Source organism: Nerophis ophidion, linkage group LG01 (assembly GCF_033978795.1).
Source record: "Nerophis ophidion isolate RoL-2023_Sa linkage group LG01, RoL_Noph_v1.0, whole genome shotgun sequence".
Lineage (NCBI taxonomy): Eukaryota > Metazoa > Chordata > Actinopteri > Syngnathiformes > Syngnathidae > Nerophis > Nerophis ophidion.
In genome coordinates this window covers 14257306-14365056 of record NC_084611.1, presented here as the reverse complement: position 1 = coordinate 14365056, position 107751 = coordinate 14257306, and the positions used below count along the sequence as shown (strand labels likewise).

General features: G+C 39.1%; 2 protein-coding genes across 5 annotated transcripts; both read right to left on the bottom strand.

The window, feature by feature from the left end:
• Positions 1-6293: 6293 nt before the first annotated feature.
• On the bottom strand, positions 6294-55990 carry mamdc2a (MAM domain containing 2a). The gene is made up of 15 exons (XM_061896674.1): positions 55756-55990; positions 55550-55675; positions 42708-42824; positions 40428-40555; positions 39766-39850; positions 38428-38565; positions 34617-34873; positions 30623-30716; positions 27537-27683; positions 25122-25387; positions 20650-20746; positions 18173-18319; positions 11980-12239; positions 9626-9710; positions 6294-6832 (listed from the first exon to the last, which is right to left on the bottom strand). Exons 1-15 carry the CDS (start codon positions 55781-55783, stop codon positions 6777-6779), a joined length of 2031 nt encoding a protein of 676 aa, XP_061752658.1. The 5' UTR covers positions 55784-55990; the 3' UTR covers positions 6294-6776.
• A 6607-nt stretch (positions 55991-62597) lies between these two features.
• Positions 62598-94985, bottom strand: pias2 (protein inhibitor of activated STAT, 2). Of its 4 annotated transcripts, none has more exons than XM_061896636.1 (15): positions 94911-94985; positions 94712-94786; positions 89910-90073; positions 87176-87263; positions 85996-86046; positions 83704-83794; positions 80153-80287; positions 79976-80081; positions 76960-77033; positions 76676-76836; positions 72580-72713; positions 66922-67138; positions 66734-66864; positions 66590-66660; positions 62598-63992 (listed from the first exon to the last, which is right to left on the bottom strand). In XM_061896636.1, the coding sequence occupies exons 3-15, from the start codon at positions 90019-90021 to the stop codon at positions 63777-63779; spliced, it is 1587 nt and encodes a 528-aa protein (XP_061752620.1). In that variant the 5' UTR covers positions 90022-90073; positions 94712-94786; positions 94911-94985; the 3' UTR covers positions 62598-63776. The 4 variants fall into 4 exon arrangements, with proteins under 4 accessions (XP_061752620.1, XP_061752644.1, XP_061752638.1 ...); XM_061896660.1 differs by having other exon boundaries at positions 66623-66660; XM_061896654.1 differs by lacking the exon at positions 94712-94786 and having other exon boundaries at positions 94911-94983.
• Between the last annotated feature and the right edge of the window lie 12766 nt (positions 94986-107751).

Here is a 107751-nt window from a genome sequence, read left to right as displayed (position 1 = left end):
ACACACCTGCGCTAAGTACACAAATACCACACAAATACTACACAAATACCACAGAAATACCACACAAATACTACAAAAATACCACACAAATACTACACAAATACCACACAAATACTACACAGATAATACACAAATACCACACAAATACTACACAAATACCACACAAATACTACACAAATACCACACAAATACCACACAAATTTGAAGTCACCTGCAGGGATGATCTTCTTGTCAAAGTGTTGTCAAACATTCTTTCCATCTCAACAACTGGTGGAAGAAAAGTTTTCCCCACAGAAGAATATCTATGGAAACATCGAGAGCACCGTCACTGTCTCCCGGAACCTTCTCCTGAACTCTTCCTTCAACGTCTGCTCCCGCCTTGCCGGGTCACGGTGACGTCATCGCATCCACGCTAACTTCTCCATCGCGTCCACGCTCACGCACTGACGGCTGTGGAACTTGAAACATTATGAGTGTGGTTATGATTATGGTTATGATTATATTTACGATTGTGGTTATGATTATGGTTATGATTGTGGTTATGATTATATTTACGATTGTGGTTATGATTATGTTTATGATTATGGTTATGATTATATTTACAATTGTGGTTATGATTATGGTTATGAGTGTGGTTATGATTGTGGTTAGAATTAGGGTTATGATTATATTCACGATTGTGGTTATGATTATGATTATGCTTATGATTATATTTACAATTGTGGTTATGATTATGGTTATGGTTATGATTATATTTCCAGTTGGGGTTATGATTATGGTTGGTTGTGATTATGATTATGGTTGTGATTATATTTACAATTGTGGTTATGATTATAGTTATGAGTGTGGTTATGTTTATGATTATGATTATATTTACAATTGTGGTTATGATTATGGTTATGAGTGTGGTTACGATTATGGTTATGATTATGGTTGATTGTGGTTATGATTATGGTTATGAGTGTGGTTAAGATTATGGTTGATTGTGGTTATGATTATGGTTGGTTGTGGTTATGATTATGGTTATGATTATATTTACAATTGTGGTTATGATTATGAGTGTGGTTATGGTTATGATTATGCTCATGATTATATTTACAATTGTGGTTAATATTATGGTTATGAGTGTGGTTATGTTTATAATTATGGTTATGATTATATTTACAATTGTGGTTATGATTATGGTTGATTGTGGTTATGATTTTAGTTAGGAGTGTGGTTAAGATTATGGTTGATTGTGGTTATGATTATGGTTGGTTGTGGTTAGTATTATGGTTATGATTATATTTACAATTGTGGTTATGATTATGGTTATGAGTGTGGTTATGTTTATGATTATGGTTATGATTATATTTACAATTGTGGTTATGATTATGGTTATGATTATATTTACGATTGTGGTTATGATTATGGTTGATTGTGGTTATGATTATGGTTGGTTGTGGTTATGATTATGGTTATGAGTGTGGTTATGGTTATGATTATATTTACAATTGTGGTTATAATTATGGTTATGAGTGTGGTTATGTTTATGATTATGGTTATGATGGTTATGATTATATTTACGATTTTGGTTATGATTATGGTTGATTGTGGTTATGATTATGGTTATGAGTGTGGTTAAGATTGTGGTTGATTGCGGCTATGATTATGGTTGGTTGTGCTTATGATTATGGTTATGAGTGTGGTTATGATTATGCTTATGATTATATTTACAATTGTGGTTATGATTATGGTTATGAGTGTGGTTAAGATTATGGTTATGATTATGGTTGATTGAGGTTATGATTATGGTTATGATTGTGGTTAAGATTATGGTTGATTGTGATTATGATTTGGGTAACGATTATGGTTATGATTGTGGTTGATTATGGTTATGATCGTAATCAAGAAAAATCTGCTGTAATGAAAGGTTATTATTAGCTCAGGGTATTATGAAAAGAGACATTGATGTTTTATTTAAATATAAAATCATAACTCTGAATTTATTTTATGTCTGTAGGACTCTTATTTTGTTAAAAATATTTGAAACTTGCAACTATTATGGAAGTACAATTGTCTCATCTCAGCCAATATACATAAACGTGCATTTGTAAATATATTTTTGAGATTTGAATATAAATATGCTTGATTTTGTATTTGTATTGTATTGAATTTGCATAAGTGGATCTCATTTTTTGCTTTTGTGTCGATGAGACATTCCTCCCACAAACCAGATGCACAAATAAATGTGACCTACACACTCCCCTGAACAACCAGCAGAGGGCACTGCAGCCTGAGCGGTCTGGGTCACAGAGCATTATTTGCACAAAAACAATCCACGTCTTTACAGCGAGAACGCACAACAGGCCCGAGATTGCTAATGTTAGCGTTGTATTAGCAAATGCTAATTTATCCAGTTAATCTGAAAGACCGTGCTAGCTGCTTAATTTATTGTATCAATGCCGTTTAATGACCTTGTCCCGATGTAGATACTGATCTGTTATCAGTGCAATGTGTGTCAAATCATCGTCATATATCAATCATCATATGACCCTCCCTAGAGTGCCTCTGATTGGCTCGCCAGTGTCTGACCATGTCTATGACCCAGACCGCTCTGGCTGCAGTGCCCTCTGCTGGTTGTTCAGGGGAGTGTGTAGGTCACATTTATTTGTGCGTCTGGTTTGTGGGAGGAATGTCTCATCGGCACAAAAGCAAAAAAAGCGATGCGCATATGCAAATACAAATCAAGTATATTTATATTGAAATCTCAAGAATATATTTACAAATACACGTTTATTTATATAAGTTCTTGATTCATTTCTATGTCACATCTTTGTATTTATAAATTGTATTTGTATATATTTTTTTTAAATCTCAAAAATATTTTTACAAATACACAGTAATTTATAAAAATGTATTTATTTGTATATCACATTAGAATGTGTATATTTATTCATACATGCATATGTATTAATATCTTGTTGATGTGAGACATTTCTACTTCCATAAACTCTGAATCACACAACCAATGGAATGAAATGATTATTAAATTGACTATTATTAAAGTGAGGACGTTAATGCGGAGAAGCGATCGCAACACACTCTCTGATGTGTCTTTATCATGAAGAACGCTTTATTGTTGCAACCTTCATTGTTTCGAGAAGACGAATATGTTGTTGGTGCAAATAACCACCAGGGGGCGCGCCAGTAACATGGCAGTTTTGTACGAGTCTTGTTCTCTACAATCATGGCGAACTATGACTCTTTGAAGGTAAATATATCTTAAACATACCTCTGGGTGCACGATTCAAACATATATATATATAAACATACATGTGTGTGTGTGTGTGTGTGTGTGTGTGTGTGTGTGTGTGTGTGTGTGTGTGTGTGTGCGTGTGTGTGTGTGTGTACAATAGTTGACGGAATTTTTATATATTATACAAATGTTTATATATATATATATATATATATATATAAGATGAATACATATGTGAATATTTATATATTTACATTTGTATGTAAATATATACACATGTACATTTATATGAATATATACAAATGTATTTGTTTATATAAGTATACATATATATAAATATAGATGTATAATATATATGTATATATATGCACATGTGTGTGTGTGTGTGTGTGTGTGTGTATGAGGTGGCGACTTGTCCAGGGTGTACCCCGCCTTCCGCCCGATTGTAGCTGAGATAGGCGCCAGCGCCCCCCGCGACCTCAAAAGGGAATAAGCGGTAGAAAATGGATGGATATATATATATATATATATATATATATATATATATATATATATATATATACATACATATATATATACAGATGTGTATATTAAAACATTTGCTCACATGGAGCTTTTAATAAATCAACATCATTGATGGATGCATAGGTATATATTATAAAATAAACAATATTAATAAAGGACATCAATATATGTATAATAAAATGGACAATATTAATATAGAATATATATATATATATATAATAAAAAAGTAATAACGTAATATGAGAGGACACGAATACATGTGTTATGAAATAAACAATATTAATAAATGTCGTGAATATCCATCCATTTTTTACCGATTATATGTATAGTAAAATAAACAATAATAATAAAAGAATAAATATATTGGAACATAGACAATATTAATAAAGGACCTGAATATACGTATAATCAAATAAACAATGATAATAAAAGACTAAATATATTGATTGTAAAAAAACCAATAATAATAAAATAAGTGAATATATGTACAATCAAATAAACAATAACAATAAAAGACTAAACATATTGATTGTAAAATTACAAATAGGAATAAGTGAATATATGTATGATAAAATAAACAATAATAAAAAAAAAACAACAACTCAGTGGCCGAGTGGTTAGAGTGTTCGCCCTGAGATTGGTAGGTTGTGAGTTCAAATCCCGGCTAAGTCGTACCAAAGACTATAAAAATGGGACCCATTACCTTCCTGCTTGGCACTCAGCATTAAGGGTTGGATTGGGGGTTAAATCACCATAAATGATTTCCGGGCGCGGCACCGCTGATGCTCACTGCTCCCCTCACCTCCCAGGGGGTGATCAAGGGTGATGGGTCAAATGCAAAAAGTAATTTTGCCACACCTTGTGTGTGTGGGACAATTATTGGTATTTCAACTTTAATACAAACCCCGTTTTCATATGAGTTGGGAAATTGTTAGATGTAAATAAAAACGGAATACAGTGATTTGCAAATCATTTTCAACCCATATTCAGTTGAATATGCTACAAAAACAACATATTTGATGTTCAAACTCATTATTTTTGCAAATAATCATTAACTTAGAATTTCATGGCTGCAACACATGCCAAAGTAGTTGGGAAAGGGCATGTTCACCACTGTGTTACATCACCTTTTCTTTTAACAACACTCAATAAACGTTTGGGAACTGAGGAAACTAATTGTTGAAGCTTTGAAAGTGGAATTTTTCCCATTCTTGTTTTATGTAGAGCTTCAGTCGTTCAACAGTCCGGGGTCTCCGCTGTCATATTTTACGCTTCATAATGTGCCACACATTTTCGATGGGAGACATGTCTGGACTGCAGGCGGGCCAGGAAAGTACCGCACTCTTTTTTTAACTAAGAAGCCACGCTGTTGTAACACTTGTTTTGCTGAAATAAGCAGGGGCGTCCATGATAATGTTGCTTGGATGACAACATATGTTGCTCCAAAACCTGTATGTACCTTTCAGCATTAATGGTGCCTTCACAGATGTGTAAGTTAGCCATGCCTTGGGCACTAATACACCCCCATACCATCACAGATGCTGGCTTTTCAACTTTGCGTCTATAACAATCCAAATGGTTATTTTCCTCTTTGTTCTGGAGGACACCACGTCCTCTGCTTCCAAATAAAATTTGAAATGTGGGGTCGTCAGACCACAGAACACTTTTCCACTTTGCATCAGTCCATCTTAGATGAGCTCGGGCCCAGCCAAGCCGGCAGCATTTCAGGGTATTGTTGATAAATGGGTTTTGCTTTGCATAGTAGAGTTTTAACTTGCACTTACAGATGTAGCGACCAACTGTAGTTACTGACAGTGGTTTTATGAAGTGTTCCTGATCCCATGTGGTGATATCCTTTACACACTGATGTCGGTTTTTGATGCAGTACCGCCTGAGGGATCAAAAGTCCGTATTATCATCGCTTACGTGCAGTGATTTCTCCAGATTATCTGAACTTTTTGATGATTTTACGGACCGTAGATGGGAAAATGCCCAAATTCCTTGCAATAGCTCGTTGAGAAATGTTGTTCTAAAACTGTTCGACAATTTGCTTACAAAGTGGTGACCCTCGCCCCATCCTTGTTTGTGAATTACTTAGCATTTCATGGAAGCTGCTTTTATACCCAATCATGGCACCCACCTGTTCCCAATTAGCCTGCACACCTGTGGGATGTTCCAAATAAGTGTTTGATGAGCATTCCTCAACTTTTTCAGCATTTATTGCCACCTTTCCCAACTTCTTTGTCACGTGTTGCTGGCATCAAAAATCTAAAGTTAATGATTATTTGCAAAGTAAAAACATTTATCAGTTTGAACATCAAATATGTTGTCTTTGTAGCATATTCAACTGAATATGGGTTGAAAATGATTTGCAAATCATTGTATTCCGTTTATATTTACATCTAACAGAATGTCCCAACTCATATGGAAACGGGTTTTATAATAAAAGACTAAATATATTGATTGTAAAATAAACAATATTAATGAAAGATGTAAATATATGTATGGTAAAATAAACAACGAGACTAAATAAAAGACTAAATATATTTATTGTAAAATAACATTATAAGATGTGAATATATGTATAGTAAAACAAACAACAATAATAAAAGACTAAATATATTTGTTGTAAAATAAACAATATTCATAAAAGGCGTGAATATATGTATAGTAAAATAAACAATAATAATAAAAGACTAAATAAATGATTGTAAAATAACAATATTAATAAAGGAGTGTGCGCGGTGGGTCAGTGGCTAGCATATTGGCCTCAGTCAGGAGGTTGATGGTTCAAATCTGTGTTGGAGTTAGATCTCCCTGTCACGTTTTAAAACATGCAGGTTATGTCAGTTATATTTCTGTGTCCTGTGATTGGCTGCTGAACAGCCCCCCCCCACCCCCTTCACCTACAGGCAGCTGGGATAGACTCCAGCTGACCTTTGACCCAGAAGGAAATGAGTGCATACAAGAACGAGGTGAAGCCACTATATAGTAAACAGGAAGATGTCTTCTTCTACACTTCATTGAAGTCCTCTGAGGATCCTGAGGAGGAAGTGATGTCATCAGAGTCTGACGAGGACAAGCACACAGGAAATGGTTATGTAACAAACATGTCAATCAACAACTTATGTCACCATGTTCATGAATATTCAACAACTTATGTCATCATCATCATGTTGATGAATATTCAACAACTTATGTCATCATGTTCATGAATATTCAACAACTTATGGCATCATCATGTTTATGAATATTCAACAACTTATGTCATCATCATGTTGATGAATATTCAACAACCTAGGTCATCATGTTCATGAATACTCCACAACTTATGTCATCACAGTCATGAATATTCAACCACTTATGACATCATGTCCATGAATATTTAACAACTTATGTCGTCATGTTAATAAATATTCAACAACTTATGTCATCATCATCATGTTCATGAATATTCAACAACTTATGTCATCGTGTTTATAAATATTCCACAACTTATGTCATCATCATCATCATGTTGATGAATATTCAACAACTTAGGCCATAATGTTCATGAATATTCAACAACTTATGTCATCATGTTCATGAATATTCAACAACTTATGCCATCGTGTTCATGAATATTCCACAACTTGTGTCATCATCATCATGTTGATGAATATTCAACAACTTAGGTCATCGTGTTTATGAATATCCCACAACTTATGTCATCATGTTCATGAATATTCAACAACCTATGTCATCATCATGTTCATGAATATTTAACAACTTATGGCATCATCATGTTCATGAATATTCCACAACTTATGTCATCATGTTCATGAATATTCCACAGCTTATGTCATCATGTTCATGAATATTCAACAACGTATGCTGCCATGTTAGTAAATATTCAACTTATGTCATCATCATGTTCATGAATATTCAACAACTTATGTCATCATGTTCATTAATATTCAACAACTTATGCCATCATGTTCATGAATATTCCACAACTTGTGTCATCATCATCATGTTGATGAATATTCAACAACTTAGGTCGTCGTGTTTATGAATATCCCACAACTTATGTCATCATGTTCATGAATATTCAACAACCTATGTCATCATCATGTTCATGAATATTTAACAACTTATGTCATCATCATGTTCATGAATATTCCACAGCTTATGTCATCATGTTCATGAATATTCAACAACTTATGCTGTCATGTTAGTAAATATTCAACTTATGTCATCATCATGTTCATGAATATTCAACAACTTATGTCATCATGTTCATTAATATTCAACAACTTATGCCATCATGTTCATGAATATTCCACAACTTGTGTCATCATCATCATGTTGATGAATATTCAACAACTTAGGTCATCGTGTTTATGAATATCCCACAACTTATGTCATCATGTTCATGAATATTCAACACACTATGTCATCATCATGTTCATGAATATTCCACAGCTTATGTCATCATGTTCATGAATATTCAACAACTTATGCTGTCATGTTAGTAAATATTCAACTTATGTCATCATGTTCATGAATATTCAACAACTTATGCTGTCATGTTAGTAAATATTCAACTTATGTCATCATCATGTTCATGAATATTCAACAACTTATGTCATCATCATGTTTATTATTAGTCAACAACTTATGGCATCAAGTTAATTAATATTCAACAACTTAAGGCATCAGCATAATCATGTTTATGAATATTCAACAACCTATGTCATCATCATGTTTATTAATAGCCAACAACTAATGTAACCAAGCCCATGAATATTCAACAACTTATGTGATCAAGTTCATGAATATTCAACAACTTGTGTCATCATGTTCATTAATATTCAACTATTTATGTTGTTATGTTCATGAATATTCAACAACATGTTATCATTGTGTTCATGAATATTCAGTAGCTTATGTCATCATCATGTTTATTAACAGTCAACAACTGATGTAATCAAGTTCATGAATATTCAACAACGTATGTCATCAAGTTCATTAATATTCAACAACTTATTTTGTCATGTTCATGAATATTCAACAACTTATGGCGTCATCATGAATATTCAACAACCAATGTCATCATCATGTTTATTAATAGCCAACAACTAATGTAATCAAGTTCGTGAATATTCAACAACTTATGTCATGTTAATTTATATTCAACTACTTATGACGTTATGTTCATTAATATTCAACAACATATGTTATCATTGTGTTCATGAATATGCAGTAGCTTATGTCATCATCATGTTTATTAATAGTCAACAGCCTATGTAATCAAGTTTATGAATATTCAACAATTTATGTAATCAGGTTGATTAATATTCAACAACTTATGTCATCACGTTCATGAACATTCAACAACTTATGCCGTTATGTTCATGAATATTCAACAACATATGTTATCATTGTGTTCATGAATATTCAGTAGCTTATGTCATCATCATGTTTATTAATGGTCAACAACTTATGTAAGCAAGTTCATGAATATTCAACAACTTATGTCATCATCATGTCCATGAATAACTTATGTCACCCAGTTCATGAATATTCAACAACATATGTTATCATTGTGTTCATGAATATTCAGTAACTTATGTCATCATCATGTTTATTAATAGTCAACAACTTATGTAATCAAGTTCATGAATATTCAACAACTTATGTCAGCATCATGTTCATGAATAACTTATGTCACCCAGTTCATGAATATTCAACAATGTATGTCATAATGTTCATAAAAAAGTCAACAACATATTCCATTGTGTTCATGAATATTCAACAACTTATGTCATCATCATCATCATGTTCATGAATATTCATTAGCACTGTAGTTGAGGTGCTGACCTTCACAAGGACCACTTTGGAAGCGCACGTCGTCGATGGCGATATCACTCCGCAGGGATGGACCTCGAATGGCTTCAAAGACAATCTGCAAAATCAATAAAGTGAGGATCACGCTTGAAGAAGAAACAACTTTGACATTAATTGTGTCAAAGCAGACAAATTATCTGCTATTTTATTTTCTCTCTACATTAATATTTGTAGTAATGTCTTTCATAATTTTTTAATCAATAGTTGTAATTATTATTTGTAATTATTTTTAAATCAAGATTTTACCAATTTTTTCAAATATTTTTAATTAATAATTAGTATCTGTATCTACAGTTGCATTAAACACTTTGATTTTTTTATATTAGTATTAGTTGTTAAGATACTAATTCTAATTAACGTTTGTAATCAATATTTAATTAACTTTTACTTCATTTAATATTGATTTATTATTCTGATCTAATCTAATTTATAATTCTAATCTATTATTCAGTTTTACAATCCTTCAGAAATTCTGAAGGGGTTTTTTCGGTTTAAAGACAATTTGTGTCTCTGTTATTACAATTTGAGTTGTAATAACAGAGGTTTAATAACACGGGTGTAATAACAGAAGCGTAACAACACGGAGGCGTGATAATAACAGAGGTGCAATAACACAAAGGTGTGATAACAGAGGTGTAATACCACAGATGTGTAATAACAGGTGTAATAACAGGTGTAATAACAGCGATGTAATAACAGAAATGTAATCACACAGAGGTGTAATAGCACATAGGTGTAACAACACAGAGGTGTAACAACAAAGAGGTGTAACAACACGGAGGTGTAATAACAAGGAGGTGTAACAACACAGAAGTGTAGTAACAGAGGTGTAACAAAAAAGAGGTGTAATAACACAGAGGTGTAATAACACGGAGGTGTAACAACACGGAGATGTAATAACACGCAGGTGCAACAACACAGAGGTGTAATAACACAGAGGTGTAACAACACAGAGGTGTAATAACATGGAGGTGTAATAACAGAGATGTAATAACACGGATGTGTAACAATACGGAGGTGTAATAATACTGAGGTGTAACAACACAGGTGTACCAGCAGGGAGGTGTCATAACATGGAGGTCTAATAACAGAGGTGTAATAAAACGGAGGTGTAACAACACAGAGGTGTAATAACACAGATGTGTAATAACACGGAGGTGCAACAACACAGAGGTGTAAAAACAGGACAGGTGTAACAAAAAAGAGGTGTAATAACACAGAGGTGTAATAACACGGAGGTGTAACAACACGGAGGTGTAATAACACGGAGGTGTAATAACAGAGATGTAATAACACGGAGGTGTAACAATACAGAGGTGTAATAATACGGAGGTGTAACACCACAGGTGCAACAACACGGAGGTGTAATAACACGGAGGTGTAATAACACAGAGGTGTAATAAAACGGAGGTGTAACAACACAGAGGTGTAATAACACAGATGTGTAATAACACGGAGGTGCAACAACACAGAGGTGTAATAACAGGACAGGTGTAACAAAAAAGAGGTGTAATAACACAGAGGTGTAATAACACGGAGGTGTAACAACACGGAGGTGTAATAACACGGAGGTGTAATAACAGACATGTAATAACACGGAGGTGTAACAATACAGAGGTGTAACAACACGGAGGTGTAACAACACAGGTGTAACAACACGGAGCTGTAATAACATGGAGGTGTAATAACAGAGGTGTAATAACACGGAGGTGTAATAACACGGAGGTGTAACAACACAGAGGTGTAATAACACGGAGGTGTAACAACACAGAGGTGTAATAACACGGAGGTGTAACAACACAGAGGTGCAACAAAAAAGAGGTGTAATAACAGAGGTGTAATAACACGAAGGTGTAACAACCCGGAGGTGCAACAAAAAAGAGGTGTAATAACAGAGGTGTAATAACATGGAGGTGTAACAACACAGAAGTGTAATAACAGAGGTGTAATAAAAAAGAGGTGTAATAACACAGAGGTGTAACAACACAGAGGTGTAATAATACGGAGGTGTAACAAAAATAGATGTAATAACACAGAGGTGTAACAACACAGAGGTGTAATAATACGGAGGTGTAACAAAAATAGATGTAATAACACAGAGGTGTAATAACACGGAGGTGTAACAACACAAAGGTGTAACAACACAGAGGTGTAATAACACAGAGGTGTAACAACAGAGGTGTAACAACAGAGGTGTAACAACACGGAGTTGTGATAACACAGAGGTGTAATAACAGAGGTGCAACAACACAGAAGTGTAATATCAGAGGTGTAACAACACAGAGGTGTAACAACATGGCGATGTAACAACACGGAGGTGTATTTACCTGGTGACGCAGGTGACAGGTGTAGTCGACCATGGCCTTCATCCAAGACACGCTCTGCTCGCCGTGTCGCCTCCACAGCGGTGTGTCGCGTTCAGTGTCTTCCTGACGCAACAGAACTCGCAAGGTACCAGTTCCAGAGCCGAACATGTGGTAGTAAAAGACCAAGCAGTGCGGCGCTGAGGAGCCTCTCAGGTCAGAGGTCAGCAGGCGGGCCTTGTTGCCATGACGCATGTGTGAGGCCTCGATGTACATGAAGTAACCTGCACCAAACAAAATGTCACAAGTATTCATCAAGTGGGACCGTAGTACTACAGTACTTCATTCCTGCTTCAACCATAAACAGTACTACCCAGGGTAGTCAATCTAGTTGGTAGCTAGTAGTACGAGTAGTAATGGTATTTGTCGCAGTAGTAGTAGTAGCAGAGCAGCTGAAGGTTCTTGAACCCAGTGTGGACCGGCGGGCTGAGGGTCTGCTCCGGTTGATGCAGGACGAAGACCTGAGGGATCGGGTAGGAACACGGATGTGTCGTGGGTCAGACCAGTATGGCGGGGGCGAGGTTATGGATAGCTTTGGATGTATGGAGGAGGACACTGTAGTTGATGCGGAAGCCAGTGAAGTTGGCGAAAAACGCGGTTGATGTGACTGATGACAGGAGTTCTGGTGATTACACGGGCAGCAGTGTTCTGGACTAGGTGGACTTGATGGTGGAGTTTGTGGGGGAGACCAAAGAGTAGGGAGTTGCAACAATCCAGACGGAAATTGACAAAAGAGTGGAGCAGGATTGCAGGACTATCGGGACGGAGTGAAGCACGGAGACGGTTGATGTTATGGAGGTGGAAATAGGCGGATCGGATGGTGTTATGGTGGTGGAAATGGACGGAGACAGTGGATGTTATGGAGGTGGAAATACATGGAGGCGGTTGATGTTACGGAGGTGGAAATAGGCGAACAAGGTTGATGTTACGGAGGTGGAAATAGGCGGTTGATGTTACGGAGGTGGAAATAGGAGGATCGGATGGTGTTGTGGTGGTGGAAATGGACAGAGACGGTGGATGTTATGGAGGTGGAAATACATGGAGGAGGTTGATGTTACAAAGGTGGAAATAGGCGAACAAGGTTGATGTTACGGAGGTGGAAATAGGCGGATGGGATGGTGTTATGGTGGTGGAAATGGACGGAGACAGTGGATGTTATGGAGGTGGAAATACATGGAGGCGGTTGATGTTACGGAGGTGGAAATAGGCGGTTGATGTTACGGAGGTGGAAATAGGCGAACAAGGTTGATGTTACGGAGGTGGAAATAGGCGGATGGGATGGTGTTATGGTGGTGGAAATGGACGGAGACAGTGGATGTTATGGAGGTGGAAATACATGGAGGCGGTTGATGTTACGGAGGTGGAAATAGGCGGTTGATGTTACGGAGGTGGAAATGGACAGGCGGTTGATGTTACGGAGGTGGAAATAGGAGGACCGGATGGTGTTGTGGTGGTGGAAATGGACAGAGACGGTGGATGTTATGGAGGTGGAAATACATGGAGGCGATTGAAGTTACGGAGGTGGAAATAGGCGAACAAGGTTGATGTTACGGAGGTGGAAATAGGAGGACCGGATGGTGTTGTGGTGGTGGAAATGGACGGAGACAGTGGATGTTATGGAGGTGGAAATACATGTAGGTGGTTGATGTTACGGAGGTGGAAATAGGCGAACAAGGTTGATGTTACGGAGGTGGAAATAGGCGGATGGGATGGTGTTATGGTGGTGGAAATGGACGGAGACAGTGGATGTTATGGAGGTGGAAATACATGGAGGCGGTTGATGTTACGGAGGTGGAAATAGGCGGTTGATGTTACGGAGGTGGAAATGGACAGGCGGTTGATGTTACGGAGGTGGAAATAGGAGGACCGGATGGTGTTGTGGTGGTGGAAATGGACAGAGACGGTGGATGTTATGGAGGTGGAAATACATGGAGGCGATTGATGTTACGGAGGTGGAAATAGGCGAACAAGGTTGATGTTACGGAGGTGGAAATAGGCGGTTGATGTTACGGAGGTGGAAATGGACAGGCGGTTGATGTTACGGAGGTGGAAATAGGCGAATCAGATGGTGTTATGGCGGTGGAAATGGACGGAGACGGTTGATGTTACAGAGTTGGAAATGGACGGAGACGGTTGATGGTACGGAGGTGGAAACGGACGGAGACTGATGATGTTACAGAAATGGATATAGGCGAACAAGGTTGATGTTACGGAGGTGGTTATAGGCAGAGGCAGTTGATGTTACGGAGGTGGAAATAGGCGGAGACGGTTGATGTTACAGAGGTGGAAATGGACGGAGACGGTTGATGGTACGGAGGTGGAAACGGACGGAGACTGATGATGTTACAGAGATGGATATAGGCGAACAAGGTTGATGTTACGGAGGTGGTTATACACAGAGGCAGTTGATGTTACGGAGGTGGAAATAGGCAGAGGCGGTTGATGTTATGGAGTTGGAAATAGGCGGAGACGGTTGATGTTAAGGAGGTGGAAATGGGTGGAGGCAGTTGATGTTACGGAGGTAGAAATAGGCTGAGTTGGTTGATGTTACGGAGGTGGAAATAGGCGGAGATGGTTGATGTTACGGAGGTGGAAATAGGCGGTTGATGTTACGGAGGTGGAAATGGACAGAGGCGGTTGATGTTGCGGAGGTGGAAATAGACGAATCAAATGGTGTTATGGCGGTGGAAATGGACGGAGACGGTGGATGTTACGGAGGTGGAAATAGGCGGAGGCGGTTTATGTTATGGGTGGAAATAGGCGAACAAGGTTGATGTTACGGAGGTGGAGATAGGCGGAGATGGTTCATGTTACAGAGGTGGAAATAGGCGGTTGATTTTACGGAGGTGGAAATGGACAGAGGCGGTTGATGTTACGGAGGTGGAAATAGACTAATCAGATTGTGTTATGGCGGTGGAAATGGACAGAGACAGTTTATGTTACAGAGGTGGAAATGGACGGAGACGGTTGATGTTACGGAGGTGGAAACCGACGGAGACTGATGATGTTACGGAGATGGATATAGGCGAACAAGGTTGATGTTACGGAGGTGGTTATAGGCAGAGGCGGTTGATGATATGGAGGTGGAAATAGGTGGAGGCAGTTGATGTTACGGAGTTGGAAATACACGGAAATGGTTAATGTTACGGAGGGGTAAATGGACGGAGGCGGTTTATGTTACGGAGGTGGAAATAGCCGGACAAGGTTGATGTTAAGGAGGTGGAAATAGGAGGAGGCGGTTGATGTTACGGAGGTGGAAACGGACGGAGACTGATGATGTTACAGAGATGGATATAGGCGAACAAGGTTGATGTTACGGATGTGGTTATAGGCAGAGGCAGTTGATGTTATGGAGTTGGAAATAGCTGGAGGCAGTTGATGTTACGGAGGTGGAAATAGGCGGAGGCAGTTGATGTTACGGAGTTGGAAATACACGGAAATGGTTAATGTTACGGAGGGGTAAATGGACGGAGGCGGTTGATGTTACGGAGGTGGAAATAGCCGGACAAGGTTGATGTTAAGGAGGTGGAAATAGGAGGAGGCGGTTGATGTTACGGAGGTGGAAACGGACGGAGACTGATGATGTTACAGAGATGGATATAGGCGAACAAGGTTGATGTTACGGATGTGGTTATAAGCAGAGGCAGTTGATGTTACGGAGGTGGAAATAGGTGGAGACGGTTGATGTTACAGAGGTGGAAATAGGCAGAGGCGGTTGATGTTATGGAGTTGGAAATTGGCGGAGACGGTTGATGTTACGGAGGTGGAAATAGCTGGAGGCAGTTGATGTTACGGAGGTGGAAATAGGCGGAGGTGGTTGATGTTACGGAGGTGGAAATAGGCGGAGGTGGTTGATGTTACGGAGGTGGAAATAGGCGGATCGGATGGTGTTGTGGCGGTGAAAATAAACGGAGACTGTTGATGTTACAGATGTGGAAATGGACGGAGACGGTGGATGTTACGGAGGTGGAAATAGGCAGAGGCAGTTTATGTTATGGGTGGAAATAGGCGAACAAGGTTGATGTTACGGAGGTGGAAATAGGCGGAGACGGTTCATGTTACGGAGGTGGAAATAGGCGGTTGATGTTACGGAGGTGGAAATGGACAGAGGCGGTTGATGTTACGGAGGTGGAAATAGACGAATCAGATGGTGTTATGGCGGTGGAAATGGACGGAGACGGTTGATGTTACAGAGGTGGAAATGGACGGAGACGGTTGATGTTACGGAGGTGGAAACTGACGGAGACTGATGATGTTACAAAGATGGATATAGGCGAACAAGGTTTATGTTACGGAGGTGGAAATAGACGAATCAGATGGTGTTATGGCGGTGGAAACGGACGGAGACGGTTGATGTTACAGAGGTGGAAATGGACGGAGACGGTTGATGTTACGGAGGTGGAAACTGACGGAGACTGATGATGTTACAGAGATGGATATAGGCGAACAAGGTTTATGTTACAGAGGCGGTTATAGGCAGAGGCGGTTGATGATATGGAGGTGGAAATAGGTGGAGGCAGTTGATGTTACGGAGTTGGAAATACACGGAAATGATTAATGTTACAGAGGGGTAAATGGACGGAGGCGGTTGATGTTACGGAGGTGGAAATAGCCGGACAAGGTTAATGTTAAGGAGGTGGAAATAGGAGGAGGCGGTTGATGTTATGGAGGTGGAAATGGGCAGACAAGTTTGATGTTACAGAGGTGGAAATAGGCAGAGACGGCTGATGTTTCGGTGGTGGAAATGGACGGAGGCAGTTGATGTTACGGAATTGGAACTAGGTGGACACGGCTGATGTTACGGAGGTACAAATAGGCAGAGACGGCTGATGTTTCAGTGGTGGAAATGGACGGAGGCAGTTGATGTTACGGAATTGGAACTAGGCGGACACGGCTGATGTTATGGAGGTAGAAATATGCAGAGGTGGTTGATGTTACAGGGGTGGAAATAGGCGGACAAGGTTGATGTTACGGAAGTGGAAATAGGTGGAGGCGGTTGATGTTACAGATGTGGGTATGAATTGACAGCGTGAACCCAGACTCTGAATATTGGAGGAGGGTTGAGATCAAGGAGGACGGTGAAACTTGGGTGCTTGGAGAGTGTGGACTTAGAACCACTGAAGACCCCCTCTGTTTTATCGCTGTTCATTTGAAGAAAATGACTTGTGATCCAGGATTTTATTTCCTGTAAGCAGGCACAATGAAAGGAGGGAGGAAAAGTGGAAGAGGGTTGGGAGGAAACGTAGAGCTGGGTGTCATCTGCGATGAAATGGTATAGGAAGGTATAGGGCTGAGGACAGAGTCCTGGGGTACACCAGAAGATAGCAGGGATGAAAATGAACTTGAAGAACTGAATACGGTCACAATTTAGGAGTGAAACCAGGGTAAGTGTGTGTCGAATAAACCAATGGAGGTTCGTCGGTGAAGGAGGGTGGAATGACATTTGGTGTCGGAGTGTGGAATGACATGTGGTGCCGGAGGGCGGAATGACATGTGGTGTCAGAGGGTGGAATGAGGTGATGTCGGAGGGTGGAATGATGTGGTGTCAGAGGGTGGAATGACATGTGGTGTCGGAGGGTGGAATGACATGTGGTGCCGGAGGGCGGAATGACATGTGGTGCCGGAGGGCGGAATGACATGTGGTGTCAGAGGGTGGAATGAGGTGATGTCGGAGGGTGGAATGATGTGGTGTCAGAGGGTGGAATGACATGTGGTGTCGGAGGGTGGAATGAGGTGATGTCGGAGGGTGGAATGGTGTAGTGTCAGAGGGTGGAATGACATGTGGTGTCAAATGCAGGGCTCAGATCAAGGAGGGTGAGGATGGCTAAGAGTCCTGAGTCAGCTGCCAACAGAAGGCCAATTGGGATTTAGAGAAGAGCAGTTTCTGTAGGGTCAAAACTGGACTGGAACTGTTCATAAAGGTTGTTGCTGGACAGGTGGCCATGGATCTGGAAAACTACCGTTTGTTCCAGGTTTCTTGAGCGAAATCGCAGGTTGGAGATAGGACAAAGATATTGGGCTCCGAACCAGGTTTCTTCAGGGGCGGTACCACAGTCGCGGTTTTGACAGTAGTAGTAATAGTAGTAAGAGTAGTAGTAGCACCAGAAGTACTTGCAGTGGTAGTAGTACTAATACAACTAGTAGTTGTAGTACTCACCTACCCCAGTAGTGTGGTCTCCTCTGGGGCCTGTGTAAGATGTGGGGGTGTGGCCCCGAAGCCGCAGCCAATCAGCTTGATCGTGTGTGGTGTCCTGAATGAAACCACAAAGTCCACTTTCAAAAGTACACTGACCTGGCAAGGAACCTGAGGACCAAACATAGAAAAATCCTTCTTATTTATATTTCATATACTTTATACACAGTATATACTTCATATACACTTGGCTGTTAGTACAAATACTTTATATATACTTCATTTACACTTTCTTAGTGCATATACTTTATATATACTTCATATACACGTTATTGTTAGTACACACACAGACACACATATATATATATATATATATATATATATATATATATATATATATATATATACACTTTATACATCATATACTATATATATATTTCATATACACTTGATTGTTAGTACATACACTTTATACATACTTCAGTAATATTATTAGTGTATATGATATTGTATACTGAATGCATCATTATTAATGTATAAGATATTGTATATTGAAATTATTGTTTATGTATATGATATTTTATATAAAAATTATTATTAGTGTAGATGATATTGTATATTGAAGTTATTATTATTAGTGTATACGATATTGTATATCAAAGTTATTATTCTTAGTGTATATGATATTGTATATCAAAGTTATTATAATCGCTGTATATTATGTTGTATGTTGAAATTGTTATTTTTAGTGTATATGATATTTTGTATTGAAGTTATTATTATTAGTGTATATGATATTGTATATCAAAGTTAGTATTAGTGTACATTGTATTGTATATTGAAGTTATTATTATTAGTGTATATGATTTTGTATATCCAAGTTCTTATTATTATCCATCCATTTTCTACCGCTTGTCCCGTTCGGGGTCCCGGGGGGTCGCTGGAGCCTATCTCAGCTGCATTCGGGCGGAAGACGGAGTGTATATGATATTGTATATTGAAGTTATTATTATTGATGTATTTCATATTGAAATTATTATTGTTCATTTATATGATATTGTATGTTGAAATGATCATTTATGTATATGATGTTGTATATGGAAGTTATTATTATTAGTGTATATGATATTGTATGTTGAAGATATTGTTATTCATGTACGTATATGATATTGTATATTGAAGTTATTATTAGTGTATATGATATTGATCATTGAAGTTATTATTATTAGTGTAGCTTATATTGTATATTGAAGTTATTATTATTTATGTATTCTATATTGAAATTATTATTGTTCATTTATATGATATTGTACGTTGAAATTATTATTTATGTATATGATATTGTATATGGAAGTTATTATTATTATTAGTGTATATGATATTGTATGTTGACGATATTGTTATTCATGTACGTATATGATATTGTATATTGAAGTTATTATTAGTGTATATGATATTGTATGTTGAAGATATTATTAGTGTATATGATATTGTAAATTTAAGTTATTATTATTAGTGTATATGATATTGTATTTTGAAGTTATTATTAGTGTATATGATATTGTAAATTTAAGTTATTATTATTAGTGTATATGATATTGTATTTTGAAGTTATTATTCGTGTATATGATATTGTATAAAGAAGTTATTATTATTAGTGTATATGATATTGTATATTGAAGTTTTTATTAGTGAATATGATATTGTAAATGGAAGTTATTATTATTAGTGTATATGATATTGTATATTGAAGTTACTATTATTAGTGTATATGATATTGTATATCAAAGTTATTATTATTAGTGTATATGATATTGTATATCAAAGTTATTATTATTAGTGTATATGATATTGTATATCAAAGTTATTATTAGTGAATATGATATTGTAAATGGAAGTTATTATTATTAGTGTATATGATATTGTATATTGAAGTTACTATTATTAGTGTATATGATATTGTATATCGAAGTTATTATTATTAGTCTTTATGATATTGTATTTTTTAAGTTATTATTATTAGTGTATTGATATTGTATATCAAACGTATTATTATTTGTGTATATGATATGGTATATCAAAGGTATTTATATTAGTGTATATGATATTGTATATCAGTTATTATTATGTGTATATGATATTGTATATCAGTTATTATTATTGTGCATATGATACTGTATACAGAAGTTATTATTATTAGTGTATATGATATTGTATATCGAAGTTATTATTAGTCATGTATATGATAGTATGTGTTCAAGTTATTATTATTAGTATATATGGTATTGTAAATCGAAGTTATTATTATTAGTCTTTATGATATTGTATATGTAAGTTATTATTATTTGTGCATATAATATTGTATATCAAATGTATTATTAGTGTATATGATATTGTATATCGAAGTTATTATTATTAGTGTACATGATACTGTGTGTTCAAGTTATTATTATCAGTGTATATGATATTATATGTTGCCTGACATGAAATGAAAAGAAAACCTTTTGCTATGCGGCAGTCTCCCAGGCGGACAGTGATGTCATCGATGGCCAGCAGACCACATTCCCAGAAGTTGCTACAAATGCTGACAAACACCATCTAGGAAACACACAACTTGTGTCATTTTTATGACAAATGAGTTAGTATTGTAGTTGAATGCGGTCTCACGATTAATAACCCTGTCAGAACTCTATGATATGTCTGCACAGGAAGTATTTTATACTGACAATGTCTGCACAGGAAGTCACTGTTCATGTATGTGAGAGTGTCATGACGCGGAGTCGAACCCGCATTTCCTCGGCGCTGGAGCTGCGTGCACCTCTGCTGACAGCGCACTTAGACACGCCCTCACTCGTGCTGAGTGCAGCACGCCCACGCAGCAACGAGCCTGCAGCCTATCAAGAATCAACACACCTGGATTTGATGAGAGGGAGCTGCATAAAGACCAGCAGACCCGGGGGACCTTTGCCAGAACGTAGCCAATCTTCCACAGTAAGCACCGCGTCTGGCACCCCTCCCTCGTTCCTTGCTCGCCTTCTTTGTGCCCTTCCTGGTTCCCGTGTTTTGATGTCTCTTGTGTCTTCCGCAGTGTCTTCCCTGTTGCCTGTGATCGTGCCTTGCCTCTCCACCTCCACCCGGATCATTGCTTGCCTCCCTCGACCCTCGACCCCAGCTTGGACTGGGACATTGTTGCCTCTCTCCAGCCCCCGACTGCTTGCTTCCCTGCTGATTACCTCTTCGTCTTGCCCCTTGGATTTGACGAAAGATTCACACAACACGCACCGACAACAACCCCTGGTAAGACTTACAGTGTTAATTCTACACATCGTCCGCACTCGTTCACTTGTGGTAGCATACACACCCCACACACTCATCAAGGTTTTCAATAAACCTGGTAAACCGCAGTTCTGCCTTGGTGTCGCCGCCTTCCCTCTGCCCGGTACACAACAGAGAGTGTACAAATATTACTATTAACTATCTGTCATTTAGCTGGGGACACCCTACAACTATCTCTAGGGGTCCCCACACCCTACTCTAGGTATTGATCTAGTTTGCCTTTTCTTTGGCCCACCCCTATTATGTTATTCATGTTCTCTACCTACAGTAAAAAGCAGCATCCGTCTATATCTTGGCAACAAAAACAATGACTTGTGTGATAAAACAATGACCTATATGCCCACTCATAGGAGGGGGCATAGACGTCGGGTGCAGTGTCAGCTGGGCGGAAGTCGAAGGCAGGGCACTTGGCGGTCCACAATAGGCTAGAGAGACCGTCACCTCGCTGGGGGGAAAGGAGCCTGAGCTGGTTTGTGAGGTGGAGAAGTTCTGGCTAGGTATAGTCGCACTTATCTCGAAGCACAGCGAGGGCTCTGGAACCAGTCGTCTCCAGAGGGGCTGGACTCTTTTCTAGTCTGCCGTTGTCAGCAGTGAGAGGCAAAGGGCGGAGGTGGCAATACTTGTTGCCCCGCAGCTCAGAGCCTGTATGTTGGAGTTTAACCCGGTGGACGAGAGGGTAGCTTGTCACCGCCTCCGGGTGGGGAACGGGTCCTGAGTGTTGTTTGTGCTTACGCATCAAACAGCAGCTCAGAGTACCCACCCATTTTGGAGTCCTTAGAGGCAGTACTGGAAAAACCTCCTCAGGTGATTCCCTTATTCAACTGAGGGACTTCAACACTCACGTTGGTAACAGTAGTGAGACTTGGAGAGGGGTGGTTGGGAGGAACGGCCACCCTGATCTGAACCCGATTGGTATTTCGTTATTGGACTTTTGTGCTCCTTACTGATTGTCTATAAAAAACACCATGTTCACACAAACGGGGGTCAATATGTGCTCTTGGCACCTGGACACCCTAGGCAGCTGTTCCATGATTGACTTTGTGCTTTCGTCATTGGATTTGCGGTCTCATGTTTTCGACACTCTGGGAAAGAGAGGGTCGGAGCTTTCAACAGATCACCACCTGGCGGTGAGTTGGCTCCAATGGTGGGGAAGAATGCCGGCCAGACCTGGCGGGCTCAAACACATAGTGAGGGTCTTCTGGGAATATCTGGCAGAGTCTCCCGTCAGGGAGAGTTTCAATTCCCACCTCGGGAAGAACTTTGAACATGTTACGATGGAGGAACTGGATGTTGAGTCCATGTAGACCATGTTCGGTGCCTCTTTTGTTGAGGCGGCCGATCGGAGCTGTGCCCGCAAGGTGGTCAGTGATATCGTCTAGCTGAAGAAGGAGTCCTATCAGGTCCTTTTGGCTCATTGGACTCCCAAGGCAGACAGGTACCGACAGGCCAAGCGTTGTGTGGCTTCAGCGGTCGCAGAGGCAAAAACTCGGGACATCGGTGGAGTTCGGAGAAGCCATGGAGAACGACTACCGGAGGGCTTTGAAGCGATTCTGAAACACCAATCACCGCCTCAGGAGGAGGAAACAGCACACTGTGAACACCGTGTATGGTTGGGATGGTGAGTTGCTGACCTGGACTCAAGGTGTTGTGGATCTTTGGAAGGAATACTTCGAAGACCTCCTGAATCCCAGCTATATGTCTTCCAATGAGGAAACAGTGCCTGGGGACTCTGTGGTGGGCTTTCCTATTTCTGGGGTTTAAGTTGCCGAGGTAGTTAAGAAGCTCCTTGGTGGCAGGGCCAAGGGGGGTAGATTAGATCTCCTGGAGTTCCTTAAGGCTCTGGATTCTGGGAGGCTGCTGTGGTTGACAAGACTCTGTGTGGACATTCGGAAGCGGTGCCTATGGATTGGCAGACCAGAGTGGTGGTTACTCTCTTCACGAATGGGGAACATGAGGATGTGTTGCAGCTATCGCGGAATCACACTCCTCAGACTTCCCGGGAAAGGAGGCTTTGCCGGAGAGTCAAATCTCCGTGAGAAGCTTTGTCAATCAGGGGAAGCTCAGAGTAAAGCTGCTTCTCCACATCGAGAGGAGACAGATGAGATGGTTCAGACATCTGGTCAGGATAGCACCCGAACGCTTCCCTAAGGAAAGACCCAGGACACGTTGGGAAGAATATGTCTCCCAGCTGGGCTAGGAACGCCTCGGGATCTCCCAGGTGGAGCTGGACGAAGTGCCTGGGGAGAGGGAAGTCCGGGCTTCTCTGCCAAAACTGCCAAAAATACTTCTTTACATGTCATGACCTGGTTATTAACCATTATTAGCAATATTGTTATTATAAGCGCTAACGCAGAGGAACTACTTTTAGTGGTGCTGTGATCACAGAGAGCTAACTAGTTTATGCTGCCATATTTGTCACTGCCAGGGCGCATTGCCCTCATCTTTGCCTCCTGACGAGCGCACCGGCGCCCACAGGCGCTCTCCCTCCGATGCACACAATCTGCAACCACCGCACCTTCCCTTGATGAGTAAGTTGCCTTCATAAGCCGGCACAACCTGCCATCCCGGGCTGGAATATAACCTTCTGTTCACGTACAGTAAGCCACGTCCTGTTTAATGCAATCCTCCTCTCTCTGTGTTTGCCCCTTCGTGTTTTCAATTTGTGTTTTCTTGTGTCGTCCCCGAGGTACCCTCCGTCGCCTGGAAAGTGAGCTGTGCGTCTCACTTTCCCCTGGATCTCCCTCTGGACTTTGACTGCCTCCCTCGATCCTTGACTTCCCCTGCTTCGGACTCGGACCTGTAGACTTCTCTCTCCCCTGGACTTCCTCATCTCTCGTTCAACAATTACAGTAAAACTTAACAGCTAATCTACACACATAGTCTTACACCATACACACTCCTGGATTTTGTCACACTCCATTTCCTTAGTTAGTATATTTAGTATTGTTTGAGTATTATATATATATATATTATTGAATATATAATAAAATACTTAGAGCTATAGTATCCTCTGGTGTCTGTGTCGTCATCTCCCCTCTGTTAAATCATAACAATATTGACATATTGTGCTGCTGCATCACCTCTGAGTTGGTGGAAGTTAATTCTAAATGATAAATCATGTCTCTCACCTGGATAGTAGAAGGTTGTAGACATAATCTGGCAAGTTGGTCAACTTTGACATTCAATTTAGAGCCGGAGATGGCCAGAAAGACATAAAAAAAACTTAAAACGTATGTTTTTTTAACCCTTTGTGAGGATGACGAATTGTTGATATAAAAGAGAAGATAAAAACATCCCGGCAGGCTTTATCCAGGTGAGAGCAGACATTGTACAGTGAGTGATTGTTTTATTACGTCTGTTGTCTCTCATCAAGTCTGCTATGATTAGAAGTCTTGTTGTTGAAGGAAAGGTGATTGTTGTAATGCGTCTGTGAAATTAATATGTTTAAAATGATCTAAATATGTTAGTATTACATGTTATTATGAATGATACTACATTACATAAACTGTACTTACAGTTTGTATATAAAACTTTAATTGGGGTTTTAGAGCGCTTTATAGACTGAACAGAGCGACTCATATTAGCTCCATTGTTACTGACACACGCTTCCTGTCCAGTTCTAGGTGTTCACCCTCACCTTGGTCACCATGGGCTTCATGTAGGTGATCTCCACCTGCATCCACACGTCCTTGGAGGTCTCGGCCAGGCTCCAGACCTTGTCTTGGGCCACGTTGTCCTCGTCGTAAATGTAAAGAGCCAGAGCGTTGTCGGCCTTCCTGAAGCCGTGGAGCAGGTAGTAGAAGCTCAGGCAGTACTTGTGCCTGCCGGGCAGGAACGGACCGTGAAGCCGACCCACGTAACCCGGCATGGAGGAGAAGCGCGTGTTTGCCAGCAACATGCCGCCTGGAAAGATGGCCGAGAAGAACAATCATCACAACTCGCTGTCTGGAATATCACAACCAATCAATCAATGATTATTTATAAAGCCCTAAATCACTAGTGTCTCAAAGGGCTGCACAAACCACAACGACATCCTTGGTGGAGCCCACATAAGGGCAAGGAAAACTCACACCCAGTGGGACGTCGGTGACAATGATAACTATGAGAAACCTTGGAGAGGACCGCATATGTGGGCAAACCGTACAAAATACTACACGGTCTAGCTCCAGGCTTCACGGTGGCAGAGGGGTTAGTGCGTCTGCCTCACAATACGAAGGTCCTGCAGTCCTGGGTTCAAATCCAGGCTCGGGATCTTTCTGTGTGGAGTTTGCATGTTCTCCCCGTGAATGCGTGGGTTCCCTCCGGGTACTCCGGCTTCCTCCCACTTCCAAAGACATGCACCTGGGGATAGGTTGATTGGCAACACTAAATTGGCCCTAGTGTGTGAATGTTGTCTGTCTATCTGTGTTGGCCCTGCGATGAGGTGGCGACTTGTCCAGGGTGTACCCTGCCTTCCGCCCGATTGTAGCTGAGATAGGCGCCAGCGCCCCCCGCGACCCCGAAAGGGAATAAGCGGTAGAAAATGGATGGATGGATGGGTCTAGCTCCATCCTATCTTGCCGATTGTATTGTACCATATGTCCCGGCAAGAAATCTGCGTTCAAAGGACTCCGGCTTATTAGTGATTCCCAAAGCCCAAAAAAAGTCTGCGGGCTATAGAGCGTTTTCCGTTCGGGCTCCAGTACTCTGGAATGCCCTCCCGGTAACAGTTCGAGATGCCACCTCAGTAGAAGCATTTAAGTCTCACCTTAAAACTCATTTGTATACTCTAGCCTTTAAATAGACTCCCTTTTTAGACCAGTTGATTTGCCGTTTCTTTTCTTTTTCTTCTATGTCCCACTCTCCCTTGTGGAGGGGGTCCGGTCCGATCCGGTGGCCATATACTGCTTGCCTGTGTATCGGCTGGGGACATCTCTGCGCTGCTGATCCGCCTCCGCTTGGGATGGTTTCCTGCTGGCTCCACTGTGAACGGGACTCTCACTGCTGTGTTGGATCCGCTTTGGACTGGACTCTCGCGACAGTGTTGGATCCATTATGGATTGAACTTTCACAGTATCACGTTGGACCCGCTCGACATCCATTGCTTTCCTCCTCTCCAAGGTTCTCATAGTCATCATTGTCACCGACGTCCCACTGGGTCATTATTGTCACCGACGTCCCACTGGGTGTGAGTTTTCCTTGCCCTTATGTGGGCCTACCGAGGATGTCGTAGTGGTTTGTGCAGCCCTTTGAGACACTAGTGATTTAGGGCTATATAAGTAAACATTGATTGATTGATTGACATATAAACACATATATACATATAAATATTTATACACACACATGCATGTATGTACACACATACATATATACACATATATACATATATACATATACACACATGCATGAATATACACATATAGACTATATATATGTCTATATATAAGCATATATAGACATATATATATATGTATATACTTATATACACATAAACATATATACACACATATACATATATACACATATAGACATATACATACATACAAACATATGGACATATATATACATACAAACATACATATAAACATATTTACATGAAGACGTATATACTTAAAGTCATACAATACATATATACCTACTGTATAGATACATATAGACATGTTTTTATATTGTTTTTGATAATAGGTTATTACAGACAGCTGACAAAGTTTGGTGTTACACACAGCTGATAAAGTTTGGTGTTGAGTGTGAAATATGTGAATTGATTGTGAGAACTGCTTATCACAGACAGCTGATAAAAGTTTGGTGTTGATTTTAATTCATGTGGATTGATTGTAATTACTGGTTATTGCAGACAGCTAATAAAGTTTGGAGTAGATAGCGATTCATGTGTATTGATTGTAACTATTGGTTATTGCAGATAGCTGATAAAGTTTGGTGTTGATAGTGATTATGGGTATTGATTGGGATGATTGTTACTGCAGACAGCTGATAAAGTTAGGTGTTGATGGTGATTTGTTTGCATTGACTGTGATGGTTGGTTACTGCAGACAATCAGCCAGGTGTGACTCACCTGTGCCAGTGGTGTGGTCTCCGCCCCTGTAAGCGTTGGCACTGACTGAAACTTGGCTCCAGGCTTGCCTCCCCGCCTTCTCCTGGTAGTAGGAGCACATGCCTTGCTCAAAGTCACAGTCGGCAATGGAAGGATCCACGGGCTCTTCTGCCAACAGACACCAACATAGCATTCTTACAGCTGGAACCTACTCATTCATCCTTACTATTTGATACACTACACCTGTACAGTAAATATGTACAGTAGATATACGACAACATTGTTTATATTTGCAGCTGGACAGGATATGTATTTATTACACACTGCATTATGTCCTGCTTTATGCCAACTGCTGCTTTAAAACACTGGACATCTGACTATTTATACACACTATCTACTATCTTTACACTGTCAATATTATGTATACAGTATACATATTGTATATGCAGTATATATATAGACAGAATGTGACAAAAAAATTCCAGGAATTCACATTGTAGGAATTTTAAAGAATTTATTTGTAAATTATGGTGGGGAAAAAAAATTAAGCTCTCACTGATGGAAAGAGGGTTTGGCTCAAAATCTCACGATACATGGCCCCATTCATTCTTTCCTTAACACGGATCAATCATCCTGTCCCCTTAGCAGAAAAACAGCCCCAAAGCATGATGTTTCCACCCCCATGCTTCACAGTAGGTATGGTGTTCTTGGGATGCAACTCAGTATTCTTCTTCCTCCAAACACAACGAGTTGAGTTTATACCAAAATGGATACATGGATGATACAGCAGAGGATTGGGAGAATGTCATGTGGTCAGATGAAACCAAAATAGAACGTTTTGGTATGAACTCAACTCGTCGTGTTTGGAGGAAGAAGAATACTGAGTTGCATCCCAGGAACACCACACCTACTGTGAAGCATGGGGGTGAAAACATCATAAAAAAACTTTAACACTGTTACAAATATGCGCCACACTGTGAACCCACACCAAACAAGAATGACAAACCCTTTTTGGGAGAATTTCCGTACCTTAACACAACTTAAACAGTAGAAGCATTTAAGTCTCACCTTAAAACTCATCTGTATACTCTAGCCTTTAAATAGACCTCTTTTTTAGACTAGTTGATCTGCCGCTTCTTTTCTTTCTCCAGTCCGGTCCGATGACCATGGATGAAGTACTGGCTGTCCAGAGTCGAGACCCAGGATGGACCGCTCGTCGGGACCCAGGATGGACCGCTCGCCTGTATCGGTTGTGGACATCTCTACGTTGCTGATCCGCCTCCGCTTGAGATGGTCTCCTGTGGACGGGACTCTCGCTGCTGTCTTGGATCCGCTTTGAACTGAACTCTCGCGGCTGTGTTGGAGCCACTATGGATTGAACTTTCACAGTATCATGTTAGACCCGCTCGACATCCATTGCTTTCGGTCCCCTAGAGGGGGGGGGGGGGGGGTGGGGGGGGGGGGGGGGGGGAGGGGGGTTGCCCACATCTGAGGTCCTCTCCAAGGTTTCTCATAGTCAGCATTGTCACTGGCGTCCCACTGGATGTGAATTCTCCCTGCCCACTGGGTGTGAGTTTTCCTTGCCCTTTTGTGGGTTCTTCCGAGGATGTTGTAGTCGTAATGATTTGTGCAGTCCTTTGAGACATTTGTGATTTGGGGCTATATAAATAAACATTGATTGATTATATTAAACACCAGAGAACAAATACCCAGAACACCTTGCAGCCCTGAGTCTCCCGGGATACAACATACAACACCTCAACCGACGCAAGTAGGGAGGGTGAGGGCTGGGTGGGTATATTGTAGCCGGGAAGAGTTAGGGCTGCATGGGATTCTGGGTAATTCTTCTGTTGTGTTTATGTTGTGTTAAGATCCGGATGTTCTCCCAAAATGTGTTTGTCATTCTTGTTTGGTGTGGGTTCACAGTATAGCACATATTTGTAACAGTGTTAAAGTTTTTTTTACGGCCACCCTCAGTGTGACCTGTGTAGCTGTTGATCAAATATATTTTGCAACACCACACGTGCAGAGATGCAACATAAAACTGGGCTTTCACATTGTCAGTTCAGGATGTAGGGGGCGCTAATGGCAGTGTCATTATGGCACTCCCTGAATATTGTTGATCTGGTAAATATCAACAGGGGCTTCAACAGAATTGGTGCCTTAAAATTCAGGGGTTTCCCGGGAAAATTGGGGACATTGGCAAGTATGACGCTGTCAAGTGTCCTCTCACCTGTGTCAGTGTAATGTGCAGGTGTGTCCTCTCACCTGTGTCAGTGTAACGTGCAGGTGTGTCCTCTCACCTGTGTCAGTGTAACGTGCAGGTGTGTCCTCTCACCTGTCTCAGTGTAAATGCAGGTGTGTCCTCTCACCTGTGTCAGTGTAACATGCAGGTGTGTCTTCTCACCTGTGTCAGTGTTACATGCAGGTGTGTTCTCTCACCTGTGTCAGTGTAACATACATGTGTGTCCTCTCACCTGTGTCAGTGTAATATACAGGTGTGTCCTCTCACCTGTGTCAGTGTAACATGCAGGTGTGTCTTCTCACCTGTGTCAGTGTAACATACAGGAGTGTCCTCTCACCTGTGTCAGTGTAACATGCAGGTGTGTCCTCTCACCTGTGTCAGTGTAACATACAGGAGTGTCCTCTCACCTGTGTCAGTGTAACATGCAGGTGTGTCCTCTCACCTGTGTCAGTGTAACATGCAGGTGTGTCCTCTCACCTGTGTCAGTGTTACATGCGGGTGTGTCCTCTCACCTGTGTCAGTGTAAATGCAGGTGTGTCCTCTCACCTGTGTCGGTGTAACATGCAGGTGTGTCCTCTCACCTGTGTCAGTGTAACATGCAGGTGTGTCCTCTCACCTGTGTCAGTGTAACATACATGTGTGGTCCTCTCACCTGTGTCAGTGTAACATGCAGGTGTGTCCTCTCACCTGTGTCAGTGTAACGTGCAGGTGTGTCCTCTCACCTGTCTCAGTGTTACATGCGGGTGTGTCCTCTCACCTGTGTCAGTGCAACATGCAGGTGTGTCCTCTCACCTGTGTCAGTGCAACATGCAGGTGTGTCCTCTCACCTGTGTCAGTGCAACATGCAGGTGTGACCTCTCACCTGTGTCAGTGTAACAGAAGTCAGGAGAAAAGGTGATGTCATCTATGGACACGTATCCTCCACTGGCTGTGTTAAACGCCACCTCAAACACCAGCTGTTAACACACACACACACACACACACACACACACACACACACACACACACACACACACACACACACACACTTGTAATTGTTATCTTCTTGAGACCTCTGAAAAATGCTTACCTCTTTAGGACCACACTTTCTAGATATATAAAGATTTGTATTTACAACATTAATAATATTAGATTAGATTAGATAGTACTTTAATAATACTTTAATAGTACTTTAATATATACATACTATGCAAATATTGAAAAGTATATATATATATATATATTTTTGTTTTGTTTATAACTGGTTTTTAATCGTCATTATTTACTTCAAGTTATCACAGTATGTCTCAAAATACATATTTATTATGATTTTTTTATTATTATTTTGGCGCATTTCAATTCCTTCCACACACTTATTATTACGTATGTTGGCCAGAGGGGGAGCAATTCAATTCTTTACACACACTTGTTATTTCATATGTTGACCAGAGGGGGAGCACTTCAATTTTTTACCCACACTTGTTATTTCATATGTTGACCAGAGGAGGAGCACTTTTAAAACAAAAACACAGTCAATTTGGAAAAATCTCATTTTGATAGATTTCACCACCAGGGGGTGCAAATGAGATCTCTATTTGTTGTTTTTTTGTAATGTGCTTAAGGTCGATGACAAAGGAGTCCCGGACCACAGATGGCCCCTGTGCCGCACTTTGGGCAACCCAGCTGTAGAAGCTAACTGTTAATGGCCGCTATATTCTTAGTAATATGAGACGCGGGTTGTCTTACGTCAGCACCGGAAGTCGTAATATCAGCTGTTCAGCTGGGGGGGGGGTTTTCGGGGATGAATACGGAAGTCCTTCTTTAGCTGCCGTCTTGTTTTATCATATAATGCTGCCTTTGCAATGTTTACTTTTGCATGCCTATTGCATCAACAAAAAAATCCTGACTTTGGAGCAATGTTCACGGATTCTAGTATTTGGCTCTCTATTAGATGCAATGGTTTTCCGTATTAGGGCCATGATTTATGTCATCACTTATTCACAGGTCCTCATATGGACGGTACTTTTCCTTGTTGATGTCTCAAGAAGGGTAGAAATACAAGAGAACACACACACACACACACACACACATGCACACACACACACACACACACAAAGAGAGAGAGAGAGAGAGCAGTGTCATGGTTACAGACAAGATGGATGATGAACATTAGTTTGGGAGGAAAAGGTTAGTAGATGGAAATATTTGCTCAGAGAGGAGAAGCAAGGCACTAATTAAAGTCACACAACTTTTTCCACCGTGACAACACAAACTGTGGGAGTTATTCTGGCACAAACTGAGAGGGCTCCAGGATTACACTGTGTGTGTGTGTGTGTGTGTGTGTGTGTGTGTGTGTGTGTGTGTGTGTGTGTGTGTGTGTGTGTGTGTGTGTGTGTGTGTGTGTGTGTGTGTGTGCGTGCGTGTGTGTGTGTGTGTGTGTGCGCGCGTGTTTGAAGTCTGATGCCATGACTTTCAGCAGCAAACTTGCCCACTGAAAAGAAAAAGATCATTTTGTTGAACTAAATAATTATTACTGCTATTAACACGCATTAGTAATAATTATATTTATAATAATAATCATAATAATTTATAATTACAAATTATTCATTAATTAAAACATACAATAATTATTATTACTGTTACTACCATGTAATAAAAATATAATTAATATTGTTGATAATAATAATTATGCCACCAATAATTATTATTATTATTGTTGTTATATATATATATATATATATATATATATATTACCACCATATAATGATAACATTCTTAATGATATCATTAACAAGCATTAGAAAAATTATATTCATAATAATTATCTTAAAAATGTATATTTATTATTATTTAAAATATACAAGTATTATTATTGTTACTATCATGTAATAAAAATAGAATTATTATTGTTAATAATAATAATTTTACCAGAGATAATCATCAATATTATCAACATTATTATTCCAGCCATCCATTTCCTACTGCTTCCTCCCTTACGGGGTCGCGGGGGGCGCTGGCGCCTATCTCAGCTACAATCGGGCGGAAGGCGGGGTACACCCTGGACAAGTCGCCACCTCATCGCAGGGCCAACATTATTATTATTATTAATATTAGAGGTATTATAAATACAATTATTACTAATTCTTCTTAATTATATAATTAATAATTATATTATTATATGGTGTTAATATTAATAACATTATTATTATTATTAATATTAACACCATATAATAATATAATTATTAATTATATAATTAAGAAGAATTAGTAATAATTGTATTTATAATACCCCTAATAGTGGAAAATTATATATGAATTATTATATAAAATATACAATTATTATTATTATTATTATCATAATATGAAAATAGCATTATTCTTGTTATTTAGAATAATTATACAACAGATAATTACCATTATTATTATTATTAATATTACCACCTTATAATAAAAGCATTATTATTTATATCATTAATTACTATTATCATTAATGCGTGTTAATTATTACTTTAATTAACAGGCATTAGTAATAATTATATTTATAGTTATTACTTCCACACGGAAGTAAACAGAGTAGAAAAACTTTCACACACTCTTAATACAATATAATTGATCATAATAGTAATTATACATCATTATAGTAATATAATACACACACACACACACACACTCACGCACACACACACACACACACACACACACACACACACACACACACACACACACACACACACACACACACACACACACACACACACACACACACACACACACACACACACACACACACGCGCTGTTCATCAGAAGGTCCACAATACTGGGAGGACAAGATGCCATCTATATATCATCAATCAAGACTGAAACTGTTCTGCGGGTGCCGTTATAAATTTGAAATGTACGTCAGTTGTGCAGAAATATCTGTGAGATCGTCTATTCAGCAATATCATTTCATGAGTTTAGACCTGCTGAATGATTTGAGGGGATGATTGAAATCAATTCAATTGGTGTGTTTTGTTTCGATACTGTTTAGTTCTCACCTACTCAGTGGCCTCGCGGTTAGAGTGTCCGCCCTGAGATCGGTAGGTTGTGAGTTTCAACCCCGGCCGAGTCATACCAAAGACTATAAAAAATGGGACTCATTACCCCCCCTGCTCCGGAACTGGGGGTTAATTCACTAAAAATGATTCCACTGCTTCCCTCACCTCCCAGGGGTTGATCAAAGGGACGGGTCAAATGCAGAGGACAAATTTCACCACACCTAGTGGGTGCGAGACAATCATTGGTACTTTAACTTAAACTTAACTTCTTCATTTATGAAATATATTGTAATAAATCTCCAATATAAATAAAAAAATAATCTTGCATTTGGATCATTCCAGACGCATGAATGCACTGCGGTGTTGCAATGGTCGCACATCAGCGAGCTAAATCTAGTCTTTGCAGAAAAAGGTGCGACAGACTCTAGTTCAACGACATGAATGTGGGGGAAATGAGTGTTTCCATGGGCACATATTGCCAGTAGCACACGCAAAATCCTCACTGCACCACTTTTGCATTCCTTACCAATTGTACTATTGTATGGTATTTTGTACACACTACTTAGTACTTGTTGTGTGGGACCCTGGGGGGGGGGTAGAACGCTGATGGTGAGGAGGATACAGAATATACTGGAAGGTCCACATAAGTACGTCCGTCCGTGTGTGACATCACAAATGGCCCATTTGCTGTTTTTGAACACCATTATTCAACGTTGTGAGAAGATTTAGAAGACAGGACAACAGAACCAAAAATAATCTCGACTCATTCCCAGCTTGAATATTTTTTACTAGATGAGGCCCAAAGAGTGGTATGACTACACGTGACCTTTTTGTACTGACCTGTAGGGGCTGAGGAGCTTTGATGTCCACGTTGACCAGGGTCCAGCCAGGCGTGACGTACACATCCGGTCTCCAGACCTCCTCATAGTGGCCCAGCTGATCCCGGGTGAAAAGAGTGAACATGTTCCCGTCTTCTTGGTCCCGATGGTGAAGGAAGGTCAGGCAGCCGCTCATTGGCGCCGTCGTCATCGGCGACGCCAGCTTGGCCACTTCCTGGAAGTGCTTGGCGTACAGAGAGTCGGCGTACATGTAGTGTCCTGCATGGGGGACACATTTCACTGTCACACACACTCATCCAATCTTATTTTGTAGTACTTCCAGTGTCTTTACTTCCTGGAAGTACATGGCTTACATGTACAGTCCTGTCGATTTTCTCCCAAACAACAATATTCAGGGGGTGCCATGATCAATCAATCAATGTTTATTTATATAGCCCCAAATCACAAATGTCTCAAAGGACTGCACAAATCATTACGACTACAACATCCTCGGAAGAACCCACAAAAGGGCAAGGAAAACTCACACCCAGTGGGCAGGGAGAATTCACATTCAGTGGGACGCCAGCGACAATGCTGACTATGAGAAACCTTGGAGAGGACCTCAGATGTGGGCAACCCCCCCCCTCTAGGGGACCGAAAGCAATGGATGTCGAGCGGGTCTAACATGATACTGTGAAAGTTCAATCCATAGTGGCTCCAAGACAGCAGTGAGAGTCCCGTCCACAGGAAACCATCTCAAGCGGATCAGCAGCGTAGAGATGTCCCCAACCGATACAGGCGAGCGGTCCATCCTGGGTCTCGACTCTGGACATGATGGCACTGTCTTTAGCGCCACCTACATCCTGTACAAACAGCGTGCAAGCCCAGTCACATGATGTATCTGGCTGTGTGAGACGCATGTGTGTTATTGCGGGACATATTTGATCAACAGCTACACAGGTCACACTGACGGTGGCCCTAAAAAAAAACTTTAACATATGCGCCACGCTGTGAAGCCAAACCAAACAACAATGAGAAACAAATTTTGGGAGGATATCCGCACCGTAACACAACATAAACACAACAGAACAAATACCCAGAATCCCATGCAGCCCTAACGCTTCCGGCCTACAATATACACCCCTGCTACCACCAAACCCCCCACCCTCCCTACTTGCGTCGGTTAAGGTGGTGTATATTGTAGCCCGGTGGAGTTACGGCTGCAAGGTGTTCTGGGTATTTGTTCTGTTGTGTTTAAGTTGTGTTAGGGTGCGGATGTTCTCCCAGAATATGTTTGTCATTGTTGTTTAGTGTGGGTTGAAAGTGTGGCGCTTACGTGTAACAGTGTTAAAGTTGTTTATACAGCCCCCCCTCAGTGCAAGTATGTCTTGCAGTCACTTACGTGTATTTGAAGAAGCCGCGTACGACATGTTAATGAGCCGGCACGCTTTTTGTGTGATGTAAAAGTGGACTCCATGACATGTTGTAGATCAGTGGTTCTCAAATGGGGATACTCGTACCTCTGGGGGTACTTGAAGGTATGCCAAGAGGTATGTGAGATTTTTTTTAAATATTCTAAAAAATAGTAGCAATTCAAAAACCCTTTAGTAATATGTTTATTGAATAATACTTGGACAAAATATGAATGTAAGTTCATAAACTGTGAAAAGAAATGCAACAATGCAATATTCAGTGTTGACAGCTAGATTTTTTTGTGGACATGTTCCATAAATATTGATGTTAAAGATTTATTTTTTGTGAAGGAATGTTTAGAATGAAGTTGATGAATCCAGATGGATCTCTATTACAATCCCCAAACAGGGCACTTTAAGTTGATGATTACTTCTATGTGTAGAAATCTTTATTTATAATTGGATCACTTGTTAGTTTTTCAACAAGTTTTTAGTTATTTTTATATCTTTTTTTCCAAATAGTTCAAGAAAGACCACTACAAATGAGCAATATTTTGCACATATATATGTATATATATATATGTGTGTGTATGTATATGTATATATATATATATATAAGTGTACAAATGTATATGTTTGATTTAAATGTTAAACTATGTATATGAGACGTGTGCTACATATATGTTGCTTATATATTGTTTAAAAAAAAAAAAAAGTAATATAAGTGAAGCATGTTTTAGATTTTATATATTTTGAAGCTTGTTCTTGTTGTGATGGGGTAGGTTTATATAAGCGTTGCTTCAACCTACACCCTTTCGGCTCAATCATTGCTCAAATGAGTGTTTTTTTTTTTTTGTTTTTTTTTTTTGTTTGTTTTTTGTTTTTCTTTTCTTGTTGTTGTTCTTTGTTTTATGTGAAGATTGCCGAAATAAAATACATTGATTGATGACAAAGTGCTGTATTTTACTTCTTTATCTCTTTTTTTCAACCAAAAACGTTTTGCTCTGATTAGGGGGTGCTTGAATTAAAAAAAAATTCACAGGGGGTACATCACTGAAAAAAGGTTGAGAACCACTGATCTAGAGGATGTTAAAGGCGGTGCAGTCACGGCAGCCCTTAATAATGTCGGCCGGGTGAAAATTGGGACAAATTATGGAGAATGGTTGCACCGGTAGATTGTCGGGAGGTGCACTGAAATTCAGGAGTTTCCCGGAAAAATCGTGAGGGCTGGCAAGTATGTTGCTAGGGCGGGAAAGCCATTCATAGAAGGTGAATTCATTAAAAAGTGCATGTTAGATTTTTTAAGAAATCTTTTTTTGCGGCCCATCCTCACCCAGCTTCTGCATCCAGTGGCACCCAGGTAAATTGTGTTCGAGACCCCTGCCGTAGAGTGTATATATATATGTATATATACATATACATAAATATACAGTATATACATATGTGTGTGTGTGTGTGTGTTTAAGTAGTATATAGAGTAGTGATATCTGTGTAGTACTATGTAAAGAGTATATATATATATATATATATATATATATATATATATATATATATATATATATTTAAGATGTGACTTTAAGCTTTTACTACTTACGTATAAAATACTACACGGTCTAGCTCCATCCTATCTTGCCGATTGTATTGTACCATATGTCCCGGCAAGAAATCTGCGTTCAAAAGAATCCGGCTTATTAGTGATTCCCAAAGCCCAAAAAAAGTCTGCGGGCTATAGAGCGTTTTCATTTCAGGCTCCAGTACTCTGGAATGCCCTCCCGGTAACAGTTCGAGATGCCACCTCAGTAGAAGCATTTAAGTCTCACCTTAAAACTCATTTGTATACTCTAGCCTTTAAATAGATTCCCTTTTTCGACCAGTTGATCTGCCGTTTCTTTTCTTTTTCTCCTATGTCCCACTCTCCCTTGTGGAGGGGGTCCGGTCCGATCCGGTGGCCATGTACTGCTGGCCTGTGTATCGGCTGGGGACATCTCTGCGCTGCTGATCCGCCTCCGCTTGGGATGGTTTCCTGCTGGCTCCGCTGTGAACGGGACTCTCGCTGCTGTGTTGGATCCGCTTTGGACTGGACTCTCGCGACTGTGTTGGATCCATTAGGGATTGAACTTTCACAGTATCATGTTAGACCCGCTCGACATCCATTGCTTTCCTCCTCTCCAAGGTTCTCATAGTCATCATTGTCACCGACGTCCCACTGGGTCATTATTGTCACCGACGTCCCACTGGGTGTGAGTTTTCCTTGCCCTTATGTGGGCCTACCGAGGATGTCGTAGTGGTTTGTGCAGCCCTTTGAGACACTAGATATTTAGGGCTATATAAGTAAACATTGATTGACTGTTATATATATATATATATATATATATATATATATATATATATATATGTAAGTAGTACATAGAGTAGTGATACCTGTGCGTTGACTTTGAGTGACATCTTCAAAGAGGTTGGTTTGTGGGTCAGGAGAGAGAGTGCCGCCAACATACCAGTTGATGTTTGGATTCCAGGTGTTACTGTAGCCACACAGGTGATGCTCCTCAAAGTCACACTCTAGAAGCACAATCATCTTACATTGATTGTTGTATGTATGTAAGTATGTATGTATATGTCAGTATATGTATGCATGTATGGATATGTATGCATGTAAGTATATGTATGTATGTATATGTATATTTATGTATGTATGTATGTATGTACGTATGTATGTAAGTATATGTATGTATGGATATTTCTGTATGTAAGTATATGTAAGTATGTATGTATGCATGTATGTATGTAAATATAGGTATGTATGTTTATGTATATCTGTGTATGTATGTATATGTATGTATGTATGTAAGTATGTGTACGTATGTATATGTATGCATGTAAGTATGTGTATGTATATTTATGTATGTATGTATGTACATATGTAAGTATATGTATGTATGTATATTTATGTATGTAAGTATATGTAAGTATGTATGTATGCATGTAAGTATGTATGTATGTATATGTATATTTATGTATGTATGTATGTATGTACGTATGTATGTATGTAAGTATATGTATGTATGGATATTTCTGTATGTAAGTATATGTAAGTATGTATGTATGCATGTATGTATGTAAATATAGGTATGTATGTTTATGTATATCTGTGTATGTATGTATATGTATGTATGTATGTAAGTATGTGTACGTATGTATATGTATGCATGTAAGTATGTGTATGTATATTTATGTATGTATGTATGTACATATGTAAGTATATGTATGTATGTATATTTATGTATGTAAGTATATGTAAGTATGTATGTATGCATGTAAGTATGTATGTAAATATAGGTACGTATGTTTATGTATATCTGTGTATGTATGTATGTACATGTATGTATGTAAGTATGTGTACGTATGTATATGTATGCATGTAAGTATGTAAGTATAAGTATGCAAGTATATTTAATCTGTATGTATGTAAATATAGGTATGTATGTATATTTATCAATGTGTGTATGTATGTAAATATAGGTATGTATGTATGTATATTTATATATTTTATGTATGTAAGTATGTATACAGATAGAGGTGATGCTCCTCCAAGTGCCACTCCAGGAGCAAAATCATCTGACAGTGATTATTGTGTGTGTGTGTGTATATATATATATATATATATATATATATATATATGTATATATATAGGGAGGTGTTTTGTTCTTCATCCAGGTGGCAGGTGTTGATCATGAGATGATGAGCTAAGACCAGAATTACCCAGACAGTAGCCAGGAACAATGTGGACTTCAAAGATGGACACACTGTCACTTGAAGCAGATCCTGCTTGTCCCTCCAACACAATCTGCAACACACACATCATGCATTGTACTTATCTACATCTATACATCATTTATATTATTAGCATCTACATCTGTACATCATTTATATTATTACCATCTACATCTATACATCATTTCTATCAGCATCTACATCTATACATCATTTATATTATTATCATCTACATCTATACATCACTTCTATTGTTAGCATCTACATCTATACATCATTTCTATCAGCATCTACATCTATACATCATTGCATTATTATCATTTAGATCTATACATCATTTCTAACAGCATCTACAGCTGTACATCATTTCTATTATTATCATCTACATCTATACATCATTTTTATTATTATCATTTACATCTATACATCATTTTTATTATTATCATCTACATCTATACATCATTTTTATTATTATCATCTACATCTATACATCATTTTTATTATTATCATCTACATCTATACATCATTTATATTGGCATCATCTGCATCTATACATCATTTCTATTGTTATCATCTACATCTACACATTATTTCATTTCCAAAGGTTTGAGTGTGTGTAGTATTGTAGTACTACTAGCTGCTAGGAGCACCTGGTAGTGGACTGTGTTGTTGGGCAGGTCTACACTGGCAATCAGCCAGCTGTCGGATGACTGGTTGCTGCTCCAAAGTGTGGAATCAAAGTGCGCCCCTTGTGGCCGGAGGTGGAACTGCAAGGAACCTTGGAAAGATCCATGGAGACAATGAGATACATACATGTTTCATTCATGATGTGTAAATGTTTCACGTTTCATACATGATACATACATGTCTCGTTCATGATGTGTAAATGTTTCACACATGATACATATGTTTCATTCATGATGTGTAAATGTTTCACACATATTCATTATATGATACAGACATGTTTCATTCATGATGTATAAATGTTTCACACATGATACATACATGTTTCACACATGAAATATACATGTTTCACACATGATACATACATGTTTTATTCATGATATGTAAATGTTTCACACATGTTTTATACATGAGACATACATGTTTCACAGATGAGACATACATGTTTCATTCATGATATGCAAACATTTCACACATGTTTCATACATGAGACATACATGTTTCACACATGAAACATACATTCTTCACACATGATACATACATGTTTCATTCATGATATGTAAATGTTTCATACATGAAACATGTTTCACACGATACATACATGTTTCATTCATGATATGTAAATGTTCCACACATGATACATACACGTTTCATTCATGATATGTAAACGGTTCACACATGACACATACATGTTTCACACGATACATGCATGTTTCACATATGATACATGCATGTTTCAAACATGATACATACATATTTCATACATGTTTCATACATGATGCATACATGTTTCATTCATGATACGTACATGATACATACATGTTTCATACATGATACATACATGTTTCATACATGATACATACATGTTTCATATATGATATGTACATGTTTCATACATGATATGTACAGGTTTCATACATTATACGTAGCTGTTTCATACATGATACGTACATGTTTCCTACATGATACGTACATGTTTCATACATTATACGTACATGTTTCATGCATGATATGTACATGTTTCATACGTTATACGTAGATGTTTCATACATGATACGTAGATGTTTCCTACATGATACGTACATGATTCATACATGTTTCATACATGATACGTACATGTTTCATACATGATACATACATGTTTCATACATGATACGTACATGTTTCATACATGATACGTACATGTTTCCTACATGATACGTACATGATACATACATGTTTCATACATGATACGTACATGTTTCATAGATGATACGTACATGTTTCATAAATGATACATGAATGTTTCACACATGATACATACATGATACGTACATGTTTCATACATGAAACATAGATGTTTCACATATGATACATAAATGTTTCATACATGATAAATGTTTCACACATGATACATACATGTTTTACACATGCTACATAAACATCTCACATATGATACATACATGTTTCATACATGATATATAAATGTTTCACACATGATACATAAACGTTTCACACATGATACATAAACGTTTCATACATGATACATAGATGTTTCACACATGATACATAAATGTTTCACACATGATACATAAACGTTTCATACATGATACATACATGTTTCACATACATAAGTGTTTCACAAATATTTTGTGAGGGCTTTGTGTTTCATGAATGTATATTGAGTTATGTTTAATAAATGTATGTTATATTGAGTTATGTTTAATAAATGTATGTTATATTGAGTTATGTTTAATAAATGTATGTTATATTGAGTTATGTTTAGTAAATGTATGTTATATTGAGTTATGTTTGATAAATGTATGTTATATTGAGTTATGTTTAATAAATGTATGTTATATTGAGTTATGTTTAATAAATGTATGTTATATTGAGTTATGTTTAATAAATGTATGTTATATTGAGTTATGTTTAATAAATGTATGTTATATTGAGTTATGTTTAGTAAATGTATGTTATATTGAGTTATGTTTAATAAATGTATGTTATATTGAGTTATGTTTGATAAATGTATGTTATATTGAGTTATGTTTAATAAATGTATGTTATATTGAGTTATGTTTGATAAATGTATGTTATATTGAGTTATGTTTAATACATTTGTGTTACATTGAGTTATGATTAATAAATGTATGTTATATTGAGTTATGTTTAATAAATGTATGTTACATTGAGTTATGATTAATAAATGTATGTTACATTGAGTTATGTTTGATAAAAGTACAGCATGTCTATGTTTTATGAACCTTGTCCAAGGATCTGGTAGACCATCCTGACACAGGTCCAGTGGTGCTGGTCCAAGACTGGACTGACAAGAACTGCCTTTTGTCTTCCTCCTAAAGATTCCACTGTTATTAAATGTCCTGCAGAGACAAGATGAAGACATATATTCATGTTGACAGTGTGCATCATCAACACAAGCAGCATCCATAAAGATGGGAAACAATTTGAGCTCAGTCCAGGAAATTAAAGCAGTTCATCAAATCTGACAAATAATCCAAAAGTCTAATGTGATCAAGTTCCATGTCATTTTTGTTGGTCTGTGTCAGCGTTTAGACAAGTTGAGAAGGAGCATGTTTGCTGATATAAACTATTTTTCTTTTGCTGCATCGGTCAGGACAACTGCTAAAGTGCTAACATATGTGTACATTATGATCAATGATTATGAACATTATGATCAATGATTATGTACACTATGATCAATGATTATGAACATTATGATCAATGATTGTGTACATTATGATCAATGATTATGTACACTATGATCAATGATTATGAACATTATGATCAATGATTATGAACATTATGATCAATGATTATGTACATTATGATCGATGATTATGTACACTATGATCAATGATTATGAACATTATGATCAATGATTATGAACATAATGATCAATGATTATGAACATTATGATCAATGATTGTAAACATAATCAATGATTATGAGCATTATGATCAATGATTATCAAAATTATGATCAATAGTTATGAACATTATGATCAATGATTATGCACATTACGATCAATGATTATGCACATTACGATCAATGGTTATGCACATTACGATCAATGGTTATGAACATCACGATCAATGATTATGAACAATATGATCAATGTTTATGAACATTACGATCAATTACTGTAAACATAATCAATGATTATGAGCATTATGATCAATGATTATCAAAATTATGATCAATAGTTATGAACATTATGATCAATGATTATGCACATTACGATCAATGATTATGCACATTACGATCAATGGTTATGCACATTATGATCAACGATTATGCACATTATGATCAATGATCATGAACATTATAATCAAAGATTAAGAACATTATGATAACTGATTATGAACATTATGATCAATGATTATGAACATTATGATCAATGATTAAGAACATTATGCTCAATAATTATGTACATTATGATCTATGATTATTATGCAAATTATGCTCAATGGTTATGAACATTATGATCAATGATTATGAGCATTATGATCAATAGTTATGAACATTATGATCAATGATTATGCACATTATGATCAATGGTTATTAACATTATGAACAATGGTTATGCACATTATGATCAATAGTTATGAAGATTATGATCAATGATTATGAACATTATGATCAATAGTTATGAACATTATGGTCAATGATTATGCACATTATGATCAATGGTTATGCACATGATGGTCAATGAATATGAAGAGTATGAACAATGATTACATTATAATCAATAATTATGAACATTATGATCTATGATTATGAACATTATGATCAGTGATGACATTATAATAACTAATTATGAACATTACGATCAATGATTATGAACATTATGATCAATAGGTTATGCACATTATGATCAATGATCATGAACATTATAATCAAAGATTATAAACATTACGATCTATGATTATCAACATTATGATCAGTGATTATTTATGCACGGTATGATCAATGTAATATGAACATTATGATCAGTGATTATGCACATTATGATAAATGATTATGAACATTATGATCAATGATTATGAACATTATGATCAATGATTATGCACATTATGATAAATGGTTATGAACATTACGATCAATGGTTATGAACAATATGATCAATGTTTATGAACATTACGATCAATGATTTTGAACATATGATCAATGATCATGAACATTATAATCAAAGATTATGAACATTATGATATATGATTCTGAACATTATGATCAATGATTATGTACATTATGATCTATGATTGTTATGCACATTATGATCAATGGTTATGAACATTATGATCAATGATTATGAACATTATGATCAATAATTATGTACATTATGATCTATGATTATTATGCACATGATGATCAATGGTTATGAACATTATGATCAATGATTATGAACATTATGATCAATAACTATGAACATTATGTACAATGGTTATGAACATTATGATGAATGTTTATAAACATTAAGTTGAAGGGCTGCGACATCTTAGTGATGACAAAAAAGACAAACAAACAACACACAGCAAAGGTGAAGTACACAATCTATAACCACATACATTACACAAACTTTATTCATCCACAAGGGAAATTGTAACACACAGTAGCTCATTTACAAAGGATGGAAAGGATAACGCAGGTATAAAGTAGAATAAAATAATATATAAAATATATAACAATTACCATGTACAATACCACGACTTGTCCAGGGTGTACACCGCCTTCTGACCGAATGCAGCTGGGATAGGCTCCAGCATTTCGACCATTCTTCCAAAAGCGCATTGGTGAGGTCACACACTGATGTTGGTGGAGAAGGCCTGGCTCTCAGTCTCCGTTCTAATTCATCCCAAAAGTGTTCCAAGTTGTTCAGGTCAGGACTATGTGCAGGCCAGTCAAGTTCATCCAAACCATACTTTGTCATCCATGTCTTTATGGACCTTGCCTTGTGCACTGGTGCACAGTCATGTTGGAAGAGGAAGGGGGCCGCTCCAAACTGTTCCCACAAGGTTGGGAGCATGGAATTGTCCAAAATGTTTTGATATCCTGGAGCACTCAAAGTTCCTTTCACTGGAGCTAAGGGGCCGAGCCCAACTCCTGAAAAACAACCCCACACCATAGTTCCTCCTCCACCAAATTTCACACTCGGCACAATGCAGTCTGAAATGTACCGTTCTCCTGGCAACCTCCAAACCCAGACTGGTCCATCAGATTCCCAGATGGAAAAGCGTGATTCATCACACCAGAGGAGTCGTCTCCACTGCTCTAGAGTCCAGTGGTGATGTGCTTTACACCACTGCATCCCACACTTTGCATTGGACTTGGTGATGGCTTAGATTCAGCTGCCCGGCCATGGAAATCCATTCCATGAAGCTCTCTGCGTACTGTACGTGGGCTAACTGGAAGGTCGCATGAAGTTTGGCGTTTTCTAGCAACTGACTGTGCAGAAAGTCTTTGCACTATTCGCTTCAGCATCCGCTGACCCCTCTCTGTCAGTTTACTTGGCCTACCACTTGGTGGCTGAGTTGCTGTTGTTCCCAAACTCTTCCATTTTCTTATAATAAAGCCGACAGTTGACTTTGGAAAATTTTGGAGCGGGGAAATTTCACGACTGGATTTGTTGCACAGGTGGCATCCTAGGACAAATCCACACTGGAAATAACTGAAAGCGGCCCATTCTTTCACAAATGTTTGTAGAAATAGTCTTCATGCCGAAGTGCTTAATTTTATACACCTGTGGCCGGGCCAAGTGATTAGCACACCTGATTCTCATCATGTGGATGGGTGGCCAAATACTTTTGGCAATGTCCTGTATATATATATATATATATATATATATATATATATATATATATATATATATACACACACGATATTGGATGAAGAATCATCAGGTAAGGATATTTTTATATCAAAGTAACTTTATACATTGTTGTCATTTCCTCAAAGAATCCAAGAAGTCACGTCGGTGAGTGTATTCCATGACAGACTGTACAGAACGAGGTCAAATAAGCGTGTTCGTCCCTTTTTTTAACCACCAAATCCTCTGTGGCTTTCAAAGAGGCTCCGTTTAATCAAGTTCAGACAGGGTTTCCATGGCAACCAAACAGCCCCATCCTTTTACGAGCTTTTTTTATTGACTGACTCTGTGTTTAGCAACCGTTGCTAAGGATGTCAGCACTTCCTGCTTTGTGGTCCTCACACACTCCACACACAAACACACACGCGTCAGTCACATGTCACACACAAATGTCAGTCACACACTTGTCAGTCACATGTCGCACACATTTCAGTATAATGTCGCACACATGTCAGTCACACACATGTCAGTCACACACATGTCAGTCACACACGTCAGTCAAATGTCACACGTTTCAGTAATATGTCGCACACATGTCAGTCACACACATGTCAGTCACACACATGTCAGTCACACACGTCAGTCAAATGTCACACGTTTCAGTAATATGTCGCACACATGTCAGTCACACACATGTCAGTCACACACATGTCAGTCAAATGTCACACACGTTTCAGTTATATGTCGCACACATGTCAGTCACACACATGTCAGTCACATGTCGCACACATTTCAGTTATATGTCGCACACATGTCAGTCACATGTCAGTCACATGTTACTCAAATGTCGCACACGTCAGTCACATGTCAGTCTAATGTCACACACGTCAGTCACACACATGTCAGTCACATGTCGCACACATTTCAGTTATATGTCGCACAAATGTCAGTCACATGCCGCACACGTCAGTCAAATGTCACACACATTTCAGTTATATGTCACACACATGTCAGTCACGTCGCACACATGTCAGTCACATGCCGCACACGTCAGTCAAATGTCACACACATTTTAGTTATATGTCGCACACATGTCAGTCACATCGCACACATGCCAGTCACATGTCGCACACATGTCAGTCACGTCGCACACATGCCAGTCACATGCCGCACACATGTCAGTCACGTCGCACACATGTCAGTCACATGTCGCACACATGTCAGTCACGTCGCACACATGTCAGTCACATGCCGCACACATGTCAGTCAAATGTCACACACATTTTAGTTATATGTCGCACACATGTCAGTCACATCGCACACATGCCAGTCACATGTCGCACACATGTCAGTCACGTCGCACACATGCCAGTCACATGTCGCACACATGTCAGTCACGTCGCACACATGCCAGTCACATGTCGCACACATGTCAGACATGTCAGTCAAATGTCACACACATTTCAGTTATATGTCGCACACATGTCAGTCACGTCGCACGCATGCCAGTCACATGTGAGTCAAATGTCACACACACTTCCGTTATATGTCGCACACATGTCAGTCACATGGCACACGTCAGTCACATGTTAGTCAAATGTCGCACACGTCAGTCACATGTCAGTCTAATGTCACACACATGTCAGTCACATGTCGCACACATTTCAGTTATATGTCACACACGTCATTCACATGTCGCACACATTTCAGTCATATGTCGCACACATGTTAGTCAAATGTCACACACATTCCAGTTATATGTCGCACACATTTCAGTCACATGTCGCACACATGTTAGTCAAATGTCACACACATTTCAGTTATATGTCGCACACATGTTAGTCAAATGTCACACACATTCCAGTTATATGTCGCACACATTTCAGTCACATGTCGCACACATGTTAGTCAAATGTCACACACATTTCAGTTATATGTCGCACACATGTTAGTCAAATGTCACACACATTCCAGTTATATGTCGCACACATTTCAGTCACATGTCGCACACGTTAGTCACATGTCAGTCAAATGTCACACACATTTCAGTCACATGTCGCACACGTCAGACACATGTCCATTTAATGTCAGTCACATGTCTGTCACATTTCGCACACAAAGACAAATGTCTCACACATTACAGACAAATGTCACACACACGTCAGTCACACACATGTCAGTCACATGTCGCACACATGTCAGACATATGTCCATCTAATGTCAGTCACATGTCTGTCACATTTCGCACACAGACAAATGTCGCTCACATATCAGACAAATGTCACACACGTCAGTCAAATGTCGCACACATTTCTGTTAGATGTCGGACACAAGTCAGTCAAATGTCCCACACATTTCAGTTAAAGGTCGCACAAATTTCAGTCACATGTCGCACAAATTTCAGCTATATGTCGCACACATTTCAGTCACATGTCGCACACATGTCCGTCACATGTCACACATGTCGCACACATATCAGACAAATGTCTCGCACACATGTCAGTCACATGTCGCACACATGTCAGACACATGTCCATCTATTGTCAGTCACGTCTGTCACATTTCGCACACATAGAAGACAAATGTCGCACACAAGTCAGTCAAATGTCGCACACATGTCAGTCACATGTCCCACACATGTCAGTCAAATGTCACACACATTTCAGTTATATGTCGCACACATGTCAGTCACATGTCGCACACGTCAGACAAATGGCGCACACATGCAGTTATATGTCGCACACATGTCAGTCACATGTCGCACACGTCAGACAAATGGCGCACACATGCAGTCACATATCACACACATGTCGCACATGTCAGTCACATGTCAAACATGTCAGTCACGTGTTACACACATGTCAGTCACATGTCGCACACATGTCACACATGTCAGTCACATGTCAAACATGTCAGTCACGTGTTACACACATGTCAGTCACATGTCGCACACATGTCGCACATGTCAGTCACATGTCAAACACGTCAGTCACGTGTTACACACATGTCAGTCACATGTCGCACACATGTCGCACATGTCAGTCACATGTCAAACACGTCAGTCACGTGTTACACACATGTCAGTCACATGTCGCACACATGTCACACACATGCCACCCATATATCAGTCACGTCAGACAGACATGTCACAAACATATCAGTCACATGTCACACACGTCAGTCACACTTCAGTCACATGTCACACACATGTCAATACATTTGGAAAAAAAAAATAAAGTTTATGAGTTTGAACATCAAATATGTTGTCTTTGTAGCATATTCAACTGAATATGGGTTGAAAATAATTTGCAAATCATTGTATTCCGTTTATATTTACATCTAACACAATTTCCCAACTCATATGGAAACGGGGTTTGTAGTATGACTAATTAGTAGTTTATAAAAGTATTTGATGACATAATAGTATGACTAATTAGTAGTTTATAAAAGTATTTGATGACATAATAGTATGACTAATTATTAAGAGTATTTAAAAGTATTTGATGACATACTAGTATGACTAATTAGTAGAATATAAAAGTATTATGTCCCACTCTCCCATGTAGAGGGGGTCCGGTCCGATCCGGTGGCCATGTACTGCTCGCCTGTGTATCGGCTGGGGACATCCCTGCGCTGCTGATCCGCCTCCGCTTGGGATGGTTTCCTGCTGGCTCCGCTGTGAACGGGACTCTCGCTGCTGTGTTGGATCCTCTTTGGACTGGACTCTCGCGACTGTGTTGGATCCATTATGGATTGAACTTTCACAGTATCATGTTAGACCCGCTCGACATCCATTGCTTTCGTCCTCTCCAAGGTTCTCATAGTCATTATTGTCACCGACGTCCCACTGGGTGTGAGTTTTCCTTGCCCTTATGTGGGCCTACCGAGGATGTCGTAGTGGTTTGTGCAGCCCTTTGAGACACTAGTGATTTAGGGCTATATAAGTAAACATTGATTGATTGATTGATTGATTAGATGACATACTAGTACAAATAATTATTAGTAATATTTAAATGTATTTGATGCCTCCTCTCTGAGCTGCCACCTTATCGTGGTAGAGGAGTTTGTGTGTCCCAATGATCCTAGGAGCTATGTTGTCCGGGGGCTTTATGCACCCTGGTAGGGTCTCCCTAGGCAAACAGGTCCTAGGTGAGGGATCAGACAAAGAGCAGCTTGAAGACCTCTATGAAGAAGACAAAACACGGACCCAGATTTCCCTCGCCCGGACGCGGGTCACCGGGGCCCCCTTCTGGAGCCAGTCCCGGAGTTGGGGCACGATGGCGAGCGCCTGGTGGCCGGGCCTGTTCCCATGGGGCCCGGCCGGGCACAGCCCGAAGAGGCAACGTGGGTCACCCCTCCAATGGGCTACCAACCATAGCAGGGGCCATAGAGGTCGGGTGCAATGTGAGCTGGGCGGCAACCGAAGGCAGGGCACTTGGCGGTCCGATCCTCGGCTACAGAAGCTAGCTCTTGGGCCGTGGAACGTCACGTCACTGGGGGGGAAAGAGCCTGAGCTAGTGCGCGAGGTGGAGAAGTTCCGGCTGGATATAGTCGGACTCACTTCGACGCACAACAAGGGCTCTGGAACCACTTCTCTCGAGAGGGACTGGACCCTCTTCCACTCTGGCCTTGCCGACAGTGAGAGGCGACGGGCTGGGGTGGCAATTCCGGTTGCCCCCCGGCTTAAAGCCTGTACGTTGGAGTTCAACCCGGTGGACGAAAGGGTAGCTTCCCTCCGCCTTCGGGTGGGGGGACGGGTCCTGACTGTTGTTTGTGCTTACGCACCAAACAGCAGTTCAGAGTACCCACCCTTTTTGGGTACACTCGAGGGAGTACTGGAAAGTGCTCCCCCGGGTGATTCCCTTGTCCTACTGGGGGACTTCAACGCTCATGTTGGCAACGACAGTGAAACCTGGAGAGGCGTGATTGGGAAGAATGGCCGCAGGGATCTGAACCCGAGTGGTGTTTTGTTATTGGACTTTTGTGCTCGTCACAGTTTGTCGATAACAAACACCATGTTCAAACATAAGAGTGTCCATATGTGCACTTGGCACCAGGACACCCTAGGCCGCAGTTCCATGATCGACTTTGTAGTTGTGTCATCGGATTTGCGGCCTTATGTTTTGGACACTCGGGTGAAGAGAGGGGCGGAGCTTTCTACCGATCACCACCTGGTGGTGAGTTGGCTGCGATGGTGGGCGAGGATGCCGGACAGACCTGGGAGGCCCAAACGCATTGTGAGGGTCTGCTGGGAACGTCTGGCAGAGTCTCCTGTCAGAGAAAGTTTCAATTCCCACCTCCGGAAGAACTTTGAACATGTCACGAGGGAGGTGCTGGACATTGAGTCCGAGTGGACCATGTTCCGCACCTCTATTGTCGAGGCGGATGATCGGAGCTGTGGCCGCAAGGTAGTTGGTGCCTGTCGTGGCGGAAATCCTAAAACCCCTTGGTGGACACCAGCGGTGAGGGATGCCGTCAAGCTGAAGAAGGAGTCCTATCGGGTCCTTTTGGCTCATAGGACTCCGGAGGCAGTGGACAGGTACTGACAGGCCAAGCGGTGTGCAGCTTCAGCGGTCGCTGAGGCAAAAACTCGGACATGGGAGGAGTTCGGGGAAGCCATGGAAAACGACTTCCGGACGGCTTCGAAGCGATTCTAGACCACCGTCCGCCGCCTCAGGAAGGGGAAGCAGTGCACTATCAACACCGTGTATGGTGCGGATGGTGTTCTGCTGACCTCGACTACAGATGTTGTGGATAGGTGGAAGGAGTACTTCGAAGACCTCCTCAATCCCAGCAACACGTCTTCCTATGAGGAAGCAGTGCCTGGGGAATCTGTGGTGGACTCTCCTATTTCTGGGGCTGAGGTCGCTGAGGTAGTTAAATAGCTCCTCGGCGGCAAGGCCCCAGGGGTAGATGAGGTCCGCCCGGAGTTCCTTAAGGATCTGGATGCTGTGGGGCTGTCTTGGTTGACAAGACTCTGCAGCATCGCGTGGACATCGGGGGCGGTACCTCTGGATTGGCAGACCGGGGTGGTGGTTCCTCTCTTTAAGAAGGGGGACCGGAGGGTGTGTTCCAACTATCGTGGGATCACACTCCTCAGCCTTCCCGGTAAGGTTTATTCAGGTGTACTGGAGAGGAGGCTACGCCGGATAGTCGAACCTCGGATTCAGGAGGAACGGTGTGGTTTTCGTCCTGGTCGTGGAACTGTAGACCAGCTCTATACTCTCCGCAGGGTTCTTGAGGATGCATGGGAGTTTGCCCAACCAGTCTACATGTGCTTCGTGGACTTGGAGAAGGCATTCGACCGTGTCCCTCGGGAAGTCCTGTGGGGAGTGCTCAGAGAGTATGGGGTATCGGACTGTCTTATTGTGGCAGTCCATTCCCTGTACGATCAGTGTCAGAGCTTTGTCCGCATTGCCGGCAGTAAGTCGAACACATTTCCAGTGAGGGTTGGACTCCGGCAAGGCTGTCCTTTGTCACCGATTCTGTTCATAACTTTTATGGACATAATTTCTAGGCGCAGTCAAGGCGTTGAGGGGTTCCGGTTTGGTGGCCGCAGGATTAGGTCTCTGCTTTTTGCAGATGATGTGGTCCTGATGGCTTCATCTGACCGGGATCTTCAGCTCTCACTGGATCGGTTCGCAGCCGAGTGGGAAGCGACCGGAATGAGAATCAGCACCTCCAAGTCCGAGTCCATGGTTCTCGCCCGGAAAAGGGTGGAATGCCATCTCCGGGTTGGGGAGGAGACCCTGCCCCAAGTGGAGGAATTCAAGTACCTAGGAGTCTTGTTCACGAGTGAGGGAAGAGTGGATCATGAGATCGACAGGCGGATCGGTGCGGCGTCTTCAGTAATGCGGACGTTGTACCGATCCGTTGTGGTGAAGAAGGAGCTGAGCCGGAAGGCAAAGCTCTCAATTTACCGGTCGATCTACGTTCCCATCCTCACCTATGGTCATGAGCTTTGGGTCATGACCGAAAGGACAAGATCACGGGTACAAGCGGCCGAAATGAGTTTCCTCCGCCGTGTGGCGGGGCTCTCCCTTAGAGATAGGGTGAGAAGCTCTGCCATCCAGGAGAAACTCAAAGTAAAGCCGCTGCTCCTCCACATCGAGAGGAGCCAGATGAGGTGGTTCGGGCATCTGGTCAGGATGCCACCCGAACGCCTCCCTAGGGAGGTGTTTAGGGCACGTCCAACCGGTAGGAGGACATGGGGAAGACCCAGGACACGTTGGGAAGACTATGTCTCCCGGCTGGCCTGGGAACGCCTCGGGATCCCCCGGGAAGAGCTAGACGAAGTGGCTGGGGAGAGGGAAGTCTGGTTTTCCCTGCTTAGGTTGTTGCCCCCACGACCCGACCTCGGATAAGCGGAAGAAGATGGATGGATGGTAGTTGATGACTTACTATTATGACAAATTATTGGCAGTATTTAAAAGTAGTAGATGATATACTAGTATGACTATTAGTAGTATTTAAAAGTATTTGATGACATATTAGTATGACTAATTATTAGTATTTAAAAGTATTTGATAACATACTAATATGACTTGTTATTAGTAGTATTTAAAAGTATTAGATGCCATACTAGTATGACTATTAGTAGTATTTAAAAGTATTTGATAACATACTAATATGACTTGTTATTAGTAGTATTTAAAAGAAGTAGATGACATACTAGTATGACTATTAGTAGTATTTAAAAAATATTTGATGACATAACAGTATGACTAATTATTAGTAGTATTTAAAAGTAGTAGATGACATACTAGTATGACTATTAGTAGTATTTAAAAGTATTTGATAACATACTAATATGACTTGTTATTAGTAGTATTTAAAAGTAGTAGATGACATACTAGTATGACTATTAGTAGTATTTAAAAAATATTTGATGACATAACAGTATGACTAATTATTAGTAGTATTTAAAAGTAGTAGATGACATACTAGTATGACTATTAGTAGTATTTAAAAAATATTTGTTGACATACTAGTATGACTATTAGTAGTATTTAAAAGTATTTGATAACATACTAATATGACTAGTTAGTCGTATTCAAAAGTAGTAGATAACATACTAGTATGACTAATTATTAGCAGTATTTAAAAGTATTTGATGACGTAATAAAATGACTAATTATTAGTAGTATTTAAAATAATTTGATTACATAGTAATATGACTAATTATTAGCAGTATTTAAAAGTATTTGATAACATACTAGTGTGACTAATTATTAGTAGTATTTAAAAGTAGTAGATGACATACTAGTATGACTATTAGTAGTATTTAAAAGTGTTTGATGACATACTAGTATGACTATTATCAGTATTTAAAAAATATTTGATGACATGACAGTATGACTAATTATTAGTATTTAAAAGTATTTGATAACATACTAATATGACTAATTATTAGTAGTATTTAAAAGTAGTAGATGACATACTAGTATAACTATTAGTAGTATTTAAAAAATATTTGTTGACATAACAGTATGACTAATTAGTAGTATTTAAAAGTATTTGATAACATACTAATATGACTAATTATTATTAGTATTTAAAAGTAGTAGATGACATACTAGTATGACTATTAGTAGTATTTAAAAAATATTTGATGACATAACAGTATGACTAATTATTAGTAGTATTTAAAAGTATTTGATAACATAACAGTATGACTAGTTATTAGTCGTATTTAAAAGTAGTAGATGACATACTAGTATGACTATTAGTAGGATTTAGAAGTATTTGATAACATACTAATATGACTAATTATTAGCAGTATTTAAAAGTATTTGATAACATACTAGTATGACTATTAGTAGTATTTAAAAAATATTTGATGACATAACAGTATGACTAATTATTATTAGTATTTAAAAGTATTTGATAACATACTAACATGACTAATTATTATTAGTATTTAAAAGTAGTAGATGACATACTAGTATGACTATTAGTAGTATTTAAAAAATATTTGATGACATAACAGTATGACTAATTATTAGTAGTATTTAAAAGTAGTAGATAACATACTAGTATGACTAGTTATTAGTCGTATTTAAAAGTAGTAGATAACATACTAGTATGACTAATTATTAGCAGTATTTAAAAGTATTTGATGACATAATAGTATGACTAATTATTAGCAGTATTTAAAAGTATTTGATAACATACTAGTATGACTACAAGTATTTTGATGATATTATTTGACTTCTTCTGTGCTTTTGATGGCAAAAAAAAAAAAAAAAAACCCCGGAGGAAGTATTTTGCGCAGTACTCTACCTTGTTGATTGATGTTCCAGTTGTCATGCGGAGCTTGTGAAGTATACCCGCAGGTACTCCTGTCAAAAGTACAAGATCCAGGTAGTACTTCCTGCTGCGTCGGCGACATTTCTCTCAGCAGAAAAACTGCAAAGACAGAAGAAAAAAAAGTCCTGACATTTCAGCGCGAGTACTGCAGTACTCCTAGTAGTGTTGGGAGTATTTACCTTGCAGGGTCCAAAACACCAACTTCATGGCTGCACTCAACCCTTCAAGTACTTTGCAAGTTTTTTTTTGTGTTTTTTTTTAACGCGGAGAGCAAAGAAAGTGAAGAAAAGCGAGGGAAAGTGAGTCACGCGCGACAAACGTCACGGACGCGGAATGAAGATTACAAGTACAAGTAGGAGTACACAGACAAGTATGACACACCAGTACAAGTACGAGTATGACTACAAGAAATGAAAATATGAATAAAAATGTGAAAGAGTGCTATTGCCGGGTGGAAGGGAGGGAGAAAAAAAAGCCACGCCACGAAGATGACGATGAAAAAAAATAAAAAAATAAAAATAAAAAAGAACGAGTACAAATATTTCTGACACATATTTATGTTTATTTCCATGTGTTTGTAGGTGGCAGTAACACCGCACTGCCGCAAGAGGGCAGCCGAGCACACTTAAAGCGAGTACGGGCTGTCAGGGTGGGTGCCAAATATGGCGCTCTGTGGTCACGTGATGTTTTTTATTCTTTTTGGGACCTTTTTGGGGGGGGGGACCAATCAGAGGGGATGGCCGGGCAATCTCTTAAATCAATCAATGTTTATTTATATAGCCCTAAACATAAATTGCCAACCGTTCTCCCCGTGAATGCGTGGGTTCCCTCCGGGTACTCCGGCTTCCTCCCACCTCCAAAGACATGCACCTGGGGATAGGTTGATTGGCAACACTAAATTGGCCCTAGTGTGTGAATGTGAGTGTGAATGTTGTCTGTCTATCTGTGTTGGCCCTGCGATGAGGTGGCGACTTGTCCAGGGTGTACCCCGCCTTCCGCCCGATTGTAGCTGAGATAAGCGCCAGCGCCCCCCGCGACCCCAAAAGGGAATAAGCGGTAGAAAATGGATGGATGGATGGAGACCTCCGATTTCGGGAGGTGGGGGGGGGGGCGTGGTCGGGGATGGGGGAGGCGTGGTTAAGAGGGGACAGTATAATTCACCAACTCCTTCCGCCCGATTGTAGCTGAGATAGGCGCCAGCGCCCCCCGCGACCCCGAAAGGGAATAAGCGGTAGAAAAAGGATGGATGGATGTAAGTATTTCATATATATAAATATATATGTATGAAATACTTGACTTTCAATTAACTCTAGCTATATATATTTATTTATATTAGCTGACCCTGGACACAAAATATTCTCCCCTCTTCCCTCAGGCAGGAGACTACGGTCCATCCAGACCCACACCTCCCGCCATCTAAACAGTTTTTTCCCCTCGGCCATCAGACACGTGAACAATAACAGGGTCTGATAGCTCAGTTACAGCTCATGTTATTCTATTCTGTGTTATATGTCTTTTATGTTGCACGATTGCGCCAAATAAAATTCCTAGTTTGTGAACCAGTTCTCAAACAATGGCAATAAAAACTTTTCTGATTCTGATATAAATAAAAGAAATAGTTGAATTTCAAACGGCACATATCAAATACACAGTAATAAAAACACAGTTGTTCTACTAACTGTACTGTGCTTGCTGGTTATTAAAAAAACAACAACACTTACCTTTCACTATTTGAGTATCCTTTGTTCTGCCATTTGCGTACTAGCGAGAGTCACTTGCCGTCAGGTGCACCACACCACGTAAATCGTTGGCCAATCAAAAAGCAAACCCATAACGCTATAGCCAACATTCACCAGGAGATGGCGACAGACAACATAGAATCACTCTATCACATGGCTGTAACTTCCTCATTCTTCTGCTTCGTCTCCTAGTGTGTGCAGGTTTTTATTAAAAATATGTAGATGTTGTCACGTGATTGGGCAGGCAAACTGTTTATAGAACAGGAAAGCGGACGTGAAAACAGGCTGTCCCCACTCATGTCCGCATGGAGCTGGAGGGGGCGTGAATTTCGGGAGATTTCCAGGAGAAAATTTCTTCCAGGAGGTTTTTGGGAGAGGCGCTGAATTTCGGGAGTCTCCTAGAAATTCCGGTAGGGTTGGCAAGTATGGCCCTAAATCACTAGTGATCAAAGGGCTGCACAAACCACAACGACATCCTCGGTAGAGCCCACATAAGGGTAAGGAAAACTCACACCCAGTGGGACGTCGGTGACAATGATGACTATGAGAAACCTTGGATAGGACCGCATATGTGGGCAACCCCCCCTAGGGGACCGAAAGCAATGGATGTCGAGCGGGTCTAAAATGATATTGTGAAAGTTCAATCCATAGTGGATCCAACAAAACCGTGAGTGTCCAGTCCAAAGTGGATCAAACACAGTAGCGAGAGTCCCGTCCAAAGTGGAGCCAACATGAAACCATCCCAAGCGGAGGCGGATCAGCAGCGCAGAGATGCCCCCAACCGATACACAGGCGAGCGGTCCATCCTGGGTCCCGACTCTGGACAGCCAGTACTTCATCCATGACCTCCGGACCGGACCCCCTCCACAAGGGAGAGTGGGAAAGAGGAGAAAAAGAAAAGAAACGCTGATCAACTGGTCTAAAAAGGGAGTCTATTTAAAGGCTAGAGTATACAAATGAGTTTTAAGTTGAGACTTAAATGCTTCTACTGAGGTGGCATCTCGAACTGTTACCGGGAGGGCATTCCAGAGTACTGGAGCCCGAACGGAAGACGCTCTATAGCCCGCAGACTTTTGGGGGGCTTTAGGAATCACTAATAAGCCGGAGTCCTTTAAACGCAGATTTCTTGCCGGGACATATGGTACAATACAATCGGCAAGATAGGATGGAGCTAGACCGTGTAGTATTTTATACGTAAGTAGTAAAACCTTAAAGGGGAACATTATCACCAGACCTATGTAAGCGTCAATATATACCTTGATGTTGCAGAAAAAAGACCATTTATTTTTTAACAACACTAACAGGGAGGGATTCAAGTTGCAACACTGGCCCGAAGATGCGAAAGTGGCAAGAAATTGGACGAAACTTGTTCAAATTACGAGGGTGTGGGGAAAGCCGACGAAATGGTCGGTCGTTTCTTCCGCACACTTTGCCGACGAAAGCTATGCTAGATTGTGTGGATATCCTGCGACACTCAAAGCAGATGCATTTCCAACGATAAAGTCAAAGAAATCTGCCGCCAGACCCCCATTAAATGTGCCGTTGTGTCCGTACATTTTACCGGGGATGCTAAGGCAGACATAGCACAGAGATGTATGGATAACCTGCAGATGCATTTCCAACGATAAAGTCAACAAAATCACAAAGGTGAGTTTTGTTGATGTTGTTGACTTATTTGCTAACCAGACATATTTGGTCGCGGCATGACTGCCAGCTAATCAATGCTAACATGCTATTTAGGCTAGCCGTATGTACATATGAAACTATATTTACATCCAGCGTTTCCCTCCACCCACATTTAATGCCAAACAAACACTTACCAATCGATTGATTTAACTTGATCCAGTGTCACAAGATGCGAAACTTCCAACCGTTGGTCTGCACATTTTACCGGCGATGCTAAGGCAAACATGGCCGAATAGCGTCAATAGCTTCAGTTTCTTCTTCAATTTCGTTTTCGCTACCTGCCTCCATATTCCAACCATCCGTTTCAATACATGCATAATCTGTCGAATCGCTTAAACCGCTGAAATCCGAGTCTGAACCCTGAGCTAATGTCGCTATATCTTGCTGTGCTATCCGTATTGGCATCACTGGACGACGTCACAGGAAAATGGACGAAGGCTTCACAGATAGCGAAAATCGGGCACTTTAAAGCTTTTTTTAGGGATATTCCGGGATGGGTAAAATTTTTAAAGAAAATTCCAAAAATAAAATATTTTTTATTGGATTTTTATTGGTTTTAACCCTTCTGAAATTGTGATAAGGTTCCCGTTTAAAGTCACATCTTAAGTGCAAAGGAAGCCAGTGCAGGTTAGCCAATATAGGCGTAATATGATCAACCTTTCACAAATGATTGGTCAAAACCCCCCCACCCCCCCACGTGACTATCAGGCGCCATGTTAAATGATCAATTACTGTTATTGTTTGAAAAGGTACAAATATAGTCAAAAGTTTACATCCACTTGTAAAGAACATGATGTCATGGCTGGTTTGAGTTTCCAATCATTTCTACAACTCTTATTTTTGGTGATAGAGTGATTGGAGCACATACTTGTTGGTTCAAAAAAAAAAAAATCATAAAGTTTGATTCTTTTAAGAATTTATTATGGGTCTACTGAAAATCTGCTGGGTCAAAAGTATACATACAGCAATGTTATTATTAGGCAAGTTTCACTGCAATAAGGCAATTTTTGGTAGCCATCCACAAGCTTCTGCTTGAATTTTTGACCACACCTCTTGACAAAAATGGCGCAGTTCAGCTATATTTGTTGGTTTTCTGACATGGATTTGTTTCTTGTCCACACGTTTAAGCCAGGACTTTGGGATTGCCATTCTAGAACTTTAATTCTAGGGGGTGTGTATATTATAGTGTCCCGGAAGAGTTAGTGCTGCAAGGGATTCTGGGTATTTGTTCTGTTGTGTTATGGTGCGGATGTTCTCTTGAGACGTGTTCGTCATTTTTGTTTGGTGTGGGTTCACAGTGTGGCGCACATTTGTAACAGTGTTAAAGTTGTTTATACGGCCACCCGTACTTGCCAACCCTTCCGATTTTCCCGGGAGACTCCCTAATTTCAGTGCCCATCCCAAAAATCTCCCGGGGCCCCTATTCTACTGATTTCCACCTGGACATAAATATAGGGGCGTGCCTTTAAGGTACTGCCTTCAGCGTCCTCTACAACCTGTCGTCACGGCCGCTCATTCCTTCCTTCATTTATACAGCGTGCCGGCACAGTCACTTAATGTGTGCGGCTTTCACACACACATAAGTGAATGCAAGGCATACTGGATCAACAGCCGTACAAGTCACACTGAGGGTGGTCGTATAAACAACTTTAACACTGTTACAAATATGCGCCGCAACCTGAACCCACACCAAACACATTTCAGGAGAACATCCGCACTATAACACAACAGAACAAATACCCAGAATCCCTTGCAGCACTAACTCTTCCGAGAAGCTACAATATACACCCCCCCATATACTATGTAACTGGGCCAGCACGCTGTTTATATGGGGGAAAAGTGACAACAGGTTGTAGAGCACGCTAAAGGCAGTGCCTTTAAGACACGCCCCCAATATTTTTGTCCAGGTAGAAATCGAGAGAAACCCGGGAGAATGGTTGGCCCGGGAGATATTCGGGAGGGGCACTGAAATTCGGGAAAATCGGGAGGGTTGGCAAGTATGCCACCACCATGCTTGACTGTAGGAACGGTGTTCCTGGGATTAAAGGACTCATCTTTTCTCCTCCAAACATATTGTTGGGTATTGTGCCCAAACAGCTCAATTTTTGATTCATTGGACATCACATGGACAAAGATAAGATCTTCTGGAGGAAAGTTCAGATGAAACCAAAATGGAGCCGTTTGGCCACAATAGCCAGCAATATGTTTGGAGGGAAAAAAGGTAGGGCCTTTAATCCCAGGAGAACCATGCCTACCATCAAGCATGGTGGTGGTAGTATTATCCTCTGGGCCTGTTTTGCTGCAAAAGGAACTGGTGCTTTACAGACAATGAAAAAGGAGGATTACCTCCAAATTCCTTAGGACAACCTAAAACTATCAGCGCAGTTGGGTGTTCCAACAGGACAATGACCCCGAACAGACGTCAAAAAGTGGTAAAGGAATGGCTAAATCAGGCTAGAATTAAGGTGTTGGAATGGCCTTCCCAAAGTTCTGACTTTAAACGTGTGGACAATGCTGAAGAAACAAGTCCATGTCAGAAAACCAACACATTTAGCTGAACTGCACCAATTTTGTCAAGAGGAGTGGTTTAAAAATTCATACAGAAGCTTGTGGATGGCGACCAAAAGTGTATCATTGCAGTGAAACTTGCCAAATATTAAGATTGCTGTATGTATACTTTTGACCCAGCAGATTTGCTCACATTTTCAGTAGACCCATGATAAATTCATGAATGTTTTTTGTGACAAACAAGTATGTAGACTCAAATCACAAAAAAAAAATAAGAGTAGAAATGATTGGAAACTCAAGACAGCCATGACATTGTGTTCTTTACAAGTGTATGTAAACTTTTGACCACAATTATGTCCTATTTATTATTGGATTTTACTGCTTTTATATGTATACATGTGTGTTTTTACTGAAATTGAATGACGTGTGAGAAAATAAGTAATACAATCTGAAAAAAAAGTCTGTTTATGTTTATTCATGGTTTTTGCTTCATTTTAAAAAAACATTAAAGACTAAAAGTGTATTTAGTTGTATCACTCTACCCAAAATGTCCATCTTAAATTACTGCAATATCTTCTATAACATACATTAAAAAGTATTATTACAGCTTTTATTTTGAAAGAGAAGTTAGTGTTTGCAGCAGATATGAATGTAGGACAATTTCCAGTACTAATACACAAAAAAATCATAACTATTATATTGTTGAACAATAATTTTCATGACAAAATAATCGTGTTTACAACTACAGTGAAATATTTCAGTATCACTTTTACCGCTTTGTCTAAGTGTGTGAGTGACCGGAAGAAAAGCTCAGACTCCTGCTGGAATAATCTACATTGGCATTTGGAATTTCATGAGGACATTGGAAGTCATTTAGGAATTTCATCATGTACTTAAAACGAAGGATTATTGCCGTCCCTAAAGTGTGGTAATATACTCCTGTTTCCGAGGAGGTACATTCATAATGGAGGATGACAAACACGAAAGCATGATGTATAAAAGCTATTTTCTATGTGGAGAAAGTCAAACGGTAGATGCATTTATGTCAATGCAATCCATCATCATTCATAAGGAATACGGCCGAGAGCAAGGATTGACTGTTTTATGCTGAGAGCAGGAAGAACAAGTTGACATAATAATGTATCAAAATCCCTTGTACAGTATTTGTTCAAAGTACACTTGGCAGTAGTACACATGTTGCAATACAACATTCAAAATAACTTTCAACACTATTTAGCAAATATTTGAGTTTGTCCAAAAATATTGGGACGATGAGTTTACTTTTTTTTTCTTCTTTATTTTCACTATACACTGAAAACATTTGTCATCAAAATATGATTTTATTTCCAGAAATGTGGATGTGATACACATGACTTGTAAGATCACGTCTGATGTGATTCATTATGAACTCATTAAAACCAACTCGACATGAATCAGGACTACTGTCAAGCTATTAAAACTACTCCCCATTAAAAATTGATAGGAAGTTATTTTTATTCTCATTAAAATTGACAGGAAGCTATAAATATTCTCATTAAAATTGACAGGAAGTTATAATTATTCTCATTAAAATTGACGGGAAGTTATAATCATTCTCATTAAAATTGAGAGAAAGTTTTAATTATTCTCATTAAAATTGATAGGAAGTTAATTTTTATACTCATTAAAATTGACAGAAAGTTATAATTATTCTCATTAAAATATACAGGAAGATATTTTTATTCTCATTAAAATTGACAGGAAGTTATAAGTATTCTCATGAAAATTGACAGGAAGTTGTAATTATTCTCATTAAAATGGACAAGAAGTTATAATTATTCTCATTAATATTGACAAGAAGTTATAATTATTCTCTTTAATATTGACAGGAAGTTTAAATTATTTTCATTAAAATTGATAGGAAGTTATTATGATTATCTTCATTAGAATTGATAGAAGTTCTATTACCTTCTGTCATCCAAACTTGACGCTATTATTTTGTTGGGGTTGTACTTCCTGCGCCTTCAACAAATGCTAATTTTGCACAGCATGTGCTCAAGAGAACTGAGGCAGTGCTGCAAGAGAGGTGGTTCAGACAGGATTTAGTGATTGAAGCTGTACACGGACTACTCTAGGCGTGTCTTTAGTAAATGATGGCATCAAAGATAAAAAAAAAAAAAAATCTTCTTACTGTTGCTCCGATAAGTTTATGGGAGAAAAAAAAAAAGCTTTAGAAAAAGTTTGGGTTAAAAAAAAAAGTCCCCAGAAAAGAAAGTTTGAGTAAAAAGTCAGTCTAGTGAAATAATGTCAGATATGCTGTTGTCAGCACTTTGTGTCACCGTGACAACGTGGGAGGAGTCATGGGTGTCATGAATGGAGGCGGGGGTGCGAGCGTTGGCATCGTAACGACTGCTGGAGGCCACCAGGGCGGCGCTGGTGCTGGGCGAAGACACGCTCTGCAAACTGCTGCTCAGGTTTTCTAGAAACATCTGTGGCCTGTAATGCTAACAACACATTTATTCATATTATTATTAATAGGATTCATAATATTGTCATCACTGTCATTCTAATCTGTTCAGTTCAACCCTAAACATGAATAATGAGTACTATGTCAAGTAATGAGAAAGCCTGGTACAGGATGTGTCATGTGACCAAGACTCGCCCGTGCAGGGTGTGTCATGTGACCAAGACTCCCCTGTGCAGGGCGTGTCATGTGACCAAGACTAGCCCTACCAAGGCTCACCTGTCCAGGATGTTTCATGTGACCTGTACAGGGTGTGTACAGGGCGAGTCAAGTGACCAAGACTCACCTGTACAAGATGTGTCACGTGACCAAGACTCACCTGTATAGGACGAGTCACGTGACCAACACTCACCCGTACAGGACGTGTCATGTGACCAACACTCACCCGTAAAGGGCGAGTCATGTGACCAAGACTCACCTGTACAATATGTGTCATGTGAGCAAGACTTACCCGTACAGGACGTGTCATGTGACCAAGACTCACCCTTACAGGGCGGGTCACGTGACCAAGACTCACCCTTACAGGGCGGGTCACGTGACCAAGACTCACCCTTACAGGGCGAGTCACATGTCCAAGACTCACCTGTACAGGACAAGTCACGTGACCAAGACTCACCCTTACAGGGCGAGGCACGTGACCAAGACTCACCCGTAAAGGGCGAGTCATGTGACCAAGACTCACCTGTACAATATGTGTCATGTGAGCAAGACTCACCCGTACAGGGCGAGTCATGTGACCAGGACTCACCCGTACAGGACGTGTCATGTGACCAAGACTCACCCTTACAGGGCGGGTCACGTGACCAAGACTCACCCTTACAGGGCGAGTCACGTGTCCAAGACTCACCTGTACAGGACAAGTCACGTGACCAAGACTCACCCTTACAGGGCGAGGCACGTGACCAAGACTCACCCGTAAAGGGCGAGTCATGTGACCAAGACTCACCTGTACAATATGTGTCATGTGAGCAAGGCTCACCCGTACAGGGCGAGTCATGTGACCAAGACTCACCTGTACAGGGCGAGTCATGTGACCAAGACTCGCCTGTACAAGATGTGTCATGTGAGCAAGACTCACACGTACAGGGCGAGTTATGTGAGAGACTCACCTGTACAGGGTGACTCATGTGAGCAAGACTCACCAGTACGGGGGGAGTCATGTGACCAAGACTCACCTGTATAGGGCGAGTCATGTGACCAAGACTCACCTGTACAAGATGTGTCATGTGAGCAAGACTCACCCGTACAGGGCGAGTCATGTAACCAAGACTCACCTGTACAGGGCGAGTCAGGTGAGCAAGACTCACCAGTACAGGGCGAGTCACATGACCAAGACTCGCCTGTACAGGGCGTGTCATGTGCCAATGACCTGCCCGAGCAGGGTGTGTCATGTGACCAAGACTCACCTGTACAGGGCGAGTCTTGTACAAGATGTGTCATGTGAGCAAGACTCACCCGTACAGGGCGAGTCATGTGAGAAAGACTCACCCTTACAGGGTGAGTCATGTGAGCAAGACTCACCAGTACGGGGGGAGTCATGTGACCAAGACTCGCCCGTACAGGGCGTGTCATGTGCCAATGACCTGCCCGAGCAGGGCGTGTCATGTGACCAAGACTTGCCAGTGCAGGGCGAGTCAAGTGACCAAGACTCACCTGTACAAAATGTGTCATGTGAGCAAGACTCACACGTACAGGGCGAGTCATGTGACCAAGACTCACCCATACAGTGCGAGTCATGTGACTAAGACTTACCTGTACAGGGCGAGTCACGTGACCAAGACTCATCTGTACAGGACATGTCATGTGACCAAGACTCACCCTTACAGGGCAAGTCACATGACCAAGACTCACCCGTACAGGGCGAGTCATGTGACCAAGACTCACCCGTACAGGGCCAGTCACATGACCAAGACTCACCCGTACAGGGCCAGTCATGTGACCAAGACTCACCCGTACAGGGCCAGTCACATGACCAAGACTCACCCGTACAGGACGTGTCATGTGACCAAGACTCACCCGTACAGGACGTGTCATGTGACCAAGACTCACCCATACAGGGCGAGTCATGTGACCAAGACTCACCCGTACAGGGCGAGTCATGTGACCAAGACTCACCCGTACAGGGCCAGTCACATGACCAAGACTCACTCGTACAGGACGTGTCATGTGACCAAGACTCACCTGTACAAGATGTGTCATGTGACCAAGACTCACCTGTACATGGCGCGTCACGTGACCAAAACTCACCCGTACAGGGCGATTCAAGTGACCAAGACTCACCCGTACAGGGCGAGTCATGTGACCAAGACTCACCCGTACAGGGCCAGTCACATGACCAAGACTCACTCGTACAGGACGTGTCATGTGACCAAGACTCACCTGTACAAGATGTGTCATGTGACCAAGACTCACCTGTACATGGCGCGTCACGTGACCAAAACTCACCCGTACAGGGCAAGTCACATGACCAAGACTCACCCGTACAGGGCGATTCAAGTGACCAAGACTAACCCGTACAGGGTGAATCATGTGACCAAGACTCACCCGTATAGGGCGAGTCATGTGACCAAGACTCACCTGTAAAAGATGTGTCATGTGAGCAAGACTCACCTGGGGATCAGCTTGAAGTAGAGAGAATAAATCCAGACCTAGAGGAGAGAAGTGTGAGATGGTGATCAGTGTGAGGGTGAGAAAAGGAGTAGTTGGAGTGTGATGACTGACTCTGCATGTCAGTGGGTATGGTGGCCATGGTGGCCGGGTGGAAGGGGACTGCATAGTCAGCCAGAGTGGGGGGCAGGTAGGAGGTGTCCAGGTTGTGAAGACGCATGGTGGAAGGCTGGTAGGTCAGCACTCTGGTGAGAGAGGACAACGTCACTAACTCCAGACATCACCGTCTACTCCTCACTCACCCCTTGGTGTGCACGTCCTCGTGTTTAGAGATGTACAAGCAGCGTTTCTTCACAGGAGGATCCAAGCTTTTCTCCTCCTCCTCTTCCTCCTCGTCGTCCTCGTCGTCGTCGTCCGAGGAGGAGGAGGAGCTCTCCAGAGTCAGGTCGATGACATCGGCCTTCTTGCCGGGGGTGGACTCAGCGCCGTGTGGGGGCGGCAAAGACTGGCGACAAGGAGCTGAAGACATAACCAACTCCATCATGCTCATCCACAAGTGCTTGGTGTGACACACATCTTATTGAGATATGAACATGTCTACTGGAGATATAAACATGTCTACTAGAGGTATAAACATGTCTACTGGAGATATAAACATGTCTACTGGAGATATAAACATGTCTACTAGAGGTATAAACATGTCTACTGGAGATATAAACATGTCTACTGGAGGTATAAACATGTCTACTGGAGATATAAACATGTCTACTGGGGATATAAACATGTCTACTGGAGATATAAACATGTCTACTGGAGATATAAACATGTCTACTGGAGATGTAAACATGTCTACTGGAGATATAAACATGTCTACTGGGGATATAAACATGTCTACTGGATGGAGATATAAACATGTCTACTGGGGATATAAACATGTCTACTGGGGATATAAACATGTCTACTGGAGATATAAACATGTCTACTGGGGATATAAACATGTCTACTGGAGATATAAACATGTCTACTGGGGATATAAACATGTCTACTGGGGATATAAACATGTCTACTGGAGATATAAACATGTCTACTGGAGATATAAACATGTCTACTGGGGATATAAACATGTCTACTGGGGATATAAACATGTCTACTGGGGATATAAACATGTCTACTGGAGATATAAACATGTCTACTGGAGATATAAACATGTCTACTGGGGATATAAACATGTCTACTGGAGATATAAACATGTCTACTGGAGATATAAACATGTCTACTGGGGATATACACATGTCTACTGGAGATACAAACATGTCTACTGGAGATATAAACAGGTCTACTGGGGATATAAACAGGTCTACTGGTGATATAAACATGTCTACTGGAGATATAAACATGTCTACTGGAGATATAAACATGTCTACTGGAGATGTAAACATGTCTACTGGAGATATAAACATGTCTACTGGGGATATAAACATGTCTACTGGAGATATAAACATGTCTACTGGGGATATAAACATGTCTACTGGAGATATAAACATGTCTACTGGAGATATAAACATGTCTACTGGAGATATAAACATGTCTACTGGAGATATAAACATGTCTACTGGAGATATAAACGTCTACTGGAGATATACACATGTCTACTGGAGATGTAAACATGTCTACTGGAGATATAAACATGTCTACTGGGGATATAAACATGTCTACTGGGGATATAAACATGTCTACTGGAGATATAAACATGTCTACTGGGGATATAAACATGTCTACTTGAGATGTAAACATGTCTACTGGAGATATAAACATGTCTACTGGAGATATAAACATGTCTACTGGAGATATAAACATGTCTACTTGAGATATAAACATGTCTACTTGAGATATAAACATGTCTACTGGAGATATAAACATGTCTACTGGAGATATAAACATGTCTACTGGAGATATAAACATGTCTACTGGAGATATAAACATGTCTACTGGAGATATAAACATGTCTACTGGAGATATAAACATGTCTACTGGAGATATAAACATGTCTACTGGAGATATAAACATGTCTACTGGAGATATAAACGTCTACTGGAGATATACACATGTCTACTGGAGATACAAACATGTCTACTGGAGATATAAACGTCTACTGGAGATATACACATGTCTACTGGAGATACAAACATGTCTACTTGAGATATAAACATGTCTACTGGAGATATAAACATGTCTACTGGAGATATAAACATGTCTACTGGAGATATAAACATGTCTACTGGAGATATAAACATGTCTACTGGAGATATAAACATGTCTACTGGAGATATAAACATGTCTACTGGAGATATAAACATGTCTACTGGAGATATAAACGTCTACTGGAGATGTAAACATGTCTACTGGAGATATAAACATGTCTACTGGGGATATAAACATGTCTACTGGAGATATAAACATGTCTACTGGGGATATAAACATGTCTACTTGAGATATAAACATGTCTACTGGAGATATAAACATGTCTACTGGAGATATAAACATCTCTACTGGAGATATAAACATGTCTACTTGAGATATAAACATGTCTACTTGAGATATAAACATGTCTACTGGAGATATAAACATGTCTACTGGAGATATAAACATGTCTACTGGAGATATAAACATGTCTACTGGAGATATAAACATGTCTACTGGAGATATAAACATGTCTACTGGAGATATAAACATGTCTACTGGAGATATAAACATGTCTACTGGAGATATAAACATGTCTACTGGAGATATAAACATGTCTACTGGAGATATAAACGTCTACTGGAGATATACACATGTCTACTGGAGATACAAACATGTCTACTGGAGATATAAACATGTCTACTGGAGATATAAACATGTCTACTGGAGATATAAACATGTCTACTGGAGATATAAACATGTCTACTGGAGATATAAACATGTCTACTGGAGATATAAACGTCTACTGGAGATATAAACAGAAACTTCATGTCACAGTAAACCCGTAAGATCCACCAAAACATCTTGCGTAAGAACATTAGCTTCTTGCTAGCATCGGATTCTTGCTAGCATCAGCTTCTTGCTACCTTAGTCTTCTTGCTACCTTCGTCTTCTTGCTAGAATCGGCTTCTTGCTACCTTCGGCTTCTTGCTACCATCGGCTTCTTGCTATCTTCGGCTTCTTGCTACCTTCGGCTTCTTGCTACCGTCGGCTTCTTGCTACCGTCGGGTTACTGCTACCGTCGGCTCCTTGCTACCGTCGGGTTACTGCTACCGTCGGCATACTGCTACCGTCGGCTTCTTGCTACCGTCGGGTTACTGCTACCGTCGGCATACTGCTACCGTCGGCTTCTTGCTACCGTCGGGTTACTGCTACCATCGGCTTCTTGCTATCAATGGCTTCTTGCTACCTTCGCTTCTTGCTAGCATCGGTTTCTTGCTAGCATCGGCTTCTTGCTAGCTTCGGCTTCTTGCTACCTACGGCTTCATGCTAACATCGGCTTCTTCCTACCTTCGGCTTCTTGCTAGCGTCGGCTTCTTCCTACCTTCGGCTTCTTGCTAGCGTCGGCTTCTTGCTAGCATTGGCTTGTTGTTAGCATTGCATTGTTGCTAGCATTGTTTTTGCTAGCATCGACTTGTTGCTACATCGGCTTGTTCCTAGCATCGGCTTGTTGCAAGCATTAGCTTGTTGCGAGGATTAGCATGTTGCGAGCATTGGCTTGTTGTGAGCATTAGCTTGTTGTGAGGATTAGCTTGTTGCAAGGATTAGCTTGTTGCTAGCACCGGCTTATTGCTAGCATCAGCTTTTTGCAAGGATTAGCTTATTGCGAGCATTAACTTGTTGCCAGCATCGGCTTGTAGCTAGTATCGGCTTATTGCGAGCATCACTTATGGTTGGAGATCGACATAACTTTGTGTTCCATGCATGGGAAAGAATAAAGTGAGTGTGAAGGACAGTGCTGAAAAGAGGAAGTGGATGATATTGAATGAAGTACATTATCACACGGTACCACACTGTATCAAATCACGCTTCAAATATCTCAGCTTCGAAATAGTGCAGATTTTTATTTATCTAATTCCAAAAGTTTGTTTGGTTGTCAAATGTTAAGGTGGTATTATTAAATAGGTGTATAATTGTTTGGTTTTCAAACGTTAAGGTGGTATTATTAAATAGGTGTATAATTGTTTGGTTTTCAAACGTTAAGGTGGTATTATTAAATAAGTGTATAATTGTTTTGTTGTCAAATGTTAAGGTGGTATTATTAAATAGGTGTTTAATTGTGTTGTTTTGGGGAAGATGTCGGTGCCACAGAAAGGTCACTGCACACATAGTCAAAAGACTGCATCCCTTTTCAGAGGTGGAATCTCCAACATTTAGGTTAGTTAAGCAATAACGTTAGAGCTAAGCTAATTGATAATGGGCTAAACAGTGACAGCAACATTACATGTTTGTTTATGTTTGCAGGGATATGGTGAAAACTCTCAACCCAAAACACATACCACCTTCCAGGGACTACCTGTCAAACACATTGATCCCGGCATGGTACAAGAAGAATCTGAATAGAGAATCGTCAGGAATCGGAATCGGAATCGTTCGAATTCAAACGATACCCAACCCTACTCCAGATTTTTCTTGGAGACTCCTAAAATTAATCATTCCAGAATAATCATTCTCTCGAACATCTGTCGGTTCTCTCCCAACCTACAACCTTCAATGGGTGCCGTTTTGACACGGCCTTTATTGCCTTCTATAACTTGTACTAACAGCATTTCAGTCCGCCATATTCTATACCTGGCTCTTAGACACACACGTCATAGAGTGCGCCTCATTAGCATTAAAAAAGTGTATCTGCCTAAACCACATGTGTATGGCTTTTGCAAACGTACGTCAAGGACTGCAAGGCATACTTGATCAACAGCCATACAGGTCACACTGAGGGTGGCTGTATAAACAAGTTTAACACCGTTAAAAATAGGCGCCACACTGTGAACCCACACTAAACAAGAATGACAAACACATTTCGGGATAACATCCGCACCGCAACACAACATAAACACAACAAAACAAATATCCAGAGTCCCATGCAGCCCTAACTCTTCCGGGCTACAATACACACCCCCGCTACCACCAAACCCCTACCCCCCACCCTTCCGCCGTGTGTGGGTTGAGATGGAGAGTTAGGGCTACAAGGTGTTCTGGGTATTTGTTCTGTTGTGTTTATGTTGTGTTACGGTGCGGATGTTCTCCAGAAATTTGTTTTTCATTCTTGTTTAGTGTGGGTTCACAGTGTGGCGCATATTTGTAACAGTGATAAAGTTCTTTATACGGCCACCTTCAGTGTGACCTGTATGGCTGTTGATCAAGAATGTCTTTCAGTCACGTACATGTGTCTGTTGAAGCCTCATATGACATGTAGCTGGGCCGGCACGCTGTCAATACAATGAAAAGGCGAATTCGAGGAATTGTAGAGGGCGGCATAGGCAGTGCTGTTACGGCACTCCTTTAATACGGTTTGCCGTGTGAAAACAAGCACACTTTTCTGGAGAATGATTTCCCCCAGGGAATTGTCAGAAAATGCACCGAATTTCGTAAGTCACCTGGAAAAATCGGGAGGGTTGGCCATTCAAAGAAAGTCTATTCATTAAAAAATGCATGTTAGATTTATTAAGAAATCTTTTCTTGCGGCCCAACCTCACCCAGTGGCCCTCAAGCAAAATGAGTTTGAGACCCCTGATATAAGGCTTTTAATTTTTTACGGCTCTAGAACAATTGTTTTTGTGTATTTTTGGTCAATGTGGCTCTTTTAACATTTTGGGTTGCTGACCCCTGTTCTAAGTAATATGAAACCTGTTTTTGCTGCCCGCTGGTAAAAGTGTTTCATCTCAATGAGTTTTGACCTTGTTAAATCAAGGAACGGGGCAATGAAATCATGTACTCACATTCCACTTTAGCCAGCGACTGAGAGGAGACTTTCACCGCCTCCTTTTTGGGCCTCATGGGACACCAGGTACCGTCTTCTTGGAACTTGATTTCATCCACATCAGAGCAGTCATTCAGGATCTCCAGGAACAGACTACACAAACACAACACCCTACATTAATACTTTATTAAAGGAGTTTGCTCTCTTGTCACCTGAATGTTGAATAATGGAGTTAAAAGCCACCAATGCATGAAATGATACGCTTGAAAGCCTCTCAATTATGACATTATAGATTGAAGGTCGTACTTCAGGCTGCAGGATTCACCTCTAAACTCCGACAAATAAGAGGGCACCATTGCAACATTCCTACCATGAATTCCAGACCATAAGTCGCTACTTATCTTCTTCTTTTTTTTGGTCTTGTCCAGCTTCTCCGACAAATCATACAGTTGATGTAGATGCCCAAGAGACTGTTCAGATTTATTTTACAAAAGAGAAGTGTGGGATACTTCTCTTTTTGCCTTACTTGTATTTGACTTAATTAAATGTATTTATATTATCATTCGGTGCAGCCGGGCCGGAGCAGGAGGGGATAGAAAGAGAAAAAAAAAGAAGACGGAGAGGGAAATTGTGTAGACGAGAGGGAGATTAGACATCCATCCATCCATTTTCTACTGCTTGTCCCTTTTTTTGGGGTTGCGGGGGGGTGCTGGAGCCTATCTCAGCTGCATTCGGGCCAACACAGATAGATTAGACAGAGAGACAAAAACAACAGCAAACACAACCATAACAACAACACAAATAGAGCAACATTAACAAATAGGATATGTACAAATATGATAAAAGTGATAGCAAAGAAGCAGTTAGCGAAATAAATAATAATACAGGAAAGACAATGAGCATTTTTACACAACAAATGGAGCAATAAAAAAAACAATAGAAATAGCACTATTGATAATGAACAATTCTAACAATTTACCTCTTATTTTCAACAATACAGTTGTTCAAATGTGAAGTGAAGTGAATTATATTTATATAGCGCTTTTCTCTAGTGACGCAAAGCGCTTTACATAGTGAAACCCAATATCTAAGTTACATTTAAACCAGTGTGGGTGGCACTGGGAGCACGTGGGTAAAGTGTCTTGCCCAAGGACACAACGGCAGTGACTAGGATGGCGGAAGCGGGAATCGAACCTGCAACCCTCAAGTTGCTGGCACGGCCACTCTACCAACCGAGCTATACCGCCCCTATGTATATGCAACGATACATATACGTAATAACAACTAGAGATACAAAAGAATGCAGAAAAATGGAGGGGAAGAAAGAGAAGCAACCTATATTAACCTTGTAGATGGTTATACTAACAATAGGTTAAGCTTTGTCAGTGTGCCAGAGACAAAAACAACAACAGCGAACACAACCATAACAACAACAGAGGAACATCAGCAAATAGGATATGTACAAATGATGGTTAAAGTGATAGCAAAGAAGCAGTTAGCGAAATAAATAATACAGAAATGACAATGAGCATTTTTACACTACAAATGGAGCAATACAAATACCGATAGAAATAGCACTACTGATAATGAACAATGCCAATAATTGACCTCTATTATCAACAATACAGTTGTTTAAATGCAACGATACATATACATAATGATAACTAGAGATACAAAAGAATGCAGAAAAAAGGAGGGGAAGAAAGAGAAGCAACCTATATTAACCTTGTAGATGGTTATACTAACAATAGGTTAAGCTTTGTCAGTGTGCCAGAGACAAAAACAAAAACAGCGAACACAACCATAACAACAACAGAGCGACATCAGCAAATAGGATATGTACAAATGATGGTTAAAGTGACAGCAAAGAAGCAGTTAGCGAAATAAATAATAATACAGAAATGACAATGAGCATTTTTACACTACAACTGGAGCAATACAAATACCAATAGAAATAGCACTATTGATAATGAACAATGCCGATAATTGACCTGTATTATCAACAATACAGTTGTTCAAATGCAACAGTACATATACGTAATGACAACTAGAGATACAAAAGAATGCAGAAAAAAGGAGGGGAAGAAAGAGAAGCAACCTTAACCTTGTAGATGGTTACAGTAACAATAGGTTAAGCTTTGTCAGTGTGCCAGAGACAAAAACAACAACAGCGAACACAACCATAACAACAACAGAGCAACATCAGCAAATAGGATATGTACAAATGATGGTTAAAGTGATAGCAAAGAAGCAGTTAGCGAAATAAATAATACAGAAATGACAATGAGCATTTTTACACTACAAATGGAGCAATACAAATACCGATAGAAATAGCACTACTGATAATGAACAATGCCAATAATTGACCTCTATTATCAACAATACAGTTGTTCAAATGCAACGATACATATACATAATGATAACTAGAGATACAAAAGAATGCAGAAAAGAGGGGAAGAAAGAGAAGCAACCTATATTAACCTTGTAGATGGTTATACTAACAATAGGTTAAGCTTTGTCAGTATGCCAGAGACAAAAACAACAACAGCGAACACAACCATAACAACAACAGAGCAACATCAGCAAATAGGATATGTACAAATGATGGTTAAAGTGATAGCAAAGAAGCAGTTAGCGAAATAAATAATACAGAAATGACAATGAGCATTTTTACACTACAAATGGAGCAATACAAATACCGATAGAAATAGCACTACTGATAATGAACAATGCCAATAATTGACCTCTATTATCAACAATACAGTTGTTCAAATGCAACGATACATATACATAATGATAACTAGAGATACAAAAGAATGCAGAAAAGAGGGGAAGAAAGAGAAGCAACCTATATTAACCTTGTAGATGGTTATACTAACAATAGGTTAAGCTTTGTCAGTATGCCAGAGACAAAAACAAAAACAGCGAACACAACCATAACAACAACAGAGCGACATCAGCAAATAGGATCTGTACAAATGATGGTAAAAGTGATATCAAAGAAGCAGTTAGCAAAATAAATAATACAGAAATGACAATGAGCATTTTTACACTATAACTGGAGCAAAACAAATACCGATAGAAATAGCACTATTGATAATGAACAATGCAAATAATTGACCTCTATCATCAAAAATACAGTTGCTCAAATGCAACGATACATATACGTAATGATAACTAGAGATACAAAAGAATGCAGAAAAAAGGAGAGGAAGAAAGAGAAGAAACCCTATAGTAACCTTGTAGATTGTTATAGTTAAAAAGGTTTGGCTTTGTCAGTGTGCCAATGTGCCATTTTCTTCTAAGGATGGCTAATTTACGGATTTGTTTCGCTGCCGGCCATAATACAAATAGTTAAAAAACGAAAAACAAAATAAACGGAAAATATGTTCTGTTTATGCTACGCCGCCATCTTTTTGACGAGTTCGCTAACGGCAGGGGCCGCAACGTCCTTCCATTTAGTGCTTTTAACCGGACAACGAAGTGCCGCTGAGTCTTCTTGCCGCGCATAACGTTTCTACTGGTATGGACTTAAAAAAAGTTCTTACTTATATGTGTGATGTCTGCAGGAGTGTTTCTGTACGTGCTATCGTAATGTAATGAAGATAGCCTCGTTAGCATGAGCTAACTGTTTTATTAACTTACAACGGGATTCTTTTTTTGTTATTTCACTTTCACAAACTCCTCTGTAAAGAGGAGAGCGAGCTTGCACAGCTAGTCCATGACCATGACTTATGTTTTGTTTGAGCAGCCGTTTCACTGCCTTTTTACAGACACCGTTGGTAAACAATTAATGTATGTAAATAAACATATACAGAATATTAATGTGTAAACTCATATCACAACGTATAGATTTGTGACTTATAGTCCGGTGCGGCTAATGTATGGATTTTTTTTCTTCTTCTAAAATGTAGTGGGTGTGGCTTATATACCGGTCTGCTTTCCAGTCTGGAAAATACGGTAATAGGTTTGATGAAACAAAAAAAGAAGGTACGTTAAAGTATTATTTTCATATAATTGAGGCATAAAGGTGCATCACAATCATGAAGATGTTTGATGAAGGTGCATCACAACCGTCTAGATGTTGCTTTTGGAGGGCAGGCAGGTGCACTCACCCGTCAATGATGAGACTCTCATATGCGGCCTTCTTGTCACACACAGGACAGATCCAGGTAGGTTTCTTTTCATTCATCTGCAGGTAGAGGGCAGCGTCGAAGCACTGAAGGTGCGAGCAAGTCACTGCCCGGCATGGAACAGTCAGTCGCATCTTCCCCAACTGAAGAGAAGTCACATGTGACCAAGACAGAACAGACAACATGAAGACTCACAAGGAGGACAACTGGTAGAAACTAGCTGTTCTTTCCTTGCATTTCAGCAAAATGTAAATCAAAGTAATTACCGGGCACATGAGGGACACTCTCAGACTTGTTGTTGCCACCTCACTGTCTGGGTCTGCAGTCAGTTTCTCCTTAACTGCAACACACACATCATCATGTATCACGTATCACACATCATCGTGTATCACAAATCATGTATCACACATCATCATGTATCACAAATTAGGTATCACGTATCACACATCATCATGTATCACACTTGTACCACACATCATGTATTACATATCGTGTATCACACATGTATAACACATCATCATGTATCACACATTTATCACACTTCATCATGTATCATACATATATCACACATCATTGTGTATCACGTAGCATGTATCACACATCATCATGTATAACACATGTACCAAACATCATCATGTATCACACAAGTATCACACATCATCGTGTATCAAACATCAACATGTATCACACTTGTACCACACATCATCATGTATCACACATTTATCACACATTATCATGTATCACACTTGTATCACACATGCATCACACTGGTGTCACACATCATAATGTATCACACATCATCGTGTCTCACACATCGAGTATCACACGTGTATCACACATCATCATGTATCACACTCGTATCACACATCATCATGTATCACACTTGTATCACACATCATCGTGTATCACACATCATCGTGTATCACACATCATGTATCACACATCATCATGTATCACACATCCTGATTCAGACATCATCATGTATCACACTTGTATCACACATCATTGTGTATCACATGTATCACACATCATCGTGTATCACACTTGTACCACACATCATCATGTATCAAAAATCATTGTGTATCACGTATCACACTTGTACCACACATCACGTATCACACGTCATCGTGCATTACACATGTATCACACACCATCATGTATCACACGTCATCGTGTATCACACATATATCACACATCATTGTGTATCACACATTATTGTGTATCACACATCATTGTGTATCACACATTGTGTATCACACTTGTACCACACATCATCATGTACCACACATCATCGTGTATCACACATCATCGAGTATCACACATCGTGTATCACAGATCATCATGTATCACACATGCATCACACATGTATCACACATTGTGTATCACACTTGTATCACACATTATCATGTATCACACATGTATCACACACCATCGTGTATCACACAGCATCATGTATCACATGTATCACTCATGTGTCAAACATGCATCACACATCATCGTGTATCACACATGTATCACACATCACGGGGCGGTTTAGCTCGGTTGGTAGAGTGGCCGTGCCAGCAACTTGAGGGTTGCAGGTTCGATTCCCACCTCTGCCAACCTAGTCACTGCCGTTGTGTCCTTGGGCAAGACACTTTACCCACCTGCTCCCAGTGCCACCCACACTGGTTTAAATGTAACTTAGATATTGGGTTTCACTATGTAAAGCGCTTTGAGTCACTAGAGAAAAAGCGCTATATAAATATAATTCACACTTCACATCATCATGTATCACACTCGTATCACACATCATCATGTATCACACTTGTATCACACATGCATCACACATCATGTATCAGACATCATCATGTATCACACATGCATCACACATCCTGTATCACACATGCATCACACATCCTGTTTCAGACATCATCATGTATCACACTTGTATCACACATCATTGTGTATCACACATCATCGCGTATCACACATCATCATGCATCACACTTGTATCACACATCATTGTGTATCACACATCATCACGTATCACACATCATCATGCATCACACTTGTACCACACATCATCATGTATCAAAAATCATTGTGTATCACGTATCACACTTGTACCACACATCATCACATATCACACGTCATCGTGTATTACACATGTATCACACACCATCATGTATCACACGTCATCGTGTATCACACATATATCACACATCATCATGTATCACACATCATTGTGTATCACACTTGTACCACACATCATCGTGTATCACACATCGAGTATCACACATCATCGAGTATCACAGATCATCATGTATCACACGTGTATCACACATCATCATGTATCACATATGTATCACACACCATCGTGTATCACACATCATCATGTATCAAAACATGCATCACACATCATCGTGTATCACACATTTATCACACATCATCATGTATCACACTCGTATCACACATCATCATGTATCACACTTGTATCACACATCATGTATCACACATGTATCACACATCATCATGTATCAAACATGCATCACACATCCTGTTTCAGACATCACGTATCACACTTGTATCACACATCATTGTGTATCACACATCATCATGCATCACACTTGTACCACACATCATCATGTATCAAAAATCATTGTGTATCACGTATCACACTTGTACCACACATCATCACGTATCACACGTCATCGTGTATTACACATGTATCACACATCATCATGAATCACACATGTATCACACGTCTTCATGTGTCACACATCATGTATCACATCATCATGAATCACACATGTATCACACATCTTCATGTGTCACACATTGTGTATCACACATCATCATCATGTACCACACATCATTATGTATCACACATCATCATGTATCACACATTATCATGTATCACACATCATCATGTATCAGAAGAGTGTGTTTAGCTGATAGGAGAGCTAGCTTGACTTCTGTTTTGTTTGATCAGCTCTTTGTAAAGAATGGAGGTAAGTAAATAAACATTTACAGAATATTTCTGTGTAAATAACTCATTTCACAAGGTACATATTTGCGACTTATAAATGGAAAATATTTTGTCTTTAAAAATGGAGTGGGTGTGGCCTGCATAGTCTATAAAATGGGGTATCTCCAACTTAGAATGCAGTAAAAGTGTTCAGACTGTGAACGACACATGCAAGTCCAAAGAAAAGCAGCCACCTGAAGTCCCAAAGAAAGACCACCAACAGCTGCTCTGTCAACCTCTTCTTTTCCTTGACTGTGTGTGAATGTTCTTACTCAATGCTCTGGAGTGGTCCGGGTTCCTGATGCCCTTCATCCTCAGCCTCTGCAGGAGCAGCGGGGACGTGAGCTGCCTCACCAGGTAGACGGACATGGAGTAGGTCTGCAAACAGCGGGGCGGGGGAGTGACGATTAATAGTGGTCATCAATCGCTGGCCGGGGAGACCTCGTTACCTTTCCAATTTCAGGAGCCCACGTCACTGCGATCTGATTGGGTACCGCAGAGGACAGTCGCACCAGTGAGGTAATGTTTAGCGGCCTGCCGGGTCTCTTCTGTTCCACTCCATTCTTGGGGGGCGGGGCAAAACCCTAACAAAGAAATCGATAAATGTTTAGTGCATGCTGTCATCATGTATCGGCTTCTTTGTATTCCCTTCTTCAACTGCATCAGCAGATACAGTGTATGCACATACAGTGGGGTAAAAAAGTATTTAGTCAGCCACCGATTGTGCAAGTTCTCCCACTTAAAATGAGGACAGAGGTCTGTAATTTTCATCATAGGTACACTTCAACTGTGAGACAGAATGTGAAAAAAAAATCCAGGAATTCACATTGTAGGAATTTTAAATAATTTATTTGTAAATTATGGTGGAAAATAAGTATTTGGTCACTTCAAACAAGTAAGATCTCTGGCTCACACAGACCTCTAACTTCTTTAAGAAGCTCTTCTGTCCTCCACTCGTTACCTGTATTAATGGCACTTGTTTGAACTCGTTATCTGTATAAAAGACACCTGTCCACGGCCTCTATCAGTCAGACTCCAAACTCCACTACGGCCAAGACCAAAGAGCTGCCGAAGGACACCAGGAAAAGAATTGTAGACCTGCACCAGACTGGGAAGAGTGAATCTACAATAGGCAAGCAGCTTGGTGTGAAAAAAATAAACTGTGGGAGCAATTATCCACTGATAATCTCCCTCGATCTGGGGCTCCACGCAAGATCTCATGCCGTGGGGTCAAAATGATCATAAGAACGGTGAGCAAAAATCCCAGAACCACATGGGGGGACCTGGTGAATGACCTGCAGAGAGCTGGGACCAAAGTAACAAAGGTTACCATCAGTAACACACTATGCCGACAGGGAATCTAATCCTGCAGTGCCAGACGTGTCCCCCTGCTTAAGCCAGTGCATGTCCAGGCCCGTCTGAAGTTTGCCAGGGAGCACATGGATGATACAGCAGAGGATTGGGAGAATGTCATGTGATCAGATGAAACCAAAATAGAACTTTTTGGTATAAACTCAACTCGTCATGTTTGGAGGAAGAAGAATATTGAGTTCCATCCCAAGAACACCATACCTACTGTGAAGCATGGGGGTGAAAACATCATGCTTTGGGGCTGTTTTTCTGCTTAAGGGACAGGACGATTGATCCGTGTTAAGGAAAGAATGAATGGGGCCATGTATGGTGAGATTTTGAGCCAAAACCTCCTTCCATCAGTGAGAGCTTTGAATGGTTGACCAAATACTTATTTTCCACCATCATTTACGAATAAATTCTTTAAAATTCATACAATGTGAATTCCTGGATTTTTTTTTCACATTCTGTCTCTCACAGTTGAAGTGTACCTATGATGAAAATTACAGACCTCTGTCATCATTTTAAGTGGGAGAACTTGCACAATCGGTGGCTGACTAAGTAGGGATGCCAAAACATTCATCGCAATTCTTATTTTTAACGAATCTTATTTTATTCCAAAAAATGTTTTTTTTTTTTTATGTGTCCTGTCCAGCCACTCTGAAAATCAAATTGTTGATGTTGATCAGACCTGGGCAAGATTTTCAATCCGGCCCACCGGACGTTCTACATCCTTTTTTTTTTAGACCTGTATTTGCTATTATGATGTGCAGTGCTGTTTTAAAATGACCGTAAGTCTTGAACTATAGAAAGTATTTCGATGGTTGAAATCTGCACTTTTGAGTGTTGGAGTTATTACGGTAATCTACGTCAGACGTGGAACAAAGCAGAGAGGGCTGGGTTTGTTTTCAGAGCAGCCAGCCCCCAAATGCGTGTGTCAGAAACAGATGCGGAAGCAGATTTTTACAACAAAAGTTCTGCGTAAAAGTGCTAATTTATCATATTGTAGGTGTTTATTACCCTTTTGCGTTCATATTTTGCTGCTTTGTTACATTTGATGTTGTTAATATTCAGTGTTTTATTGTTCATAGTTAATATTGTAAATCCCGCTTTCTTTATTTTCATGTACATTTTGGGTGTCCCATTAGGAAAATAAGAACTGTAAAATTCCATTGTGTTTTTTGAGGTGGTCTGTCATAACTTTTTTAGAAATGTTAGAATAATTATGCATATATTATCACACAACTCTTATGCTTTAGGGCCATTGCTATAGTTATTATCAATTGTGCTGAAGTTGTACTTGTCTATCTGTTGCAAAGGGACAGTCGTCTCGTATCAGCGTTGTGTCCAGACTCGGCCTGCTGACTGCCAAGGCCGAACATCGAGTACCGTGATGCAGACAAAGCAGAGACAGGGCAATAGCACGAGTGTCAGGACATTTGCATTTCATTAATAGTCATATATTGTGTCTAACTGGGGCCGTAGAGATTACCCCTTTTCTCAGCGACGGCCTCAGTGATGTAATCAGGGACCTCCCAAAGAAATAGAGGAAGCACATGGGCAAGATTTTAAAGCGTAGTTTGGATCTGTAACTAGAGTACAGCCCAATAACGTCTCTCCTCATTGTATTGTATGTATATAAAAAATATATGAAACACAGTATGTGCATTATATATAAGCAATATATAAATACATTATGTATAAGTATTATTTATAAGCAATATAAAAACACATTATGTATAAGTATTATATATAAGCAATACATAGATACATTATGTATAAGTATTATTTATAAGCAATACAAAACATATATAAGTATTATATATAAGCAATATATATATAGATACATTATGTATAAGTGTTATATAAGCAATATAAAAACACACATTGTTTAAGTATAATATACAAGCAATATATAGATACATTATGTATAAGCATTATATATAAGCAATATATTGATACATTATGTGAGTATTATATACAAGCAATATAATGTTACATTATGTATAAACATATACAAGCAATATATAGATACATTATGTATAAGAATTATATACAAGCAATATATAGATACATTATAAGTATTATATATAAGCAATATATAGATACATTATGTGTGAGTATTATATATAAGCGATATATTGATACATTATGTATAAACATTATATATAAGCAATAAATAAATAAATTATGTACAAGCATTTATATAAGCAATATATAGATAAATTATGTATAAGCATTGTAACTGTATACAAGCAATATATAGATAATGTGTAAGTATTATATATGAGCAATATATTGATACATTATGTACAAACATTATATACAAGCAATATATTGATACATTATGTATAAGTATTATATATATGCAACATAAAAACAATATGTATAAGTATTATATACAAGCAATATAGATAAGCATTATACATTAGCATTTAGTCATTATAGATACATAATAAATTAGTATTTAGTCATTATAGCTACATAATAAATTAGCTATATAGATATACATTATAGTTAGATTGCATCGAAAAGCTATCTTTGAGCGCACCAAAGAAGAAACATTCATGCATAGAGAGAGTGACTGCTTCATTTAAATTAAACATTTATAAAGTAAATATGACAAAATATTGCACTTGTGTAATCTTACCGGCAGGGGAAAGAGTTTGCCATTGACTTTTATACAAAGAGCGTTGGGATAGTTGTCTTCTTGAGGGCAGCTGGTTTCTGACAAGCAAAATCTACCAAGACACAAACCACACATTATTAATAATAATATTATTAAGTATGTCCAAAAATGTAAGAAAGAAACCACACATTATATTAATAATAATATTATTACGCATAGCCACAAATGTAAGAAACAAACCACACATTATGTTTTTAATAATATGGTAATATGTATTAACTACTGTACAGTTATGGTTGTGTTGTGATGTAAAAATGACTACTGCACAATCAATCAATCTTCATTACAGACTTCCACGTCCAAGTAGACATACAATCACATACAGTACATAAAACAAACAAAATACAGTAAAAAAGGCATTATCACATAATATTAAAAAACAGTGCTTGTGCATATTAGGTAAAAGGCATCTAATAATAAATAAAAGCAGCAATAATAAAAAGAAGAAAAAAAATATATATATATATACACATTACACTTTAAAAAAATGTGTCTACACATTCTATAAGAGGCACAGACACCAGTGTGTCCATATATACGATTGGTACCTAATAGAACTACACCTAGAATTGGTTATCTGTATAATAAGATTATTCTTAGACCCCTGCAGTCTACATATACGGGTACATTTAAATATCAGTTTTGTCAGGGTGGCGAGGAAGGTGTTTATATTTGAATCACAAAAAAGCTTGCTGGCACTTCTGTACAGTTATCTTTGTACTACGATGATATAATAACTACTGTACAGTTATGGTTCTGTTATGACGTGATAACTACTGTACAGTAATGGTTGTTTTATGATTATTCAATAACTATTGTACAGTTATTGTTGTACTATAATGATGTAATAATTACTACTGTAAAGTTATTTTACTATGATGTAATCATAACTACTCTACAGTTGTCGTTATGATGATGTAATAACTACTGTACAGTTATTGTTGTACTATGATTATGTAATAACTACTGTAGTTATTGCTCTGTTATGATGTAATAACTACTGTACAACTATGGTTGTACTACGATGATGTAATAACTACTGTACAGTTAATGTTGGGTTATGATGATGTAATAATAATTACTGTATAGTTATTGTTGTACTATGATGACAAATTAATAACTACTGTTCAGTTATGGCTGTACTCTGATGTAATAACTAAAGTACAGTTAATGTGTTGTGATGTAATAACTACTGAACAGCTATTGTTGTATTAGGATGTAATAACTACTGCAGTTATGTTGTACTATGATGTAATAACCACTGTACAGTTATGCTTGTACTATGATGATGTAATAACTACTGTACAGTTAATGTTGTGTTATGATGATGTAACAACTACTGTGCAGTTATTGTTGTACTATGATGATGTAATAACTCCTGTATAGTTATTGTTGTACTATGATGATGTAATAACTCCTGTACAGTTATGCTTGTACTATGATGATGTAATAACTACTGTACAGTTATTGTTGCACTATGATGATGTAATAACTCCTGTACAGTTATGCTTGTACTATGATGATGTAATAACTACTGTACAGTTATTGTTGCACTATGATGATGTAATAACTACTGTACAGGTTTTGTTGTACTATTATGTAATAATACCGTACAGATATGGTTGTATTATGATGATGCAATATAACTACTGTACTGTTATTGTTGTACTATGACGATGTAATAACTACAGTACAATTGTTGTTATGATGATGTAATAATATATACTGTACAGTTATTGTTGTATTATGATGTAATAACTACTGTAGTTATCATACAATGATGTAATAACTGCTGTACAGGTATTGTTGTACTATGATGAAGTAATAACTACTGTACAGTTATTGTGTTATGATGAATAACTACTCAAAAGTTGTTGTTATGATGTAATAACTACTGTACAGCTATGTTGTACTATGGTGTAATAACTTTAGTTATTGTTATAATGGTGTAATAACTACTGTATAGTTATTGTTGTACTATGATAATGTAATAACTTTAGTTGTTTTATAATGATGTAATAAATACTGTACATTTATTACATTATGATGATGTAATAACTACTGTACAGTTATGGTTGTACTATGATGTAATAATAACTTTAGTTATGGTTGTGTTATGATGATGTAATAGTACTGTACAGTTATTGTTGTACTACAATGATGTAATAAAAACTTAAGTTATTGTTGTATTGGATGATGTAATAACTACTGTACAGTTATTGTGCAGACAATGCAAATGTTGAATATCCTCACCTCAGTTGAATTTGAACCATGTAATCTCTTCTGCCACCTGGAAGGAAGTCCCTGCAAACACAAATCAATATTTCCTTTCTTTGAGCTTGTATTACACTTGTCATATTATTCATTTACATAACTGCCATGCAGTCATCATGTAACACCTGTCATAATCATTCATATAACATGTCATTATTCATAACGTGTGTCTAAGAGGACCATCCACATCTGCATTTCAAAATATAGAAAATCTTCCTTGGAAAATTGGTATTTCTCTACATCATAATAACTCACCATCAACTCAATTTTACACCATTTTATTACACTTTATGGATGTAATACATTTCCTCCTGAGGAACCTTGAAATATTGTAAAAAATAATTATATATATATATATATATATACATATATACATATATACATATATATATTAATATAATGGATGTATAATAGAGTACAATTGGATATTAAGAGTGTGTTTAAGTTCGACTTCTACCTTGTTTACTTCTGTGCAACCTCCTTAATGTTTCGTTAATAATTACAGCTAAAATGCTAAAGTGTGGAGAGTGTTTTGCATTTTCCCATCATTCTTTGAAATGTACTGTGTGAAATTTAGAATTGTTTATGGTAGTTGGATGTTTCTATAATATCCAGGTTCATTGACAATGTCTGTTGACATTTTGTGTTGGTTGGATATTTTTTTTTGCACCTTGACTAGGGAAGGTTGTTTGCATTGGTATAAGGAAATGATCCGCATGGTCCCAATCGAGACATAATTAGAGGTCATTGACCTGAAAAACTCACGTTTTCCACTAGATGGCGGCAGAAGAGCAGCTTCTCAGACATCAGACTTTTAAAATGAATGCAGCGGGTAAGATTCCTTATTAATGTCATGACATTGTGCACCTTGACTAGGGAAGGTTGTTTGCATTGGTATAAGGAAATGATCCGCATGGTCCCAATCGAGACGTAATTAGAGGTCATTGACCTGAAAAACTCATGTTTTCCACTACATGGCGACAGAAGAGCAACTTCTCAGACACCAGACTTTTAAAATGAATGCAGCGGGTAAGATTCCTTATTAATGTCATGACATCTTGTGGGACAATTCAAAGTTGGGCCGTAGTTAGGAGACACCTGATCTTGGTGAAAATGTCAAATCTTAGTGGATGTGTAGGTGATAGCAGCAGACTCTCACCTGGATATGCAGACTTCTCGGACTTGCTGTGGCGTCAAAGCAAAGATGAAATACTTTTCCTGGTGGTATCTCTGTGCAGTACTTGCTCCTAAACAACACATGTTGGAGAATAAAAAAACGATTGTTTTGGAAAGTGATTGTTGATAATTTTTTTGACATGAAAGTTTCATCTGTGCACAAATTTGTGCAATATTAGTGATTTGAGTTGGAATGTTGGCATACAATAATGTGTATCGGAGTATTGAAAAAAGACTGTCAATACTCAGGTACACATTCTATCGACCAAGTATTTAACAAAGACTGTTCAACACTTTGTGACTTCAATATTTATTATTGAAGTCACAAAGTGCATAATTTTTTTTAACATGCCTCAAAAGAGCAGCTTGGAATTTGGGACATGCTCTCCCTGAGATAATAATGATACCCATTACAACTATGGGAAATAGTATACTTTGACTTTCACTAAGTCTAAGTCTAAGAAAGTGCATTATTCTTAATTTTTTTAAACATGCCTCAAAACAACAGCTACAAAAACAATGAAGGCACACAGCTTCAGTCCAGAGTATACTGGAGTAATAAAGTAAACAATAACATAGTACTCATTTAGTGCAAGACTGCCTGGCAAACTGTATAACAGGATATTATAAACTGGGCTCAATCTGCCCTGCTCTAACGTATTTGTATGAGTAACACAAATGTGCTGCAAGCTAGTGGTGAGTGCTTGAAGTGGCCTAGCAGTCAGCCAGAGCTTCTGAAATGCTGCGTTGAGACAGGGCACCTCCGTTTACTGCAAGCTGCAAAGTGTGCGCCATGCACGGCAGACTAGCCACACCAAACTCCACTGTAGCTTTTGCCATACTGCGTGCAGTGTACCTGACCACAACGCGAGCTTTCGCTTTTGTTGTATTTTTGTTTTTTTCTCGACGGAGCCTTTAAGCGACAACTGTGTGGTCCACTGGACCCAGGGCTAATAGAATTGTGGAAATTGATGTTCTGTGTACCACACGCAACCACCCACCCACTATGTACGCTATGCACGCTCAACAAAACAGAAAGGGACAAGCGGTAGAAAATAGATGGATGGAACACCATCCTCTACACGACACCTCCGCTCCTCACAGGCTAACCTCCTACAAACTCCGAGGACAAAGCTACGAACAATGGGAGACCGGGCTTGCTTCTCCGCCACTTCCAGTCTGTGGAACGCTCTCCCTGACCACCTGAGGGCACCACAGACTGTGGATGCTTTAAAAAAAGGCTTAAAACCCTTCTTTTTTTAAACTGACTAATACAATTGTGAAAATTGATGTTCTGTGTACCACACGCAACTACCCATCCGCACGCGCGCACGCACGCACGCACGCACACACGCACACACACACACACACACACACACACACACACACACACACACACAAACACACAAACACACACACACAGCAGGCCTAGACAGGAGGAGGACAGAGTGTAGGTACACAAAACATCAGAGGGTCAAATGTGCGAAAAAGTGAGATCAGACAGTGTTGACAAACAATGTTGCAACCTTGCGTGGGAACCGTAGGTGCAGAAACACAAAAGAAGAATCCCTGTGGGATGCAGAAACTGGCAGAGAAATTCAAACACTTTTATGTTAAAATAGTGAACAGATGTTTATTAGGATAAGGTAAACATCTGTTCAGTATTTTAACATAAAAGTGTTTAACTGTGAGGCATTAAAAGCCACAAAATGCAACGGGTCCAACGACCCACAAACGCTGGCTGAGTAACAACAACATGAACATTACACAAGGGTTAAAGGAAGACGTCTTGGTTCATCCACACATAACCAACTTTTTGCAGTCATTGCAAATTGCCAGTTTTACATCCGTCAGACACACTTTAAAATAATTCCAAACCATGGACATGGTGTCGTTAGTTAGTCACCGAGCGAGCCCGCTTGTTAGCCACGGCTACAGCACCGGCAACAACACACTCTTGTTTTTGTTATGCTCCACTCGCAGCGGTTTGATGACGTCATTAAGCGTCGCCAGTAAACCTCTCATGCTGCGGTCGTCAACTCCTGTGTTGTGTGTGGGAGAGGGGAGGAGGGAGGGGCTGCTGACGGGGAGACGCAACTGCTCTGTACTTCTCACTACGTCCGTGTACCCCTTCGTACAGCGGCATTTTAAAAAGTCATTAATTTTACTTTTTGAAACCGATATCGATAGTTTCCAATATTATATTTTAAAGCATTGATCTGCCGATATTATCGGACATCTCTACACCTAATCCTCTATGGCCCTCAGTCATCTTCTCTACGCAAATTGAAAAATAATATTGTAGCATTCACTAATTTGTTGGCTGGGAGGCAGTTTGTGCTAAATTGGAAGACAACACCCACACCCGTTGGGTTAGAGATGTTCTCTGTTTCCTATAATTGGAGAAAATTAGGCGGACATCGAACGGCTGTTTTTTAAAATGTCAACATGTAGAAGAGAATGTCCTCCAACATAACCCTGATTGAAACGTAATTGAAATGCATATAATTGATGAGCCTTTTGTTAGCTTTTGGGTATTGCTTCAGTGTGTTGGGGACATTCAGGAGTGCATGTCAATATTTGCCTGGACTTATATGACTTTTTTGGAATTGATTTCTTTCTTTTGGGGAGGGGAAAAGACCATTTGATATGTACTAGATATTATTTTGTATGTCGATCAACTCGTTGATCACAGTAGAGAGGATGTTTGGACAGACCTAAGCTGGAGGGCTTGATGAGGATGTCCAGCACATCGTAGAAAGGCAGAGACTTCATCAGCACATCTGGATGGACAGGAGGGATTGGAGTGGCAGGGTGCTGGAGATTCATGCTGCTTTTCAAGGTGCTTCACCACCAAAACCGCTTCCTACAGTCCAGACTCCTGCAAACAAACATGTCAGTGTCACACAAACATCAACTAGTACTCTGATACTTTCACATATGGCAGCCCACTGGGAGTCGGGTCCACATCACAGTCCTGCAGAAACCACAAACTCTATCCATCCATCCATTTTCTACCGCTTGTCCTCAACATGACAAAACTAAATAGCAAGGATGTTTAAGGTTAGCAGCAGCAAGGTTTTAAATAATATATTACATTTTTAAATAATATTTATTTAAATGCTTTGTCAGTAATAGTGATTCTACATGCAGGTTGTAAATATTGCATTGTAAAATATTACTTTTTTATATCCTTTGTCAATAAAAGTGATTCTACTTACAGGTTTTAAATATTACATTTTAAAATAATATTTATTTACCTGTTGTCATTAATAGTGATTTTAAAAGCAGGTTTGAATCAGAATCAAAATCAAATATTATATTTCAAAATAATATGTATTTACATGATTTGTATTTAATAGTGATTCTACATGCAAGTTTTAAATATTACATTTTTAAAATAATACTTATTTACATGCTTTGCCATTAATAGTGATTTTACATGCAGGTTTTAAACTTTACATTTTAAAATAATATTTATTTACATGCTTTGTCATTAAAGGTGATTCTACATGCAGGTTTTAAACATAATATTTAAAAAAATAATATTTACCTGCTTTCTCATTAATAGTGATTCTACATGCTGGTTTAAAATATTACATTTTAAAACAATATTTATTTACCACGTTTGTCAATAATAGTGATTCTACATGCAGGTTTAAAATATTACATTTTAAAACAATATTTATTTACCTTGTTTGTCAATAATAGTGATTCTACATGCAGGTTTAAAATACTACATTTTAAATAATATTTATTTACATACTTTGTCATTGATAGTGATTCTACATGAAGGTTTTAAATATTACATTTTAAAATAATATTTGTTTACATACTTTGTCATTAATAGTGATTCTAGATGCAGGTTTTAAATATAACATTTTAAAATAATATTTATTTACATAGTTTGTCATTAACAGTGACTCTACGTAAAGGTTTTAAAATACTACATTTTAAAATAATATTTATTTACACACTTTGTCATTGATAGTGATTCTACATGCAGGTTTTAAATATAACATTTTAAAATAATATTTACCTGCTTTCTCATTAATAGTGATTCTACATGCAGTTTTCAAATATTATATTTGAAAATAATATTTACCTTCTTTCTCATTAATAGTGATTACACATGCAGGTTTAAAATATTACATTTTAAAATAATATTTATTTACATACGTTGTCATTAATAGTGATTCTACATGCAGGTTTAAAATATTACATTTTAAAATAATATTTATTTACATGCTTTGACATTACTAGTGCAAGTTTAGAATATTTTATTTTTTTAATATTTATCTATGCGTTGTTTTTTTCATTTATAGTGATTCTACATGCAGGTTTTAAATATTACATTTTAAAATAATATTTATTTACATGCTTTGTCATAAATACTGATTTTACATGCAGGTTTTAAATATTACATTTCAAAATAAAATGTATTTACATGCTTTAGCATTACGAGTGCAAGTTTTGTATATTTCGTTTTTTTTTCCTTTATAGTGATTCTGCATGCAGGTTTTAAATATTACATTTTAAAATAATATTTATTTATATGTTTTGTCATTAAAATTATACATGCAAATTTTAAATGTAACATTTAAAAATAATATTTACCTGCTTTGTCATTAATAGTGATTCTACATGCAGTTTTCAAATATTACATTTTAAAATATTTACCCGCTTTCTCATTACTAGTGATTCTACATGTTGGTTTAAAATATTATATTGTAAAATAATACTTACCTGCTTTCTCATTAATAGTGATTCTAAATGCTGGTTTAAAATAATACATTTTAAAACAATATTTATTTACCTTATTTGTCAATAATTGTGATTCTACATGCAGGTTTAAAATATTACATTTTAAAATAATATGTATTTACCTTCTTTGTCAATAATAGTGATTCTACATGAAGGTTTCAAATATTACATTTTAAAATAATATTTGTTTACATGTTTTGTCATTAATAGTGAATTTACGTGCAGGTTTGAAATATTACATTTTAAAACAATATTTACCTGCTTTCTCATTAAGAGTGATTCTACATGCAGGTTTCAAATATTACATTTTAAAACAATATTTATTTAGCATCTTTGTCAATAATAGTGATTCTACATGCAGGTTTCAAATATTACATTGTAAAACAATATTTATTTAGCATCTTTGTCAATAATAGTGATTCTACATGCAGGTTTCAAATATTACATTTTAAAATAATATGTATTTACATGCTTTGTCATTAATAGTGATTTTACATGCAGTTTTCAAATATTACATTTAAAAATATTTACCTTCTTTGTCATTAATAGTGATTACACATGCAGGTTTAAAATATTACATTTTAAAATAATATTTATTTACATACTTTGTCATTAATAGTGATTCTACATGCAAGTTTAAAATATTACATTTTAAAATAATATTTATTTACATGCTTTGACATTACTAGTGCAAGTTTAGAATATTTCGTTTTTTAAATATTTATCTACGTGTTTTTTTTTTCATTTATAGTGATTCTACACGCAGGTTTTAAATATTACATTTTAAAATACTATTTATTTACATGCTTTGTCATTAACAGTGATTTTACATGCAGGCTTTAAATATTACATTTTAAAATAGTATTTATTTACATACTTTGTCATTAATAGTGATTCTACATGCTGGTTTAAAATATCACATTTTAAAATGATATTTATTTACATGTTTGGACATTACTATGGCAAGTTTAGAATATTTAGTTTTTAAAACAATATTTACGTTTTTTTTATAGTGATTCTAAATGCACGTTTTTAAATATTACATTTTAAAATAATATTATTTACATGCTTTGTCATTACTGATGGTTTTACATGGATGTTTTCAATACTGCATTTTAAAATATTTATTTACATGCTTTGTCATTAATAGTGATTTTACAAGCAGGTTTTAAATATAACATTTTAATATAATATTTACCTGCTTTCTCATTAATAGTGATTCTGCATGCAGGTTTCAAATATTACATTTTAAAACAATATTTATTTAGCATCTTTTTCAATAATAGTAATTCTACATGCAGGTTTAAAATATTACATTTTAAAATAATATTTATTTACCTGCTTTGTCCTTATTAGAGATTCTACATGCAGGTTTTAAATATTACATTTTAAAATAACATTTATTTACATGCTTTGTCATTAACAGTGATTTTACATGCAGGCTTTAAATATTACATTTTAAAATAGTATTTATTTACATACTTTGTCATTAATAGTGATTATACATGCTGGTTTAAAATATCACATTTTAAAATAATATTTATTTACATGTTTTGACATTAGTAGTGCAAGTTTAGAATATTTAGTTTTTAAAACAATATTTACGTTTTTTTTATAGTGATTTTAAATGCAGGTTTTTAAATATTACATTTTAAAATAATATTATTTACATGCTTTGTCATTACTGGTGGTTTTACATGGATGTTTTAAATACTGCATTTTAAAAAATTTATTTACATGCTTTGTCATTAATAGTGATTTTACAAGCAGGTTTTAAATATAACATTTTAATATAATATTTACCTGCTTTCTCATTAATAGTGATTCTACATGCAGGTTTCAAATATTACATTTTAAAATAATGTTTACCTGCTTTCTCATTAATAGTGATTGTACATGCAGGTTTCAAATTTTACATTTTAAAAGAATATATATTTAGCATCTTTTTCAATATGCAGGTTTAAAATATTAAATTTTAAAATAATATTTATCCAAATACTTTGTCATTAATAGTGATTATACATGCAGGTTTTGACATATTACATTTTAAAATAATATTTATTTACATGCTGTGTTATAAATAGTGATTTTACATGAAGGCTTTTAATATAACATTTTAAAATAGTATTTATGTACATACTTTAACATTAATAGTGATTCTACATGCTGGTTTAAAATATCACATTTTAAAATAATATTCATTTACATGTTTTGACATTACTAGTGCAAGTTTAGAATAGTTCGTTTTTTAAACAATATTTATTTACGTGTTTTTATTTCATTTATAGTGATTCTACATGCAGGTTTTTAAATATTACATTTTAAAATAATATTTATTTACATGCTTTGTCGTTACTGGTGGTTTTACATGGATGTTTTAAATATTGCATTTTAAAATAATATTTATTTACCTGCTTTATCATGCATAAATACGTTTAAAATATTACGTTTTTTAAAAACAGTGTTAATTTAGCAACCTCTATGAATCTACACGCAGGTTTAAAATGTAAGTTATTAAAATAAGATGATATTTATTTCCCTGCCTCGGAATGGACGCTGATTGCATATGCAGGTGTTGGAAAATAAAATAGTATTTGTTCAGCAACCTCGGTGAATGCAAGTAGAAGTACAATGTTAATGTTGTTAATGATAACTGCTGCCATGTTGTTGCAAACGTCGGAATTGTGAAATCTCCATCATCTGTAAAAATTAAAGCAATTTGTTATCAAAGCTGAGAAGAATTGACAATAGTTACCAGCGAGGCGTGTTGCTAACAGCTAGCATTGAGGCTCACACTCGTGCTTAAATGCGCTTTGTGAGCCTCAGCCTCCTTGGAAGTGGCGTGAAAAGAAAAAAGAAGGTTGTCGTCACCAGTAATAATAATGATAATGATGACAATAACAAGGTAGAGTCCATAGGGAGGTCAAAAGGAGTCTTGTTGTTTTTTTGCCTACCGGATGCTGCTCGTCCTGCGCCATCTTCTTCTTCCTGTTCGGCGGCGCTTCGTCCCGCCCAGCAAGGTCACTTCCGGTCATTAAGAGTATAAAAGCCCTTAAATCGATGTACTTGATCAAAACTTCTGTCTTTTTTTTGTTGTTTTTTGGTATTATTACTCAATATGTATTTGCTTTTGTTTTCTTTCCTTGATGGTAAAAGGGTGTTGACTTTTGTGTGAATTAAAAATGTATGTACCGTATTTCCTTGAATTGCGGCCGGAGCGCCAATTAATTTAAAACCTCTTCTCACTCCTGCGCTTACTAAAGGCATGCAGTAAAAGTAAGCATGCGCTAATAATTTTAAAACCTCTTCTCACTCCGGCACTTACCAAAGGTATGCAGTAAAAATTTGAGTGTGATGTAAGCTTGGACCTTACATCCTACTGAATAGCTCTTAATCTTCTTCCCTTTATGCGATTTCAAATTACCGGTATTGAAATCAGCCTCCTAAATTTTGAAAATGATGACAGGGGAAGTGTCACTCGTGACGTCACGAGTTTGACCAGGCGGTAATACTAAGCATGCGGTAATTATTTTGGGAAGCGAGTTTGACCCGGCAGTAATTCAAGGCAGGCGCATACTATATGCTCTGCGGCAATTATAGGAAATACGGTATGTTCTGTATTTGCCAACCTTGAGAACTCCGATTTCGGGAGGTGTGTGTGTGCGGGGGGGAGGCGTGGTTGAGGGTGGGGGGCGTGGTTAAGACGGGAGGAATATATTTATATCTACAATTCACCAACTCGAGTATTTCATATATATTTCATGTATATATATATTTGACTTTCCGTGAATTCTAGCTATATATATTTATTTTATTATATATATAAATAAAAGAAATAGTTGAATTTCAGACGGCACCTATCAAATACACAGTAATAAAAACACAGTTGTTCTACTAACTGTACTGTGCTTGCTGGTTACTAAAAAAACAACAACAACACTTACCTTTCACTATTTGAGTAACCTTTGTTCTGCCATTTATTTCTTCATTTTGCTCGTCGACGGTGTAATATATTGGGTTGGAGTCAATAGCCAGGCGAGGTGATGAAGTTTTGTCTCTTTACTGTGGGCTTCAGAACAGACTCCCTCACTTGCCGTCAGGTGCACAACACCACGTAAATCGTTGGCCGATCAAAAAGCAACCCCATAACGCTACAGCCAACACTCACCAGGAGATGGCGAGAGACAACATAGAATCACTCTATTACAGACGGTGTCGCCATGGCTGTAACTTCCTCGTTCTTCTGCTTCGTCTCCTTGTGTGTGCAATTTTTTATTCAAATCCGTAGATGTTGTAACGTGATTAAGCAGGCAAGCTGTTTATATTGTGGGAAAGCGGACGTGAAAACAGGCAGTCTCCACTCAGGTCCGCAAGGAGCTGGAGGGGGCGTGGCCTCCAGCTACGGCTGAATTTCGGGAGAACATTTCTTCCGGGAGGTTTTCGAGAGAGGCGCTGAATTTCGTGAGTCTTCGGAAAATCCGGGAGGGTTGGTAAGTATGGTGTGTTCAATAAAAAATAATGAAAAAGGTTACTTCCGGGTGACAACATCAAGCATCGATATTTGTAGACTTGATACGCCAATAACTTTTTTTCAACTATTTTATTGTCAACCTCAAATCATGTACATTTATCCGTCCATCCATCTTCTTTCGTTCATCTGAGTTTGGGTCGCGGGGGCAGCAGCCTAAGCAGGGAAGCCCAGACTTTTCTCTCCCCAGCCACTTCGTCCAGCTCCTACCGGGGGATCCCGAGACGTTCCCAGGCCAGCCGGGAGACATAGTCTTCCCAACATGTCCTTGGTCTTCCCCGTGGCCTCCTGCCTGTCGGACATGCCCCAAACACCTCCCTAGTGAGGCGTTCGGGTGGCAATCTGACTACATTCCGGAACCACCTCAAATGGGTCCTCTCGATGTGGAGGAGCAGCTGCTTTACTTTGAGCTCCTCCCGGATGGCAGAGCTTCTCACCCTATCTTAAGGTAGAGCCCCGCCACCAGAGGAAACTCATTTGGGCCGCTTGTACCCGTGATCTTGTCTTTTCGGTCATGACCCAAAGCTCATGACCATAAGTGAAGATGAGAACGTAGATCAACCGGTAAATTGAGAGCTTTGCCTTCCGGCTCAGCTCCTTCTTCACCACAACGGATCGATACAGCGTTTGCGTTACTGAAGACGCCGCACCAATCCGCCTGTCGATCTCACGATCAATTGACCACTAAATGTTATCATTTAGTGGTCAATTGTACGGAATAAGTACTGTACTGGTTAAACTACTAATATAAGTTTCAATCAATCAATCATCGTTTGATTTCAAATACTATTTATTTGTTAAAAATGTTTGCAGTTTTCTTGTTTGGAGCATAAGAACACAATAACTTCATTTTAACAATATATGAACAAAACTCATATTTTGTGAAAAGCGTACATGTTATATTTTGAGTTTATACCAAAATGAGTTGAGTTTATACCAAAATGGATACATGGATGATACAGCAGAGGATTGGGAGAATGTCATGTGGTCAGATGAAACCAAAATGGAACTTTTTGGTATAAACTCAACTCGTCGTGTTTGGAGGAAGAAGAATACTGAGTTGCATCCCAAGAACACCATACCTACTGTGAAGCATGGGGGTGGAAACATCATGCTTTGGGGCTATTTTTCTGCTGAGGGGACAGGACGATTGATCCGTGTTAAGGAAAGAATGAATGGGGCCATGTATCGTGGGATTTTGAGCAAACCTCCTTCCATCAGTGAGAGCTTTGAATGGTTGACCAAATACTTATTTTCCACCATCATTTACAAATAAATTCTTTAAAATTCCTACAATGTGAATTCCTGGATTTTCTTTTCACATTCTGTCTCTCACAGTTGAAGTGTACCTACGATGAAAATTACAGACCTCTGTCATCATTTTAAGTGGGAGAACTTGCACAATCGGTGGCTGACTAAATACTTTTTGGCCCCACTGTATATGAGCTGAGCCTTTGAGATTGTTTCAACCGATACCATTTTAACAAGTTTCCTTACATGTGTATTACAGATACTAACCTAAAGTACTGCATTGTGTGTGTACTTCAATGCACACGATTAAAGTTGGAAAGTTCAGCTATTGAATTTATGTTCTCAGACCGGAACCCCCATGGTCCCTTAAACCAGTGTCAGAGTAAAATACTCAATGTCATGCAAATTAATGAAGTGAATTATATTTATATAGCGCTTTTCTCTAGTGACTCAAAGCGCTTTACATAATGAAACCATACTTGCCAACCTTGAGAACCTTGAGACCTCCGATTTCGGGAGGGGTTGTGGTCGGCGGGGGGAAGGCGTAAATTGGGGGCGTTGTTTGGGCGGGGGCGTGGTTAAGAGGGGACGAGTATAATTCACCAACTCAAGTATCAATCAATCAATCAATCAATGTTTATTTATATAGCCCTAAATCACAAATGTCTCAAAGGACTGTACAAACCTTTACGACTACGACATCCTCGGAAGAACCCACAAAAGGGCAAGGAAATATTTCATATAAATATATATATATGTAGAAAATACTTGACTTTCAATGAATTGTAGCTATATATATTTATTTTATTATATATATAAATAAAAGAAATAGCTGAATTTCAGATGGCACCTATCAAATACACAGTAATAAAAACACAGTTGTTCTACTAACTGTACTGTGCTTGCTGGTTATTAAAAAAACAACAACAACACTTACCTTTCACTATTTGAGTAACCTTTGTTCTGCCATTTGCGTACTGGCGAGAGTCACTTGCCGTCAGGTGCACCACACCACGTAAATCGTTGGCCAATCAAAAAGCAACCCCATAACGCTATAGCCAACATTCACCAGGAGATGGCGACAGACAACATAGAATCACTCTATTACAGACGGCGTAGCCATGGCTGCAACTTCCTCGTTCTTCTGCTTCGTCTCCTTGTGTGTGCAGTTTTTTAAAATTAAAATCCGTAGATGTTGTAACGTGATTGGGCAGGCAAACTGTTTATATAACAGGAAAGCGGACGTGAAAACAGGCTGTCCCCACTCATGTCCGCATGGAGCTGGAGGGGGCGTGAATTTTGGGAGATTTCCGGGAGAAAATTTCTTCAGGGAGGTTTTCGGGAGAGGCGCTGAATTTCGGGAGTCTCCCGGAAAATCCGTGAGGGTTGGCAAGTATAAGTGAAACCCAATATCTAAGTTACATTTTTAAACCAGTGTGGGTGGCACTGGGAGCAGGTGGGTAACGTGTCTTGCCCAAGGACACAACGGCAGTGACTAGGATGGCGGAAGCGGGGATTGAACCTGGAACCCTCAAGTTGCTGGCACGGCCACTCTACCAACCGAACTATACTGCCTCAACATGGCATTATTAATGCCATGTTGCTCTTGCTCAAACCTGGGCCCGTTGAGCTTTTCAATCTAGAGCCCAAAAAAAGTCTGCGGGCTATAGAGCGTTTTCCGTTCGGGCTCCAGTACTCTGGAATACCCTCCCGGTAACAGTTCGAGATGCTACCTCAGTAGAAGCATTTAAGTCTCACCTTAAAACTCATCTGTATACTCTAGCCTTTAAATAGACCTCCTTTTTAGACCAGTTGATCTGCCGCTTCTTTTCTTTCTCCTATGTCCCCCCCTCCCTTGCGGAGGGGGTCCGGTCCGATGACCATGGATGAAGTACTGGCTGTCCAGAGTCGGGACCCAGGATGGACCGCTCGCCTGTATCGGTTGGGGACATCTCTACGCTGCTGATCCGCCTCCGCTTGAGATGGTTTCCTGTGGACGGGACTCTCGCTGCTGTATTGGATCCGCTTGAACTGAACTCTCGCGGCTGTGTTGGAGCCACTATGGATTGAACTTTCACAGTATCATGTTAGACCCGCTCGACATCCATTGCTTTCGGTCCCCTAGAGGGGGGGGGGGGTTGCCCACATCTGAGGTCCTCTCCAAGGTTTCTCATAGTCAGCATTGTCACTGGCGTCCCACTGGATGTGAATTCTCCCTGCCCACTGGGTGTGAGTTTTCCTTGCCCTTTTGTGGGTTCTTCCGAGGATGTTGTAGTCGTAATGATTTGTGCAGTCCTTTGAGACATTTGTGATTTGGGGCTATATAAATAATTGATTGAATCCGGCCCGCCGGTCATTCCCGTAAAAAATATATATTTTTTTAGATCTTTAAGATGGAAACGAGCTGCCATTATGATGTGCAGTGAGGTTTTCAAATGACCGTAAGTCTTGAACTATACAAAGTATTTCTATGGTTGGAATCCGCGCTTTTGCATGATGTACTAGTTACTATGGTAATGAAATTAGTCAGACGAGGCACCAACGAGTGTGGGTGGGGAGCGTTTCCACAGAGTGTTTCCTGTGCATCCAGCCTTTTTGTACTTTTGTTGCGTTTTGCTTGATTTAAAATATTTTATATTTAAGTCCCATCTTAAAGGCCTACTGAAACTTGATTTTTGTACTTAAACGGGGATAGCAGGTCCATTCTATGTGTCATACTTGATCATTTCGGGATATTGCCATATTTTTGCTGAAAGGATTTAGTAGAGAACATCCACGATAAATTTTGCAACTTTTGGTCGCTAATAAAAAAGCCCTGCCTTTACCGGAAGTAGCAGACGATGACGTCACCGGTGGGAGGGCTCCTCATATTGTTTATAATGCGAGCCTCCAGCAGCATGATCTATTCGGACCGAAAAAGCGACAATTTCCCCTTTAATTTGAGCGAGGATGAAAGATTCGTGGATGAGGAAATTTAGAGTGAAGGACTAGAAAAAAATAAATACATTAAAAAAAAAAGGCGATTGCATTGGGAGCGATTCAGATGTTTTTAGACACATTTACTAGGATAATTCTGGGAAATCCCTAATCTTTCTATTGTGTTGCTAGTGTTTTAGTGAGTTAAATAGTACCTGATAGTCGGAGGGGTGTAGCCACGGAATTTAGAGTGAAGGACTAGAAGTTAAAAAAATAATAATAATAAAGAAAAGAAAAAAAGGCGATTGCATTGGGAGCGATTCAGATGCTTTTAGACACATTTACTTGGATAATTCTGGGAAATCCCTTATCTTTCTATTGTGTTGCTAGTGTTTTAGTGAGTTAAATAGTACCTGATAGTCAGAGGGGTGTGTCCACGTAATTTAGAGTGAAGGACTGGGAAAAAAAAAAAAAAAAAGGCGCTTGCATTGGGAGCGATTCAGATGTTTTTAGACACATTTACTAGGATAATTCTGGGAAATCCCTTTTCTTCCTATTGTGTTGCTAGTGTTTTAGTGAGTTAAATAGTACCTGATAGTCGGAGGGGTGTATCCACGGAATTTAGAGTGAAGGACTAGACAATTAAAAAAAAAACAAAAAAAAACAAAAAAAAACAAAGGCGATTGCATTGGGAGCGATTCAGATGTTTTTAGACACATTTACTAGGATAATTCTGGGAAATGCCTTATCTTTCTATTGTGTTGCTAGTGTTTTAGTGAGTTAAATAGTACCTGATAGTCGGAGGGGTGTATCCACGGAATTCAGAGTGAAGGACTAGAAATTCAAAAAATAATCATAATAAAGTTAAAAAAAAGCCGATTGCATTGGGAGCGATTCAGATGCTTTTAGACACATTTACTTGGATAATTCTGGGAAATCCCTTATCTTTCTATTGTGTTGCTAGTGTTTTAGTGAGTTAAATAGTACCTGATAGTCAGAGGGGTGTATCCACGGAATTTAGAGTGAAGGACTAGAAATTCAAAAAATAATCATAATAAAGTTAAAAAAAAAAAAGGCGATTGCATTGGGAGCGATTCAGATGTTTTTAGACACATTTACTAGGATAATTCTGGGAAATCCCTAATCTTTCTATTGTGTTGCTGGTGTTTTAGTGAGTTAAATAGTACCTGATAGTCGGAGGGGTGTATTCACGTAATTTAGAGTGAAGGACTAGAAATTCAAAAAAAAAAAAAAAAAAAGGAAAAAAACAAAGGCGATTACATTGGGAGCGATTCAGATGCTTTTAGACACATTTACTAGGATAATTCTGGGAAATCCCTAATCTTTCTATTGTGTTGCTAGTGTTTTAGTGAGTTAAATAGTACCTGATAGTCAGAGGGGTGTAGCCACGGAATTTAGAGTGAAGGACTAGAAATTAAAAAAATAATAATAATAAAGAAAAAAAAAAAGGCGATTGCATTGGGAGCGATTCAGATGTTTTTAGACACATTTACTAGGATAATTCTGGGAAATCCCTTATCTTCCTATTGTGTTGCTAGTGTTTTAGTGTGTTAAATAGTACCTGATAGTCGGAGGGGTGTAGCCACGGAATTTAGAGTGAAGGACTAGAAATAAAAAATAAATAAAAATTAAGTTAAAAAAAAAAGGCGATTGCATTGGGAGCGATTCACATGTTTTTAGACACATTTACTAGGATAATTCTGGGAAATCCCTAATATTTCTATTGTGCTGCTAGTGTTTTAGTGAGTTAAATAGTACTTGATAGTCGGAGGGGTGTAGCCACGGAATTTAGAGTGAAGGACTAGAAATTAAAAAATAAATAAATAAATAAAGTAAAAAAACAAAGGCGATTGCATTGGGAGCAATTCAGATGTTTTTAGACACATTTACTAGGATAATTCTGGTAAATCCCTTATCTTCCTATTGTGTTGCTAGTGTTTTAGTGAGTTAAATAGTACCTGATAGTCGGAGGGGTGTAGCCACGGAATTTAGAGTGAAGGACTAGAAATAAAAAATAAATACAAATTAAGTTAAAAAAAAAAGGCGATTGCATTGGGAGCGATTCAGGGGTTTTTAGACACATTTACTAGGATAATTCTGGGAAATCCCTTATCTTTCTATTGTGTTGCTAGTGTTTTAGTGAGTTAAATAGTACCTGATAGTCGGAGGGGTGTATCCACGTAATTTAGAGTGAAGGACTAGACAATTAAAAAAAATAAATAAAATAAAGTAAAAAAACAAAGGCGATTGCATTGGGAGCGATTCAGGTGTTTTAAGACACACTTACTAGGATAATTCTGGGAAATCCCTTATCTTCCTATTGTGTTGCTAGTGTTTTAGTGAGTTGAATAGTACCTGATAGTCGGAGGGGTGTAGCCACGGAATTTAGAGTGAAGGACTAGAAATTAAAAAAAAAAAGAAAAAAAAAGGGAAGAAAAAAAAAGGCGATTGCATTGGGAGCGATTCAGATGTTTTTTAGACACATTTACTAGGATAATTCTGGGAAATCCCTTATCTTCCTATTGTGTTGCTAGTGTTTTAGTGAGTTAAATAGTACCTGATAGTCGGAGAGGTGTATCCACGGAATTTAGAGTGAAGGACTAGAAATTAAAAAAATAATAATAATAAAGAAAAAAAAAAAGGCGATTGCATTGGGAGCGATTCAGATGTTTTTAGACACATTTACTTGAATAATTCTGGGAAATCCTTAATCTTTCTATTGTGTTGCTAGTGTTTTAGTGAGTTAAATAGTACCTGATAGACGGAGGTGTGTGTCCACGGAATTTAGAGTGAAGGACTAGAAAAAAAAAAAAGAAAAGAATTAAGTTTAAAAAAAAAAGGCGATTGCATTGGGAGCGATTCAGATGTTTTTAGACACATTTACTTGGATAATTCTGGGAAATCCTTAATCTTTCTATTGTGTTGCTAGTGTTTTAGTGAGTTAAATAGTACCTGATAGACGGAGGGGTGTATCCACGGAATTTAGAGTGAAGGACTGGAAATTTAAAAAAAAAGTAAAAAAACAAAGGCGATTGCATTGGGAGCGATTCAGATGCTTTTAGACAAATTTAATTGGATAATTCTGGGAAATCCCTAATCTTTCTATTGTGTTGCTAGTGTTATAGTGTGTTAAATAGTACCTGATAGTCGGAGGGGTGTATCCACGGAATTTAGAGTGAAGGACTAGAAATTCAAAAAATAATAAGTAAAAAAAAAAAGGCGATTGCATTGGGAGCGATTCACATGTTTTTAGACACATTTACTAGGATAATTCTTGGAAATCCCTAATATTTCTATTGTTCTGCTAGTGTTTTAGTGAGTTAAATAGTACCTGATAGTCGGAGGGGTGTATCCACGGAATTTAGAGTGAAGGACTAGAAATTCAAAAAATAATAATAAGTAAAAAAAAAAGGCGATTACATTGGGAGCGATTCAGATGCTTTTAGACACATTTACTAGGATAATTCTGGGAAATCCCTTATCTTTCTATTGTGTTGCTAGTGTTTTAGTGAGTTAAATAGTACCTGATAGTCGGAGGGGTGTGTCCACGGGTGTGTTGACGCCAGTCTCTGAGAGAAGTCACGAAGCTGCAGCAGGACAGAAGCTCCGCTGATCTCCGGTAATAGGCGTCTTTTTACCACAATTTTCTCACCGAAACCTGCCGGTTGACAAGAGGTCGGGATCCATGTTGGCTTGACCGCTCTGATCCATAGTAAAGCTTCACCTCTGGGAATTTTAAACAAGGAAACACCGTGTGTTTGTGTGGCTAAAGGCTAAAGCTTCCCACCTCCATTTTTCTACTTTGACTTCTCCATTATTATTTGAACAAATTGCAAAAGATTCAGCAACACAGATGTCCAGAATATTGTGTAATTGCGCGATGAAAAGAGACGACTTTTAGCCGCAAGTGGTCCTGGGCTAATATGTCCCCTCCAACCAATTACGTCACAAACACTTGTCATCATTCCGCGACGTTTTCAACAGGATATTTAAAATTGTAATTTAGTAAACTAAAAAGGCCGTATTGGCATGTGTTGCAATGTTAATATTTCATCATTGATATATAAACTATCAGACTGGGTGGTCGGTAGTAGTGGGTTTCAGTAGGCCTTTAAAACTTGTTTGTATACGCTAGCCTTTAAATAGACCACCCCTTTTAGACCAGTTGATCTGCCGTCTCTTTTCTGCTCCTTCGTGGAGAGCAATACAGATTAGGGGACCAGAGATGAGGCGCTAGCTGTTCAAAGTCGGGACCCGGGGTGGACCACTCATCTGTGCATCAGTTGGGGGCGTCTCCACTCAAGATGATCGCCTGCTGGCCCCACTGTGGACTGGACTCTCACATTATTAACTAGATCCACTCGTCGTCCATGGGGTGGGGGTCCCACGTCTGCGGTGCCCTCCAAGGTTTTTCATTGTAGCCCATTGGGTTGAGTTTTGTGGGGTCCGAGGATGTCGTTTGAGACACCCGTGATTTAGGGCTATGTAAATAAACTTTGATTGATATGTTGTCAATATTCAGTGTTTTATCGTTCATAATCCCCGGGAAGAGCTGGACGAAGTGGCTGGGGAGAGGAGAGTCTGGGCTTCCCTGCTTAGGCTGCTGCCCCCGCGACCCGACCTCGGATAAGCTGAATGGATGGATGGATGATTGTAAAACCCACTTTTTTTTCCCATGTAAAATATTTTTAAATTCTATTGTTCTTTTTAAGGCGGTCTGTTATCAATCAATCAATCAATCAATGTTTATTTATATAGCCCCAAATCACAAATGTCTCAAAGGACTGCACAAATCAATAGGACTACAACATCCTCGGAAGAACCCACAAAAGGGCAAGGAAAACTCACACCCAGTGGGCAGGGAGAATTCACATCCAGTGGGACGCCAGTGACAATGCTGACTATGAGAAACCTTGGAGAGGACCTCAGATGTGGGCAACCCCCCCCCCTCTAGGGGACCGAAAGCAATGGATGTCGAGCGGGTCTAACATGATACTGTGAAAGTTCAATCCATAGTGGCTCCAAGACAGCAGCGAGAGTCCCGTCCACAGGAAACCATCTCAAGCGGATCAGCAGCGTAGAGATGTCCCCAACCGATACAGGCGAGCGGTCCATCCTGGGTCCCGACGAGCGGTCCATCCTGGGTCTCGACTCTGGACAGCCAGTACTTCATCCATGGTCATCGGACCGGACCCCCTCCACAAGGGAGGGGGGGACATAGGAGAAAGAAAAGAAGCGGCAGATCAACTAGTCTAAAAAGGAGGTCTATTTAAAGGCTAGAGTATACAGATGAGTTTTAATGTGAGACTTAAATGCTTCTACTGAGGTGGCATCTCGAACTGTTACCGGGAGGGCATTCCAGAGTACTGGAGCCCGAAATGAAAACGCTCTATAGCCCGCAGACTTTTTTTGAGCTCTAGGAATCACTAATAAGCCGGTGTCTTTTGAACGAAGATTTCTTGCCGGGACATACGGTACAATACAATCGGCAAGATAGGCTGGAGCTAGACCGTGTAGTATTTTATACGTAAGTAGTAAAACCTTAAAGTCACATCTTAAGTGCACAGGAAGCCAGTGCAGGTGAGCCAGTACAGGCGTAATATGATCAAACTTTCTTGTTCTTGTCAAAAGTCTAGCAGCCGCATTTTGTACCAACCGTAATCATTTTTAGCAATCAATCGGATATTATTAAGTTTTATATTAGTGTTCCTAAAAATCAGATACATTTTTTTCCTCTAAATTTGCCCTCCTGTCAAAATAATTGCCCAGGCATGGTCTTGCTTCTCCAATGACAATCACTAACCACGCCCCTTGACCCGCCTATTTCAAACTCAAGCGTCTTAATGATAATTGAAGTCTTGATAGTAATCTAAAGTACACTTATTACAGAGAAAGTGACTTATACCAGTGTTGTTCAACCACTGTGCTGCGGCACTCGAGTGTGCAGTGAGATATTGTTTGGTGTGCCGTGTGATTTCACCTAATTGGGTTCAAACTCTGCGATGAGTTGTACCCCGCCTTCCCCCCGATTGTAGCTGAAATAGCCTCCAGCGCCCCCCGCGACCCCGTAGGGAATAAGCGGTAGTAAATGGATGGATGGGTTCAAAATATTTTTTTCCAAATTCTGAAATCATAATCCACAAATGTGCCGTTGTTGAGTGTCTGTGGTGTCTAGAGCTCAGCAGAGTAACAGTGTAATACTCATCCATATCAGTAGGTGGCAGCAGGTAGCTAATTGCAACGATGGTTTGCAGGTAAAACCAAACATAAACAAAAGGCGAGTGCCGCAAAGAAAAGGCATTGAAGCTTAGGGAAGGCTATGCAAAACGAAGCTAAAACCGAACTGGCTGCAAAGTAAATAAAAACAGAATGCTGGACGACAGCAAAGACTTACAGCGTGTGGTGTGGAGGAGATGGCGTCCACAAAGTAGACCCGTACATGACATAACACCAAAATAGGAGCGCAAAACCAGAACTAAAAGACTGCCCACAGGAAAACAGCAAACAACTCAAAATAAGTCGTGGTGTGATGTGACGGGTGGTGACAGTACACCTACTTTGAGACAAGAGCTATAGAGATGCATGCTTGGTTATGGTTTGAATTCATATCCAACAATTGCGAGAACAACTTTTTAACTGTCGAGATCGGCTGCTGGGTTTAATTTTTTTCTGTTTTCGTTGTGCCTCGGGATTTTTTTCCAATGAAAAAAATGTGCCTTGGCTCAGGAAAAGTTGAAAACCACTGACGAGTAAACTAGTGATGAAATGTTAAGAGTGGTCTAATGAAAAAGAGTATCTGTACACATTATGGCGGGGGTCAGCAACCCGCGGCTCGAGAGCCACGTGGTGGCTCCACGGATGGAGCTTTTTCAAAAATGTATACAAATGGAAAAAAGGTGAAAAATATATTTTGTTTCAGTAGGAGGACAAACACGACCAAAAAGCTTCTTAATTATTAGAAAGCCCACTGTTGAATATGTTTGTGTTTATGCTTCACTGATGAGTGTTTGGCGAGCGCCGTGTTGTCCTACTAATTTCATCCGCCCTCGAACTCACCGTTGTGTGAACCATTTTACATG

Coding starts and splice junctions, on each gene's coding strand:
- mamdc2a (XM_061896674.1), bottom strand. CDS start 55,783: ATGAAGTTGGTGTTTTGGACCCTGCAAG. Junction 55,676..55,755: donor GGTGTTTTGGACCCTGCAAG/GTAAATACTCCC, acceptor CTGTCTTTGCAG/TTTTTCTGCTGAGAGAAATG. Junction 18,320..20,649: donor AGACTGCCGCATAGCAAAAG/GTTTTCTTTTCA, acceptor TTTGGTCCTCAG/GTTCCTTGCCAGGTCAGTGT.
- pias2 (XM_061896636.1), bottom strand. CDS start 90,021: ATGAATCTCCAGCACCCTGCCACTCCAATCCCTCCTGTCCATCCAGAT. Junction 87,264..89,909: donor CATCAAGCCCTCCAGCTTAG/GTCTGTCCAAAC, acceptor TGTGTTGTTTAG/GAGCAAGTACTGCACAGAGA. Junction 67,139..72,579: donor GTCGCTGGCTAAAGTGGAAT/GTGAGTACATGA, acceptor TTATGTCTTCAG/CTCCTTGTCGCCAGTCTTTG.